This window comes from Chiloscyllium punctatum, chromosome 6 (genome assembly GCF_047496795.1).
Source record: "Chiloscyllium punctatum isolate Juve2018m chromosome 6, sChiPun1.3, whole genome shotgun sequence".
Taxonomy (NCBI): domain Eukaryota; kingdom Metazoa; phylum Chordata; class Chondrichthyes; order Orectolobiformes; family Hemiscylliidae; genus Chiloscyllium; species Chiloscyllium punctatum.
The window spans coordinates 18,914,611-19,058,789 of record NC_092744.1 but is presented as its reverse complement, the minus strand read 5'-3'; the positions used below and the strand labels follow the sequence as shown (position 1 = coordinate 19,058,789).

At 42.0% G+C, this 144,179-nt stretch overlaps 1 protein-coding gene across 1 annotated transcript; it reads left to right on the top strand.

The window, feature by feature from the left end:
- The first annotated feature begins 91,730 nt into the window (after nt 1-91,730).
- LOC140478588 (probable G-protein coupled receptor 149) lies at nt 91,731-136,374 on the top strand. Its single transcript, XM_072571811.1, has 4 exons — nt 91,731-92,651; nt 94,234-94,426; nt 114,544-114,968; nt 135,802-136,374. The coding sequence occupies exons 1-4, from the start codon at nt 91,731-91,733 to the stop codon at nt 136,372-136,374; spliced, it is 2,112 nt and encodes a 703-aa protein (XP_072427912.1).
- Nucleotides 136,375-144,179: the final 7,805 nt, after the last annotated feature.

The following is a 144,179-nucleotide window of genomic DNA, read 5'->3' as shown; positions in this document are numbered from 1 at the left end:
GCCATGGAGTACAGAATTGAGATCATTTCTCACTAACTGAGTGAAATAAAGTTTCCTCATCTCAGTCCTAAAACACCACCCCTTATCCTGAGACAATGCTTCCATTTTCTTGATTCCCCAGTCAGGGAATCCCTACGTATTTGGAGTTCCCTACAAATTGTATACATTTCAATGATATTGTCTTTCATTCTTTAGATTCCAGGGAATGTAAATCCATTCAACTCAATTTTTTTGTCATTCTGGTGAACCTTCATTGCAAACTTTCTGAAGAAAGTTTATCCATCCTTGGAACAGGACATCAAAACTGTACACAGGGCTGCAGATATTGGCTCACTGAAGATCCAAGTTTAGATCAGAGTGGTGCTGGAAAAGCACAGCAGGTCAGACAGCATCTGAGGAGCAGGAAAATCGACATGTTGGGCAAAAGCCCTTCTTCAGGAATGAAGGTAGGGAGCCTTGAGGGTGGAGAAATAAATCACTGAAGATCCATACAACTGCAGCAATGTCTCTTTCTCCTTGCATTCCAGAACCTCTCAATTCCCAAGAATAACGCTGGAGTCCAAGCATTAATGTTTCTCTCCTCACAGATGCTATCAGACCTGCTGAGCTTTTTCACACTTTGTTTTTACTTCAGATTTTCATGAATCACTGTATTTTACTTTCATTGGAGCATTTCCCTTCCAAATTACTTGCTGTTCCTGCATAATTACTTTTGGGGATGTATATACAACCCAATCCACTTGACTACCAGTGACATTCATCCACTCATCTATCTGTATGCTTTTGGGACATTTTACCTACTCGTGGTTGAGGGGTATGGATTGATTCTTTCCCTTTAATTTTCCAACAAAATACAGCTTTCCTTTCACTGTAAGTGTACTAATGTCATATCCAGATGCCTGGTTTCAAGCTAAGGACAATGTCACAAGGTGGCAGAAGAGTTCTTATGGCTGGGACTGTGTGTACAGTAAGTTTGCCAGTTAACCACTGGGGGTATGAAGGAAGATATTAATCAAAGGAAAGGAATAAAATTGTCAAATTTAATGGGTAAGACAATATGGATCGCTAACATGTCAGGCTGAGTGTCCATTAGTGATTGACGTTACTAAATGACGAATTGTATAAGTCTTATTTACCCAGCAGAAAAGTGAGCATGATAGGGAACAATGGAAGGAGGTGAGGTTGCTGCTATTACTTGAAAACGTTGCATTTACGTATTAGCATTGGACAGAACAATCATAGAACTTCACAGCATTGAAAGAAGCTATTCTGTCCACCAGGAGCCAATTTTAACCCTGTGCAAGTGAATGGGTTTTGAATGAATTAAAGTCTAGTTGCTCAGTGCGTCTGCTGTTTGAAAGACGCGTCCAATTAGCTTCACTCTTCTGCTGTTCTCTTACAGCCCTGCAATTTATTTTCTTTTTCAAGTATTGTCTGTTGAAGATGACGGTTGCGTTTGCTTTCGCAACCCTCTCAGGCAGATTATAGCAGCTCGCTGCTTCAAAAAAGTCTTCTCTGTCTTCCTACAGTTTCTTTTGCCAATGATGTTGAACGTGTATCCTTTTTGTTAACGTGCTGCCTGTAAAAAATGATTTGTGCTTACTGACTCTATCAAAAACCCTCGTAATTTTGATTTTGATACTTCAAGGTTTGAAATAAAATATGCTTGAAATTAATTCAGGACAGCTGAATGCAGCAAATGTTCTTGCAGCAAGGTCGTTTGTGAATACAAGTGAGGTAATATTGTGTAATTCTTTCACTCTATTCTGGCAGGTGAAGGCGTCTTGTGGTGCAGTGGGTGGCATTCTGACGTCTAAGCCAGAAGGTCGAGGTTGAAGTCTCACTCCAGGGTTGAATGGCCAACCAGAGTTCATTTATAATGTGGCCAAATTGTGTGAGAATTGATGTATAAATATTTACAATGCATGCCAATAGCAAGCAGGACCGAGTTCTGGTTAGCCGTGCAATGGAAACTGGTTGGAGCCTCAACTGTAGCCCCCGGTTACGTGTATGTTGCCACAGCAACTGGGATTTACCGAGTGAACTGCAACTCACCATCATCGCCTTGAAACCTCTGAAAGCTTGTGTTGTCCCAGTGTGATTGCTAATTTATTGATATTCTTTATCACGTACAGATTTTAACGCTGTTCTCTTGCCTCATTTTGTACGTCCCACTTGAGATTGCAAAACTGCATCAACCCTACAGAGTTTTGAATCCAGGCAACAGAGATGATCTATCACTTAAGACAATTAGTGGAATGAATGTACAGAGATGGTAAGATGGTAAAATAATATGCAGAGTCCATAACAGAAAGAAAGACTCCCGGAACCTGAGCACATTACCTAAACTGACATTCACATGATAGCATTGAGGGAGTACTTCAGTGCTATTACTTTGGATGGCATGTTAACTGACGGTTTGTCTGCCCTCTTGGGTAGGTGTAAAAGCTCAGATCATCTTCTGAAGAGAAGTTATATCGGACTCAAAGCATAAACTTTGTTTCTCACTCCACAGCCGTTGCCAGACCTGTTGAGTTCCTCCAAAATGTTCTGTACTGTTTTCTCCAACTGGCATTCAAAGTCACAAAATAATAAACCTATTGATGTGTTAAAGGTAGAGGGAAAAAAACACAGAAATTCCTGGAGAATCTCAATAGTTCTGGCAGCATCTGTGGAGAAAAAGCAGAGTTCTCATTTCAGGTCCAAAGACCCGTCTTCAGAACTGGCAGAGTAATTTTCAGAGTAATTCTGGAGAAGGGTCACTGGACATAAAATATTCACTCTGCATCTCTCTCCATAGATGCTGCCAGACTTGCTGAGTTTCTCCAGCAATTTCTGTTTTCGTTTCAGATTTCCAACTTTTTTTGAAGAAAATAATTATTTTTGGTGGGAGTACTGCACAAGGGGTACTTTGGAATCTATGACAGCATATTTTGTAGAATGGGATCATATTTTACTGTGTGTTCCAAAAACTCTAAATCTGTGCAAATAGCTTGGATTTATTCAATGTTATCTTAATTTATTTTATAAAATACATTTTCACTTTACTGTCAATCGATCAAGTCAGATTTCAATCTGGAATCTGACCTGTCCAATAATTACATTTGTTGGGGTCATAACAGCATCCAGAATGGCCCTGGAACTGAGTGGTTTCATGATGCAACTTCTGATGGCAGTTAAGAGTCAACCATATTGCTGCAGGTTAGGAGTCATATGCAGCCACAGTAGGTAACCATAGCAGACATCCTTCCCTAAAAGATACTCGAAAAGTGAATTGGATTTGAAAAAAAAAATCGCTACGTAATTGTCATTAGATTTTATCAAATTAAAATTTCACCATAGTGGAATGCAAACCCATATTCCCAGAACAGTAGCCTGGGATTCCAGAATACTGTCCCAGTGATATTACCACTATGTCACCAGCTTCCCCTAATTGGCTGTTGAATTTTCTTCTCCTGCCTCATCTTCTGCCTTGGGACCCTCCAACCCCAAGGCATCAATGTGGATTTCACAATTTTCCTCATTTCCCCACTCCCACCTTATCCCAGATCCAACCTTCCAATTCAGCACTGCCTCCATGACTTGTCCTACCTATCCATCTTCCTTCCCTTCTATCCACTCCACCCTCCCCTCCTACCTATCACCATTACCCCCACCTCCATCCACCTCTTGCACTCTTAGCTACCTTCCCCCCAGCCCCACCCCCCTCCCATTTATCTCTCCACCCTGAGGTCCCCAGCCTCATTCCTGATGAAGGGCTTTTGCCTGAAACGTCGATTTTCCTGCTCCTTGGATGCTGTGCTTTTCCAGCACCATTCTCTCAACTCTAATCTTAAGTATCTGCAGTCCTCATTTTCGCCTTGTTGAATTTTCTGTATTGAAGTACTCAGCACATATGAAATGTACTAATTAATTGCAAGACTCTTTGGGTCATCCTGAGATATGAAAGTTGCATTCAAATGCGATCTTTTTGGGGTTTTTTTGATAGTGATGGAGGCAGAATCAGGTTAGGGAATCAATGTTGTCACTTATAAACTTCAGTAATATCCAACAAGACAGAAAAACTCAAATATTTCATAGCTGTTGAAAGAATTGTGAATTTTCTGGTAACTAATACGATTATCACTGGCCTATACACTTAGAAGCACACATACAATGCAAAGCATGCAAAATTCATCAGGTCATTATCATCAAGTTCAAGGTGAATAGATGATTCAGTTGTGGAATGTTCTGATATATCTGTTCTAAAAGCATTCGATCTACCTTTCTTACCTGCTGCCTACATGATAGTATGCATGTTTGAAACTAATTAGCTAGCCTTCATATTTAGCAAGACTCTCTCCTCCATAACATGACTCACAGTCCCAACCATTCCAAAGCTATGGAAGATTTCTCTCTAATACTCCAATTGGCAAATGTTATTGCTGCTGGAGCTCTTATCAGCAATTGCTGCTTTGTGTCTGTGTAGTAACTTGTTATCAGCTAAAGCTTCTCTGACTGGAATTTCTTTTCACTTACCCTGTCCTTCATTGATTAAGCAAAAATTAAAGCTGAAGAATTAATCATCTCCTCGCAAAACTGCATTATAAAGGGTCAAGGCTCTCCTGAATAGGTATTCAACATGATATATGGCTGTCAACCTGCAATGATCTCTGGAATATAAATGCATCAACTTCAAAAGAGTTCAGAATAAAGAGACAACTCTTCCTCTTCACACTGGGAGATACACTTAGTCCAGACTTAATCCAGAATCTGGGATGCTCACACTGTACAATGCTGTCACCAGCCTCATGCCAATGAACAAACCCCAGGTCATGATATTTTCTACTGTTTCCCAAAGATGGAGCATCCAGAATAGGTGAGGCAGCAGTATTTTGTCTTTTTTAGGAGAGATTTTAAGACATAGGCACCAAAGCCAATAAAGTAAACAGCTTGTGAAGTCTTGTTTTTTTTTTAAAGTTGCAACAAAAGAAGCAACCTGGCTGAGTGTGACTCACAGACCAGGATTTCTCAGTTTTTTTTACTTTTAAATTCAGCAGAAGTTGCTGGAGTTTTGAAGAAGTAGAAACTATCATTTCCCTCTCTCGGTTACAGCTAGAAGTTGGGGTTTCTCTCTACTGGGCTACTTGGGTGACAAATCTATTTTCTAACCAAGGGGTATGTTTATGGGATGTGACTATATTGGAACAGTTAATTAGTAATATTTATAGTATCTTTTATTCTGTTAAGTTTTGCAAGAGAGTTCTGTTATTCTAAATTCTTCCTTTCGGTGAGATTTCAGCAAGACATGGGGTGTCAAAATATCCCAGGCCAGATTTCCACAACATGGAATCACAGAATCATAGAATCTCACAATATGGAAGGAGGCCATTAAACCCATCATGACTGTTCTAGACCTCTGAAAGAACTATGTGAAATAACTCCACAGAGACCTGTATCCCGTCACCAAGTCACACTTTACTTACATATGGCAAGTACTTAACATCTTTTAAAATATCAGGATGTCTGACATTCCTGTTTTTAATCAATCATCCAGGGCTCCCTGATTTGACCAGATTAACAGCCCCAATCAGGAAACTCTTATTCTATGAGGTCCTCTTGGCTGACCTCCTTACAATCACTGCACTATTCAATTAGTTTCATTCCCCTGCTCTTTCCCTGTAGTCCTGCAAATATTTTTCCATCATGTGTTGATCCAATTCCCTCTGAAAAATTACTATTGAATATATTTAAACCACTCACTCAAGACCTGTATTCCAGATAAAACTTGCTGTTCTCCATGTTTCTCATCAACCTTCCTAATGTTATTTTTGGATCTTGTGTCAACTACCTTAAATCTGATTCAGGGCTATAGGGATAGGGTAGGGGTGGATCTAGGTGAGGCTCTTAGGAGGGTTGGTATGGACTCAATGGGCTGAATGGCCTGCTACCACACTATAGTACTTCTGTGAATTCCATGATGATGTTCTATGATTTTTTTCACTGTTGCATAGAACCAGTGGAGCATTGAGGCATGACCTTATAGAGGTTTATAAAATCATGACGGGTATTATGACGATGCTGTGGTTTTAAGAGGTTAGAATCATAGAATGCCTACAGTGTGGAAACAGGCCCTTCGGCCCAAGAAATCCACACTGATCCTCTGAAGACTAACCCATCCACACCCATTCCCCTCCCCTATCTTTACCCCTGGCTAATGTATCTGACCTACACATCCCTGGACACAATGGGCAATTTAGCATGGCAATTCACCTAAGCTGCACATCTTTAGACTGTGGGAAGAAACCGGAGCACCTTGAGGAAACCCACGCAGACACAGGGAAATGTGAAAACTCCACACATACAATCGACTGAGGCTGGAATTGAACCCGGCTCCTGGTGCTGTGAGGCAGCAGTATTTTGTCATTTTTAGGAGAGATTTTAAGACATAGGCACCAAAGCCAGTAAAGTAAACAGCTTGTGAAGTCTTGGTTTTTTTAAAGTTGCAACAAAAGAAGCAGCCTGGCTGAGTGTGACTCACAGAGCAGGATTTCTTAGTTTTTTAAACTTTTAGGTTCAGCAGAAGTTGCTGGAGTTTTGAAGAAGTAGAAACTACCCTTTCCCTCTCTCGGTTACAGCTAGAAGCTGGGGTTTCTCTCTACTGGGCTACTTGGACAACAAGTCTATTTTCTAACCAAGGGGTATGTTTATGGGATATGCCTATATTGGAACAGTTAATTAGTAATATTTATAGTATATTTTATTCTGTTAAATTTTGCAAGAGTGTTATGCTATTCTAAATTCTTCCTTTTGTTGTATCCTAAGTATAGAGTTTGAATAAATGTGTTTTGGTTAATGACGAGCAGTTTGACCAATCGAATTGCATGTGGAACACAATATGTTACATTTGCATTTGAAATAAGAAAAAGTTAAGGTCTAAGCTACCTTCTTAGAATATTTTGAAGGGGTTCATAACAGTATAAATAAGGTGAGTGGCAGGTGTCTTTTCCCTAGGGTGGGGGATTTCAAGACTAAAGCCCATATTTTTAAGGTGAGAAGAGAAACATTTAAAAAAGACACGAGGAGCAACTTTTTTACACAAACAGCAGTTCATGTGTGGAATAAACTTCTAGACGAAGTAGTGCTTGTGGGTACAGTTACAACATTTAAAAGATATTTGGATTCGTCCTTGAATAAGAAACGTTTGGAAGGATATGGGCCAAGTGCAGGCAGGTGGGACTGGTTCAGACTGGGATTATGTTCGGCACAGATTGGGTGGACTGTAGGGTCTGTTTTTGTGCTATGTGTCTCTATGACTTTTATGTTGTCAAACCCATTTGGTTCCTCCAGTATTTTCTGCTTTAAATTCAGATTTCCAGCATCCCCAGGATTTTTGCTTTTATTATCTTCAATCTGATTTTGGTTGCTGACCCAATGACAACAGTTTGTCCTTAGTCATTCTACCAAAAGGCTTCATGATTTTGAATGTCTTAATTGAATCATCTCTTATCTCTCCAGTATGTTCACAGTAACTGAATCCCTTATCCTTGGAATCATTCCAGGAAATCTATATTACATCTTTCCAAGGCCTTAACATCTTTTCAAAGTGTAGTGCACTGAATTTTACGCAATATTTCTGGTATGACCCAGTCAGTGCTCATCAAGGTCTACCTTAACTTACTTGAGTTTTTGTTCTCTCTATCTATTAATAAAATCAAGTATCTCATATTTTTTTTCACTGATTTCTCAAATTATCTTGTCATCTTCAAAGCTTTGTACACATCTACACCCCCAAGTCTTTCTTTTCTTGCGTCCCATTTGAAAATTATAGCATTTAGTTTAAATTGCTTCTCCTCATTCTTACTAAAATGAATCATTTCACACCTTTCTGTGATAAATTACACTTGTCTTGTGTCTTTCCATTTCACCAACTGCTTGTCTATCTAATGCCCTTCCAAAAACGGTTACTTTCTTCCTCATGCTTTAATAAGTTTCTGACTTTTGAGTCATCCATTAAGTTTAAAATGGTGCCCATTTACCCAAAGTCCAGAATTGCTATCATGAGTTAAATAGGTAAGTGAATGCTCAATTCACTCCAGATTCACCTGTCTATGGGCCAGGCCAAGGGTTAAAATTAAAGCCTCTGGGGTGTCAGACAGGGGAAGATCTGCATTGTACATTGCTCTCCAAATGTCTTGATTTCCTTGGTGCCTTTCTAGTAATCCTGAATCCTGAAAAACAAGTGAATCTGTGCTGGTGAAGAACACCACTTGGAATGTAGAAACATAGAATATAGGAGCAGGAGTAGGCCTTGTGACCTGTTGAATTTAACGTTGCTGTTAAAATAGATCATGGCTGATCATTTGTCTCTGCACCATCTTTCTCCAGAACTCCAAATTCTTTGGCAACATTAGTCTCATTATCATAGAAGACTTTCTTTCTCAACAGCCCCCCTCAACAGAGGTGTGGTGACCCTCAGGTAAAACCACCATTGATTGTCTCTCTGCAAAGAAAGCAGCTCTAAGATCCTCTGGGGCTATAGCAACTTTACCTTTACTTTAGTCTCCAGAAATGTATTGGTCACATTCTTCAAGCTGCTCAATGATTGAGCTTCCATCCCCTTCGGGGGTAGATATTTTCCAAGGTTCACCAACTTCTGAGTGAAGAAATTCCTTCTCAACTCAATATTTAATGCTTGCCCTTGTGCCCCCGGTTCTAGAATTAGCAGTCACTTACCAGGAACCATCCTATCTGCAGCTACCCTGTCAGGCCCTGTAAGAATTTTATAAGTTTCAAAGTGATTATGATTAGATTAGATTCCCTACAGTGTGAAACCAGGCCCATCAGCCCACCAAGTCCACACCGACCCTCCAATGAGTAACCCACCCTCCCCCCCGACTAATGCACCTAACAACTACGAACAATTTAGCATGGCCAATTCACCTGACCTGCACATCTTTTGGAATGCGGGAGGAAACCGGAGGACACGGGGAGAATGTGCAAACTCCACACAGATAGTCACTCAAGGGTAGAATCAAACCTGGGACCCTGGCACTGTGAGGCAGCAGTGCTAACCAGTTAGTGATTATCTCACTATTTATTAAAGACTGCCAGCATAGTTTCCCCTCTCCTCATGAGACAATAATGATAGCCCAGGGAATGGACTGGTGAACCTTTGTTGCAATCCCTCTATTTCAGGAGCAAGGAATTAATAGCATCAAGAATGAAACAAGAACATTCTCACCTGCTCAAGAAATATTTGACCAGTGTTGATCGCCAGAAAAGTTAAGAGCTTCATGTCTAAGAAAAGAGAAAACTGAGGAAATTTGATAAATGGCTTTAAATTAATGAAGGGGCTCATTGTGGGTTGATGTATGGGAGATCACCAAAGCTTTTCCAAATAGATTACATTCCTTCCTTCATAGGAAGCAATTGGAATATGAGCCCCACTACCACGTGGATAAATTGGATAGTCTTAAAGGTGGAGTTAAGAGTGTGGTGCTGGAAAAGCACAGCGGATCAGGCAGCATCCAAGGAGCAGGAAAATCGATGTTTCGGGCAAAAGCCCTTCATCAAAGTAACATTCATAGGCATATTTGAATATCAGCATACACTAGTTGGGATAAATATTCTTGTCTGTGCAGTAAATTCTATGATTATAAAATTTGTATGCTGAACCCTGAGATAACAGAGTTGAAAGTGCCATTGTGATGCTGGCTAGACCACTTCAGAGAGAAATTCAGAATCAATCAGGTCTCAGGCCTATTAGTAAAGATACAAAGCCTACAATCAGGGCAGCTTCTGATGTTGTGTTGTGCAACGGGAATGTTTATATAGTGTATATATTTATATTTCAATGAAGTAAGTTACAGCAGATGTGAAAAAATTCCCTTTAAATTGCTGATGGGGATATAAACTGCAGCTCAAATAATTAATTTATCTCAGCTTCAAGTGCAGACATGAAAAACATTAATGCAAGACCAACAAGCCTTAGGCAGAGTTTGAGATCAGAAAGAACTTACTTTCTTTGCAGATCTGATAGTTTGTGGAATAACCCATAGTCACTGGTCAAAATAGACGCAGGTGACAAGTGAATTCACTCTTAAAAAGTCCAAAAATCCTTCATGAAAATTCAATCAAGGGAATGCACAATCTGTGAACGTCAGCCTCAAACTCTTATGACCCAGAGATAGACAGTTGAATCAGCCTCCCTACCTCCATATTCACAACACAGTTAAATTGATATCCTCAAAGATCTTAAAATTAAGTCGAATGGTTTCTAACCAGACTTTCTTTTATTAATTGCTCTCAGACTTTATGAATAATCAATACTAGACAGCAGGTCTACAGTTTAATCCAAAAAACCTATCAATTTATTCACAATATGGTAACCATAGCAAAGTTAAACAATAAAGTAATCTAATTAATTTCTATAATTCAAATTTGTTTTCAGCACCCATTCTCACACAACAGACAGGCAACAAATACAGTTAAGGGATGAATTAAAAATTAAAAATAAACAGAACTGGCCAAATTACTTAAGCAGTTTCCAGGATGTGTTGCCTCACAGGTACACTCTGATGAAGATTCAGCAATGCTTACAACTTAGTTTCTCTTCTCTGGACTTCCAATAGTTGATGATGGGAGGTCCAGCAGGGACCTTTCAAACCTTCATGTTGTCACATTAATAACCAAACTTCTCCTTTCAAAAACCCCCAGTTCAAAAGAACTCTAGTCCCTTCCTCTGTTTGACTGGCATCTTCTCTCCCAGGCTTGCTGGCAACTATTCCAAGTACTGACCTCATTAATGTCCAAATATCTGCTGGGTGTTTTTGCACATGGCCACTCCAAAATTCAAGCATCTAAAGAGTCTTTTGACTCAGAAGCAACTTGCAAATAACATTCATGCTTGGCCTCAAAAACAAATAACATCTTGTTTGCTCTTTTCTTTGCCACAAACTGTCACTCGTGGTCCAAAGGTCACTTTTTAGCTCTCAGCTCACAGATCACAGCTCCAAATCAAAGATTGATGAAAGAGAGAGAAAAATTAGCAAGAGTTCTGACAGTATGTAGAATGGACAGAATGAGTGAGGATCTGTTCCCCAAGTGGAATTTTCTCTCTCTCTTTCTCTCTTTCTTTCTCAGAGACTCAGAAGAGAGATTGTGATTAGAGCAGCATAACAAAGGGGAGTGGAGACAGTGGAAAAGTTCATCAAAATGGTCATAGGCAGAGAGAAAAGAGGCCAGGATTGGTGGGGCTAATGGGGGAAGAGGAAAAGTAGAAGCAAGGATGATGGGAAAGAGACATGGGGAATGGATTTGTTGGGTTGCGATGGAGAAAAGCTCGGATTTGGCAAGCGGGTCAAGCTCAAGGAAGGAGACAGAGACTAAAATGGAAAGTAGGGATTGCAAAAGGGTGAGAGGGACTCAAAATGCTTTCATGGGGGGGGGGGAGGGGAGTGCGGGCAGAGAGCCTGTGAAAGACAGAAAGGGATGCAGAGGAGAGAAATATGGATACAAAGGAATTTTTCAAGGAATGATGCATAGTAAAATGGGGTAGAAATCACACCCATAGTGGTAGGGTTGGCAATTACTGTGGTGAGTTTGGTAAGAAAGGACAAGAAAATCCATCAGACAATGAGGTGAGATCCCCTCCCGGAAACTGTAATCAACTCAGACTTTGCCAAAAATATCATATGATTCAGCCACTATTTTAAGTAAAAGCAGCAGAGTTCTCCCCAGTGCCTTGGCCAATATTTATTCCTTAATTCACATCACTATATTTAAAAAAAATTATCTGTTCATTATCATTGTTGTTTATGGGGGTTAGCTGTGTATAGATTAACTGCTGCGTTTCCAATATTGCAACAGTGGCTTTATCGCTAAAGGCACATCATTGATTGTAATATGCATTGGAATAGCCTCAGGGTCTGAAAACTTCAGTTTAAATACAAGCTCTTTGTTTGAGTTATCTGCCTAAACCATTAATAATCTCAGAATGAGTGGGTCCGACTGACTGTAAAAGCACTGACAGTATGTTCAGTATTTCATGTTCCAAGGATAGTTCCTTATTAAATTCATTGCACTAGTTACGGTCAACTACCATGAACATCTAGTGAAATAGGAGCAGAATAATTTTATTTATCACTCCTGTAAATCACCTTGTGTTGCTAAGGAGACAGATTAACACGTCACAGATCACATAGCACCAAGTACTGTGAGCTGTGAGCTCCTGGCTGGATAGCAGTAGTCTGTAATCACTCACATTTAGAGGCACACAGTATTAGTGCAAACAGCATTGAGTCAAAGTTACTCATTCTTATGGGTGGGATTTTTGGATCCTGATGAAGATGGCCACAGTAGCAAGTGCCACCAGATGGCACACCGTTTAAATGTCATTCCTAGCAACAAGTTCATGATTGCTCAAGACTGGACAAAGTCTGACCCAGCAATGAAACTAATTTACACATGTGGTCAACTGAAATTGCTTTTATACTGGCCGGTTTTGGGCTGCATGAGGGATCAGGTATTGCCCAGATGCCGAGGTGGCAGCAACACAATGGGGTGCCAGTCTTAATGCGCCTTGAAATCTGATGTACCCAGAAAAGGGAAGATGACTCAATCATTCGCACAATGATGCCATCCGGCATGTAGAAGATGGGAGCAAGTAAATAGGATGTGTCAGGCACTGGAGACATTCATGCCCCTCCAGCAGTAGTGGTGCCAAAAGGAGTGGCTGATGTCAAACTTTAGAAACTTTGAGGGGAGGTCCCCTCTATCTTGAGGCACTGTCTGTCATACTTACTTGAGAAATAATCTGCTGCTTCATGGATGTCAGATTCACGGCAGTCAAACATGAGTGGTGTAGTGAATTAAATAAGAATTGTTTAAGAATTTATTAAGAAATGAGAATTTATTAAATAAAAATTCAATAAAGAGGAATCCTTCAAATGAGAAACCCTCCATTTCCAAATTTTGCATCCCTTCCTTCATTGAGTGGCGAGCATGCCTCTGGCCTCCTCTTCGCCGATTTGAGGTAAACCTCAAAAGGATAACTGTTCATTCCACTGTGCGGGATTTGGACCCACAGCTGACTGAACAAATTCCAGGAGGGATGTCCTGTCCTGGGAGTGGAATGTGTTTTCTTGGCATGATATTTAAGGGTGAAAGGGGAAAAATATAAAAGAGACCTAAGGGGCAACCTTTTCACACAGAGGGCGGTACGGATATGGAATGAGCTGCCAGAGGAAGTGGTGGAGGCTGGTACAATTGCAACACTTAAGAGGCATTTGGGTGGGTATATGAATAGGAAGGGTTTGGAGGGATATGGGCCAAGTGCTGGCAGGTAGGACTAGATTGGGTTGGGATATCTGGTCAGCATGGACGGGTTGGACCAAAGGGTCTGTTTCCATGCTGTACATCTCTATGGCTCTATGACCCTATAAGTGTGGCACTGAGGGACTGCTATATCATCTAGAGGTAGAAGTTTTCCTCTTTGAGATGAGATGTTAATGGAGGAGTTGTCTGAACTTTCGTGGCATCATTAAGAAAAGAATAGCCATGCCTGCTCAAGTCCCGCTCAAAATTATGTGCATGCTTGCCTACTCAGGTGGACTGCGCTACAAGATAAAACCTGAAAGAACTGTGGATGCTGAAAATCAGAAATGAAAACAGAAATTGATGGAAAAGCTCAGCATTTCTGGAAGCATCTGTGAAGAGAAATCAAAGTTAATGTTTCAGATCTGGTGAGCCTTCCTCAGAACTGATGGTAGCTCAGAAAATGTCAGTTTATATGCAGAAGATAGGGTGGGGGAAGGGAGGAAGGAGTAAACGATAGGTGGGGATAGAGCTCAGAGAGAGAGAAGGACAATTGGATAGACAAAAGAGTCAATAACAATATGGCTGGGGGTGTCAATGGAGACCGTTAGTGGTTAACAATAAGTAGTGTGTAATGGCAACAAGTCCTGGTGTGTGTGATTGGGAGCTGGGACATGGGGGATTTCACTCACTCAATGCTTTGTTTCCCTAATTTAGAGGAGAACACATTGTGAGCAGCGATGGAAGTAGACTACATTGTGAGAAGTGCAGGTAAAGCACTGCTTCACCTGGAAGGTACATTTGGGCCCTTGGGTATTGAGGAGGGAGGAAGTAAATGGGTAGGTGTCACAACTTTGGGGGTTGCAGGAGAAGATGCAGTGGGCCTGTGGGGGTGCAGTGGGGTTGGCTGGGGTGGTGGGAGTGATGGAAGAACCTGCAATACTAATTGCACTTTGAAGGTTCTTGATTATTTGTGGCAGATGTTGGGGTATCCTGAAAGTGTGTTAAGGTTTCCTCTGATAGTACTTGCAGTCGCTCCTTTGTAATGTAACTAGCCAGAGGGACCTGAGGAAATTTTTCCAAAAATTCATAAATAATTGTCCCTGCACACAAGCTTAACTTCTCCACATAAGAATATAAGAGCTAAGAACAGGATTAGGCAATTCAACCCCTTGAGCCTGCTCCATCACTTAATATGATTAATGTTGGTCCTATCTCAGCATCAACTCCACATTCCTGCCTGGTTGTCATAACCAAAATTAAATTCGTATTTCAGTATCTGGCCTGGGAGGATTGCAAACACCCATCCCCTGTCATTCTGGATTACAAATCTAGTAACTTCATCAAATCACGTCCCCTAATCACGTGCATTGATAATCGTCTGATTTCCAGTAGTATTGAACATAGACCATACTGTATGCAATCTCTCTTTGTAGAACTGTATCTCTTTTAAATGTAAACTCTTTTTAAACTTGCAAACTGATTGAGAATCTTATGTAAATGTCAGTGTGGCAACTTGTTATGACTTGCAAACCAACCCTCGATCTGCATAATTACTTTAACAGTGATTTTCATTTCACTGCCATCGTCATTTGATTACATCATTTTTTAGATAGAATTTGAATATCTACATGGAAATTTGCCAAGCTCTAATTACTTTATTTTTGAAATAAAGATGCCACATTGAATTCACAGAGCCCTCTTATAAAACCTCTGATGATTGTTATCAATTTGACACTGGAAGGTGGACTCAACACTTTTATGAAGGTTTCATATTTAATCATTTTTCTGAGGACTTGAGTTTTGAAGAATTGTGTACAATATAATTTATTTCAATTCAGTGGATTCCCATGTATTTTATTTTCTTAACAGTCCTTTTGGACGTTGGAGTTTTTTTACAACAAGGCATTTCTTGGAAAGACATGATTTCAACGAACATAACACAACAAACTGTGGATGCTTGAGAACTGAAACAAACGAAAACAGAAAGTGGGGGCAAAACTCAGCAGGTCTGACAGCATCTGTAGAGAGAAAACAGAGTTTTTTGAATCCAGTAACCCATTTTTAGAACATTGTTTCAACTAATGTCTGGCCTGATTCCTGATGAAGGGCTTTTGCCTGAAACGTCAATTCCCCCTCTCCTCGGATGCTGCCTGACCTGCTGTGCTTTTCCAGCATCACTCTATTCTTGACTTTAATCTCCAGCATTGAAGTACCCACTTCTGCCTAATGTCTGGACTTGTTCACTGGAATTTATCTGCCTGGATTTTTATGATTGCCAGACAGATAGTTTCTGGTTGAACAGTGTTTTGGAGGTGTTCGGAGTTGGTGTCCCCCCTGCTAAGGAAATAACCTTCCTAACACAGATCTCCTGTTTCTGAAAATGAATCCTTTGGTGTCTGTGAACTGTGATACCTGGAACTAATTGACTTGCTCACATATGAATTCCTGGTGGGAATTTGTCATGACATTTCCTGAATGACTACCATTGCAAAAATCCTACAGAAAAATGTATGTGACCTGCTCAAACAGGCCAAAAGCCCAGTCCAACAGCCATCTAAACCACCATTCTTTTCATCTTCAAGCACTAGATGTGTTTTTGTGAGTGAGAAAGACAGGATATTTAGAACAATAGGTATTTATGTTTTCATATTTCAAGCTAATTAACTTCACATCTTTGCTGAATAAGTCTTCCTTTCATAATAAACAAATGGTTGTTTAATTAATTCAAGAAACCTGGTTGGTGGACCACTGTTATTTTAAATCTATTTATAGCTAAAATATTTAGATATAAATAGTGTCATTGTTTAGTGAACAAATCATCTCAATTTATGTTCTAACCAGTAGAGTACTGGGAGAGGGGTTAGCAGTGGTGGTGGCTGAATGATATTATTACTGACCATTATTCCAGAGACCCAGGTAATGTTCGAGAGACCTATGTTAAAATCCTGTCATGGCAGATGATGAATTCAACACTAATCTGGAATTAAGAATCTAATGATGACTATAAAATCATTGTCACTGCTTTGGGGAAAACCAAACCATCTGGTTCACTAATATCCTTCAGGAAATGATATCTATTGGCCTTGTCTGGTCTACATGTGGTACAGCAATGTGATTGATACTTAACAGACCTCCGGATAATTTCAGATTGGCAATAAATGCTCGTCCAGCCAGCAATATCCACCCCCTGTGAATGAATGAAACAAAGACTGTGCACTTCCTTCAATTCAATTATAGCATTCCACAATCCTTTATGTGATACTATGGCTTTAAGAGCTGCATTTTGTCCATTTTTACTGAAGTAAGGTTGAGACAGACGTGGCTAGCAGTCTGCTCCAAAGGCAATAAAACAAACAGTTTGTGAGGCCTGGGATTTTTCTTTTGGAACCGTAGAAGCACCTGGAATGGATAGGGTCAAGGTCCCACAGAACCAGGATTTTTACTTTCAGTTTTCTGCAGTTGCTGGGGCCTTGAAGCATGATGTGGAAGTTTTTATTCCTCTCTCTCTTCCCGCTAAAAACTGGGGTTCTCTTCCTGCTACTAGGATTGAATCTGAAGCAATCTATTTTAATATATTTGCTTTGGCCAAGGATGTTTTTTTAAATTGGATGTTTCTACATTGAAATAGTTAATTAGTAGTAGTTAATAGATATGGTGTCTTGTTAAGCATTTTGATAGTTACAGTTAATTTTATTTTAATTTTTTTCAGTGTTTTACTTATAATCTATGAATAAAGTGTGTTTTATTTCAAGAGTGGTAGTTTGACCAGTCTAATTGCATCCAGAACACAATGCCTTCCAATTACCTTTAAAATAAGAAAAAGTTAGGTCTAGATTATCTTCTTAATGTACTCTGAGGGAGTTTGGTCTGGTCCACAACAAAACTCTGTGTTGAAAAGCTTGACTTAGAATCCACATTTTAAAAATAAATAATTTGTCTCCCTCAACATCATAATCAGACAATCAATGAAAGCAGTTTATTATTTACACATCTCAATTTATTGAGTTTCTTGAAGAAGTAACAAGGAGGATTGATGAGGGCAGAGCGGTGGACGTGATCTGTATCGACTTTGGAAAGGCGTTCGACAAGGTTCCTCATGGGAGACTGGTTAGCAAGGTTAGATCTCATGGAATACAGGAGAATTAGCCTTTTGGACACAGAACTGGCTTGAAGGTAGAAGACAGAGGGTGGTAGTGGAATGTTGCTGTTCAGACTGGAGGCCTGTGACCAGTGGTGTGCCACAAGGATTGGTGCTGGGTCCACTGCTTTTCGTCATTTATATAAATGATTTGGATGGGAACATAGGAGGTATAGTTAGTAAATTTGCAGATGACACCAAAATTAGAGGTGGAGTGGACAGCAAAGAAAGTTCCCTCAGTGTACAACAGGATCTTGATCAGATGGGTCAGTAGGCTGAGGAGTGGCAGGTGGAGTTTAATTCAGATAAATGTGAGCTGTTGGAAATCAGACAATTACCTGTACATGTGGTTAGGGGAGGTGACAGGATAATGATAAAGTCACTAGACTTGCAATCCAAAATGTCAGGAGATACGAGTTCACAATCCCATCAGGCAGATGTTGAAATATGAATTTAATTTTAGTTATGACAATCAAAATGAAATCGGAGTAGGACTTATACACTTAATGGTAAGATCCTGTGGAGTGTTACTGAATAAAGAGACCTTGGAGTTCAGGTTCATAAGTCCTTGAAAATAAAGACACAGGTAGATAGGATAGTGAAGAAGGCATTTGGTATGCTTTCCTTTATTAGTCAGAGCATTGAGTATAGGAGTTGGGAGGTCATGTTGTGGCTGTACAGGACATTAGTTAGGCCACTTTTGGAATATTGAGTGCATTTCTGGTCTCCTTCCTATCGGAAGGATGTTGTGGAACTTGAAAGGGTTCAGAAAAGATTTACAAGGATGTACCTGGGTTGGATTGTTTGAGTGATAGAAAGAGGCTGATCAGGCTGGGGCTGTTTTTCCTGGAATGAGGGGTGACCTTATAGAGGTTTATAAAATCATGAGGATTAGATAAATGTACAAAGTCTTTTTCCTGGGGTAGGGAAGTCCAGAATTAGAAGGCATAGGTTTAGGGTGAGAGGGGAAAAATTTAAGGAACAACTTTTTCAGACAGAGGGTGGTGCATGCATGGAATGAGCTGCCAGAGGAAGTGGTGGAGGCTGGTGCAATCGCAGCGTTTGAAAGGCATCTGGATAAGTATATGAATAGGACGGGTATAGAGGGATATGGGCTAAGTGCTGGCAAATGGGACTAGATTAGATTAGGATACCTGGTGGACATGGATAAGCTGGACCAAAGGGTGTGTTTCTATGCTGTACATCCCTATGACCTTATGACTCTAATTTAAATATTTACACGAAGCCTGTTTTTACAAGAAATAAAATTGAATTGATAACAACCACTGAGAACATTGCTTTTGAATTTGACTCGATAAGACCCTGAAGAACAATATTGTTTTAAAATCTTTCAAGTAGATTAACAAAAGTTCTTTCATTATATTATACATTGTTATATCAAAAAGTCTCAAACAGCTTCACATGGTGACCTAGGTTTACGATGCAGGCATGTTACAACTGTAGACAGATTAGTGCAGGATTTACAAAACCTGGGGCATAAATCACATTGTTAAATTCAGGGGACTGTTTGACTCAGATTACTGTTTCAGAATCTTTGTGGCTTTGGAGTGCCGTAGATTTGGCTATTTGCCATGTTTGAAAAGTACTCTAATTAACATCCCAGTAATGAGTCATGGTGACCTGGACATGCCAGTCCCTGTGAATCATGTACAGACCTCACTGTCTCTCTTTAAAGTACTATGGTGAGAGACATTTTAAGGAAGATTGCCTTTATGTGGTGCATTTTCTATCTCAGAACTTCTTACAGTCAATTCAACATTTGGTTTACTTAGTTACTGTTGTAATGTAATATATAAAATGAACAATTTATGCACATAATGCTCCTGCAACCAAAAATATATTAAGGATCAAAGCATGTATTTTTAATTATGTTAATCTAGGAATACATTTTTGCTCACAAATTAGCAGAATCAGCATGCTTCTGTTTGAAATAGTGCTGTGGGATTTTTATATCAAGATGAGGAGTGCCTGCTTAATTCTTCATCTGAAAGATGGCACCTCCAACAGTTCAATGCTGCCTTAGCAGTGCATTGGGAAGTTTATACTCAAGTCTTTGGAGTCAAATTGAACCCTACAGAATCACAGGATCACAAATGTTACTGAGCAGAGGGTGATTCAGTCCACCATATCAGCACCGGCTCTTCAATTCACATCATCATCATTCTCCAACAGTGGCCCCATATGCTTGCACATTATTTTGATTTGATTTGATTTATTGTCGTCACATGTACCTAAGTACAGTGAAAAACTATGGTTTGTAAGCAGTATAGGTGCTTACAAACAAGGATACACAGCTCATAGGGTGCTTAGACAGAGTGAGGCATACAAGGTTTCAGCTGCATAGTAGGTGTGCATCTATCCAAATATACATCCAATACCCTTTCAAATTCCTCAATTGAATCAATCTTCATCATATTTCAAAGCCGTGCATTCCAGACTCTAACTACTCACTGAGTGAACATGTTTTTTCTCACATCACCTTTTAAATCTGTACATTGTCCTTTTTGTTCCTTTTCTGACTTGGAACAGTTTTGCCCTTTCAGCCTTTTCAGGTCTGCTCGTGATTTTGAAAATCTCTATCAGAACTCCTCTTAGACACGGTAGCTCTGTGGGTGGGGGCGACACGGTGGCTCAGTGGTTAGCACTGCTGCCTCATAGCACCAAGGTCCCAGGTTTGTTTCCAGCCTCGGGTGACTGTCTGTGTGGAGTTTGCACATTCTCCCCATATCTGCGTGGGTTTCCTCCGGGTGCTCCGGTTTCCCCCCACAGTCCAAAGATGTGCAGGTCAAGTGAATTGGCCACGCTAAATTGCCCATAGTGTTAGGTGCAATAGTCAGAGGGAAATGGGACTGGGTGGGTTATTCTGTGGAGGGTCAGTGGGGACTTGTTGGGCCAAAGGGCCTGTTTCCACACTGTAGGGAATCTAATCTAATCTTATTGTCTCCAAGGAGAATAGTCCCAACTTCTTCAATTCTCATACTGACATCAGACTCAGAGGCCAGAGCTCTAATTGTTGAGTCACAATGAACATCTCTCATCTCAGTCGCTTACAGCCATTTTCTTCCCTCCTCTCCTTTTGGTGGTGATTTTCTTGCCAGCTTGTTCCCTCAACACCTGCCATCCTCTAGTTCCTCATCCACCTGGCTACTCTCTACAGTAACAGACCAGTGAGTATCGGAAAGCTGCAGATGTATAGCAGAAATTGTCAGTATATCAGATATATACTGATGTCTATGACACACACAGGCTTCTTTCCATTCTCTTCAATGAGCTCACAAATACCTCCTTCTCTTTGACAATGACGCAGATTGTGGGCCATGCAGCAAGACATTGAATTCCAAATCAAATCAGCTGATTAACTAACTGGGTGGCACAGTGGCTCAGTGATTAGCACTGCTCCCTCACAGCTCCAGGCACCTGGGTTTGATTCCAGCCTCGGGTGACTGTAGTATGTGGAGTTTGCACATGCTCCATGTGTCTGTGTGGGATTCCTCCAGGTGATCCGGTTTCCTCCCACAGTACAAAAATGTGCAACTTAGGTGGATTGGCCATGCTAAATTGCCCAAGCATCCAGGGATGTGTAGGTTAGGTGGATTAGCCAAAGGAAATGCTGAGTTACAGGGATAGGGAAGTGGGGTGGTTTGCTCTTCAGGGGCTCGGTGTGGACTCAATGTGCCAAATGGCTTGCTTCCGCACTGTAGGGATTCTAAAGTTGGATTGCACTTGGATCAGGACACAACCGTGGTGGCTATCCACGATGCTAGCTTCAGGTTGGATGGTTGCTGTGTTGATTGAGGGACTGTAATTGGTGATAAATGAAAATAACAGTACAAAATAAATATAAGACGCTTTATTCACCACTGTAAACATTTTTTATTCACTTATGGGAGGTAGGCATCATTGGCTGGCCACCAACTATTGTCCATCCCTAGGTTGCCCTTGTGAAGGTGGTTGTGAGCTGCTTTCTTGAACCACTGCAGTCCATCTGCTGTAGTTTGAGTTTAAAATCAGATCAGCCATGACTTTTTGAATGGTGGAGCAGGCTAGAAGGGCTGAGTGGCCTACTGTTGATCCTTGGTTATGTATTCCCTCCCCATGCTGCTTGTGGGCACCTCACCACCCCACTTACTTACTTAATGCTGGACTTCAACCCAACACATTTTGCACGCTACAAACTGTACCACAGTTTAACAAACAGCATTATTAATTGAAATTTTCTCCCAGCTCTGAGGGGGTTCTGGACTGACGCTGTTTGTATCATTTTGTCCCTCAGTGAAGGAGATCAGCCTTGAGCAGTTACATCAAATGCTACATTCAAGAAACTCACGGGCACCATGTGACTAAATTAAATAGTGATATTTGGCAGAGTTTAATTAGATTCACTTTAACAGCACCATTCATCTTCAAGTTAATGCTGACCAGGAGAAAATTCCACTTTATTGAACCTGTGCTTGTCGAACTGCTGATGAGTTGAAATCCTAAGTTAATAGCTTTTGATAATTATGTCCTTCATTCTCAGCACCGGTGTTGTTTATCTGCCAATTCTCTGGAGGTGTGCCCAGCTCAAATCTAATCCTTTCTTAATGCATTGGCGAAGTCACAAACACATAATCAGCATTTATACTTTGACACTTATTTAATTTGGGCTCAAGGAGATCAATATCAGTCCATCTGCTTGCTATATTTATGTGGATAAATTGCAAAGTCATGACAAAACTGAACTTTTCCCTTGTGGTCAAGTCAAAATCTTAGAGCATTGAATATTCACCATTTACCACAGAGATGAGCAAGAATTTCTTTTCTCAAAAGGTCATGAATCTGTGGAACCTTATTTTGCCCCAGAGGGCTGTTGAAGCTGGACAGATTTCTAATCACTAAGGAAAACAAGGGCTAAGGGGATAAGCCAGATAAATGGAGTTGAGCAGATCAGCATAATTTTTAGTTCAACCAGCCATGATTTGGCCAGTGTGTGCAGCAAGATTAGATTACTTACGTGTGGAAACAGGCCCTTTGGCCCAACAAACCCACAACACCTAACACTACAGGCAATTTAGCGTGGCCAATTCACCTAACCTACACATATTTGGACTGTGGGAGGAAACCCGCACAGACACGGGGCAAATGTGCAAATGCCACACAGTCAGTCACCTGAGCTAGGAATTGAACCCTGGTCTATGGTACTGCGAGGCAATAGTGCTAACCACTGTGCCACCGTGCCACCCATACTCTTGTGGAATGGCAGAGCAAACTAGATGGGCAGAAGGGCTTCGTGCTACTCCTACATTTATAATCTCTTATGGTCTCGTTGAGGCTGTGCATATTAGGAAACTGTGAGTGGGAACTAAGTGACAAAATAGATCTTTTGGTCTTTCTTGAAAACAAGTAATGGTTAACTTTAGAGCTAGATGATTAGTTCACCATTTTTATAATTGAAAAATTTAATTATCTCTATTTTCTTTCTGGTAAATTATATCCAATTAACCTAACCCATGTTTCTAATGGATATTATCCAATTATCACAATTTGTTTTGTACTAGATATTGTTCAATTACCACAATCTATTTCGCAATCGATATTGTCTAATCCAAAGCACTATTGCAATTTATGGTGTGCAATTATCATAATCTCCTTTGTAGCATATGATGTTGAACCATGTCAATTCATTTTATGATAGCTGAGGACAAATATCATCACTGAGTGAATCACTGAGTGAATTGTTCTGATCTGAATTTCTCCAGTCTCCTGTATATCACAGATGTTTATATTGCAATATGAGTAGAGAATGGAGCTGATTCTGCAGTTGAATTGAATTTATTGTCATATGTACCAAGGCACAGGGCAAAACTTTATCTTGTGAGCGATACAGACATAGTTAAGTAGCATAGATAAGTAAATAATAGATAAACAGTGGCAAAAACAAAAACACAGGTACAGGCGAATGTTAAGAGTTTGTGAGTCCATTCAGTATTCTAACAACAGTAGGGTAGAAACTGTTTCCAAACCAGATGGAGCGTGGGTTCAGGCTTCTGTACCTTCTCCCCCATGGATGGTAGAGGTTGTAGAAAGACATTGCCAGGGTGGGATGAATCTTTGAGAATGCTGGCGGCCTTTCCTTGACAGTGGGCCTAGTAGATCCATTCTATAGATGGGAGGTTGGCCTTTGTGATTGTGTGGGCCGAGTTAACCACTCTCTGTAATCGTCTCCAATCTTGAATGGTACAGTTGCCATACCAGGTAGTGATACATCCAGACAGAATGCTCTCAATGGCGCACCTATAAAAGTTGACAAGGGTATTCACCATCAGGCCCAAATTTCCTCAGCTGCCCGAGGAAGAAGAGATGTTGTTGGGCCATTGTAATCAGTGCGTCCACATGAAGAGTCCAACAAAGCTTGTTGTTGATGATCACTCCCGGGGACCTGACACTCTCCACTTGTTCCACCTCTGTGCTGTTGTTGTGTTGGGCGGGGGAAGAGCTTGAGTAACATCCTGCCGAAAGTCAGTAATGAGTTCCTTGGTTTTGACGGCATTGAGAGCGAGTTGTTCTCAGTGCACCATTTTTCCATCTGATGTCTGTTTCATCGCCATCTGAGACTCGACTGACTATGGTGGTGTCATCAGAAAATTTGTAAATGGCATTGGTCTGGTATTTGGTGATGCAGTCATGGGTATACAGTGAGTAGAGTTAGAGGCTGAGTACGCAGCTCTGAGGGGGCTCCAGTGTTGAGTGTTAGTGAGGATGAAATATTGTCCCCACTCTTCACTGATTGTGGCCTGAGGATCAGGAAACTGAGGATCCAGTTGCAGAGAATGGAGTTTAGTCTGAGATCATTAAGTTTAGTGATCAGTCTCGAGGGGATAATAGTGTTGAAGGCTGAACTGTAGTCAATGAGTAGGATTCTTATGTAGCTGTTCTTGGTGTCAAGATGTTCTAGGGAGGAGTGAAGGGCAAATGATATGACATTGACATGGATCTGTTGGTCTGATAGGCAAATTGGAGTGGGTCAAGAGTAGTGGGGAGACTGGAGTTGATTAATGCCATGACCAGCCTTTCAAAGCACTTCATGACCACTGAAGTTAGGGTCACTGGGCGGTAGTCATTGAGACACGCTGCATGAGCCTTCTTAGGCACAGGGATGATGTTGGCCCTCTTGAAACAGGCAGGGACAGTGGCCTGCTGCAGGGAGAGGTTGAAGATGTCCGAGAAGATCTCTGCCAGTTGATCTGCACATGCCCTGAGTGCACGGCCTGCTACTCCATCTGATCCCATCGCTTTTCTTGGATTCACAACAGGAAAACTGATCTGACCTCTGACACGGTGACTGTTGTGATATGTTCGTCAGGACTTCTCGGAATAGGTGTTATCGCTCTGCCGAAATTCTGCTCAAAGTGAGCATAGAAGGCGTAGAGATGATCTGGGAGGGATATGTCATCATTTGCTGTCTTGCACTGTCTCTTTTTAGAACCTGTGATGTCATTCAGCCCTTGCCATAGTCGCTGGTTGTCTATCTGGGTCTCTAGTTTGGATAGGTATTGGTCCTTGGCTGTCTTAATGGCTCTGCGAAGGTCATACTTGGATTCCTTATACTTGAGTGGGTCTCCTGACCTGAAGACCTCACACATGGTTTATAACAGGTTCTGTATGCCCTGATTCATCCAGGGTTTCCTGTTGGGGAACACCCGTACTGACTTCCTCGGTATGCAGTCCTCCACACACATGCTGATAAAGTCTGTGATGGTGGCTGTGTACTCCAGAAAGGACTGTGTTGCTATGTGGACATAAGACAACTTATCCTAGGACTGCCAGTTTTCTGTTGAAAGATTTGAAGTAGAAGAGGCATATTAACCCAAATGAACACAAATAGTTGGATGGTTATATTGCTGTAATTGATCCATCTGTCATAGCTCCACTTGCTTGTCTTAAATGATATTTGAAAAACTCCTTCATAACAGACTGTTAGCTAAAGTTGAAGCTCATGAATGGAAGGCTAGTTGTTGATCTGGTTAGTAAATTGGCTGAGCAGCAGGAGACTGTGAGATAGGATAATGGCAGGCACTCTCATTGATAAAATGTGACAAGTTGCATTCTGCATGTAGATATGCCTCCTCTCTTCACTGCATTCATGAATGACTTTATTGTAGGATAAAAAGCAACATATCCAAATGCAGAAAATAGATAATATCATAAATGCTATGGATGCAAGTATAATATTTCAAAGAGATCTTGATAATTGAGCAAAGTAGACAAAGCTATAGCAAATGGATTCCAATGCAGACTGCCACACTGTCCAATGAACTATCCTGTGATCAAATTTATTGAAAAAGATAATCTGATCATTATCAGATGATGCGTTTGTGGGACTATGCTCTTGAACCATTTTTTTCCCTCCTTTACAAACATGCCTCTTGCATATATGGTTGAATGGTGAGAGTATGAGAGGAAAGAACTGTCTCCATCTGTTTTCCAAACATGACAGTAAGAGGTTCTCCTGAGGAGTCATGTGTAGATTTTGTATAGCTACCTGAAAATCTTGGCAAGTTGCTTTACGTTTGACTATTGTGGATTTTGCTGGTGAACAGTGCATTCTGTGAGACTGAGGGTAATGAGGGCAGGACATATTATGCTGAACTCTGTGTTTTCTGCACATGTCTTAGAAGTATGGATTAACGTAATACAAATGGTTGTCAAGCACAACTTGTGTGAAACACTTGACGTTTTGAATAAGGAGGTTAATGTGTCAATGACTAGTGCTACTTTTTAATTTGTCACACAAAGGATACTTGGTGAAATACTGAATCTCTAGAATGTAATCATGCCCATGGACATAGAAAATATCAGTGTCGGTCTTGCACCACAGCTCAGGAGGAATCTTTTAAGGGAGGGATTCTCTCAATTGTTGATACTGGTGGAGTTGATTTATTTTCTTCATTTTCATCGATGCCTTTATGACCACTGGGTCGATATATGGATTTGTGCAGCTATCCTTTGTGGTTACTCCTAGTTCTTCCCTGAATGACTAGAATGACTGTACTAGACTGTACCAACTTATTCACTGCTTTCAGGGCATCCACTGAAGATGATCTTTTAGAGTTTTTGCAGCTGGTCATTGTTTGGTGTAGCTTGCTAAAGTTGCAATGCTTGGCTGTGACCAAAAAATACAAAGTCGATGTTAAAACTACCTGCATTCTCAGAGTCAATAATATCCACTTGTAAGAATATATTTGTTCTTAGTGGGTTTTGGAAGTCAGCTTACAGCATTGAAAAAAGTCAGTATGGAAGCTGATTTATATTGTGTATCTAACTTGTACTCTTTGAACATTGCAAATAGCCACTGGCGTTGCGGAGGTCCACTAGTGTATAGCTTTTGACAGAACATTTCGAACAGTTTGTGTTTGGTATAAGTAATGACATTCTTGCTGAATAGGTAGATGCGCACAGTTATATCATAAAAACTACAGCAGGAGTCTCACTTTCAATGTTGAAATAGTTGTCCTGAAGTTTTTCAGTGCAAGTTGGCAAATTTCCACACAATACAAGTTTCAAGGCAACATTTGATCATGAGAGTGAGATTGAGAACACCATGGGGAAAATCGTGCCTCGAATGTATCTAATTATTTCTTCTTCAGTTACATTCTCATTTCCGCAGTTTACTTCATGTCTTCCATGTTATCATTTTGGCTTCCACATCCTGCTTTATACTTGAATAAGTTTTTATCCTCCCAATGCATTGTTTATTAATCTTCCTTGTTCTTTCATCTCTGTCAAATTCCAAAGATGAATTCTTGAAAGTATAAAAATGGTAGATTTCAAATTAGTTTAGTAGACCTCCTGATGAGTGTTTTGAAAACCAATTTAGCAGCAGTGTTAATTGCCTCTTAGGAAAATAAATGATTGGATTCAATATTGCTCTCATTTGCAGTTACTATTCTGAATTCATGCATGCTTTGAATTTAACTAGCAGTGCATTTAACTTCAAGGAAAAGAGCTCAAAGGCTGGTTAATTAAATGCAAAGATCAAACACGCTCAGATAAAAAGAAATGCCAAAACATGAATCTCAGTTCTTAGCTACAGTAGATCTAATGATGTCGAATGCTTGAGTGATTGAAGATTCGAGCAGTGAAGACACTAAAAAGTGTTAAATGATGGTTATGAGGAATAGTTAATATCTATTCTAGCTGAGCCACTGCTTTCTTGTAATATGATAAAAGCAGTCAATGTGAGCACAGGGATGATTTTTACATGTCAATCACTTGGATGAGATAGCAGGAGATGAACCTATACATTAAGGCTCTGTGCCATTTACAGTGGGCTACACAACATTGCTTGGTAGTGATTTCTTGGGTGGCAGGAAGATGCTGGATGGGCTGCCTACCTATGGTCCAACTGGGCCCCTTAGGTAGACCTCAGTCAAAGGCCTTCTCATGTCCCTATCCAATCTTACAATGGCAGGAGAGGCCTGAGTCAAACGTGTAGCCCTGAGGGCTGCTGATCAGTTGAAATGGAGAATTCGTGAGGAATGGGGTTCAATCAGATGCCCCACCCCAACAGTTTTGATCCCCCTTCATCCACCCTCTACTTCTGCCTTGTTCAATATGTCTCCTGCACCTTTTCACTGAGGTCTGTCAGCCTGTTCCTTGTGGAGTCTTAGACTTGCTTGAATCTTTAGCTCCATTGCTGTATGCAACCAGCTGCCATACAATCCCAGCGGTCTCTATCACTCCCAGTTGGTGCTGTGATTATACAAATGGCCATCCACTTCATGAAGTGGGACAACCTCCTGGAGCTGGATGGAAATAGCCTCTCATATGAACCAAATGGCTACAGCTTCGAAAATTAAAGAGGAATGAAGTGGCTAAGATAAGGCAGTCTCATCTCACCCTAATTTACAAGGGGGTGCAGAGAGCCCATCCTCAATGTAATATTCAGCTTAGAGAGAGAGAGAGAGAGTTAGAGAGAGAGTGTGTGTGTGTGTGTGTGTGCGCGCGCATATAAAACCTTGAGTTGCATCAGGTTTACATTGATGGAAGGAAATTGTGTTTTCTACAGATTTTTGTATAAATACATACATAACCCCACCCCTACACACATACCTTGACACCACTCCACCATCACTCCCCATTCACTACACACACACACACACACACACAGAATTGGACGCACTTCTTTATTTGCAGTTTAATACCTTGGTGGAAAGTTAAAACGGATACAAGTGTCAAATAAATTTAATTATTCTCTTTCTTTATTAAGATTAGTATAGAATAGCAGAATAACTCTGAGCCAATAGATGCAGTGAATGTGCATCTCAGGTGCAGCGGCAGAACCATTCAGTCTCCTGTGGTCCTTGGCTATGACAGTCCAGTGCAAAATGAGTACAGATAACTTCAACCTAGATCCTAATGGACTGGACCTGCCAAACTAAAGTGTATTCATTTGTCAGCTTCATTAGTGAGGTGTTAACATGGATTACATCTGGAACATGGAGTAAAGTACACTCTGATACATGAAGGAAAGCTCTCTCAGTCTCAAACTCTGGAATGTTTTCAACCAGAAAGTAATGGATTCAAAGCCCACTTTAAAGACTGTGCCAGAATGCAACATGATAATCTGAGTATAGCACTGCCAAAGCTGTCATCTTTCAATTTAGATGCTTATCTGAGGGTCTATCTGTCCACTGAGATGGATGTAGATCTCATACTGCTATTTCAGTGAAGAGGAGGGCAGTAATATTTATCACTAACTTCACTAAAATAGATTATCTGCCCACTGTTATTTGTGGGAGCTTTCTGGCCGTACATTAGCTGTTGGATTAAAACAAAAAGTAGTGATTATGTTTCGAAAGAATCTTTGACTGCAGAGCAAGTTAAGACATCCAACGGTCATGCAAGGTGCTTTTTGATGTCTTTGGAACTGAAGCGAGTGGCGGAAAGTAATGGAAAAAGCAGGTTAGGGATGATCAAGTGCAACAGAAGGGAAAATTAAATGGCAAAGGAAATGAGAGATCACAGAGCAAAGGCAAAGAGCATGGTAATGGTTGTAGACAGGTAAGTCAAATAGGGATGTTAATAGCAGATTATAGACCATCTCTGCTGAAAAAGCAAGGAAAATCAGAGACCATCTTAAAGTTTCTCTGTTCCTCACCCAATAGCCACACATTGACACATGCAGTTACCAACTGGGTGGAATGTTGCTAAGTCATGATTAACATATCAGAAGAACAGTGGGCACTGCTCCCCCACAACGCCAGGGACCCGGGTTTGATTCTAGCCTCAGGCGACCGCCTATGTAGAGTTTGCATATTCTCCCATATCTGTATGGGTTTCCTCTGGGTGCTCTGGTTTCCTCCCACTATCCAAAGATGTGCAGGTTAGGTGAATTGGCCATGCTAAATTGCCCACAGTGTTCAGGGATGTGTAGGTTAGGTGCATTAGTCAGGGGGAATATAGAGTAATAGGGTAGGGGAATGGGTCTGGGTGGGTTACTCTTTGAAGGATCAGTGTGGACTTGTTGGACCAAATGGCCTGTTTCTGTATTGTAGGGATTCTACGAACAGTCAGTGGACTTGAAACATTAACTCTGCTTTCTCTGCACTGATGCTGGCAGACCTGCTGAGTTTCTCCAGAAATTTTTGCTTTTGTGTCATGACAACAACTTGTTGGCACAAAACTGGGTTAGCTAAGGCACTTGCCTCAATTATAATATGGGCATCACAGGATGAGCAGGTGGTCACTATTGCAGAGCCCAAACGTGGGTGAAGGGCTCTGAAAGGCTGGAGCCATGGAAACTCTGCCAATCTCAGTGTTGAAGGGCCTTACTTAAAATAACTCTTCGCTGACTTCAATTTGAAACCTGTCCATGTTGAACAAAGACCAGCGAACAAGCATAGAAATGTAACAATAGGAGCCATACTGAGGTATCCATGGGATAATTCCCAGCAATCGGAAACTGGAAATGGGAGATTCAAATATTGTCAGGGAGTGGTGGAGTGAGCAAGTGGATGGCAGGGCTAGAGAGTCTCAAGGATTCCTTGTGAGGTTGAGGAGAGGAGGTGTGTTTTCCTCTTGGTCTACTAGGAATTCGAGGAGGAGAAACATTTGGATAATTACAGCCGGTCAGAAAATTGCAGGGAATGCTTGCTCATGAGTTTTGGTTTCTCTCTGCCACCCCTTAGCTCCCAACTCAAAAATCCCGCAAACCATTTTGATCATTTTTCAGTCAAATGTGGATTCGCCTGCACTCAGAACAAATAAGTTAATGGAAGAAACTTCCAGTTGGAACATCTTTTATAGCTATAGACAGCTTGTTTCAGTGAAGGAGAGAGAGGAATAGAGAAAGAGTTAGGATAATAACATTACCCTGCTTCACTGCAGGCTTGGTTCCAAACTGGTTTGCCACTAAGTTCAAGTTGTTAGGAAGTACCAGATCTCAAGTAGGGTAGAGGCCAGGGGCCTTACAACTTGTGTTTGGAATTGCAGTAAAGGGCAGAGAAACCCAGACAGGATTGCTGTTATACCCATCAACGCTGCCCAGGATGCCCATCAGCTGTTTAACATGCAGGCACTGACATTGGGCCAAGACTGAAATGGACTTGACTGTAATGCTTCCACGGATGAATGGTCTGTTGATGCTCACTGTTGAGCCTAACAGTTAGTGCAGTATCTTTATCACTGGTGTTCCCTTCATAAAGCTATATGGATGCCTGTTCATGTACAGTTGCGATAGAATTCATGGAATAGCATAAGGTGTTGACCCGGATAGGTAAAAACAAGGACTGCAGATGCTGGAAACCAGAGTCTAGATTAGAGTAGTGATGGAAAAGCACAGCAGGTCAGGCAGCATTGGAGGAGCAGGAAAATCGATGTTTCGGGCAAAAGCCTTTCATCAGGAATAGAGGCAGGGTGTCTGCAGGGTGGAGAGATAAATGAGAGGGGGTGGGGGTGGGGAGACAGTAGCTTGGATTACAATAGGTAAATGGGGATGATAGGTCAGAGAGGAGGGTGGGGGAAGGTAGCAAAGAGTACAATGGTCGATGGGTGTGGGCATGTAGGTGATAGGTCAGAGAGGAGGGTGGAGTGGATAGGTGGAAAGGAAGATAGACAGGTAGGGCAGATCATAAGGGTGCTGCTGAGCTGGAAGGCTGGAGCTGGGGCGAGGTGGGGGAAGGGGAAATGAGGAAACTGGTGAAATCTACATTGACGCCATGAGGTTGAAGTGTTCCGAAGCGGAAGATGAGGCGTTCAACTGGAGAGACCGGGGTTCAATTCCCCAACAAGGAGGTTTTTGACTGGATTTACATTCTGATAGTCATTCCCTTGTTAGTATAGTGGTTAATATCCACGCAGGAGACCAGGGTTCAATTCCCCGACGAGGAGGCTTTTGACTGGATTTACGTTCTGATAGCTATTTCCTCGTTAGTATAGTGGTTAGTATCCCTGCCTGTCATGTGGGAGACTAGGGTTCAATTCCCTGACGAGGAGGTTTTTGACTTGGATTTACATTCTGATGTCATTTCCTCCTTAGTATAGTGGTTAATATCCCCACCTGTCACACAGGAGACAGGGGTTCAATTCCCCAACGCAAAGGTTTTTGACTTGGATTTACCTGTTGACCCAGATTCCTGACAAGCATTTCTGAAGGAAGGTTTGTATTTATATAGCACCTTTCATGATCTCAGAATGTCCCAAATTGCTTATTGGCCAAGTTTGAATTGTGTTCATGGTTGAATGAAGAAACATGGCAGCAAGTTACATTCAGCAAGATTCCAGAAACAGCAATTAGATAAATATCAGATAATATGTTTAAATGACATAGCTCAGGGATGAATAACTTCTCAAAAATCAGAGACAACCCCAGTCTTCTGTGGAATAGTGGCCTTAGATCTTTCACATTCAATCAATGACAGATGAGGGACCTTCTTTCAACGGTTTAACCAATAGTTCTGACACTGCAGCATTCTCTTAGTACCACAGTATTCATATTGTGGTCTGCAATCTCTGAAGTGAAGACATGAATGCACAACTTCTAACTCAACAGTGAATGTGCTACCCACTGATTCATGGTTGAACCAAGAGGACTAAAGATTAAAACTTAACCTCCTGAGGAATCAACACTTGAGGAGGCTTTTGGCAATATGATCAGTGGTTACTGAATAAAGTCCTTGGCATTGGCAGATCACCATTCTTGTTAACTCGGTCAACCAATCCAACTCAAAGTGAGGACCAAACTTTCATCTTAGAATCGTTGGTTCAGTTCCAGGTGGGTTCCTATCAAGTAAGCCAGGAGCGAAGCCCTAAAATTGGAAGACAAGTGAGAGATTGCTGTGAATGCTTCTATCGAAATCCCTGTGCATCAGATCAGGTGTGGGCCCACTGGCATCAGTTCTGAACATGCTACACTACATCTGCTGTCTGGGCTTTGTTTTGTCTTGCTGCAGATAGACGGTATACCTTTAAAGGACAGACTCATGAAGTCATCAGCATATTATAGCTTGTATCCGAATGTTATAAAGCTCACAGTCTCAATCTTTGTGAGCTCTGTCTTCTTGCAGCATGGCAAGCCAATGAAAGTGTGCCACTGTACATCTGAATTCCTTAGCTTGAGCCCAGAATGATTCCAGGAGCCATAATAAAATTCATTGAGTTATTTTGTATTACGTAACTTGCATCTCTTATTTATATTATCAGAGCTAACATAAGTGTGATAGTTGCAGATCCTCAGCTATCAAGCCTTGCTATCATATCACTCTATATCTGTTTTTTTTTGTCACTGGCTGTTTAACATTGCCAATCTTGTGCTAAGGTTCTTCCCAACTTGTTATTCTATATGTTTTGATGCAGGATCATGGCAGGTAATCCAGTTCTTCCCAGACTTGCAATGTGCTCAAAACTATTGGAATTGTCTCTCCTGGATATTCTGTGGAAGCATTTTTTTTGCTCTCCTTGTCATGCAATTATTGTATATTTAATGCTTGAATCAAACAGGAACATTGAGAGAAGGTCTCAGGAAGCCTCCAAAGACTTATGCATACGTAATCGAAATGGCATGATAGATCATTTAAATGCACAATTCCCACTTGTCGCTAAAAATTTCTACAAGGATTTCCGTTTCTACCAGATCCTTTCATGTTTATACATATCATTTCAGCGCAGGAATTCTGTTGCAGTGTTGAAAGAGTTAGGCAGTTCAGAGGAAGCTCTCAAATATTAATCAGGTAACAGTGCCACGTGGTGGTTTCATGAAAGCTCATGTGCGTCAGTATGATGTCTGTAGACAGACTGTGACGTAGCTGTGTCAAAGCACAGCAGCTCTCTCCAGGCAAGCTGTCTGAGGATTTTGTTTTACATTTACACTTGGCTCAGATTTTCTGCCTCCCCACTCCACCCAGAGGGAACACAGTGTGGGTGGATGGTTCAAGCTTTAAAATTTTGCCACCTGGCTCTAATCTGACTCATTCCCCAGTAATTTTAACATTTTTTTTTACTGCCCCTAAACTGGCCATTCACTGTGGATGAGACGGGCATGGTTATCATTTGAAAGTCCAGGGTAATGATGTTGGCAGGGCTGCACAGGTCAGTTAACTAACAACACAAAGAGTTGTCCCACTTGACAAGCTGATCTGTGGTTTGGAGAGGTGGAGGAAGAGGCACAGCAGCGACTTCCAAAAATGGACGTCAACTGCGAGATCAAAGTGTCGGCATCAATTGTCAGACGCAATACATCGGAGCAGCTGTGCGGAACTGGGGCTGGAGTTGGATGAACTTAGGATCATTCGGGAGGCAGAGGGGGTCATAGATCGGAGCTTTAGGGAAGTAGTAACTCCAAAGATTGCAGACAGATGGGTGACAGTGAGGGGGACTGGGAGGAAGCAGCCAGTGCAGGGACCCCCTGCGGCCGTTCCCCTCAAGAACAAGTATTGGACACTTGTGGGGGGGGCGACTTACCAGGGGTAAGTGACGGGGTTCAGGCCTCTGGCACGGAGCTTGTCCCCGTTGCTCAGAAGGGAAGGGTGGAGAAGAGCAGAGCAATAGTTATTGGGGACTCGATAGTTCGGGGCACAGATAGGCGGTTTTGTGGGGGTGAGAGAGACTCACATTTGGTATGTTGCCTCCCAGGTGGAAAGGTACGTGACGTCTCTGATTGTGTTTTCCAGGTCCTTAAGGGGGAGGGGGAGCAGCCACATTGGCACCAAAAACATAGTTAGGAGGAGGGCTGAGGATGTTAGGCAGGCTTTCAGGGAGCTAGGTTGGAAGCTCAGAGTTAGAACAAACAGAGTTGTTGTCTCTGGTTTGTTACCCGTGCCACGTGATAGAGAGTCAAGGAATAGGGAGAGAGAACAGTTAAATACGTGGCTACAGGGATGGTTCAGGAGGGAGGGATTCCGGTTTCTGGATAACTGGAGTTCTTTCTGTGGAAGGTGGGACCTCTATAAACAGGATGGTCTACACCTGAACCTGAGGGGCACCAGTATCCTTGGGGGGAGATTTGTTAGTGCTCTTGGGGGGGATTTAAACTAACTCTGCAGGGGCATGGGAACCTAGACTGTAGCTTTAGGGTGCAGGACCTGGAGTGTAGGGAGGTTAGGAACATGGCATCAATCTCAAAGGAGGGTGCCTGTAAACAGGAAAGTGGCTTGAAGTGTGTATACTTCAATGCAAGAAGTATACGAAATAAGGTAGGTGAACTCGCAGCGTGTGTTGGTACCTGGGATTTCGATGTTGTGGCTATTACGGAGACATGGGTAGAACAGGGACAGGATTGGCTGTTGCAGGTTCCAGGGTTTAAATGTTTTAGTAGGGTCAGAGGTGGGGGTAAAAGAGGGGGTGGTGTGGCATTGCTTGTCAAAGATAGTATTACGGCGGTGGAAAGGACGATGGATGAAGACTCGCCATCTGAGGTAGTTTGGGCTGAGGTTAGGAATAGGAAAGGTGAGGTCACCCTGTTAGGAGTTTTCTACAGGCCTCCTAATAGTCCGAGAGACGTAGAAGAAAGGATTACGAGGATGATTCAGGAGAAGAGTGAAAGTAATAGGGTGGTTGTTATGGGGGACTTTAACTTTCCTGATATTGACTGGGAAAGCTATAGCTCAAGTTCGTTAGATGGGTCGGTGTTTGTCCAATGTGTGCAGGAGGGTTTCCTGACACAATATGTAGACAGGCCAACAAGAGGTGAGGCCATACTGGATTTGGTTCTGGGTAACGAACCAGGCCAGGTATTAGAATTGGAGGTAGGTGAGCACTTTGGGGACAGTGACCACAATTCGGTGACTTTTACTCCAGTGATGGAGAGGGATAAGTGTGCATTGCAGGGCAAGAGTTATAGCTGGGGGCAGGGAAATTATGATGCGGTGAGGCACAACTTAGGTTGCGTGCCTTGGAAAAGTAGGCTTCAAGGCAAGGGCGCAATTGATATGTGGAGCTTGTTCAAGGAGCAACTATTGAGTGTCCTTGATAAGTATGTACCCGTCAGGCAGGGAGGAAAGGGTCGTGTGAGGGAGCCATTATTTAATAAGGAATTGGAATCCCTTGTTAAAGGGAAGAGGGCAGCCTATGTAAAGATGAGGAGTTCAACTGGGGCGATTGAGAGTTATAAGGTAGCCAGGAAGGATCTGAAGAGAGAGCTAAGAGCAGCAAGGAGGGGACATGAAAAGTCCTTAGTTGGTAGGATAAGGGAAAATCCAAAGGCTTTCTATAGGTATGTCAGGAATAAAAGAATGACTAGGGTAGGAATAGGTCCAGTCAAGGATAGTAGTGGGAAGTAGCGTGTGGAGGCTGAAGAGATTGGGGAGACACTGAATGAATACTTTTCGTCAGTATTCACTCAGGAACAGGACATTGTTGCCGATGTGAATACTGAGTCACTATTAATTAGAATGGATGGCTTTGAGGTATGTCGGGAAGAGGTGTTGGAAATTCTGGAAAGGGTGAAAATAGATAAGTCCCCTGGGCCTGATGGCATTTATCCTAGGATTCTCTGGGAAGCAAGGGAGGAGATTGCAGAGCCACTGGCCTTGATTTTTATGTCCTCGTTGTCTACAGGAATAGTGCCAGAAGACTGGAGGATAGCAAATGTGGTTCCCTTGTTCAAGAAGGGGAGCAGGGATAACTCTAGTAACTATAGGCCAGTGAGCCTCACTTCTGTTGTGGGCAAAGTCTTAGAGAGAATTGTAAGAGATAGGATTTATGAACATCTGGATAGGAATAATGTGATCAAGGATAGTCAGCATGGTTTTGTGAAGGGCAGATCGTGCCTCACAAACCTTATTGAATTCATTGAGAAGGTGACTAAGGAGGTGGACGAGGGTAAAGTGGTAGATGTGGTGTATATGGATTTTAGTAAGGCATTTGATAAGGTTCCCCATGGTAGGCTACTGCAAAAAATACGGAGGTATGGCATTGAGGGTGAGTTGGAGGTTTGGATTAGGAATTGGCTGGCTGGAAGAAGACAGAGGGTAGTAGTTGATGGTAAAGGTTCATCTTGGAGTGCAGTTATTAGCGGTGTTCCACAAGGATCTGTTTTGGGACCATTGCTGTTTGTCATTTTTATAAATGACCTGGAGGAGGAGCTAGAAGGTTGGGTGAGCAAGTTTGCAGATGATACAAAAGTCGGCGGAGTTGTTGACAGTGAGGAAGGATGTGGCAGGTTACAGCTGGATATAGATAAGCTGCAGAGCTGGGCAGAAAGGTGGCAAATGGAGTTCAATGTGGGTAAGTGTGAGGTGATTCACTTTGGTATGAGTAACAAAAAGATGGGGTACTGGGCTAATGGTCGGATACTTGGTAGTGTGGATGAGCAGAGGGATCTTGGTGTCCATGTACACAGATCTCTGAAAGTTGCCATCCAGGTAAATAGTGTGGTGAAGAAGGCATATGGCGTACTGGCTTTTATTGGTAGAGGAAATGAGTTCCGGAGTCCTGAGGTCATGTTGCAGTTGTATAAGACTCTGGTGCGGCCGCATCTGGAGTATTGTGTGCAGTTTTGGTCGCCATACTATAGGAAGGATGTGGAGGCACTGGAACGGGTACAGAAGAGGTTTACCAGGATGTTTCCTGGTATGGTAGGAAGATCGTATGAGGAAAGGCTGAGGCACTTGGGGCTGTTTTCATTGGAGAAAAGAAGGTTTAGGGGTGACTTGATAGAGGTGTACAAGATGATTAGGGGTTTAGATAGGGTTGACCATGAGAACCTTTTTCCACGTATGGAGTCAGCTATTACGAGGGGGCATAGCTTTAAATTAAGGGGTGGTAGGTATAGGACAGATGTTAGGGGTAGATTCTTTACTCAGCGAGTCGTGAGTTCATGGAATGCCCTGCCAGTAGCAGTGGTGGACTCTTCCTCTTTATGGGCATTTAAACAGGCATTGGATAGGCATATGGAGGATAGTTGGCTAGTGTAGGTTAGGTGGGCTTGGATCGGCGCAACATCAAGGGCCAAAGGGCCTGTACTGCGCTGTATTGTTCTATGTTCTATGTTCTATGCTCTATGTTCTATTAGCCACAGAACGTAGAGGGGATGTTCCTCATGAGCTCAGGATGATCCAAATATTTTTGCAATGTTTTGTCACTCTGAGAATATACGAAAGCTGCTGGTCAATTTAAGGGCAGGCAATCGCCTAATGGTATTATCTCTGGACTGTTAATCCAGAAACCTAGGTTATCTTCCAGGGACCTATGGCAGATAGTGGAATTTGAGTTAAATTTTTTTTTTAAATCTGGAATTTAGAGTCTAGTGATAACCATGAATCCACTGTCAATTGCCAGAAAAACCCATTTGATTTACTAATGTCCTTTAGGGAAGGAAATTTCCATCCTTACTCGGTCTGACCTACATGTGATTCCAGACCCACAGTAATGTGCTTTAAACTTAACTGCCCTCTGGATAATTAGGGATGGGCAATAAATGCTGGTATGGACAGTGATCCCTCATCCCATGATTGATTTTTTAAAGAAGTATTGCAAGATCCCACAAATAGCAATGTGATAATGATCAAAATCATAATGATCCACATTGCCCTTGTAACAGGGATCTTAACTGAAACAGCCCAGAGTCAGAGAAGGTGCAATTTCATCAGCCTACTGGCCATTTTACACTGGAGTGGCAAATGTCATTCCGGCAAAGCCAAGCACTTTTTCACCATCATGAGCTGAAGACATCCCTTGCTTAAGATTTGCTTTCATGACCACTGACTGGTGTTGGTTTAACTAGAGTTGTCAACCTCCAAAATTACAGACGGAATGTAGAAACATGGAAAAGTAGAAAACTGAAGCAGCAGTGGGCCTTTCAGACCTGCTCCACCATACAACATGACAGTGATGAATCATCTAATTCACTACCCCATTCCTGCTTGATCTCCATACCCTTTGATCCCATTATCCGGAACAACTATCTCTTATACAAGAACATTTAATGATTTGGCGTCAACTGCTTTTGGAATAATTTTGGCTCGCCGGTCTCTGGGCGAAGAAATTTCCCCTCATTTCAGTCCTAACTGGCCTACCCTGTGTTCTTAGACTGTAATGCCTGGTTTTAGACTCCTTGGTCAATGAGAACATCATTCCTCCATTTATCCTGTCTTATCTTGCTGGAACATTATAGGGTTATAGGATCAAAATTCATTAAATGTTTACACTAGGTATAGAGGCAAAGTCAAGGAAGACTTCTCCAGTATTCATTCAGACTCCAGTTCCATGTGACCCGCCATCCCCTATTACAGTGCAGTGTAGTTATTAGTAAATATATACTCCATTCACCAAACTCCCTTAGCCCTAATCAGCATTCACACCCTTCCCTCATCCCAACAGTCTTCATCCAATTCTCTCTCATGATAAACTGGTAAGATGGATATAGAACTAGTTTTATTATAGAAGACAGAGAGTAGCAGTGAAAGGATGTTTTTCTGACAGGAGGTGTTCCACAGGGATCAGGGCTGGGACCCCTGCTGTTTGTAATATATATAAATGATTTGGAGGAGAGTGTAGGTGCCTGATTAATAAGTTTATGGAAGACAAAAATATTGGGGGAGCTACAAACAGTAAGTAGGATTGCCAGACGATACAAAACGTGTGGTGCTGGAGAAGCACAGTCAGTCAAACAGCATCCGTGGACCAGGAAAATCAACGTTTTGAGCATAAGCCCTTCATCCTGATGATCACAGCACTGTTGTACTTCATTTCCTCTTTCCTTCCACCTGTGCAGTACCTGAGGTCCACGCATAGCATTAGCTTGCGAAACTCAAGTCAATGGTGGGAATGGAGTTGTTATGGCACGAACTGAGTGGACCCACAGAATGTGTTAGAGGGAACATTAAATATGACACTGTGTCGTATTGTAGATTGGCAGGAAAATCAGCTGAACAATGGCCACCTTTGCGTGGTCATAAAAACAATGAGCAGGACTCAATCATTTAGCCACTAGAGCCAGCTCTGCCTCTTGATAAAATCTAATCTGATTGTTGCCTTGATTCCACTACACATCCCTGTCTAACCTCCCCCTCCCCCAACATTCCCTTTGACTCACTTGTCAATCAATAAACTATCTAACTGAACCTTAAAAGTATTCAGTGACCTTCTCTGTCTCCACTGCTCTCTGGAGAAAAGATTTTCACAGACTAATGTCCTTCGAGAGAAATGTAATTCTCTTCATCTCTATCTTAAATGCTATTGAAATCAAAATAGGTGGGAAGTCAATTGATGAGGATGACACTAAGGGCATACCTGGGCATTGAACTCAGGTTATGTAAGTAGGCATACATTTGGCAGATGGAATATAATACAATATATTGAATGGAAAACGAGAGATTGTGCACTTTGGCAGGCGCAATAGTGGAGTTGAATAATTGAAACAGAAAACGGCAGCACAGAGAGATTATGAGTGTTGTCATGCATGAATCGCAAAAAAACTCGATGTGGAGATGTTGTTTGCCTTTATAGGACAGACTAGGACAAGAGAGTATAACTTCAGAGTAACTACAGTAATGACAGAGTCAAGACAGAGATGAGAAGCGACTTCATAGAGTCATAGCCATAGAGATGTACAGCATGGAAACAGACCCTTCGGTCCAACCCATCCATGCCGACCAGATATCACAACCCAATCTAGTCCGACCTGCCAGCACCTGGCCCATATCCCTCCAAACCCTTCCTATTCATATATCCATCCAAATGCCTCTTAAACATTGTAATTGTACCAGCCTCCACCACGTCCTCTGGCAGCTCATTCCATACACATACCACCCTCTGTGTGAAAAAGTTGCCACGTTTTGAAGAGTATTCAAGGTTGAGACAAACATATGCTTAATCGGTAGGGAATTAAAGAGTACAGGGTTAAAGGAAACAAAGTAGAGTTGAGGATTAGCCATGATCTCATTGAAGGGTGGAGCAGACTTGATGGGCTGAATGGCCTACTTCTGCTCCTAAATGACATTATCTGACAGTCTTATGAGTGACCCGTCATTTCTAAACTCACATTCAAGGTACATTCCTTTGAAGGAGTATGATAAGGTAAACAAATCTAGAGCACTTTGTTTGGCAAAAGAGAGAGATTAAGAAGAACAAAAGAAAATGTGCTTATGACAGATATCAGGTGGATAACACAATAAAGAATCAGGCTGGAAAAAGGCTCTAGAGAGGAGCTGCCAAAACAAATAAGGGAAGAAATAAATGAGTTTGAAACAAAACTATCAGCTAATGCAAAAGGGAATCCCAAAGTTTTCAAACAGGAAACGGAGAAGTAGAGCTAATTCAGAACCGAACATAGAATTTATACATGGGGACATTGGAATAGCTGAGGTATTAAATGAACATTTTACATTTGTCTCCACCAAGGAAGATTATGCTTAGAGAATTGTGAATGGAGGATACAATTGCACTAGGAGGATTTAAAATGGATTATAATCAATTAGATAGACTGGTGTGATGAAAATGATACACAGACTATCAATATCCAACATCCATCATCTGATTTTTAATAGATAGGACTTTCATGGGTGAGTGTGAATTTTAAAAATGTTCAAAAATTGACCTAAAACGTGATCACTGAACCAGGTCATGAAACCATAAGTAAACATGATGTTGAGGTGCCAGTGTTGGACTGGGGTGGACAAAGTTAAAAATCACACAACACCAGGTTATAGTCCAACAGGTTTAATTGGAAGCACACTAGCTTTCGGAGTGTCGCTCCTTCATCTGATGTTATAATCCAACAGGTTTATTTGAAATCACAGGCTTTCAGAGCGCTGCTCTTTTGTCAGGTGAACCTGAATCAGTCTGAACTGCAATTAAAATTGTTATTAAGACAATGAAACTTGGATCTGTATCTCTTGGCTGATTCATAGTTTTCTGAAAAATGCACATTGGAGTGAAAGACACCTGCAGGATTTGTAGCTTGAGATTTCAGACACCAGAACCTATAAATGGACTATTTCAGACAACAGCTTCTAAGCAGCAAAGCAGAGAGAGAGAAAAAAAAACATGATTTGATAGCAGGAAGGAGCCTTTCACCTCGTTCTCTCAATTTCAGAGTCAGTGCACATTGAAATGTGACTTGAAACAACAATCATTCATTGAGAACTCAAGGATATCAACAGACTTCATTGCTGAAGAAACAAGACAACAGATAAACAGTTGGCAGTCAGATCATGCTAAAAACTCAAGAACTTTAATAACTGCTCCCCCCTTTTTAAAAAGTTATTAACTATATTTGAGTGAATGTTTGATGTCGGGTTTTTCTTATTTTTCAGGATTATGGAATAAAATTCCTCTTTTCTTCTCCTTTAGAGAAGATTAATAAACCAGATGGGTTTTTACATCAATTAACAGCTCCACACAAAATCTGGGAAATGCAAAACAAATGGCAAAACACATAGAGGTGGATCCTGAGTATAGAGCAACAGATAAATTAAAATTGAAACAAGCAAACATTAGAACTGAATTCTAGGAATGGAAAGAAGGGAGAGAGAGTGGCAGGAAAGAAAAGATGACAGACAATTTTATTATTCATTCATGGAAAGTGGGTATTGCTGGTTTGCTCAGTATTTATTTGCCACTCCTAGTTTCCATTGAAAAGGTGGCACTGAGCTGCCTTTTTTTAAATGAAAATTTCTTTGTTCTGAGCCATGATCACAGCTAACACATTTAAATCACTTTAAAACTGGAGCAATAAATTAAAGAAAATTCCGATAAAATCTCACTGGAATGTTCATTTTACACTTCCGGGGGAAAGAGTAAATCACAACCATAAAGTAACTTGTTCAATATCAAAATATCAATTACAGTACTTAGACAGATATGTATGCACGTGGGTTCAAAGTTCTTTCAAAGCTCATAAGTTCAAGTATTGACTTCTCTGGCTAAAAAGACATTGCTTCTCATCTGGCTGCAGTTGTGTCCTGTGCTTGACTAAGGCTTGTATTGGACTGAGTTGCTAACTCCCTGTTATAATCTCATGTCCATCCTCACCTTCTTGATAGCTGTAATTCAGCTGGTGTAAGTACCCTACAATGCTGTTAGGAAAGGAGTTCCATCACTATCTTCAGCATGATTGCTTTTGGCTTGGGATGGCTAAAGGATGGTCATTTGAATTAAACCAGCAGGAAGCAACTAACAGGCTCTAAATTACATAAGGCTTTCAATAGCCATGGAAAGATCAATCACTTCAAACTAGACATATGTCCAGCATGACATATTAAAAATAAAGAGAGAGGGGAAAGATTTAAGAGGGAACTCAGGAGCAACTTTTTTACACAGAGGATGGTGCGTGTATGGAATGACCTGCCAGAGGAAGTGATGGAGGCTGGTACAAGGGGAAGCAATGACCTAAAGGTATTATTGCTTGACAGTTAATCCAGGGACCTAGGTAATGTTCTGTGCACCCAGGTTCGAATCTTGCCACAGCAGATGGTGTAATTTGCATTCAATAAAATTTTGGAATTAAGAGTCTAATGATGACTATGAATCCATTGTCGATGGTTAGGGGAAAAAACCCACCTGATTCACTAATGTCCTTCGGGGAAGAAAACTGCCATCCTTATCTGGTCTGGCCTACATATGACTCCGGACCCACAGTAATGTGGTTGATTCTTAACAATTAAGGATGGGTAATAAAGGCTGGCCTGGCCAGCAATGCCCTCTGTGAATAAATAAAAACAAATTGAAATATTTAAAAGGCATCCGGATAGGTATTGAATAGGAAGGGTTCAGATGGATGTGGGCCAAAAGCTGGCAAATGGGACTAGATTAGTTTTGGCTATCTGGTTGGTGTGGACAAGTTGAGGGTGAAAACATCTGTTTGTATGCCACTGACTCTTTGATTCTAGGTCAGGGCAGGTTCCAATGGAGTTAAAAGGGCCAGAGTTCGGCCAAATGCCATAAAATAAAGCTGCAAAGAGCCCACAAAGCTGCAGAGCTGAAGTTAATATTGTGTCTTCTGGGGCATTGATACTTTTCTGGAAGTCACACATTGGAATGAAAAGCACCTGCAGATCATGTAGCTTGAAAACACCACGGCATCAGACACTAGAATCCACAAAGAGACTATTCCAAGCAACAGCTTCTGAGCAGCAAAGCAGTGAGAGAGAGAGAGAGAGAGAGAGAAAGAAATATTAACTGTCAACAACAGAAAGCCGAATGCCTCTCCCTTTTAAATTCAAAGTAATTGCCCATTCGATAAAACAATCTTAAACAAAAATTCCCTGAGGATATCTGTAAATTCTTCACTACTGAAGAAACAAGACAGAAATCCGGTCATTTGAACAACTTCAAGACTTGAATATCTTTAAATGCCAAAACACACTTCTTCCACTTTCTTTTTAATCTTATTAGCTCTGCTTGAGTGTGGGTTTGATGTCATGTTTTTATTAAATGGGCCTATTATCTCAGTTTGATGTCATGAATTTATTCTGTTTCAGGATTATCGAGTAACAAAATTTATGTCTGTTGCAGAAAACCTTATGATGTAGCTCCTTTTTAATCTGGTCAATTACTTTTTAATTGAATTTTAATAGCTGTATGGTAAATAGAATAAAACTCATTGTTGTGACCAATCCTGAGGTGTTTAAAATAAATATTTCCCCTCCTTACCTGATCATAACACTGTACTCTTAAAGTTGATAATGCACCAGAACCAAATGAAATGCATCCAAGAAGGAAGTATGAACCAAAATTACAGAATTTTGGGCATAATTTCTATCTTCTTTCAAGGGTAGTGCAGAAATGGAAATGTTACAACTTATTCAGAAAATTGTGCAAAATTAAACCTAAAAGCTATAGAACGGTGGTGGTGGTGATGGTGGGGGGGGGGGGGGGGGGGGGGGGGGTGGTGGTGAAGACTTTTGTGTTGATATTAATAGTCACATGGACAAATGTTGCTTAATTAAAAAAAGGAACAATGAGCTTTATGGGAAAATTGTGCTTCATTAGCTTGCTGAAGTTTTCTGAAAAGGTAGCAGTGAGGGTCGATAAAGACAAGACCATTGATGTGGTGTTTGGTGTTCACGGGCTTCAAAAAGGTTTTGATACAGTGTGACATGACAGCGACCTAGGCAAAGTAATAGCTCATGGAATGGAAGGAAAAGAGACCGTGTAGCTGGTGTTGTTCTTGTAGAAGTTACCATTTTGAGAGTAGCATTGCTGAGTTGCTGCAAAAGATTCTTTCGATGTTTCAAGCAGAAGCTGAGCAGTGCTAATAGTGGACTGGATGTGAATACAGTGGATAAGTTGTAATCAACCAGTCTGCTTTGCTCTGGAAGGTGTTGTGTGCTTTTGGAGCCATTCTGTTCCAGGCAAGTGCAGGGTATCCATCACACTCCTGACTTATAACTTGTTGATAATGGAAGGGCACTGGGGGGGGGGGAGACAGAAGATGAGTCATTCCCTGCAGAATTCCCAGTCTCTGACCTGTATTGCTAGCCATCTTATTTATATGGCTGCTCTCCTGAGTCCCCAAAACCAGAGCAAAGTCTTTACTACAGGGAGGGTAAGAGTGACTACCTTTCTTACAGTAGAAAAAAAAGAGCCAGAACATACCATTATTAGAATCATCAGGTTGGACTGACTTTTTAAAATTCTTTAATAGGATGTGTTGCAAAGCCACTGGGCCAGCATTTATTGGCCATTCCTAGAGACATTGGTGCTGACTATTTGTAAAGTTGTGCTACTAAAAGTTGAGCTAAATTAAAGACAGAATGACCTTAAGCATAAGCGATCCCACCATAACAATGCAACTGCTAAGTGAAGGGAATCTGTCTTTTGAAGATGTTATAAAAATGTGCTGTGAGCTTGTGAATCTCCAGCAGTATCACATACATGGGAGAAAAGGAGAGGGGAGGGCTTTGTTTTGGAGAAACAGCTTAGACATGATGGCCTGTGACCAGTGGTGTGCCACAAGGATCAGTGCTGGGTCCGCTGCTTTTCAACATTTATATAAATGATTTGGATGTGAACATAGGAGGTATAGTTAGTAAGTTTGCAGATAACAACAAAATTGGAGGTATACTGGACAGCGAAGAAGGTTACCTCACACTACAATGGGATCTTGATCAAATGGGTCGATAGACCGAGGGGTGGCAGATGGAGTTTAATTTAGATAAATGTGAGGTGCTGCATTTTGGAAAGGCAAATCAGGGCAGGATTTATACACTTAATGGTAAGATCCTGCGAAGTGTTGTTGAACAAAGAGATTTTGGAGTACAGGTTCATAGCTCCTTGAAAGTACAGTTGTGCAGGTAAACAGGTTGGTGAAGAAGGCATTTGGTATTCTTTCCTTTATTGTTCAGTGCACTGAGTATAGGAGTTGGCAAGGTCATGTTGCAGCTATACAGCACATTGGTTCGGCCACTTTTGGAATATTGTGTGCAATTCTGGTCTCCTTCCTAATGGAAGGATGTTGTGAAGCTTGAAAGGGTTCTGAAAAGATTTACAAGGATGTTGCCAGGGTTGGAAGGTTTGAGCTATTGGAGAGACAGAATAGGCTGGGGCTGTTTTTCCTGGGGCGTTGGAGGCTGAGGGGTGACCTTATAGAGGTTTATAAAATCATGAGGGTATGGATAGGGTAAATATATAAGGTTTTTTTCCTGAGGTGGTGGAATCCAGAACTGGAGGACATACGTTTATGGTTAGAAGGAAAAGATTTAAAAGGTACCTTATAGACAACATTTTCATGCAGAGGGTGGTGTGTGTATGGAATCCGCTGTCAGAGGAAGTGGTGGAGGCTGGTGCAATTACAACATTTAAAAGGCATCTGCTTGTTATACGAATAGGAAGGGTTCAGAGGGATATGGGCCAAGTGCAGACAAGTGGGATTAGATTAATTTAGGATATCTGTTTGGCATGGACGAGTTGGACTGAAGGGTCTGTTTCTGTGCTATACTTTTCTATGACTCTATTGCTCTATTTTAAAAAGGCCCTCAGACCTGTCCACTGTGTTGAAAAACTTCCGACACTGGACATTCACAACGACATGGAGAAAAGCAACAAGAATCCACAGAAAGGTCAACAGGAAAAAAAAATCAAACAGCTTGAAGAACAAGTTGCAAATGTTGGGGAGATTACCATATAAACTTAAAGTGTGCCCAATGTGGAAAACAGAGTGGTTTAACTGTAAAATGCTAAATCATTTTGCACAAAAGTGTTTAGCAAGGAAATATACCAACAAGGCAATGAAGATTATGAAGATGACTGTTACAAAATATAAAACCACCATTTGGATGAATCAGCATGGCTATCAAAGAAATGTCAGATGAAGATTCAATCTGCACCTTAAAGTGAGTTTTGAAATGTCAAATATAAGGAAGAAAAATCAGTTGCAACTGAAGACAGTGGAACCAGAGCATCAAATGAATATGAGAAACTGGACAGGCACTGGTACCTCTCACATTGCACCACTATAAGCTTCACAGATCATTGTAAAGTTACACGGACTGGGAATATAAAAGTGAAACCCTCAAAGGTAAAGCTGAGGCTGTGTGATGCTCACCCCCAGAGGAAAAAACAACTTGACAGTTTAATGCTCTGGCAAATCTGAGTATAGAGTGATAGAGTCATAGAGACGTACAGCATAGAAACATAACCTTCGGTCCAAATTGTCCATGCCGACCCAATAACCTAAATTAATCTTGCTCCATTTTCCAGCACTTGGCCTGTATCCCTCTCAGCCCTTCCTATTCATGTACCCATCCAAATGTCTTTTAAATGTTTTAATTGTAACAGCTCCGTCACTTCCTCTGGCAACTCATTCCATACACACACCAATCTCTGTGAAAAGATTGTCCTGTCGGTCCCTTTAAATCTTCCCACTCTCAACCTAAACCTATGCTCTCTAGTTCTGGACTCTCCCAACCCGGGGAAAAGACCTTGTCTATTTATCCTATCCACGCCCCCCCATGATTTTTTAAACCTCTATAAGGTCGCCCCTCAGCATCTGGCACTCCAGGGAAAACAGCCCCAGCCTATCCAGCCTCTGCCTATAGCTGAAACCTTCCAACCTTGGCAACATCTTTGTAAATCTGTTTCTGAACCCTTTCAAGTTTCACAACATCGTTCCTATCGGAGGATTTCTAGACATTAGCCTCAAAACCAAATCCATTTATTGCAGCAGAAGCAAGCTGAGAGCTCAGACTCCAGCTAAAATGCTCCACAAGGATTAACAGCACTTTGTAAGCCACATGACAAATACACAAACAATCTGTGCAAGAGATGATCAACACAAAAGAATCTTGATGCTGAAGCCACAAACTGAAAAAAAATTACCTCACCTCCTACGGTTAATGGACAGAAACCAAAGAGCTATCTGAAGCAACTGCATGAATCAATAGAATTGGCTGCAAAAACTTTGAAAAGGAATAACGGAGTATATTGTTCTACCCATTAGCTGTTGTAGGAAAAGGTGACAACTATGTTATCATCATAAGATGGAAACACTTTAAAGATCATGTGTCATGCACATATATGGACAAAGGTGGGAATAACTAGAAAACAAACAGTCTTAATGCCTGGGAGCATTAATACAGTCATAGACTCATGCAGCACTGAAATAGGCCCTTCGCTCCAACTCGTCCATGCCAACCATGTTTTCTGAACTGAACTAGACCCATTTGCCAGCATTTGGCCCATATCCCTCTAAACCCTTCCCATTCATGTACCTTTTAAATGTTGCAATGTTGACTGCAGGATCGAATGAGTCAAACTGCCCAAATAACAGCATGATGGCAGCAATGCTTACCCCCACCTTGCAGACAACTACTGCAAGCAGATTTCTTCAGGGGCATGTTTTTTCTCACATTGCCACTTAAATAACTCCACAGTGGCCAGTATCCCATGATCAGGACAACCATTTGGAAAATGTGGCAACATCCTTGAAACTGATCCAGCTCCCTTAGAGCCAGCACTCAGAGTGAACAGGATGTCTGACACTCCTGTTCTTGGCTGTCTGCCAGAGATCCCTGATTGGAGCAGGTTAACCGCCCCATTCAGGGAAGTATTCTATGAGGTCCAACTGGCTGACCTTGTTATAACCACTATGCCAGGATCATTGAATGGTGGAACAGTCTCAATGGGCTGACTGTTTATTTCTGCTCTTATGGTCTTATGATAGTCATCTTCCCTGTTTTTTTTGTGACTGTGTAATGGATTTATTGTCTCAAGACTATGAGGTTACTCCATATGGAGATTGAGAAACGTAGCTTTTGTTCATCGTTTGTTTTCTTTGTCTTCTTCCTTGTGCTGTGTTCAGCTGAGGCTCTTTTGTTTTTGGTTTTGCAGGTTTTTCCTGTTTCCATGGTCATGGCCCCCAAGATTGCCTCAATGACCCCTCATGTTCTGCAGGCCAATTTGGATCTAATGCCTGCATGGTTCACCAGCCTGACCAGCTCACAAGCCATACTCACTGTCTGATCAGCACTGCTAGAGTAGTGACTTTTTTTTTCCGGTGTTTTGGTGCAAATTTAATATCTGCACGGCCTCAAATCCAGTTTGAAGGCTTTTTCAGAGATTTACAGGCCTGTGCCACTTTCACAGTAAAAATCAACACTGATCACCATGTCATAATCTTGCGTTGTTTTCCTTACACAGAAATATCACTCTCATATTGGATTCATAAGTAATGTATGTTTAATTTGCTTTTAAATTTCAAATGTAATTAATTAACAGACCAATCAAAGACTTAAAGTTACAGAGAAACTTATGTACCCCATCGTTGTCTAACACACTACTATTTGGATTCCTCATGGCTGCTGGTCATTTGGTGTCACCCTGTTCTTGGCTGATTAGTGTAGTCAGCTAAGCTGTAGCTTTGTCCTGGATCGCTGAGCTTCTTGAGTGCTGCAGAACACATCCAGGCAAGTGGAGAATATTCCATCGCACTCCTGACTTGTACCTTATCGATGATGGACAAGCATTGGGAAGCCAGAAGGTGAGTTACCCCCACATGTGCATATTGTGTTGGTGATTTGTAGCACAATACCACCTTCTAGTGGCAAATGTTGCATTAGCTCTTTGAGAAAGTGACCAAACAGGTGGATGAGGGTAAAGTGATTGATGTGGTGTATGTGGATTTCAGTAAAGCATTTGATAAATTTCCCTATGTTAGGCTATTGCAAAAAATATGGAGGCATGGGATTGAGGGTGATTTGGTGGTTTAGATCAGAAATTGGCTAACTGAAAGTTAGTGGTTGATGGGAAATATTCATCCTGGAGTTCAGTTACTCGTGATGTACCACAAGGATCTGTTTTAGGGCCACTGCTGTTTGTCATTTTTATAAATGACCTGGATGAGGGCATAGAAGGATGGGTTAGTAAATTTGCAGATGACACGAAGGTCGTATAATTGTTAATAGTGATGAAGGATGTTGTAGAAAAACTGCAGAGCTGGGCTGAGTGGTGGAAAATGTAAGGTGATTCTCTTTGGAAGGAGTAACAGGAATATTGGGCTAATGATAAGATTCTTGGCAGTGTGGATAAACAGAGAGATCTCGGTGTCATTGTACATAGAGCCATGAATTTTGCCACCCAGGTTAATAGGGTTGTTAAGAAAGCATACAGTGTGTTAGCTTTTATTGGTAGAGGGATTGAGTTTCAGAGCCATGAGGTCATGTTGCAGGTGTACAAAACTCTGGTGCGGCCACACTTGGAGTATTGCATACAGTTCTGGTCGCCACATTATAGGAAGGATGTAGAAGCATTGGAAAGCGTGCAGAGGAGATTTACCAGAATGTTGTCTGGTATGGAGGGAAGGTCTTATGAGAAAAGGCTGAGGGACTTGAAGCTGCTTTCATTAGAAAGAAAAAAGTTAAGAGGTGACTTAATATATATAGGTGACTTGATATATAAGATGATCAGAGGATTAGATATGGGTGAACAGTGAGAGCCTTTTGCCACAGATGGTGATAGCCAGCACAAGGGGACACAACTTTAAACTGAGGGGTGATAGATATAGGACAGAGGTCAGAGGTAGTTTCTTTAGTCAGAGAGTAGTAAGGGCATGGAACACCATGCCTGCAACAGTGATAGGCTCATCAACTTTAAGGGCATTTAAAAGATCATTGGATAAACATATGGATGATAATGGAATAGAGTAGGTTAAATGGACTTCAAATTGGTTTCACAGATCAGTGCAACATCAAGGGCTGAAGAGCCTGTACTGCACTGAAATGTTATATGTTCTATGTTCAAGGTCATGCAAAGACGAATTAAAGTTTTGTAAAAGATAAATAAAGTTGATATTACGAGAAGAATTCCTCCAGGTTGCTGTGATTCTCCTTGAGTATTTAAAATGAGGGAACAAAACTGGGACCGAAAAACAGTTCTACTACAATAACAAAGGGAGCACTTCAGACGTTTGTGTGGTCCGTTCTCCAATAGTAACCTCCTGGCTAATATTTGTGTTAAATATTAAAGAGCATTAAAAGGCAAGTTGTGTTTACACATTGTGCAGCACCTTATCACATCATCAAAATGACTGCAAGTGTTTCACACAATCAATTATTTTTCTGAAGCGCAGTAACTGTTGCTATGTGGAGATGATGATCGCAGGATCTGTTATTCACCAGAATCATTGTGTGAAAACAAATTGCAGGCAGGCCATCATCAAAATGTTCAAATCAGACATTCACTGCAATGATGGAACAACATTAAACAAGGATAGAACAATGAACAAAGAACAAAACGGCACAGGAACAGGTCCTTTGGCCAACCAAGCTTGCACTGACACATAGCGCTTTTTCTAAACTAAAAATCTTTTGCATCCATGCAGTCAGTATCCCTCTATTCTCTGCCTATTCATGTATGTGCCAAGTTTCCTCTTAAATATTGCTGTTGTACCTGCTTCTACCATCTCCTCTGGCAGTGCATTTTGGGCACCTCCCACTCTCACTGTAAAGTATTTGCCCCCCAAGTCTCATTTAACCTTTCCAGCTTTTACCTTAAATCTACATTCCCTCATGAATTTCTACCTTGGGAAAAAGACTTTGACTATCCATTCTATCTATACCCCTCATGACCTTGTAAATCTCTATCAGATTGCCTGTCAGCCTCTAACGTTCAAGTGAAAACAAATTGAGTTTGTCCAGTCTCTCCTCATAGTTCATACCCTCTGAACTAGGCAATATCCTGGTTTCTGTACCCACTCTAAAGCCTCCACATCTTTCTGGTAGTGTGGCAACCAGAACTGTATGCAATATTCCAAATATGGTCTAACTAAAATTCTATACAGCCGCAAATTGCCAATTTTTATACTCTATACCCCAACCAATAAAGACAAGCATGTCATATGCATTCTTGACCACCTTATCCATCTGCGTTGCTACTTTCAGAGAACTATGGAACTGTGCACCTAGATCCCTCTGTTTGCTAATGCTTCTAAGGGATTTGCCATTTAGTCTATAATTTGCTCCTGCATTAGCCCTTCCAAAATGTATCACCTTGCTTTGGTCCAGATTAAGTTCCATCTGCCATTTCTCCACCCAAGTCTCCAGCCTATCTATACCCTGCCCTATCCCCTGGCAAGGAAGAGAAAGTGAGGACTGTAGATGTTGGAGCTCAGAGTCAAAAATGTGTTGCACTGGAAAAGGGCTTATGCCTGAAATGTTGATTCTCCTGCTCCTCGGATGCTGCCTGACCTGCTGTGCTTTTCCAATGCCACATGTTTCGACAGTGATATACTAGTAAGGACTAAGAATTGGTTAACAGACAGAAGACAGAACTTAGGAATAAAAAAGACCATTCTCAGGATGGCAATTTTTAACTAGCAGGGTGCCACAAGGATCAGTGGTGGCAATGCTGTTGACAAACTATATGAATGATATGGCTGTAGGACCAAGTATAATATTTACAAACTTCTTGACCATTAGGTAGGAATGTAAGTTGTGAGGTGATTTCAAGGGGACTCAGGCAGGCTAAGTGAATGGGCAATAAGTGAATGGACCAAAGGGTTTGTTTCCATGCTGTCCATCTCTATGACTCCATGACTCTAACTCTCTGTGTGGAGTTTGCACGTTCGGCCTTTTTGCGCGTGGGTTTCCTCTCGGTGCTCCGGTTTCCTCCCACAGTCCAAAAATGTGTAGGTTCAGTAGATTGGCCATGGTAAACCTGAGGTTACAGGGACCGGGGGTGCTCTTTGAAGGGTCAGTGCAGGCTTGATGGGCCCTATCGCCTTCATCTACACTGAAGGGATTCTATGATACATGGCATCCGACAAGTGCCAGAAAGAGTAGATCACATTGAAGGCAAGGGGTCCTGCTGGCATAGTAAGTCAAGAACAGCCTCCAATATCAGTCCAGAGGCTGGAACATAACCAGGCAACTTAGTCGAGGTGCTCAGATTCTGGAACTACAGTCCATAGAGTGGCTTATTGTCTAGCTAGTCACAAAAAAAATCAGACTGGCTGTGCAACCAGTCTGGCTAGTCATAAAAAGTCAGTTAGGGAGCTGTACAGGTATCAGTCAGGGATCTCGTCACTCATTGTTTGGAGCTGTTCAGTTGAATTGCTCAAGAGATTCGGTGAGTTCAGGAGGGCTTCATCCATTAAAAGTTGAGGAGTTATTAGGTCTCACTGCTGCTGAGAGAGGCTGGCAAACATACATACAATTTGGCTGCAACCCATCTTTCTTTAATGCGATTGGCTGCAACATGATTGGATGAGTAGCGAACACTTTTTCTAAAATGCAAACTTTTCGAGCGTATGTTGGCTATAACCTGATTACATCACCAACACTTGAAATGTATTTGTATTGCACAATTTTTGTATAGCGCAGGGTTGCACAAGAACACAACTATCGTGTAATAGCAGAACTTGTTGGGCCGAAGGGCCTGTTTCCATACTGTAGGGAATCTAATCTAAGCTACCTGTAATTTGTGTGGATTGGAGTCAGAAATCTGGATGTGGAGGGAATATTATTACAGGAGGTGGGTGTGGGGGCTGGAACTCACAGCCTGAGGAGCACCTCTGTTGCCATCCATTGTGCTGGACTTGAAAAATGGGTCATGACAATGAAGGTGCGCAATGACTACAGTCGAGTGGACAGGGTCAGTATTTCACTGTTGGGCATGGTTTCAAGTCCAAGTCATGTGATGTCCTTTAAAGGGCAGTGTCATTGGGCAAACCGCCATACACTGAAGAGCATACCTGTAAGCACTGCATTTTGTGTGACCGCTAGGCATAACCCTATTGAGTACACTACAACTCATTGTTTCAAACGCCCTTGCTCATTTCATGCAGCACAGTGACTGCTCTCGATCATGCCTATAATGAGTAGCAATGTCTGTGTATCTGGAAAGATGCAGCAGAGTTGCTGAAGTTGTATTCAGCTACAATTTCCCCATTGCCTGCACATTGTGTAGCAGTAGCTCACTTCACACCTAAGGCCATGAAAAACTGTGGAGTGATAAGACTGGGCAGCTCCTGTAAAGATAACGTTGCCACAGCCTTAGTAGCCCATGGGGCTGCTCTCTCACTAGAGGGAAATGACCAGAGGTGGTTTAACCTGAGGGCCAACACATCTCAGGTAATGAGAGAGGTTGAGAAGGAAAATCCTTCATGGTAACCTCAACCTCTGTTGAAATTGAGCCCATGCTGTTTTCATCAATCTGCATTACAAACTATCTAGCCAACTGACCTGCAATGTTGCCCTTGCAACTAGACAGAGACTTATGGCACAGCTGAATGTGAAAATTGGTCATGTAGTTACAGATGTGGAAAACTATTTATAACGATATGTCGCCATGAGTGTGTTCTCAGAAGGATTTTGTCCATTTCATCCTCCCATTACTCTATGTACCATCCTGATGTCTGTTGAGGGCATGGGAGAAAAGTGCCTTACAGTAGAGACATTGGCCTTGGTGTTCTGAACAAGGAACCCCAGTGGCACAGACAGACTGAGTCTGTCCTTGCCAGAGGCAAGTGCATCCTCCTCTGTTTGAACCCCCACAGGACTGAGGATCCATAAGACTGCAAGATATTAGGAATAGAATTAGGCCATTTGGCTGATTGCGTTTACACCACCATTTGATGAAGGCGCAGACATTTCTCATCCCCATTCTTCTGCCTGCTCCTTCTTGATCTTACAAATCAAGAATTTATCTAAATACACACAATGACTTGGGTCCTCCACAGCCCGCTCTAACAATGATTTCCACAGGTAAACCAGTGTTTGGCTGAAGAAATTCCTCCTCCTTTGAATTCGAAAGGAGCATCCTTTCATCATGTGTCTGTGCCGTCAGGTTCTAGTCTCGCCTACTAGTGGAATTTTATCCTTGTCCACTCTACGCAGGCCTCTCTGTATTCTGTAAATTTCAATTAGATCCCCCCTCATCCTTCTAAACTCCATCAAGAACAAACACAAATTCCTCAGCCACTTTGCATATGACAAGCCTTTCATTCCCTGTTGAACTCAAGGTGGAGTGGGAAGCCACCGCCATCCTTAAACCAAACAAAAACTATACAAATAAAGTTACATGTAACATCCAGTTTGTCTGTAAAGAATGTGAAAAATGCTAATGCGTTATTGTATGCTGTTGAACATAAACTTTTGGGGCCAACTCAAGTTTCCACTGCTCTCATAATGTGCGCTTCGGTGTTTGAATCCTGGTAATAAGCCACCCCTTTATCATTCAGCAGTGAATTGCAAAAATGTACTTGCAGGGAAATATGACACAGGACTGTGCTGTCAGAGGAAGTGTTTAGGAATGGATGTTGTTTCCATGGCTGCGACCTCTGGAAGTCAACCAAAGTTCTAGTCCCTGAACAGTCAACAAAAAACGTGATGAATTGCACAGTCATTTTATCAAATGTTTGTGCCATTCCAGATAATTTATTAGAACTGCATTGAACGTAGAATGGGCTACAGGTCCATACAGATGTTGATACTCTGCATAAGCCTCCTCCAACTCTTTCTTCTATCTCATTAGCTCATACTTTTCCTCCTCTTTAAATAGATCTAAGCTATTTGCCTCAATTACTTGTGATAGCTGTTCCATAGTCTAATCACTGTCTGTGAGAATAAGTTCCTTGCTTTCTCAAATAATGCTCAGCTGCCTGCCTTGAACTTTTCAATCACGTTGTCAATGATGAGGCAATATGCTGGAACAAATCATTTCAATGAAACTCCTGCAAGGGTGTATTAAAAATCTCTTTTATATTCAGACTACAAGCCTGTAATACATTTGTGAAATACAGTGATATCATGGTTATTTTACTGAACTGATAATGTAGGTCTAGTGTAAAGGTAAATTGACGAAAGCCATGAGAAAAAAGGTATAAGTGCTTTTATAGATATGTAAAAACATAGACTAAAAGAGAAATATGTGGCCCATTACAGACAGAAAGGAGAATTTAAATGGCCTATTAGAAAATGGCAGAGAAGCTGAACAGATAATTTTTATCTGTCTTCAAGGAGGAAGATGCAGAAAAAAAATTGAGAAATCTCCTCTCTCTGTAATAAAGTCTAAAGCAAGGAACAAAACTGAACAGATCACCTGGCATCAACTTGGGCTTTGGAAACGACAAATGCCAAATCCAGCCCTGTTGACCCTGCAAAGTCTTTCTTACTAACCACTCACTAGTTGAACCAAAATTGAGAAAGAGAGGTGCCACAGATTAGTAAAGGGATAGCCCGGCATTGTCAAATAAAAGCAAAATACTATGGATATTGCAAATCTGAACATAAAAATAGAAAATGCTGCGGAATCTCTGAAGGTCTGAGGAAGAATCATATTGAACTCAAAAGGTTAACTCTGTTTCTCTCTCCCCAGACACTGCCTGAACTGTTGAGTTTGTCCACTATTTTCTCTTTTTATTTTATATTTATTTAGTCATGATCGCAGGATCATATCTTACATACAATCTGCCAGACACTACCATCATCATCCTTGAGACAGAATTTGCACACTGGAGGCAGAGTGATGTACATTCAATAGAGTTGGACTGTGAGTCCTCAACATTGACTCTTGGCCCCATGGAATTTCATGGGGTACAGTCAAATATAGCAGGGAAATCTCCTGCTGTTTACATATACTGCATGTCACCTACTGCCAACTCATCCTCATCTAATGAAACTGTACTCTTCCACGTTGAACACCTCTTGGAAGATGGATACACAGAATGTACTCTGGGGGCCTGACATCAATGTCATTCAGCAACAGTGCCTCATTAGCACTGCTACCAAGCAAGTTGGTTGAGGACTAAATGACACAACTGTTAGACTGGTTCTGCACTGGGTGGTGAGAGAAACAAGATAGAAAAGTCTCCTTGACCTTGCTCACTCCAATCCATACGTTGCAGATGCATTTGTCCATGACAGCATGAGTATGAGAGACCACCACACAGTCATTGTGGAGATTAAATCCCATCTTCACATAGAGAAGACCCTCCATTGTGATGTGTAGCACTATCATTGGCTAAATGGGATATACTTCAAACAGACCTAGCGATTCAAAATGGGGGATCCATGAAATGCTGTCAGTCATAAGCAGCAGTATTTCATTCAAGGACAATCTGTAGCCTCATGGCCTGTGCATTCCCCACTCTACTACAACCATCAAGCAGGAAGATCAACTCTAGTTTAAGGAACTACGCAATAGAGCATGCCTAGAGCAGTGCAAGGTATACCGAGAAATGAAGTGCTAGCTATTACACATATCTACATGCAAACAGCTGATATGGAATGCAATAGAAAGGACTAACCAATCCCACAAGCAATAGATCTCTAAGCTCTGCAGTTCTGCCACATCCAGACATGAATGGTCTTTAAACTACAAGTAGTGGGAGAGGGCTCCACAAATATTCCCTTCCTCAACAATGAGGGAGGCAGAAAACTCATACAAAAGACAAAGCTGATGATGTATTTGAAGTGCGAAAGGATGACCGAACTCAGACACTTCCTGAGGTACACAGTATCAAAGATGATGGCCTGTTAAGAATTCAATTCAGTTCAAATGACATTAAAGAATGACTGGAGGCACTGGATACTGTGAAGTCTATGGACCATGACAACATTCCTGAAATAGTATTGAGAACTTGTGCTTAAGAATGAAACATACCCCTAGCTAAGCCATTCAAGAACAGCTACAACACAGGCATCTCCCCAGTGGTGTGGAAAACTGCACGGGTATACCTGATAAGGGAGGCAAAAGAGAGGACTGCAGATGCTGGAAACCAGAGTTTAGATTAGAGTGGTGCTGGAAAAGTACAGCAGGTCAGGCAGCATCCGAGGAGCAGGAAAATCGATGTTTCGGGCAAAAGCCTTTCATCAGGAATGGAGGCAGGGAGCCTCCACGGTGGAGAGATGAATGGGGGGGATGGGGCTGGGGAGAAGGTAGCAAAGAGTATAAGAGGTGAATCCGGGTGGGGATGGAGGTGATAGGTCAGAGAGGAGGTTGGGGGAAGGTAGCAAAGAGTACAATGGGTGGATGGGGGTGGGGTTGAAGGTGGTAGGTCAGAGGGGAGGGTGGAGCAGATAGGTGGGAAGGAAGATGGCAGGTAGGACAGGTCATGAGGACAGTGCTGAGCTGGAAGTTTGGAACTGGGGTAAGGTGGGGGAAGGGGAAATGAGGAAACTGGTGAAGTCCACACTGATGCCCTGGGGTTGAAGTGTTCTGAGGCAGAAGATGAGGCATTCTTCAACCAGGCGTCGGGTGGTGAGGGAGTGGCGGTGAAGGAGGCCCAAGATCTGCATGTCCTCGGCAGAGTGGGAGGGGGGGTTGAAATGTTGGGCCACGAGGTGTTGGGGTTCATTGGTGCGGGTGTCCCAGAGATGTTCCCTAAAGCGCTTTGCGAGGAGGCATCCAGTCTCCCCAACGTAGAGGAAACTGAATCGGGAGCAACGGATACAATAAATTACATTGGTGTATGTGCAGGTGAAACTTTGATGGATGTGGAAGGCTCCTTTGGGGCCTTGGATGGAGGTGAGGGTGGAGGTGTGGGTGCAGGTTTTGCAATTTCTGCAGTGGAGGGAGGAGGTGCCAGGACGGGAGGGTGGATTGTTGGGGGCGTGAACCTGACCAGGTAGTCATGGAAGGAACGGTCTTTGCGGAAAGTGGAAAGGGGTGGGGAGGGAAATAAGGGGTGGTGGGCTCCGTTTGGAGGTGGCAGAAATGTTGGCGGATGATGCAGTTTATGCAAAGGTTGGTAGGATGGAAAGTGAGGACAAGGGGGGATTCGGTCCTTGTTACGGTTGGAGGGGTGAGGTTTGAGGGCGGAGGTGTGGGATGTGGATGAGATGCTTTGGAGGGCATCTTCAACCACGTGGGAAGGGAAATTGTGGTCTCTAAAGAAGGAGGCCATCTGGTGTGCTCTGTGATGGAACTGGTCCTCTTGGAAGCAAATACGGCAGAGGCGGAGGAATTGAGAATACGGGATGACACTTTTGCAGGAGGTAGGATGGGAAGGGGTGTAATCCAGGTAGCTGTGGGAGTCGGTGGGTTTGTAAAAAATGTCAGTGTCAAGTCGGTCGTCATTCATGGAGATGCATAGGTCCAGGAAGGGGAGGGAGGTGTTTAGAGATGGTCCAGGTGAATCTAAAATCTACCTGATAATGAGCTATCTTTTAGATGGGTTGTCAAGGTGAGATTTCATCTATCTCTCAGGTGAATGTAAAAGAATTTTGAAGAAGATTGGGTGAATTGTACTCATTCTCCTGGTCAATATTTATCATTCAAGCAAGTTCACTAAAAACAGGTTATCTGATCATTTTGTTTTCTATGCTGATCATGTGACAAATCAGCTGCCACATTTCATATATTTTAACAACTGTCATACATCAAAAGGATTTCATTGACGGTAACATGGAGTTTGATACCTTGTGGTTATGAAAGGTGTGACATATGCAAGATTTATTCATTGCCTGGGTCTAAGGTATAATTCCTGGAAGACAATGAGATAGATTATGTGACTCCCTAATTTGTGGGAGGCTGGTGACTATTAGAAGTTCTGAAGCTACCCCAATGCCTAATAAACTGAAAAGATATTAAGATCTAAGAGTCAATTTGACAAAGGGAAAATATCACACCTACGGTCAGTTCCTGCTCTTGAATAAAAACAACTTCAGTCGCCCTGTTACCATGGTGAACCAATGGTTCAAGGCAAACTCATTTTGCAAACCTGTTTGACATTGATAACTACTATTCCAGTAAAATGCAGGATCTGAGGTGCAATCTGCAATGAAGTGATAGCTTTGAAATGATTGTCAGGGTGGGACTTCTGTGCAAGATGTTGCTCCAAGGCTCCCCTTTACTGGAAAAGAATAACAACAGTGAGAAATCAGTAAGAGAGCTAACCTGCATTGTTAACCTGTTCTCTGGGACTTTGTAGTCTAATAATTACTCTTGTGCTCACTGTGGAATTGTGTAGACAACAAGCAGTGAAAACAGGGAAGTTAAGAACTGATGGAGTGCAGTGTTTGAGTTCCAGACAAAAGCTGATTGGAGACTGAGGACTAAGTAACAGCAAAGCATCAAATCCCATCATAGAGCGAGGCACAGACAACAGATTTTTTTTTAAACTTCACTCCTGGGATGTGAGTATTAATGGTTGGGCCAGAATTTTGTTGTCCATCCCTAGTTGCCCTTGAGAAGATGGTTGTAAGCTGCCTTCTTGAACCAGTACAGTGAATGTGCTTTAGGTTGACCAATAATGCCATTACGGAGTGGATACTTCTGGATGTGATGTCAGTCAAGTGCGCTGCTTTGTTCTGGATGGTGCCAAGCTTCTTGAATGTTATTAGGGCTGCACTCAGCCAGGCAAGTGGGGAGTATTTTATTGTGCACTCCTGACTTGTGCCTTGCAGGTAATGGCCAGGTTTTGGGGAGTCTGGAAGTAAGTACTATGAGGCAAAAGTGAGGACTGCAGATGCTGGAAATCAGAGTTTAGATCAGAGTGGTGCTGGAAAAGCACAGCAGGTCAGGCAGCATCCGAGGAGCAGGAGAATTGACGCTTCGGGCGCAAACCCTTCCTGATGAAGGGCTTTTGCCCAAAACGTCGATTTTCCTGCTCCTTGGATGCTGCCTGACCTGCTGTGCTTTTCCAGCACCACTCTGATCTAAAGTAAGTAGCATTTGCAGTATTCCTAGCCTCTGACCAGTTCTTGCACCAATTGTGTTTACGTGGTGAATCCAGTTGAGTTTCTGATCAATGATAAACTCCTCCAGAATGTTGATAGTGCTGGATTCTGTAATAGTATCACCATTAAATGTCAAGAGGTGGTGGCTAGATTGTCTCTTAGTGGAGATGGTCATTGTTGGGCATTTATTTAGTGCAAATATTACTTGTCACTTCTCAGTCCATGTCTGGATATTGTCCAGATCTTGTTACATTTGCAGATGGACCGGACTGCTTCAGTATGTGAGGAGTCACAAATGGTGCTCAACATTGTGCAGTCATTGGTGAACATCCCACTTTTGACCTTTGATTGAGGGAAGGTCACTAATGAAGTAGCTGAAGATAGTTGGGCCTAGGACACTATCCTGAGGAACTCCTGCAGAGATGTTCTGCAGCTGAGGTGACTAACCTCCAACAGTCATGACCATCTTCCTATTTGCCAAGTATGAATCTAACCATCGGATGACCGCTGATTTTAGATTTGCTAGGGCTCTTTGATGTCATATTCAATCGAATGCTGTCTTTTTGTCAGGGCGGTCATTGTCATCTCTGCTCTGGAATTCAGCTCTTTTGTCCATGTTTGAACCGATGCTGAAATGAGGTCAGGAGCTGAGTGACCCTGGCAGAACTCAAACTAGTCATCAATGAGCAGGTTATTGCTGAGCAGGTGCTGCTTGATAGCGTTGTTGATGACATCTTCCATTTCTTTACTGATGATGCAGAGTAGACTGGTGGGACAGTAATTGGCAGGGTTCAATTTGTCCTATCTTTTGTATACATGATAAACCTGGGCAATTTTCAACATTATTGGGAAGATACCAGTATTATAGTTGCACTGGAAGAGCTTGGCAAGAGGAATGGCAATGTCTGGAGCACAAGCCTGCAGTACTAATGTTGAAATGTAGTTGGGGCCCATTGTCTTTGCAGTATCCAGTGCCTCCAACTATTTATTGATATGATATGAAGTGAATCAAATTGGCTAGAGACTAGTGTCTCTGATGCTGGGGACCACTGGAGGAGGCTGAGATGGATCATTCCCTTGGCACTTCTGGCTGAAGGTTACTGCAAATGCTCAGCCTTATCTTTTGCACTGGCATGTTGGGCTTTTCCATCATTGAGGATGCGGATACCTGTGGAGCCTCCACAAATAGGCTCAGTGGTTAGCACTGCTGCTTTACACCATCAGGGACCCAGGTTCGATTCCAGCCTTGGGCAACTGTCTGTGTGGAGTTTGCACATTCTTTCCGTGTCTGCGCGGGTTTCCTCCGGGTGCTCCGGTTTCCTCCCACAGTCCAAAGATGTGCAAGCCATGTGGATTGGCCATGCTAAATTGCCCATAATGTTAGGTGCATTAGTCTGAGGGAAATGTGTCTGGACGGGTTACTGTTCGGAGGGTCGGTGTGGACTTGTTGGGTCAAAGGGCCTGTTTGCACACTTTAGGGTATCTAATCTAAAAGTAATTGTCCATCTCTAATCATGAGTGTACCTGACAGGATTGTGAAGCTTAGATCTGATCCATTGGTTGTGGGACACTTAACTCTGTCTATAAGTTGCTGCTTATGCTGTTTGGCATACAAATAGTCGAGTGTGGTGGCTTTGCCAGAGGTGAGGTATTTTAGATATGCCTGGTGCTGCACCTAGCATGCCCCCCTGTAGTCTCTATTTAACCAGCGTTGATACCCTAGCTTGATAGTAACCATTGAGTGGGGGAAATGCCAGGTCCTGAGTTTGCAGATTGTGTTTAAGTACAATTCTGCTGTTATTGATGGTCCACAGAGTGTCATGCATGCCCAGTCTTTTTTCTCCTTTGAATCCTCCCACTTCCTCCAGACCAAAGGCGTAGCCATAGTGCACACGTATGGGCCCCAGCTATGCCTGTCTCTTTGTTGGTTATGTAGAACAGTTGATCTTCCGTAATTACACCGGCACCACTCCCCACCTCTTCCTCCGCTACATTGATGACTGCATTGGCGCCACCTCATGCTCCCACGAGGAGGTTGAGCAATTCATCAACTTCACCAACACATTCCACCCTGACCTTAAATTTACCTGGACTATCTCTGACACCTCGCTCCCCTTCCTGGACCTCTCCATCTCCATTAGTGACGACCGACTTGACACTGACATTTTTTACAAACCCACTGACTCCCATAGCTACCTGGATTACACCTCTTCCCACCCTATCTCTTGCAAAAATGCCATCCCGTATTCCCAATTTCTCCGCCTCCGCCGTATCTGCTCCCAGGAGGACCAGTTCCACCATAGGACACACCAGATGGCCTCCTTCTTTAGAGATCGCAATTTCCCTTCCCACGTGGTTAAAGATGCCCTCCAACGCATCTCGTCCACATCCCGCACCTCCGCCCTCAGACTCCACCCCTCCAACCGTAACAAGGACAGAACGCCCCTGGTGCTCACCTTCCACCCTACAAACCTTTGCATCAACCAAATCATCCACCGACATTTCCGCCACCTCCAAAAAGACCCCACCACCAGGGATATATTTCCCTCCCCACTCCTTTACACCTTCCGCAAAGACCGTTCCCTCCGTGACTACCTGGTCAGGTCCACACCCCCCTACGACCCACCCTCCCATTCTAGCACTTTCCCCTGCCACCGCAGGAACTGTAAAACCTGTGCCCACACCTCCTCCCTCACCTCTATTCAAGGCCCTAAAGGAGCCTTCCACATCCATCAAAGTTTCACCTGCACATCCACCAATATCATTTATTGTATCCATTGCTCCCGATTCAGTCTCCTCTACATTGAGGAGACTGGGCGCCTCCTAGCAGAGCGCTTTAGGGAACATCTCCGAGACACCCGCACCAATCAACCAAACCGCCCCGTGGCCCAACATTTCAACTCCCCCTCCCACTCTGCCGAGGACATGGAGGTCCTGGGCCTCCTTCACCACCGCTCCCTCACCACCAGACGCCTGGAGGAAGAACGCCTCATCTTCCGCCTCGGAACACTTCAACCCCAGGGCATCAATGTGGACTTCAACAGCTTCCTCATTTCCCCTTCCCCCACCTCATCCTAGTTTCAAACTTCCAGCTCAGTTACTGTCTCCTTGACTTGTCCGACCTGCCTATCTTCTTTTCCACCTATCCACTCCACCCTCTCCTCCTTGACCTATCACCTTCATCTCCTCCCCCACTCACCCATTGTACTCTATGCTACTCTCTCCCCACCCCCACCCTCCTCTAGCTTATCTCTCCATGCTTCAGGCTCACTGCCTTTATTCCTGGTGAAGGGCTTTTGCCCGAAACGTCGATTTCGCTGCTCGTTGGATGCTGCCTGAACTGCTGTGCTCTTCCAGCACCACTAATCCAGTATTTGGTTTTCAGCATCTGCAGTCATTGTTTTTACATTGTTGTTACCTTGTTCAGTCTTGAGTTGCCCAGTCTCAATGTTAAGCTGAGACTTTGTCTCGACAAGGACTGTGCCATGATTACTCTTACTGATACTGGCATGTGCAGCCAACAGATTGTTAAAGATGAGGTCAAGTATTGCCTCTGGTGGGTTCCCTCATTACCTGCTGCAGACCCAGACTAGCAGCTATGTCCTTTAGGATCTGACCAATTCAATCAATAGTGCTGCTGCCAAGCCACTCTTGGTAAGGAACATTGAAATCCCCCACCCCGAGTACATTTTGTGCCTGTGCCTCCCTCAGTGCTTCCTCCAAGTGTTGTTCAATATTGAGGAGTACTGATTCATCAGCTGAGGGATGATGGGCAGTGATAGTCAGCAGGAGGTTTCTTTGTCCACGTTTAACCTGAAGCCATTAGACCTCACGGAGTCTGGAGTCAATGTTGGGCACATCCCTCCTGATTGCATGCCACCGTGTTGCCACCTCTGCTGGGTCTGTCCCGACATGAGACAGGACGTATCCAGGGATGATAATGATGGTGTCTGGGACATTGTCTGTGAGGTATGATTCCATAAATATGACTATGTCAGGCCGTTGCTTGATGAGACTGTAAGACAGCTCTCCCAATTTTGACAATAGGCGTTAGGCGTTTGTCTGCACTTCCCTGATTGGATGTGCAAACTGAGACAGAAAGAGCTCTTGTAAGGGAGCCAGAAATTCTTCTTTATTATTTAGGAGCAGGAAGAGGGCTCTCAGGCCTTCAAACCTGCTGTCACTCAGTTAGCTCATGTCTGTTCTGTACCTCAACCACATTTATATTACTTGACAAAAATCTACTGCACGTGGTTTTGAAAGCTCAAAATTGTCCCACTATCCGCAGCCGTCGAAGCAGAAGATTTGAGGTTTTGAACTTCCATTGTCAGCTTTTTTGGCTGAGTTTCCCAAACAACATGAAACCAGTCAAAAAACTCAATCTTGAGCTTGCACTGTAATAAGCCAAAAGCTCAACCAGGAATCAAGAATAATTATCCAGACAGAAATAAGTTTATTATGTTATAGTTACTAAAGTCACTGAATGGCAATTAAAATTCCACTACATAATGATTATTGTTCATTAATAGTTTAATGCATATGTATTTCTCTGTCACTAATTCTATTGCATGAGTTTAATTTTGATTAATACTACTATTATCTTTAAAAGAGGTTTCACACATGGGAACAGTTATACAAAAAAAATTAACAAGTGCTCCAGTTATTATGCAGTAGAGTATGATTGATTTGTTTTTATTTAAGCAGTGCCTTTAAATATATGACAAGCTTACAGATCCATGGATAATGCAGTGTGACTTACATGATAATTAGAGATCCATTAAAGTCCCATTAAGTGGCTCATTCATCTTCCAGCATCAGCTTGGCTCAGTACTGTTCTCTTGCCAAGTATTCCAAACACAGAAACATTAATCGATCAGGAAGGCAAGCCTTAACTTTCTGTGCATTAAAATGAAGTGATGGGAAATCAATTAGTGCCCACACTGACATGGTCTGGCATCACTGCCACTCTCAGCTGGGACTCATTTACCAACTATTGTATCACTGTGTCAGGGGTCCTAAAGCTGATTATATCGGTTGATATTTTAGTATGATATTGAAGGAGTGCTGCTCTTTCAGAGTTTGATTACATCAGGTCAACATTTACCTGAGGACACTTTGCGGTCTTATGTATGTGATAAATTCCACGATTACGAGTGCAGGCGAACAATCCCTGGCACAATAAGGGATTAGTCACTGTTATCCTGTTTCATCGAATCCCTACAATGTGGAATCTGGCCATTCAGCACATTAAATGCACACTGCCCCTCTGAAGAGCATCCCTCCCAGACCCACATCTCCAATCTCTCTCTGTGATCCTGCATTTCCCATGGCTAATCCCAAGCCTGCACATACCTGGACACTAGGGGGCAATTTAGCATGGTTAATCCACCCAACCTGCACATCTTTGGACTGTGGGACGAAACCAAAGGATGCAGAGGAAACCCACACAGACATGGGGAGAATGTGCAAACTTCACAAAGACAGTCACTTAAGGCTGAAATCGAATCCGGGTCCATAGAGCTGTGAAGCAGCAGCGCTAACCGCTGAGCCATCATACTGCCCTGTTGTTCAAGGTTTTCTGAGGACCAGTTGTTTAAGTGCACCATCAGAGATGTCAGATGATATCAGATTACTTGGTAGTTGGAACCTCAGTAAGTAAGACTTTGTTGAAGCTCTGTAATGGACTGTTTTATATATTGTGGAAAAAGCCAATATTTATTGCTTGATTGTTTAGGGGAATATTGTTTATTTATTGCTGTGGTTTCCAACCTTCTTCTATCAAAGACAAACACACCCCAGTCAGTGAATGGGTGGAAAAGGTTTGCAAACCATTTTTTAAGGATCCCTGTCAATGCAGAGAAAGGTGAGAAAATAAAGAGCAGTCAGCTCAGCAGGCAAACTCATAAGGAGCCCGGAGTGACAAAATGTTATCAATGAAAGGCAACAGTCAGAAATCGGTGCACAGAAATATGGACTCCTTGGACTCCTCCATCACCAGACCATGGCAACACGACGGTTGGAGGAAGAGCGCCTCATCTTCCGCGTGGGAACCCTCCAACCACAAGGGATGAACTTAGATTTCTCCAGTTTCCTCATTTCCCCTCCCCCCACCTTGTCTCAGTCAACTCCCTTGAACTCAGCACCACCTTCCTAACCTGCAATCTTCTTCCTGACCTCTCCGCCCCCACCCCACTCCGGCCTATCATCCTCACCCTGACCTCCTTCCACCTATCACATTTCCAATGCCCCTCCCCCAAGTCCCTCCTCCCTACCTTTTATCTTAGCCTGCTGGACACACTTTCCTCATTCCTGAAGAAGGGCTTATGCCCGAAACGTCGATTATCCTGTTCCTTGGATGCTGCCTGACCTGCTGCGCTTTTCCAGCAACACATTTTCAGCTCTGATCTCCAGCATCTGCAGTCCTCACTTTCTCCTACAGAAATATGGAGCAAATCTTACCTCTTTTCAAATCCTTGGACTAGGTAGAGGGTCTAGAACAGACCACATACTGGATCAATTGACATCATCACTTTAAACATTACTACACTGCCTCAGCTCTTGAGGAGAACTCAGAGAGGGATGATGTCCAGCTTCGACAAGCACAGCAGAATCAAAAACATTTTACTATAGCAACAAGTTGGAGAGGGAAACATTGCCCATGCAAACATTCTTAATGCATTTAACTGCCACTTTAGTTTGAAATGTGATACTGATACAGACTGGAGGAAAAAAGGAATCAATCGTCACCAAAAACTCTGCAGGAAGTATGAATTCCTTTCAAAATAATTGTTATCAGCTGGCAATTCACAAGGAATATGACAGTCTGCTAACAATCAGTCTGTGAAAGGACAGACAATGGTCCGGCCCATTGTTAGATGTTTCTGTTGTGGCGAGACATGATTACATTGACATCATTTAGTCATTAATGCACTTTACCGCTCCTCCATTCTCAAACAACCTGCTGTGCCAGAAAGCTTTCAGCTCCATGCTGAAAACTTAAAGATACAGTACTGCCAACACCAGTTTCTAAAACATGAGAAGGCCCATGTTAGTATCATCACTTTTTTAAAATTGAGTTTGGAGAATGAAAAAGGGGATTTTTTTTTAAACTGCCAGAACAACAATTAGTTATCACAACATAATTTTAAATTGGATACAGGAGAGTCAGGGTCCATCCTCTATGATACCAACTTATCTTGACATTCAGTGGCATTTCCATCACTAACTTCCCCACTATCAAGACCACGGTGATTGCCATTGGCAAGAAACTTAGCAGAACAATACCCTAGAACTCTGTGGGAAGCTAGGGAAGTGATTGCTGGGCCCCTTGCTGAGATAATTGTATCATCGACAGTCACAGGTGAGGTGCCCGAAGACTGGAGGTTGGCTAATGTGGTGCCACTGTTTAAGAAGGGTGGTAAGGACAAGCCAGGAAAGTATAGACCAGTGAGCCTGACGACGGTGATGGGCAAGTTGTTGGAAAGACAGGATGTACATGTATTTGGAAAGGCAAGGACAGATTAAAAATAGTCAACATGGCTTTGTGCATGGGAAATCATGCCTCACAAACTTGACTGAGTTTTTTGAAGAAGTAACAAAGGGAATTGATAAGTGCAAAGCAGTAAACATGACCTATATGAACTTCAGGAAGGTGTTCGGCAAGGTTTCCCATGGGAGACTAGTTAGCAAGGTTAGATCTTGTGAAATACAGGGATAACTAGCCATTTGGTTTCAGAACTGGCTCAAAGGTAGAAGATAGAGGGTGGCGATGGAGGGTTGTTTTACAGAGTGGAGGCCTGTGACCAGTGGAGTGGCATAAGGATCGGTGTTGACTCCACTATAATTATTTCATAAATGATTTGGATGTGAGCATAAGAGGTACAGTTAGTAAGTTTGCAGATGACACAAAATTGGAGGTGTCATGGACAGTGAAGAAGGTTACCTCAGATTGCACTGGAATCTTGATTGGATGGGCCAATGGGCTGAGAACTGGCAGACGGAGTTTAATTTAGATAAATGTGGGGTGCTGCATTTTGGGAAAGCAAATCTTAGCAGGATTTGTACACTTAATGGTAAGGTCCTAGGGAGTATTGCTGAAAAAAGAGACCTTGGAGTGCAGGTTCATAGCTCCTTGAAAGTGGAGTCGCAGGTAGAAAGGATAGTGAAGAAAGCGTTTGGTATGCTTTCTTTTATTGGTCAGAGTACTGAATACAGGAGTTGGGAGGTCATGCTGTGGCTGTACAGGACTCTGGTTAGGCCACTTTTGCAATTCTGGTCTCCTTCCTATCAGAAGGATGTTGTGAAACTTGAAAGGGTTCAGAAAAGAGTTACAAGAGTGTTGCCAGGGTTGGAGAATTTGAGCTATAGGAAGAGGTTGTACAGGCTGGGGCTATTTTCCCTGGAGCGTCGGAGGTTGAGGGGTGACTTTATAGAGGTTTATAAAATCATGAGGGGCATGGATAGAATAAATAGACAAAGTCTCTTCCCTGGGATTGGGGAGTCCAGAACCAGAGGGCATTGGTTTAAGTTGAGAGGTGAAGATATAAAAGAGACCTACGGGACAATTTTTTCACACAGAGGATGGTTTTGTCTATGGAATGAGCTGCGAGAGGAAGTGGTGGAGGCTGGTACAATTGCAGCATTTAAAAGGCATCTGAATGGGTATATGAATAGGAAGGGTTTGGAGGAATATGGGCCAACGGATATGGGCCAAGTGCTGGCAAGTGGGACTAGATTAGGTTGGGATATCTGGTCGGCATGGACGAGTTGGACCGAAGGGTCTGTTTCCGTGCTGTACATTTCTACAACTCTATGACTCTATAAATACTGGCGCTACATGTGCAGGATTCTAACTCACCTCCTGCCTCTCTAATGTCTGTCTACTATCTACAAGATACAAGTCAGAATGGAATACATTCCACTTTGTGGATGAATGCAGTTCCAACAACACTCAAGAAGCACGATGTCCTCTGAGCTATTCAGGTGAGAGAGAAGCCCCAGCCATCTGACTGGATAACTCATACCTTCATTTGCAGGATGCGAATGTCCCTTTACTCCTCTGAAAGAAAGCAGTAGCTAGGTTTGTTACAGAAAGCATTTGCAGCATCCCTCTCATTCTGAAAGTCACTCTGACAGTGACTTTCTATGTGTGATAGGTGTAATCTAGAAATGTATGTTGTTAAAATGTTGATTGAAAGACTTGAGGGAAGGTGTAGAATTATGGGCTAATATATTAGCTGCATTATACCATATTCTCCTACCTGATAACTGGGACTACACTTTAATAATTACTTAGCAATAAGGAATCTGAATTCAATTGTCAATCAATCAACGCCTTGTTCCTCCAGCAACATAGATTGTTCTTTTCTTCTTGCATTTATCCTGATGAGTGCAAGACCACAATAAGATTATAAAACATAGGAGCAGAAATAGGCCATTCAGCCCATTGTATCTGATCTGCTATTCAGTGAAATCATGGCTGATCTGATAATTCTGCACTCCACCTTCCTGGCTTTTCCCCATAACTCTTGATTCCCTTCCTGATTAAAGGTCTATCTCAGGCTTGATGTTCAATAGCATCACCATCACTGACTTTCCCACTATCAATGTCATGCAATTTTTATCAGCATTTGTTTTTGTCTAAATTAGGCTGAAAAGGGATTTTGGATATTTTGAGGTCATGGAAAATTACAGCTAAATGCAGTCGTACGATTTTTCAGATGAAAGCAACAGTGGGGAAATGCATCCCCAAGCCATTTGGGAATATTAATTGGCTGACAATGGGATGTCCACACCTCCACTCAGGATGGGGTGAGGGAGAATGTTGTGCGTCAGAACTGTTAGGGGCCCTTTAAGGAAGGTGTCCCCTCTATTCCCTCCCATGCAATAAGGATAACCTACTGGCTTCATCCCTGCCCCTAAGCTCCTACTGCAAAGCCTCCAAGTTGAAGTCTGTGAGGAATTCTTTAATCAGTGCTTAATAGCCTCAATTGGAACCAGGGTGATCAATCCACCCTCGGCCTTGCTGGCTACACTATGCCACTTGCACCCCCAGCCAAGTCCCAGTGCCTTCTCCCATGTAAACTTTCAGTTCAGTTGCAGATGGGCAGGAGAGGGTGAGAGATACACCATGAATTTTACAATCTGCCACCTGCAAAGCTGCTGGAAGGAGACTGCAAAAGGTTTGCTCACATCATGTATTCTTGCCGTAGGTAGTCTTGCCTCCTACAAGCTTCTGATAGTCTCTGTAGATGATCTGTCTTCAAATTCTGTTTGATAATGCCCCTGTGAAGCAATGTTTTATCAAGTTTCAAAACTGAATAAATGCAAGTTGTTCTCCTGTATGAAGGTCATCCAGTTAGCTATGTTAAATTTAGTTGAGAGTTGGTTCCCCATTTTAATCATCTCATGGATGAACAATTCTTGTAACTCTTGATCTCTTGCCTGGCGCAGATCAATGCTATTTCTAGTTTTGTGCTCACAGTTAGTCAAGTACCTAGTTTATATCCTACTTGTCACCAGTGATACAGTGCAACATTTCCCAACAAGCTGACTGATTTTCTGTGTATGGTGATATCTTTCTGTCTCAGTATGGATCATTTCCCTTCAAAAGACTTTGGCCCCGTTATGTAAGGAAAGATATCCTGGCATCAAAGGTAGTCCTGAGATGCATTGGGTTGATCCCTGGTAAGAGGGATTTTATTATGATGGGAGCTTAAATAGGTTGGGGTGGTACCACCACAGTTCAGAAGAATGAAAGGGGGCATTAATGAAACATGCAACATTCTGATGGGAGTTGACAGAATAGATGCAGAAAGAATATATTTCATTGTGAGAGAGTGTAGGACCAGAGGACATAATTTCAGTATAAATTGTTACCCAGTTAAGACAAAAACGAGGAGCAATTCTTTGTCTCAAAGGGTGGTGAATCTGTGGAATTCTTAACTACAGAGGGCTGTCAAGGTTGGGTCGTTGAGTGGCAAAGGTTATCAGATCAGCCATGATCTTATTGAACAGCAGAGTAGGTTCGAAGGGCTGAATGATCCTTATTTCTGCTCCTATTTCTTATAGACTTAACAATTTTCAGAACCAGTGAAATGGCTGGTGGCTGAGCAGAAACTGGGTGAGAACACATTAGCTGTGCATCTGTGCCTTTTTTTTTTAGCACTTTCAAGCTCTGGATCATGTCCAATCTAATCTCAATCTTTATGGAAGTCCTGGTATGGCCCTGTCTATTTTGGTACTCCAGACATGAATGCAATGTTGGCATTTATCAGCCATAGAAGTAAGAAAGCAATATCTCACCCATTGATTCCTTCAGAAAACACTTCTCTTTCAGTGAGTCTCCACAGTAACATGATCGACTTTTAACAGGAGAATAATAAGTAAATATGTTCACCAGATTAATTCTTTCTCACATTTAATTAGTTATTGCAGACAAGTGCGACGATGTTTTCTGCAGTATACTTGAATAAAATTGGTGCCCAGAGCTACTACTCGCCGATCTAATTTAAGTCAACAGGAGAACACAGATCTTATTGAAAATTATGAGGACAAGCTTGAAACTAAATTGAAAGTTTATTTTCTTTGTAAATTTTTTCTTCGTGTACTTTATTTGTAATTTTGCAGCCTGCTTCGAGACTGAGACAGATATGGTGGAAATGTTCAAACTGCGATTTCATTTTAGATTCCCTCATTACAACAAACTCCATTTCAGCAAACTCCATTTCAAGCACTTCATTGGTGGTAAATGCTTTGGACATTCTGGAGTTGTGCAATATGCTATATACAGAAAGCCAAGTCTGCTAATCTCAGTCACAGAATAGTCAGGAAGGAAAGCTCTGGCAGGATTCCTGTTCCTGAATGTTATCATGATAGGGTAAGACTATGCAAGGTTACATGCTTCAGTTAAGCTAGACATCATTAAATTAGAAATCCATGTGGGGAAGCTAATGCTCTGGCAGGCCATGGGTTCAAATCCCAACATAACTGTTGGTGAAATTTATATTTCATGTGATACCTCTGAAATATAAAGCTAAGCTCAGTAACACAAAAATAGTTAACTATCAATCATCAGTAACTAGTGTATTTTCCATGGCAATACCTCTACCAATCACAGTTCATTTGCCAACAAATTTGCATTCTCCTCTAATACAGCATCAAAACAAAGCTGAGTATTTACTTTGGTATTACTTGCGAATTGTCCTGATGTGTGCAAGATGTAAACCTCTTCAGCAATATCATTGATAGTTGAAAAATATTTGGCTTACTGATTTTCTTTATGAAAGGAGATCCATCATCGTTACCCACATATGAGTCAGTATCCAAAGTAATATCATTGATTTTTAACTGCACTAGGAAATTGTGTAACTAGCTATTTGTTTCAAGTCAATTAGAGGAGGGCAAAAAATGCTGATTTGCCAGAGATGTCCACATCTACGAAAGAATAAAGGAGAAAAAAAGACAAGCTTTGCATTGCTGTCTTCAAATCACAATCTTCAGCGTGGCACAGGAACCAAGAGATCTGGCATGACATACAAAGATCTTTGAAGGAGTCAAGACAACTTGAGAAAACTGTGACAAATAAATCAAATGGAGATTTTGGTTTTACTAATAGACATGTAAAGCACAAAAACTTCGCTAAACTTTATAAATTACTGGTCTCAATTGAAATATTGTAAGTTGGGCATCAAATTTAGAAAGGATATGAAGGTCTCAATAAGAACAGAGACAAGATTCATCAATATGACACCAGTGATGTGGGACCTCAGTGAAATGGGTAAGAGAAGTTGGGTTACTCTTTTTAGAATGGAGAAAGCTAAGGGAAGAGTTAATAAAGCCTTCAAAATCATAAGGTGCTTTGAAAGTGCAATTAATGAGAAATGAGAGTGTTTTGATTTATTGTAATTAACAGAAGAATTAAAAGTTAGACAAGGAGGATTTTTTTTAATACAGTGAGCTGTTATGATCTGGAATTCACTGTCTGAAAGGAGATGGGAACATCTTTAATAATACCTTTCAAAGGGGAATTTGAAACATACGTGAATGGAAGAAAATTTACATTACTTTGGGGAAATAAGACAAATTGGATTACTGGCAGAACCCCAACCAGCTAAATAGTCTCATTCTATGCAGTGGATTCTTACTTACTTTTCTGGAATCCAAGCCTGGTAACAGATTGCAAACTGCATATCAATTCAGACCCTGGATGAGTTTCACAAGTGGCAAATTATTAAATGTGGTTGGTAGCTAGTACTTATCTGTGTTCAAAATAGCAACAGCTGAAGTTAGGTCATTCAACTAACTCAAATCAACAGATATGTTCAGGTGTAAACTACCAATCCTCTGTTAGGATCCTCTGTTGACTCCACAACAGTCAAGGAGTTAACCTGTTTCTGTCAACTACCAAAGCAATTATCAAAATAAAACTTGAATCAATAACTGCTTATTAAGCATTGAAGCATAATTACATAAACGTGAATGCTATTGGCATTGATGATCCACCCAAACTTCCTTCCACCCCACTTGATCTTACTGCATCGACATATTATCTTATTCAATTCTCCAACACGTTAATACAATTTCACCTCAAGTTCATCAATGCTACTGATTTTGAACAACCTTGTTGTAGTATATTCAATCTTCAAATGAAGGATAAATTAAATAAACCAGTTACAAAAGTCAGATACTGATGACAAACTTATTGCTGAGGTCCCTAGTTGAGATTGACTGAATGGAAAATAAAATAGAAAAGTTGTAAAAAAAGCTGCCAGTTCATGATCACTCATTTTGCAATAACTTACAAACCAAAAGGATCTGACAACTGTTAGAGAGAGCAAGTCTGCGCTTCAAAATGTCAAAAAGATTTTGAACCAAGGTTATCTCTTACTGATGCTTTCATTGCAGTCTTTTGCAATACCAAGGCCACACACTGCATGAAGATATTGACTTTGACATGAAAGTACATCCGAACAATATTGCAAAGAGGGAAGTTGCAACCACGTCAAAATTGCAGATAGTCTCTCTCAGATATTTTCTGACATATTTTATATATAACATTACGTGTTTGTTAATCCAGCCACACATATACGGGGATGGAAAACAAAACTTAAAAGTAAAAACAAGCAAAATCGTGTGCTCAGTTAACAGAATTAAGTAATAGTATTACCCCTTTTGACGAGCAGCAATTTATGCCTGAGCCTCGATGACAAAGTCAGTTTCACCATATTTTTTGCGCAAGCTTTGAGAATTGGGAGTTTTACTATAAATATGAAAAGTAATAAGCATGAAAGGTCCAACTAGTCCAGCAAGCCTGGCTTAAAATATGGATTGGTGGAGGGTCATATCTAATTAATCGTTGTCCCCTCACCACATTCCATCTATCTTCAAAATAATCTCCTGGGAGAGAAAAGAAACAAGAGAGGGAAAATAAAAACAGAATCAACAAGGAACAAATCTTGCCTTACACCACCTCAGTACCTCCCTCAGCAATTGAAACTCAGCCAGAAGGTCATAAACAGAAACTTTTAAATGATCTTTCAAGACACTTGAAGAGATGCAATCTCTGCCCCAATCAAGAACTGCTCCAGCTCCCTCTTAAATACATTTATACTTCTTATGAGGCAGTAGCAGTCCAGAAAGCATTTAGTAAGGTGTCACATCAAAGATAAAACAAAGTACTGTGTATGTTGGAGATCTGAAATGAAAACTGAAATTGCTGGAGAAACTCAGCAGGTATAGCACCATGTGCAGGAAGAAAGCAGGGTTAATGTTTCGAATGCAATGACTCTTGACCACATCAGAGGTTAGTCTGGAAAATTAAAGCTCATGATGTTGTGGGCAGCATATTAGCATAGACAGAAGATTGGCTAGTTCAACAAAACAGATGAGGCATAAGTGAATAATCCACAATTTACAAGTGGTATGCCACAGGAATTAAAGCTAGGGCCTCAAATTTTATAACTTTAAAAGCAGGAAGGAGAGTCTTTGAATATATTTAAGGCAGAGATAGATCGAGTACTATTAAATTGAGATGTTAAGGATTAATGGTGATGATGGGGAAAAGTATTCAGATCACCCATGATCTTATTTAATTGCCGTGCAGGTTTGAGGGACTGAGTGACCTGCTGCTCCTGATTCATATGTCCATCAGGAGGTGAGTGGGAGTTCGGGGACTACAATATCACAACTGGTTTTGTGTGAGACTTATCAGCCTGTGTGTTCCATAGAGAACTTCCATTTTACTCATATAGATATGTGTAATTTTGGTCCTTCTAATCTGTCATGTCTTAAATGGGTAACCCCTTATTTTTAAACTGTGACCCCTAGTTTTAGATTCTCTTATAACAGGAATTTTTTTTTTGACATCTATGCTGTCAGAACTCTTCAGAATTTTATATGTTTCAATCAAGTAGCCTCTTATTCTTCTAATCTCTATTGGATACATGCTTAACCTGTTCAACTTTTCTACCCATTCCAGATATTATTTTGGGTAAACCTTCCCTGAAGTCAGTGTCTTTCATTCCCACTTCAGACTTTGTTTCCATGTTACTAACTCCACTGGTCATTTTAGAAATGGTCTGAGACGAAACCTGATGGTTCTTATCATGATGTTATACTTGACCCTGGGATGAGCTTCCACTCATGTGTAAACACCGTCCATAACACCAGCTTTTGTCACCTCAATAACATTACCTGGCTTTACCTACCTCAGATCAACTGTTATCTCCAGATCTGACTATTTCAAAACATTCCAGGCTGGCGTCAGACTTTTAATTCTCTGTAAATGAGAATATTCTGCTGCCCATGTCCTGATTTGCATCATGTCTCATTCATTTGTCAGCCCTGTACTCACTAAAGAATCCAGCAACTCTTTCATCGACTTTAAATTCCTTATACTTGTTTGTAAATTCATCCATGATCACTCACTTCCCTATCTCTCCGATATCTTTGCAACATTCCGAGATGTCAGCCTTCATCTAATTCAGGCCTCTTGAGAGTTCCCAGCTTTAAGTGGGTCTGACAGAATCTGATTCGAGAGAAATAGGGTTAACACTCTGAGCCTGGTGTGATTTTTCTTTCGAACTCTCTTCCAGACTCAAAGCATTAATTCTGTTTCTCTGTCCACAGATGGTTGCCAGGTCTGCTGTGTTTTGCTAGCATTCTATCTGCTTCTTTCAGATTTCCAGTATCCACAGTATTTTGTTTTTATCCCAATTTTAATTGCTCTAATATTGACAGTTGTGACTTCAGCTCTGCTAAACTTATGAAATTCCTTCCTCATATCTTTCAGCCTCCCTCCTTCCTCTTTCCCCTTTTAAAACACCTGTTAAAACCCCAAACACGTTTTTGGTCATCTCATCACACACCTTCTTATGCAATTCAATGCCACGCTTTATCATACTCTTTTGAAGTACCTTGGGATGCTTTATGTTAAAGGTGCTATATAAATGCATGCGGTTGTTGTGTTTGTTCATAGAGTCATGGTGTCATTGAGTCATAGAGATGTACAGCATGGAAACAGACTTTTCAGTCCAACTTGCCCATGCCGACCAAATATCCCAAACTAATATGGTCCCATTTGCCAGCACTTGGTCCATATCCCTCCAAACCCTTCCTATTCATATACCCATCCAAATGCCTTTTAAATATTGCAATTGTACTAGCTTCCACCACATCCTCTGGCAGCTCATCTCACAGACACTCTGTGTGAAAAAGTTGCCCCTTCGGTCTCTTTTTATATCCTTCCTCTCTCACCCGAAACCTATGCCCTCTACTTCTGGACTCTCCCACCCCAGGGAAACGACTTTGTCTGTCCTATCCATGTCCCTCATGACTTTATAAACCTTGATGATGTCACCCCTCAGCCTCCGTGCTCCAGAGAAAACAGACCCAGTCTATTCAACCTCTTCTGATATTTCAAATCCTCCAACCCTGGCAACATCCTTATAAATCTTTTCTAAATCCTTTCAAGTTTCACAACATCTTTCTGATAGGAAGGAGTCCAGAATTGCACACAATATTCCAAAAGTAACCTAATCAACATCCGTACAGCCAGAACATGACCTCTCAAATCCTATACTCAATGGTCTGACCAATAAAGGAAAGCATACCAAACACCTCCTATCTAGCAGCAACTCTACTTTCAAGGAGCTATGAACCTGCACTCCAAGGTCTCTTTGTTCAGCAACACTCCCTAGGACCTTACAATTAAGTGTATAAGTCCTACTAAGATTAGCTTTCCCAAAATGCAGCACCTCACATTTATCTAAATTAAACTTCATCTGCCATTCCTCAGCCCATTGGCCCATATGATCAAGAGCCTGTTGTTATCTGAGGTAACCCTCTTTGCTGTCCACTACACCTCCAATTTTGGTGTCATCTGCAAGTTGTTGTTGCTCTTCTGCTTCTGGACAAAATTCATAACCACAACGCTTTGCAGCCAATGAATGAAACATTTATGACTCATGATCATTGCTGCAGTCGATGAAACGCAACAAAACAAATGGTACACTGCAAACTTCCACGAGCAATTTGTTCATGACCAGAAAATCTGTTTTCAAAACAGACAAATATTGGCCAGGAAACTGGTAAAACTCCTTTTTCTTCTTCTTTAAGAGCCTTGGGATGTTGTAAGCTTTCCTAGGAGGGCAGTCATGGCTTTGGTTTACTTGTGTCATGGGAGCCAACAGCACTCCGTTTTGTGGAGTGCTGTTGGCTCTGCATTGGTATTGGAAGGAACGCACAGCAATGAGCTTGACGTCTTTCCATATCAATGGAGCACTGGACTGGCATAAATTACCATACCGAATAAAGCAGCCTGCTTGATTGGTACTGAATCCAATAGTATTCATTCCCTTCACATTAGCCAATTAACAGTAGCACAGTGTGTACCATTGATGGATTGCACTGTTGAAAAGCATCCAAGCTCCTTGAAGACCACCTTCCAAGTTCTCGACCACTATCCTCGACAAGGACAAGGGCAACAGATACATAGGCACATTACTGCCTGCAGATTTCCCCTCCAAAGCACATTCCATCCTGACTTAGAAATATACTGCCGTTTCTCCAACCATGCTGACTCAATGCCTTGCAACTCCCTCCCTGGCAGCATAACACTGGACTGCAGAAGTTCAGCTCAACACAACCTTCTCAAGGAGAGCAAGGGATAGGCAATAAATTCTGGCCCAGTTGGTAAATTCCCAAAGAAATGTTTATTAAAAATTACCTGATGCACGGCAGGAATATTAAGAGGGCAGACAAATTAAAGAAAATGGGCAGGTAAGATACACTGAAAAATGAGTGAGAAACGATGCTGTAAGAGATGTAGTTCCCCAGCTGTAACTCCGTTCTTGCCTCTAAGTCAGAAAGCTGCAAACTTATAGATCGCCCTCGGGAATTGAGCATAAAATCTTGGAGTGAAATTTGCAGGTGGCGGTATTCCCATATCTCAGCCGCTTTTGTCCTGGTGATTATGGTTTATTTATTTGGGAAGATGCTATCGAAGGAGAGTTGGTGAATTTCTGCCCTGCACCTTGTGTATTGCAGTCTCCGATCGTGATGGATTGGTTACTTGCAGGTACTGTGACAGTCAATCTCACCTCCCGTCACATTTCCTCACCTTGTGCATCGTGCCACTGCATCCACTTGCAGAAGCCGCGTGGCTGGAGAAAAGTGCACGCGCTTCACAGGTTTCCGTTTTGTGTTCTGGCTTGCTCTATTCTTACAGGCTAAAAAAACGTTTTGTGGCGGCAATGAGTCAGAAATATGCTGGGAATTGATGTGTAAAGTCAGTATATTACAGTACAAGAAACACAGGATGCTGTTCGGCCCATCGTGTCCATGTACCCTTTGCAAAAGCAGTATATCTCGTTCTATTCTTTTGCCCATTGCCTGTAGTCCTGCAGTTTAATTTTCCTTCAGCTGCTTATCTCATAACTCCATGCAGGGTGAAGAAATTAGATTAGATTAGATTACTTACAGTGTGGAAACAGGTCCTTCGGCCCAACAAGTCCACACCGACCCGCCGAAGCGCAACCCACCCATACCCCTACATCTACCCCTTACCTAACACTACGGGCAATTTTAGCGTGGCCAATTCACCTGACCGGCACATCTTTGTGACTGTGGGAGGAAACCGGAGCACCCGGAGGAAACCCACGCAGACATGGGGAGAACGTGCAAACTCCACACAGTCAGTCGCCTGAGGTGGGAATTGAACCCGGGTCTCTGGTGCTGTGAGGCAGCAGTGCTAACCACTGTGCCACCGTGTTGCCCATATTCCGGGGAATTCTATTGCACCCCACCTCCAATATCAGAGTGACGCAAGCTCCAGTTAGAAATCGCGAATGGAGATCTCCCGTGTCTCCACCCTTTAAAACAGCAGTAATGCTCTCGATGTCCCACGGGCACGGATCCAGAGGTGGACCTGCAGCGGCATCAACTGCAGAGTGACCGTCAAAAGCTATAAGGTGAAGCAATAATAGTGATGAACCTGGCCCATCCCAAAAGAAACCGAACAAACGTACAATTTCCACGCAGAATGGGAAAATGAGTTTCTGTTCACAATGGTTTAAAAAAAAACTTAAGTGCTTTTATATGTCACCAAAGTTTTTGCATAAGGAGAATTTGGAATGATACACAGCAGATTGAAGGTTAGTTTTACCTTGGAAAGTATGCTTCTGAAAAAGGGGCCTCACAGCGTTGGGGGCCTAGGTTCAATTCCACTCTCGGGTCGACTCTCTGCTCGTACGTCCTCCCCATGTTTGCGCGGGTTTCCTTCCCCAATACGAAGATGCACAGGTTGGGTGATTTGGTTGTGCTAGGTTCCTCATAGTGTTCAGGGATGTCTAGATTCGGTGTCTCAGTCAGGAGTAAATGTCGAATTAGAGGGAAAGGGTTACTCTTCGAAGGTTCGGTTGAGCCAAATTAAATGATTCAAGCTGAAGACTATTTTGGAAGCCTGTGCTAAACTAAATCGCCTGCAGTAAATCATCATCTTGCATTTGGGAGAAGGTGAGGATTGCAGATGCTGAAGATCAGAGCTGAAAAATGTGTTGCTGGAGAAGCGCAGCAGGTCAGGCAGCATCCAAGGAGCAGGAGAATCGACGTTTCGGGCATTCCTGAAGAAGGGCTTATGCTCGAAGCCTCGATTCTCCTGCTCCTTGGATGCTGCCTGACCTGCTGCGCTTTTCCAGCAACACATTTTTCAGCATCATTTTGCATTTGCTGTCTTCTAGCAAAACACAAGAAATCATTCACAGATGGTCAAGCAATTAAAAAGCAATGACTTTGGCCACTAAATCCTCATTCAAAGGCTTTAAGAACAAAACAAAAATAACAATGGCAATGCAGAACCTGACACCCAATGTTTCCAACAGTTGTAAGACAAGTGACATTTTTGTCCGATGATATTTTTCAGCAACTGCAGAATTATCTGAAGGATTGGGAATGCTTCTTTCTATTATACCAAAGGAAGTAGTGGAGGCTGGTACAAATGCAACATTTAAGAGGCTTTTGGATGGGTATATGAATAGGAAGGGTTTGGAGGGATATGGACCGGGTGCTGGCAGGTGGGACTAGATTGGGTTGGGAGATCTGGTCAACATGGACGGGTTGGACCCAAGGGTCTGTTTCCATGCTGTACATCTCTATGACTCTATGACTGGCACACTGACTGTTTTTGAGCACATGGCTTTTAAGGCCATAACTAAAGAGAATCTTCTCACCCTTTTGTTCCACAAGAGAGAAGAGAGGGAAGAGGGGTGGGGCACCTCCAAAAAATTCAAACAGTAAGTACTTGAGAAAAAAACATTCCAGTCAAGGCAGTGGTTTTGATTATAACTGATAGTGCACCAGCCATACTTGGCATAAGTTTGGGTTTGTTGCATTTGGCAGACATAATTCTGATCTCCCCTCTTTTGTCAATTACCATTATATAATCCACCAACAGGCATTAGAGAGTATTTATGGACTTTTCTCATGTAATGAAAGTTGCTGTTATGGTGCAAACATAATTTGAGGAACGTCTCTTGAGCACTGCTTGTTTAAAACCTTATTTTACAAGCTCAATGTTGCCAATATGAATTAATCCTTCATGCTGATGTGAAATGGTTGTCAAGGGAATGACCTGCAAAGATTTTCTGAACTAATGCCTGAAATCATCACTTTTCTTCAGTGAATGAATGAAGTATGCACTGAGCTGTTAGAGAGTGACTTGACTTTGAGTTCCTCACAGACATAATGTCTGAACTGTGAACTGCAAGGAAAGGACAGAGGCTTAATGCATATGATCAGTACTATGAATGCATACAAATGCAGTCTGAGTCTGCAGTTTTCCCAATTAAAAAATAAAATGTTACAACACTGCTAGGGTCTGGAGAAAATGCTAGACTAAAATCCAAGACAAAAAAAGATTTTACTCACAAAATTTCTGTCCACACCTGAAGAAGTTAACAGAGAATTCAAGGGGTGATTTCAGATGTCAGATGGGAACAAATTAGTATGTTTGTCTAAAATTCATTTTTTCAAGTAGACATTGGTGGGTTGTCTATCAAATTCCATTACATGTTTGATTTACAAAGCAGTGGAGTTGACGTGGAAATAATTACTTTGCAAAATGATACTGAACTGAAAGTCAGATCAAAGGTTACCATTTTGGGGGTCTCATAAATAAACTGCCTGCTCCGATCATTCTGCGTGTTTAAAGTGAAAGATTACTTTGGCTGCACATACCTCTGTGAGACAGTGTTCTCCCAACTGAATATAATCAAGTCCAAGTATCACCCCAACCTCACAGATGTGAAGTATAGGACCAGCATGTGCTGTATAGGACCAGCAGCACAAACTGCAATCCAGACTTCAATGCACTGACAGATAATATGCAGTCACAGGTGTCACACTGAGATTGGGAGTAGGGGAAAAAATGAATAATGTTATATATTTGGTTTTAGATTTATATATGTAATGGACGAGACACTCTCAAAATATTATAAGAAGGGAGCTTGGATTCTAATTTGTTATCTTTTCTTTATTTTAAAGGCACTTGCAAAGTGCTGTGTTCCAGATGCAACTGGTCACACTACTTAACATTAAGCAAAACATTATTTATTCAAACACAACAGTTAAAATCAACAAAAATAAGGAGAACGTAAAATAATTTGATCTATAGTAAAATTGAACAGAATAATAAATATATTCACTATTACTTATTAACTGTTTGATTATACAGTCTGTTCTGATGTAATGCAATTGTTCTGTTCCCGTGCAATCCCAGGTTATAAGAAAGCCACGTAATAGCAGCATCGTTTAAACCAATGGGACCAGAATCACATTATAGCCAATACCAGTAGGGAACGTTCATGTTCTAAAAATAATGGTGTAAGTTCTTCAGTTGTGCTATAGCCAATTCGCATTGAAGAAATGCACATTATAGCAGAATTGCCTGCTGTAGCATCTCATAAACGCACCCCATGGCAAAAAGTCAAATTCCAAAAACAGATTTTCTCACATACAATGCCCGCAATAGGGAGAGAAATCCCAGCTTCTAGCTGCAACAGAGAGAGGGCAAAAGGAACTTTAACCTCTTCAAGGCTTCAGCAGCCTCTGCTGAACATAAAAGCTGAAATAAAATTAGAAATCCTGGTCTATGAGGGCCAGCTACACCCATTCAGGCTACTTCTATTGTTCTAATTTAAATAAAACAAAGTCTCACAAGTTGTTTACAGTACCATAGACTGCTCAACGCCTCTCATTCAATCTGTCTTTTAAAAGAAACAAAGGCAAAATACGCCACTTAAAGTCACAGCATCGTCAATTATAGCCCTGGAAGATAAACTGTTTATATTTTCTTCTGGACAGCTCTTAAGTTATTAATAAATACAAAAAGTCATCATGTGCTTAAAGGCTGGAGACCACTGTTGTAGGTGGAATACATTGCTGCCACTGTGCACCAGTGGTGAAGGAGGAGAACTTTCATAAGTGAGGTGCCAAACAAGTAGTCATAGATTCATACAGCACAGAAACAGACCCTTTCATCCAATCAGTCTATGCTGAACATAATCCCAAACCAAACTAGTCCCACCTGCCTGCTCTTAGCTCATATCCCTCTAAACCTTTCCTATTCATGTATCCATCCAAATATCTTTTAGACGTTGTAATCGTACCTGCATCTACCACTTCCTCAGGAAGTTCATTCCATACACGAACCATTCGCGGTGTAAAAAAATTTGCCTCTTATGCCCCTTTTAAATCTCTCTCCTCATACCTTAAAAAAATGTGCCCTCTAGTCTTGAAATTCCCCATCTTAGGGATAAGACAACTTCCATTAACTCTATCTATATGTCTCATTATTGTATAAAGTTCTATCAGGTCACTTTTCAACCTCCTAAGCGCCAGTGAAAAACGTCCTAACCTATCCAAACTTTCTTTATAACTCAAACCTTCCATACCTGGCAACGTCCTGGTAAATCTCCTCTGAACACTCTCCAGCTTGATAATATCCTTCCTTGAACTAAATGACCAGAACTGGACACAATATTCCAGAAGAGCCTCACCAATGTCCTGTACAACTGTATGTGTCCTGGGCAAATTAATAACATCTCTCTTTTCTGTGACTGCCTTTTTAATTCTCTCCTGGTCCCTGAATCTTTCTTTATCACTAATTCTCATCTGGTTTTCACTTTTTCTGTGGATCACTATATTACATATAGCAGTCACTAACAGTGTTGCAGTCTATAAATATAGCAATCATTCCTATGATAAGTAACAGTAAGGCTGCAGTGATGATGATTAGATTAGATGACATTACAGCATGGAAACAGGCCCTTCGGCCCAACAAGTCCACACCGACCCGCCGAAGCGCAACCCACCCATGCCCCTACATTTACCCCTTACCTAACACTACGGGCAATTTAGCATGGCCAATTCACCTGACCTGCACATCTTTGGACTGTGGGAGGAAACCGGAGCACCCGGAGGAAATGCATGCAGACACGGGGAGAACGTGCAAACTCCACACAGTCAGTCGCCTGAGGCGGGAATTGAACCCGGGTCTCTGGCGCTGTGAGGCAGCAGTGCTAACCACTGTGTCACCATGCCGCCCACAGTGGTAATCTACAATTCATTTAACCATGCCTGTCCAATAGATGGGCAGTCAGCCGATATGTGATCCATTTAGGGGTACTCGCTGGCCAGTGTCTAAGGTTCCAAATTTAAGAAATAAAAGGAAAAGATTCTGCATGACTTGCTTGTCTAAGGAGAACAAACAAATGGCCTTTGATTAGAAGATGCAAATGTGAGTCACACTTGCAGCCTGAGGCCTACACAGTGGAAGCACTGATGGCCCTTGTGGTTACTGGGGAGAATCTGCAAGGGCTGAAACATTTGCTGGTCAGCTGCAGACAGAGAAACTCCAATTGTGGAGTAAGTTGATGGATAGATAAATCTCTATTCTTTCTGCACAAGTGACAGGCAGTTAAAAAGGCATAAGGTATTGCCCAAGCCATTTCAGTCAGGACTGGGGGAGGATTTAGTGAGTGAGTCAGAGGCTGTGAGTTTCAAAGAATGAGGGAAGGAGTGAGCAAGAAAAGGAGAATGTGAAAGAGTGACTGAGGTAAAAGAGTGTGAGTGATGGAATGAGAGCGAGTGTGTAAAGAGAGAGTCAAAAGCGAGGGAGAGGCAGAGGCAGGAAGTGAAAACGAGGAAGAGAGAGATAGAAAAACAGACAGAGATGCTGGTGCTATGAACCCAGCTGATGTTATATCTGGATAAGTCAGATCCCAGACTGAAACTTTGATGGATAGATCATATTTTGTTTTACTTCTAGTTTTAACAAATTGGTCTTTCTTTCTCTCTCTCTCTCTCTCTGAGACATAAGCACATAATATTGCAAAATTTTTTTTTACAAATTTATTGATTTGGAATTATTTTGTTTTCTGAAACTGATGTTTACCATTGTGTTGAACATTATCTTTCAGAAATTTGCTCATCAGCCCCTCGAGTGAGTCAAAATTGAGATGTTGTCCTGACATGTGAAAGATTTGGGCAACTCTTCATTAGAAACCTTGCATATAACATTTATTTACATGATCCTTTGCAATAACACTCTTCAGTACTTTGTTTTCACTCTATGTGTTCTTCCATGCTGCACTGCATGGTACAAATTAAACAGCAGCATATAAAAGCCAACCTATTAAATGTTTCTGGAAATAAAGAGACAGAAGCTGGAATGTAATGAGGCATTGGGGATGAACTAGGAGGTGCAAAGCCAAAGAATGGTGTGACATTCGGGTGTAGACTGTCTGATGCCTTTCTGCCACCCTGCTGTTTATGCAGCAGCAGGTAAGGTAGCACTCTGACCACCAGAATTCAATCAAGTCAGTTAAGTGGCCAGTTAAGAACTTCTTCTGACTATCATTAATATTTTACTTTGCAACTGTCTCGGAGGCAAAGGGTCTTCCTTTGTGTGCACTCTTTGACCTGTGAAAGGTCACCCAAGCAAAATCAGCAAATCTCATCAACGGATGCGAGGTTGAGAGGATGGAGAGCGTCAATTTCCACAAAATGATGATAAAAACCGACAACCTGCCCTGGACCTCCCATGTAAATGCAATGGTCAAGAAGGCATAACAATGCCTCTTCTTCGTTAGGCAGTTCAGGAAATTTGATATGTCCATAAGGATCCTCACCAACTTTTACTGAAAGTGTGTAACAGCCTGGTATGGCAACTGCTCTGTCCAGGACTGTAAGAAACTACTGAAGGTTGTATGCACAGCCCAAACCATCACAGAAGCCAACATTCCATCTAGGGACTCCATTTACATGTCTGATTGCAGAGGAAAGGCTGCCAACATAATCAAATATCCATTGCATCCTGGTAGTGCACCCCTACAACCTCTTCTGTCAGGCAGAAGATACAGAAACCTGAACACACATACACACACACACACCAACAGGTTCAAGAACAGCTTCTTCCTGCTGTTTTTAAAATGATGACTCTCTAACTTCAAATAATGTTGATCTTGCTACCATTGATCCTCCCTAGCACATGCCCTGTGTGGCATAACCAATATATCTCTGTCTATGTTTATTTTCACCTTATGATCTGTATGTCCTTGTTTACTGTGATCTGCCTGTTTGTAGACAAAACTTTTCACTGTACTTACATACATGTAATAATAAATCAAATCAAATCAAATCAAATGACGAGCACCAACACTTTGAAATACTATTTACTTTGTTTTGAGGGCATTTGTGTATTGATGCACCTGTTTCTACATTTGCAGCCCCATAAGTGGCCATCACCATCAATGGCACTGCTGAAGCTGTTGAACTGTTGAAGATCTTATCATGCTGGTGTTAACATAGAACATAGAACATAGAACATTACTGCGTGGTACAGGCCCTTCGGCCCTCGATGTTGCGCCACCCTGTCATACTAATCTGAAGCCCATCCTACCCACACTATTCCATGTATGTCCATATGCTTGTCCAATGACGCCTTAAATGCACTTAAACTTGGCGAATCTACTACCGATGCAGGCAAAGCATTCCATACCCTTACTACTCTCTGAGTTAAAAAAAAACTACCTCTGACCTCTGTCTGATACCTATCTCCCCTCACTTTAAAGTTGTGTCCCCTCGTGTTTGCCGTTCCCATACTTGGGAAAAGGCTCTCCCTGTCCACCTATCTAACCCTCTGATTATCTTATATGTCTCTATTAAGTCATCTCTCAACCTTCTTCTCTCTAATGAGAACAACCTCAAAGCCCTCAGCCTTTCCTCGTAAGACATTCCTTCCATACCAGGCAATGTCCTAGTAAATCTCCTCTGCACCCTTTCCAAAGCTTCCACATCCTTCTTATAATGCGGTGGCCAGAACTGGACACAATACTCCACAAGTGTGGCCATACCAGAGCTTTGTTCAGCTGCAGCATAACCTCCTGGTTCCGGAACTCAATCCCTCTATTAATAAAGGTCAAGACACTGTATGCCTTCTTAACAACCCTGTCAATCTGGGTGGCAACTTTCAGGGATCTGTGTACATGGACACCGAGATCTCTCTGCTCATCTGCACTCCCAAGAATCTTACCATTAGCCCAGTATTCTGATTACTCCGTCCAAAGTGTATCACCTCACACTTGTCCACATTAAACTCCATTTGCCACCTCTCAGCCCAGCTCTGCATCCTATCTATGTCTCTCTGCAACCTACTACATCCTTCATCACTAACCACAACTCCACTGACCTTATTCAGGTTTACTTTAGTGATGGAAAGGGATAGGTGTACTCCACCGAGCAAGAGTTACAGCTGGGGGAAGTGTGTCTATTTTCACACTCTGCAGTATTTCTAATACCTCATCCTTGTGAACCTCAATCTCTTCTCGTCTAGATGCAAGTATCTCTGTATCTTCCTCGCCAACATTTTCATTTTCTATAGTGAACACTGTCGCAAATTTACTAAACCACCCTTCTAAGCCCTCATCCAGGTAATTTATAAAAATGACGAACAGCAGTGGACCCAACACCGACCCTTGCAGTACGCAGCTAGTAACTGGACACCAAGATGAACATGTTCCATCAACTACAACCCTCCATTTTCTTTCAGCAAGCCAATTACTGATCCAAACTGCTATGTCTCCCACAATCCCATTCCTCTGTATTTTGTATAATAGCCTATTGTGGGGAACCTTATTGAATGCCTTGCTGAAATCCATATGCACCACATCAACTGGTTTACTCTCATCTACCTGTTTGGTCACTTCATCAAAAAAGTCAATAAGATTCGTTAGGCACACCCTACCTTCACAAAACCGTGCTGACTGTCCCTGATCAGATTATTCTTTTCTAGGTGGTTATAAATCCTATCTCTTATAACCTTTTCCAACACTTTACCAACAACTGAAGTGAGACTCACTGGTCTGTAATTACCAGTTTTGTCTCTACTACCCTTTTTGAACAAAGGAACCACATTTGCTATCCTCCAGTCCTCAGGCACTATTCCTGTAGACAATGATGATTTGAAGATCATTGCCAAAGGCTCGGCAATCTCTTTCCTTGCTTCCCAGAGGATCCCAGGATAGATCCCATCTGGCCCATGGGACCTGTCTATTTTCACATTCTGCAGTATTTCTAATACCTCTTCCTTGTGAACCTCAATCTCTTCTAGTCTATATGCAAGTATCTCTGTATCTTCCTCACCAACATTTTCATTTTCTATAGTGAACACTGTCGAAAAATATTTATTTAGTGCTTCCCCTATCTCCTCTGACTCCACACACAACTTCCCACTATTATCCTTGATTGGCCCAAATTTTACTCTCATCATTCTTTTATTCCTGACATACCTATGGAAAGCCTTAGGGTTAACCCTGATCCTATCCACCAACAACTTCTCATGTCTCCTCCTGGCTCTTCTGAGCTCTCTTTTTAGGTCTTTCCTGACTTCCTTGTAACCCTCAAGCGCCCTAACTGAGTTTTCACATTTTGTCCTAACATAAGCCGCTGCCTTCTTCTTGACCAGGGATTCCACTTCCTTAGTAAACCACGGCTCACGCGTTCTATATCTTCCTCCCTGCCTGACAGGTACACACTTATCTAGGGCACACAGGAGCTTTTCCTTGAATAAGCTCCACACTTTTAATGTGCTCATCCCCTACAGTTTCCTTCCCCATTCTACACTTCCAAAATCTTTCCTAATTGCATCGTAATTTCCTTTCCCCCAGCTGTAACTCTTGCTCGGTGGAGTACACCTATCCCTTTCTATCACTAAAATAAACCTGACAGAATTGTGATCGCTGTCTCCAAAGTGCTCACCTACTTCCAAATCTAACACCTGGCCAGGCTTGTTACCCAGTACTAAATCTAAGGTGGCTTTGCCCCTTGTAGGCCTGTCTAAATACTGTGTCAGGAAGCCCTCCTGCACACACTGGACAAAAACTGACATGCCTATAGTACTTGTACTGTAGTGATCCCAGTCAATATTTGGATAGTTGAAGTCCCCCATGACAACTATATATTTGGATAGTTGAAGACCCCCATTTTGTATCTACATCCTAGCTAGAACTGCAGCCCTGCTTGCAGCCCCTAAGCTGTTTGATAATAAAATGTGCTCCCATGTCCTGCAGCCTGATGAACAGAAGTCACCCCTCTTCCCCATCTCTCTCCTCCCACTATCAGCCTTCATGACAACAAAAAGAACACAGCCACAATCTCAGATCAAAGGATTGAACATTTAGAAATAACTGAGATGAGGAAGGAGAAAACTAATCCAGAGAGTTGTGATATTTTGGAATCCCTTCTGCCAAAGAGTTGGGAATCTTGACCATTTAATATATTAAAGGCTGATAGTCAAAACACTGCCAATTTTGAATGAATTTAGGGATGTGGGGTTAGGGTGGGAAAGTGGAACTGAAGCCGAAAATCATCCATGATTGAATATTGCAGCAGACTTAAGGGAACATGATTTGTCATCACATTCCTATATCCATGTGCTGTAACTAACTGTGAAAGCCCAACTAGCAAGGTGGGAGATAAATAAATGTCACCATTCAAACTGTTATTGTTTTCTGAGAAACAGTTATCCTTGATCAGCAAAAGTCACTCCTCTATATATAAGAAAAATGCTACTAATTTGAAGATGATAAGAATTTGGTCCCGTGGTCCTGTGTCAGTATTTATCCCTCAACCAACATCACTAGGAATGGATTATCTGATCATTACCGCATTGTTGTTTGCGGAAGCTCGGTGTGCACAAATTAATCACAATGCTATACTCTTACCATTGTGACAGTATTGAAACGGCAACAGATAATTCTCTCTGACCCAGTTCTGAGGAAGGGTCTCTGGGCCCGAAACGTTAACTCTGCTCTCTCTGCACAGATGCTGCCAGATCTGCTGAGTTTTTTTTCCAACAATTTCAGATTGTCTTTATTGCCTCTTTTGTTTCTTTCAATAAAAGGTGCATCTGCCCTTATTATTTTTTCGTCATACAGCATCCACGATGAACAAGCGTCACTCTGGGCGCTGTTAAAAAAGTAATGCATGTTGCATATAAATTGTGAATTTGCATTGTGTTTCTATGTTTGTTTTCTTTGATCAACATCATAGCACTTTGAAGCCAAGTCTTAATGCACGGGTAACTATAGCAGCATGGCAACAATGCATTGAGGATAGCATTTCAACAAGCTTCTCCGTCAAGTGCAGATTGAAGAGTAAATGTATAAAACACGTGCAATCCCAAAGAGGGAGGGAGGGAGGAATTCTGATTTCCTGGGTGGGTATTGTACATGGATTGCACGATGACGCAACTTGGGCGCGTCAGCTTAGTCGCCAGCCTTATTCTCCGTCAATGTAAATGTGTACTTCAATGAAAGCGCGGATGGACTCTGTCTCTGTCTCTCCCTCTCTCTGTGTCGGTAGTCATTGAAGTTTTTGTTTTAATATCAATTTCCTCTGCATTCAATTAATCACAAGCAAGAGATTCCGCTGAGTAGAGCGAAACTGAACAGAGAGGGAAGGATTTCAAGTCCAAACTAAAGTGCCAGGGAAAGCAAGTCGAAGTGAAGAGCATTTCAGCACTAGGAGAGGAGGACAGCGACCAGGACACGCGGCCAAGGGAGTCCAGTTGCAGGAGTGCGAACAATGGCACAAGCAAGATAAGGCATGGCAACCGAAGGCAAGTGTCTGAAATCGGCTTTCATTAAGGATCACTATGTCTGAGACCCCCCCGTCGCTTGAGCTCCATGAACAGGTCCCACTGGTTCAGCGGCGATCCCGAAGTGGCGGGTCCGACACTGGACACTCCAGTCGGGGGGAAGTCGGTGAATGTCTATTTATTTTGTCTTACCCTCATCTGCACGCCCCTCATCTTCCTGGGCAGCGTTTACTCGCTGACCTGCCTGCTGAGGACGAGAAACAAGAACTTCCTGGTGGTCATTATGGCTTCGCTTGCTGTAGATGACCTTCTTTACGTGGTCGCTTTGTCCATGTTCATGCCCATGCAGTGGGGAAGGGAAAAGGTGCCCAGTTCTGTGTGCACCATTTCAGCCGCCCTCTATCTATTACAAGGGGTCTCGGCCGCTCTCAAGTCCTCGCTAATCGTTTCCTACAACTACTATACAACCAGGCGAACCAGGCTTTTCAGAGGCAACCAGCAATCTGTTCCCATGATCTGGCTCCTGGCGATTCTATGGGCTATCAGTCTGCTAGTGAGCGTCCTGCCTGTCTTTGGGTGGGGCACTTTCATCCCAACACCATGGGGGTGCCTTGTGGACCACACAAGTTCTTACGTGCCACTTCTCTTTGCTCTGTACTCCGCTTGCCTCCTCGTCCTCACCACCTTCTCCGTCCCCCTCACCTACAAACTGCTTTGCTCGACGGGGCAGCAACAGACGCAGTTAAATCCCAGTTATCACCAAGTGACTAACAGTACGGATCCTGCGGGTAACGTGTCCGCCTTGGAGAGCCCGGCGGACAGAACTTTAAGGTGCCTCCCGACCGATATAAACTGGAGTTCTGATGTAAAAAGTCAGGCTGATGTGCTTCACTCGTCACACCGTCAAAGCAACGGCGTCAAACACAGGAACCAAACAGTCGAGTTCGCTCAAAAGCGCTTTTCCTTAATATTAGCAATGATGAAAGTTGTCCTGTGGTTACCATTGATGGTGAGTCTGTCCATCTGATTGTCTATCTACCTATCTATCTATCTAACTATATGTCTATTATTCTGTTTTGCCTCCTTGCTGCTATTTCTGGAGATAACTCAACCCAATCGTTTCAGCTGAACAACTTTGGTAACACCAGAAAGTGATTGTTCATGAGTCTAGGTTGAGAATTAATGATTGTGGGGGACTCTGTAGTCAGTTAAAGCCATGCGCAACTTAACGGTAAAACCTGGGTGATAAACTGCCACATATCCCGAATCTAAATCCTCTCCTGTCAATCCGCTACTTTTCATGTTTTGAACAAATAGTGAAGAAACACCAAGATGCAAACTGCAAATTTCCTTTCAAAAGGGAGTAAGAAATGTGAACGTGGAAATTATGATAGCCACATCATTTCGTATAGAACGTCTTGGAAAAGGAACATAATACTTAAACTAGAATGAACTTCTAGTTTGCAAAAGCAAAACTCGGAAGGCATGTAGGCACGATCATGCAGGTTGGCTAACCACAAACATCGGTGTGTCTGCGTCAGTCAGTGCTTCTCAAACTTTTCCTATTGTGATCCCACTTTGAAGCTTGAAAATTGTCACGACCCCCGGAAGATGAACAGTGAGGAGATTGTGTGGGTGGGGGAACATAAGACCTGAACTCCTTTGAGGGAGAAATGGGGAAGAGGGGAGTTTTGAGATGGTGAGAGGTGGTTGGGAAGTGGAAGAGACACAACCTGTGAAACTGGGCGGGGAGGCTTTTGTAAGCTCTGGCGGGTCTTTGACAGAACTATTCAATTAATCCCATTTCCCTATTCATTCTTTGAGGTTTTGCAATCTGATCCTCTTCTGATCCTTCAAGTACTTACCCAATTCATTTTCAAAAGTTACTATTGAATCTGATTTAATTAGCCATTCAGGCAATACATTCCAGATCATGACAATTGGTTGAGGAGCGGGAAAAAGGCTTAATTTCTCCTTTGGCTCTTTTCCCAGTTACTTTAAATCAATGCTCTGTGTTTACTGACAGTCACCAATTCCAGCCTCTCTAGTCTTTCCATATAGCAAATGTTCCTCAGCTGAAATTCATTCAAGCAAATTGCCCCTGCAATTCTCTCCACAGCCTTGACCTTCTTCCTAAGTTGTGGTGCTCAGGGTTGTGCTCAGTACACCAGCTGAGGCCAAACCAATAATTTACAAAAGTTTAATGTAACTTCTCTATATTTCTACCCTAATCCTCTATTTTTAAAGCCAAGGATCCCATAAGTTTTCTTAACAGTCTTATCATATTGTCCTGTCACCTTCAAATGAACACCTTGTGTTCATTTAGTCCTGAGTCTTTACATTCCTGTACTCCCCTTTCAAATTAGAATGTTTAGCTTATATGGAATCTTTTAATTTTCTCTGCCAAAATGCATAGCATTTCTGTTAGTTTTTTTGACACCTGAATTGCATTACAAACATTTGTCTTCTTGCTAAAATAAACAAAATTTCTACATTCCATGATTATGATGTACATCTCTGTTTCAGAGATTGATTGTTTCAATGAGATTATGTGGCTGAGTGACCAACTGATTGTACTCTGTGTTTCACAGATACAACTGCTCGTCCATCATGTCACCAAACTTGAGAATGAGTCCTTCGAATCTTTGGGTTTTGTCCTGACCTTGCTGGCAGCTGCTATAACACCAGTGTTTGTTCTGTCTGAAAGATGGATTCATCTGCCATGTGGCTGCATCATCAACTGCCGTAAAAATGTGTACACAGTCGCATCAGAACCAGTCAGGGGTAAGAAACATTCTATTGTACTTCTGAAGGGCATACAATCAACATATGTTGGTGAGGCAATGCAAGTGAAGTTTGGGGTAAATATTTTAAAAAGAGGCTTCTGTTTGGGAAAGTATGGATCCCCCATATGGTATCTCTGATATTAAATCTTCTTATTATTACAAATACAGTTCACTGTAAGTGTGAAAGCATTCTTGGTACATAGAAACTACCATGGTAATTTACACTAACGAAGCACCGTTGACCTAGTTAGAAGTACCCGAATGTTTTTACAGTGGGAATCTCTCCCAACAATTTGTAGGGGAGTTGAAGAGCTGACCTAATATATTTTTGAAGAAGTCTTACCAAAGACAATTATCCAACTACAAATAGTAGTTGCTAAAGTGCTGTATAAAGGTAAAAATCACACAACACCAGGTTATAGTCCAACAGGTTTAATTGGAAGCACACTAGCTTTCAGAGCATTGCTCCTTCATCAGGTGATAGTGGAGCTGTGTGGTGTTGTGTGATTTTTAACTTTGTACACTCCAGTCCAACACCAGCATCTCCAAATCATGACTATCATAAAAGTGGTCTTTATTTCACAAGCAGTAGTGTACAGGGAATTTGCTCTGTCATTTTTATGAGGCTAACATCCAGAAAATGAGCGTCATTGGCTGAGCCAGCATTTATTGCATATCCCAAGTTCCCCTTGAAAAGGTAACGGTGAGTTGTGTTCTTGTACCGCTGAAGTCTGTTCTTTTGTAGGTAAACACACAATGCCACTGGGGTGGAGTTCCTGGACTTTGACCCAGCAATAATGAAGAAATGCTAATATATTTCCAAGTCAGGATGCTTAGTGGGTTAGAAGGGATCTTTCATGTGGTGATATTCCCATGTAGCTGCTGCATTTGTTCTGCTGGTCATGCATTTGGAAGCTGCTGCTGAAGGAGTCTCGGTGAATTTCTGCAATGCATCTGATGCTACAGAGAGGTGGTGCTGGAGAAAATGAAAGTTATGAATGTGATGCCAATCAAGTGGGATTCTTTATCCAATGCAGTGTCAAGCCTTTCTGAAATTCTGCAGTGCATCTTATAGGTGGTACACACTGCTACTATTGAGTATTAGCAATGGAGTGACTGAATGTTTGGGATGTAGTGTCAATCAAGTGGGCTGCTCTGTCCTCAATGGCGTCAAGTACTTTGACTGTTGTAAAAGCTGCACCCATCCAGGCAAGTGGTGAGTATTCCATCACATTCCTGACTTGTGCCTTGTAGATGTGGACAGGTTTTGGGCATTCAGGATGTTGGTGTGTGCTGCAGCCAGCCTCATGTAGACACAATATTTAGGTGGCTATTTCAGTTTTGTTCCTGCTCAGTTGTCAAGTCCAGCATGTTTATAGTGGGGAGTTAGCAATGGTAATGTTATTGAATGTCAAGGAGTGATGGTTAGATTCTCTTTTGTTGAAGATGGTCATTGCCTGTGACTTGTCTGGCACATACATAAACACTTACACTATGGATGTGCTTATGCATGGGATACTGCTTGATCTGCTGTGCTTTTCCAGCACCACACTCTCAACTCTAATCTCCAACATCTGAAGTCCTCACTTTCACCTAATTGATTTTAACCTTTTTGCGCAGCCTCTTTCAAAACCTCGGATGCTGCCTGACCTGCTGATCTTTTTCAGCACCACACTCTTGACTCTAATCTCCAACATCTGCAGTCCTCACTTTCACCTCATGCTTAGGTATCAGCCTATTGATTATATATATGTTTTATATCATCATCATCATTGGCGGTCCCTCGCAGACAAGGATGACTCACTTCCACACTCAGGGTGAGTCTGTAAGTTACTATACAGACCAATGTGGCTACCGCAGCTCTGTTACACTTGGGGCAGGTGGTAGTCATGGGAAGGTGAGGATGGAGAATTGGTGTGGCAGTGAGCTCCTTACATTGTTTTCACCTGGCTTCCATTTTTCCCGACGGCAAGCCTCAAGATGCTCGATGCCATCCCGGATGCTCCTCCTCCATTTGGGACAGTCTTGGGCCAGTGATTGTCAGGTGTCTGTGGGAGTGCTGCACTTCAACAGGGAGGCCTTGAGGGTATCTCTGAAGTGCTTCCTCTGTTCACCTGGGGCTCGCCTGCCATTTTGGAGCTGGGAATAGAGCACATGCTTGGGGAGTCACATGTGGGTTATGTGGATGTGCCCAGACCATCGCAGCCAATCAAGGGTACTCAGTGCCTTAATGCTGGGGACTTTGCCCTGGTCAAGGATGTTGGTGTTGGTCAGTCTTTCCTTCCAGTGGATTCACAGGATCGTGCGTAGGCAGTACTGGTGGTACTGCTCCAGTACCTTGAGGTGTCTGCTGCAGACAGTCCACATCTCAGAGCTATGTAGAAGAGCAGGAATGACCACAGCTGTGGAAACCATAATCTTGGTGTCAGACCTGATGTTGTTATTCTCAAAATGCCCTGTTCCTCAGGTAGCCAAAGTCTGCACTAGCACATTGGATGTTGTGCTGGATGTTTCATATAATATGCCAGCAGCTAGGTACACCAACTTTTTTTTGGACATTCAGATTATGGCTGAGCCTGCATTTATTGCCCATCCATAGTTGCCTTTGAGAGATGCTGAGTTCTCTTTTTGAACAACTTTAATCCATCAGGTGTTGGTATATCAACAATGAAGTCCAGGACAGAATTCCAGGAATTTGATCTAATGACAGCCCGTTGTCCAAATACATCGCATATTTGAACTTCCATGCTGGTCTTCTGTTGGGCTGATGTCAGGACAACACTTCATTATCTTTAATATTCCCTAAACTCAAACATTTTCTCATCCCTGTTCTCACACGTTGTAGACATGTTGGCACCTTATCATTGCTTACTTTCCATTGCTAGCTATTTTAATCACTATATTTGGCTAGGGCCGAATCTGAGCCTGATAATCTAAGAATCATTGCCAGCTAGTGATATGTCACCTAATAGTTAGTGGTCAACATTTTCATTTCTTAAAGTGAGGAAAAATGTGATGAGGGTGAAGGAGTTCAAGAAAGGGAAATCCAGGATGCAAATCTGTAATCACATAAAACAACTTATTCAAAGAAAACCCAATCTTTGGCTAAAGATCCATAAATGCGACAGGTTAAGGTGGGGTGAAGTAGTGAGGATGAAGAAGAGTTTATAAGTAGATACAAAGATGTGTTATTGAATTAACTGAAGTGGTTTCTCTCAAAATATGAATAGTTAGTCAGATTTCATCTTGTACCTTTCCACTCCAATCAACTTTGCCTCAAAAAGTGCATCCAGTTGTGAATTATGTTGCAAGGACAAAGGGGTATCTGGGATTGACATGAGTAACAATGTGTCTTCTAAAATAATGAGATTGAGAAATAAACAGTTCAAGGACTGAGAAGGGCCTAAAATTAGTGTAAGTGAATTCAATATCAATACATATGCAGAAAAGAAAAGATATAAATGAAAAACTGGATGAACAATTGGAGAAAAAAAACATGAGACAGAAAGGAAAGTAAGGCCTTTTTTTCAAATGAATTTGACATTTTTAAAACCTCTATTTTCAATTCATGTTCTGGAGAAATGTACCTCTGCACTGGGTTTCCTGTCACATTGGTCACTTTCTCAGTCAAAAAAGTCAATTGACAGTTATTATATATTATCATATCACTATAAGAATAACTACCTTGTTAATTATTGGATGCAATATTCTATGGGTTCTTGTGGCAGTGTGATACTGTCCCTACCTCTGGGCCAGGAGGCCTGGATTCACCATCCTAGCTGCTCCAACCGAGAACACAACAAAGCAAGTTGATGAAAAATATAACTTTCTGTGTTGAGCTGATTTAGCAACTATTGTAGGCAAGCAACCACTTTCTGAAACTCACATAGAGGTTGAATAGGCTGAACTGCCACATTTTGTGAGGATAATGGTAGAGCAGCTCAAAATATATTGTGATGATTCACAATAAATGGGCAATTAACAACAGTCAAGAAACTTGACAACATCCTGGACAAATGAATCGCATTTGATTGCCTGTTAGTAGCAATAGTGTACCATCCATAAAATCACTGCAGTAATCATTAAGGCTTCTTAGACTGTGCCTTCCAAACAAGAAAAAACACTATCATCTAGAAACCCAACCCAGCAGCACATTGCTGGGAATAAGCATCATCTTCAAGTTCCCTTCCAAGCTATTCACCATCCTCTCTTGAAAATATTGCCATTCTCTCCCTGGCCTGTCATTGGATCAAATTCCTGGAATTCTGTCCTAGACTTCATTGTTGATATACCAACACCAAATGGATTAAAGTTGTTCAAAAAGAGAACTCAGCATCTCTCAAAGGCAACTATGGATGGGCAATAAATGCAGGATGAGCCAGTGACACCCACATCCCCTAAATGAGCAATATGAAAGAACTCTTCCTCACTGCACGTTGCTACATAATTTTCACACGATTCAGACACCCTTAATGTTTCAGAAATGTTTTTCTCTTTTGTTTGACATAAATGACCACTACAAAATTGTAATGAATAAAAATTTTGCATGGCTTTGTACAAAGACTAACAATTTATCCACATTTTAATTTCAATGCTCATATATATCAGGACCATCAATGCTGTCGCAAAGTAATTGAATGCTGCCTACAGCAAATTAGACTTGCTTTGCTTGCGATATTGTGCCCCACGAGTTGGCAAGAAGCATGAGATAGAAATGGCACAAATCCCTTTACACGGCATCTGGAATCTCAGTGAACAAGGTAACCAGCTGTGTATCTATATAACCAATTAGATCGAACACTTGTGAAATTGGCAGCACAAAACATGAGTAGGAAGTGTCTGTTAGACTGGTTGAATAAAAATTAGCTCAACTGGGGCCACACAGCTTGGTTGGATTGAGAGAAAGAAGAAATGCTGAAAAAAGTGCAAAAAGGATAACCTCATTTTTAAAAAGACCCAACAGTAATCAAAACCTGTAAAGTTTGCAGTTGTGACATTACTTTTCAGTGCCAATGAGGTGCACCGATGTACTTCACACTTACCACATCACGAGAAGAATACTGAGATTTGAAGAGCCAGAAATGGACCAGGCTCATTACAAGAGATCAGATTATTTTGTCTAGTATGATACCACGTTGAGTTTGAGTTCAAGACAACAGGATCGGGGATAAAGCAATTTCAAGAACTGTCTTCAGGCTTAGCTTCAAAGTCACGCTAGTTGTCAAGCGTTAATATTAATTACTGCTGTACATAATAATTGGAGCCATACCAGGCTGTAACAATGGGTAAAGACTAATCGATCTTCATCGTTGTGCTCATGTCCATGTGCTCCCTCAATATTTCTTATCTGGAGTTGCCTAACTCTTCCCACATTGTACTATTTATGCCCAGGTATGTGCAGCTCTATGACATAACTGCAAGATAGCTCAAGGATCTAGAACCCCTTACAGGGGTCATAATATAAGATCATGACATTGATTTGAAGCACACCACATACTAACACAATCCACATCTAGCCTGCACTGCTTAGAGGCAGTTTATCACCCTTAACACAGAGGTACATTCATTGTGTACAGCAATTCCTGGAGGTGTGTCCAAGGCATTTGTAAAGCATATAGTAGAGAAATTCAGAACGATGAGTCGTTTCATTTTATGTGCATTGTTGGGAGTGCTGTTATGGAATAATTCCTTTTGTGTGTGATGTCCTTTATTACAGGATATTGGCCAAGAGGATGCTGTAATAGAATATGACAGAGAGATGGAAAGTTGTGGATATGGGGATGAGAGTTTAGAGGAGTAGAATTGAAATGACCAGTCTTGGATATGCAGTCAGGTGCAAAGGGGTTCCGGACACTTTCTTCCTTCCTCCTCCTCCTCTTCTGATTCATTTGCTTCCTTTGAGTAATAGAGTCATAGAATATACAGCATGGAAACAGACCCCTCAATCCAACTTGTCCATGCCAACCAGATATCCCAAATAAATCCAGACCCATTTGCCAGCATTTGGCCCATATGCCTCTAAATCCTTCCTACTCAAACACCCATCCAGATGCCTGTTAAATATTTTAATCGTACCAGCCCCCACCACTTCCTCAGGCAGCTCATTCCCTACATGCACCACTGTCTGTGTGAGAAAGTTGCCCCTTAGGTCTTTTTTAAATCTTTCCCTTCTCACCTTAAACTTACGTCCTCTAGTTTTGGACTACCCCACCCTAGAGAAAAGACCTTGTCTATTTACCCTATTCATATCCCACATGATTTTATAAACCTCCATAAGGTCACCCCTCGGCCTCTGAGACTCCAGAGAAAATAGCCCCAGTCTATTCAGCCTCTCCCAATAGCTCAAACCCTCCAACCCTGGCAACATACTTGTAAATCTTTTCTGAACCCTTTCAAGTTTCACAACACTCTTGCTGTAGCAGGGAAACCAGAATTGCATGCAATATTTCAATATCCTGTGCAGCTGCAACATGACCTCCCAACTCCTATACTCAATGCACTGACCAGTAAAGGCAAGCGTACCAAAATCTTCTTCACTACCTTATCTATCAGAGATTCCACTTTCAAGGAACTATGAGCCTGCACTCCAAATTCTCTTTTTTCAGCAACACTCCCCAGGCCCTTACCATTTAGTGTATAAGTACTGTCCTGATTTGCTGTTCCAAAATGCAGCACCTCACATTTATCTAAGTTAAACTCCATCTGACACTCCTTGGCCCATTGGCCCATCTGCCCATCTGATCAAGATCCCATTGTGCTCATAAATAACCTTCCTTGCTGTTGTCTAATTTTGGTATTATCTGCAAACTTACTAACTATACCTCCTATATTCACATCCAAATCATTTCTTTAACTGATGAATATCAGTGGACCCAGCACCGATCCTTGTGGCATCCCATTAGTCACAGAATTCCAGTATGAAAAACAATCTGCCGCCACCACTCTCTGCCTTCTACCTTTGAGCCAGTTCTGTGTCCAAATGGCTAGTTCTCCCTGTATGTCATGTGATCAAACCTTCTGTATTGCCACCTGAGGTGACCCTGAATGCCATGTGGCAAGACCTGCACACAGTTGAGCATGAACCTATGGAGAATGGTGCAGACTACTACAAATGACAATGACTTTTGGCTGTACTAGAAACATTTGTTAGGAATACCAATGGCTTGCTCCACAATACTCTTGGTGGCAGTATGATTTTCATTGTAAGTACATAGTGGAATTATGGTTTTTGGTGCATGGGAGTCATGAGAAGGTGGAAAGCAGGTAGATTTTGATATCAGAATTAGACTCTGGTTCACCATATTAGTTCAAATATTTTAGGTATGGTGGGTGCAGGAAGAAAGCACATGATGACTGACAAGATATCAGGCATTCCGTGACATGATGTTTTGGTGTACAATCATACGCTGACTGCTCAAAGAGTGACACCTTTTGTGTTTTTGCTATATTTCTCCACTAATATGAAGGCCTCACAGAACGATGTATGTGCTCCTGCTCAACTGAGAATCCCACTAGCCTGTCAAAAAGGCATTCTCATGCCTAATGCTGCTCCTTGACAAGAAAGAAAACTATGCATTAACTTCTCGTGAAACACAGTTCTTCTGCCAATTTCATAATGACATTGTAAACATGACATGTTGGCAATATTGCCTATGCTTTCCTAGAAGGATCTGATGTTGTAGAAGTTGAAAACCACAATGAGCTTCACCACTGCTAGCAGCACTATCTTCACCATGCTGTGTGCTGATGGGCCCAGTTGTTGTAAGTGGTGCAGCTCAGTGTCTACATCTTTGGTATAATATAACTATATCAGGTACAGTTCCTGCCTAATGATGGAGGTGGAAGAATTTCTTCTTGAAGATTCCAGATGGATTCATTGTGAATCATCTTCATCCTCCCTCCCATACATATTTATCCCTCTCTGCTACCCACACTCAATCAATCTATCATGTTGCAGCTAAGAGAAACAGCAGTTAAAGCTCTCTTTACTGAAAGCAAGCTTTCTGAAGATAACCATTTCAATTCCTCAGATATCCTTGTCAACACCCAACAATTACTTGTTCTGAATCTAAAAATTCTTCCAAACTCCTGTAACATTGAAAATTAACCTTCTGTGAGCTCTGCAGTTGTGAAAGAAAGATGTAATCACATTGTTGAAAATCTCTCAAATGCAAATAAGTGATTCCTTGTGATTTGAGCTCAAATGTACTATTAAAATGCAAGTTTATTATTCAGACACTAATAGGATGACTATTACAGTTATACAGCTCATTCATTTAACCCAGTTTCCTGCAAACTCAAGGTGATCAGATTTGGCTTCTGTAGATCTTGAATGACTAATCATACCTTGAGTTCTGAGCACAGAGAGACTGTTCTTGACGTTCAATGCCTCATTTGTGAATTGTTAGATTGTGTTTTGAAGCCAGGATATCTTCTTGCCAGAATTCCAGGCTTGAACTTTACAAAGGACAATCCCAGGTTCATTACTCTGGTCAACAGTGAAATTCATACCTCACGCAGGATGTAGCCAACATGTCTACCATTCTTTCTACTTACATTGTTCTGACTGATATCTGAGGTTAACACAATTCCTTCACGTCAAAATGTGAATAACTTCTGGATACAAGCAAATCTTAACATGCTTTACCTGCAAGTACCATGTTCCTTCCTACATTGCTACAATGTTTTGTTAAATGGCCGACTGCTGCTGCTCTGTCTTATGTCCTTAAATAGCCATATTAAGGTGGTGCCGTGGGTATGGATACCTTTGTAGTATTTAAGAGTAAGTGTTAAGGAGATTCGTGTGGTCCAACATGGAAATTATGATCTGATCCATCTGGGTGCTCCTCACAAAAGCAGCAGAATTTATAATCACTTAAATAGTCACTTAAATTCCCATGATGAGATTACATTCCATAGTCTGCACAGATGCAGGAACATCACACTGTTCAATTGATCTGCATAGGAAGCCAGGCAGTAAGATTCTGTTTTGTAAAGCTAATGATGTTGTGGTGTGTCTCTGACAGCAAAACCTCAATTTCCTCATTTAAACAAGCATCTGTTCTTGCCTAAATTTGTTCCTGCTTTTACAGTTAAATCATTGTGACAACCCATTGTGTCAACATTATTTTAGCCCACAAATTCCACTTCTTTATCATTTACATATTCAATATGGCTCTTTAAAAATCACAGGAAAAATGTACTCTTTCCATAAATGTACTCTTTATATCTCTTTCCATGAAGATTAAAGGTCATCACCATCTCTTTTGTGGAGTGCAGCTTTAAATTCGAGTTTACTCACAATTTGCAACTAATCCAAATCCAGATGAACTGGAGTAATCAAACATTTTACTCCATTGTAAATCCACATTAGAAAGGAAATCATTTCTTCCTAACGGCTTTTCATTAGACTTCCAGATGAGGTCTCGGCTGGAAATGGTGGCATGAATCCATGATTTTCTGTTACAAAATCAAAGGCCAACAAAATTGTTAAGTCCCTGGATGTACTACACAGTTTAGTCATGTTAGCTTTCAATATGTAGAGGCTATTCTATAAAAAAAATCCATTTACCTAACAACTGTGTGTGTATTTTGTTTTCAATTTTCTTTGAAGTGGCACATTATCAAAAGAGAGTTGCTTCCACAAGAGATTTCATTTGCAACAGTCAAACTGACTGGACAGCTGGTAAACATGAAAGGCATCATTAAAGAGAAAAAATTGCATTTCATAAGCAAAGCTTCCATTCCAGTTACTATTCTTGTAAATTATTGCAAAAAGTAAAAATAATAATTAACTTCAAAACATTTCACTTACTTTGCCAAAAAGGGGACAGACTATCACAATGATCAACATATTTGTGGAAAACTATATACGTGAAGCAACTATGAAAGAATAAAACAGGAATGATTCTACGCCTGCCAAATTTAAGGAAGAAACCTGATAACAAATTGCTACCATGAATAAGCTGGTGACTCCTGAGTAATGATATTGAGGTGAAAAGGAAGTCAAATCACATGGGATTGGGGGAATATACCTATATGGAATAAAACTAGTCTTTTTTGAGAGGCAACAAGTGACTAATGGGGTACCACAGTGTTTGGACCCCAGCTAGACACAATAGATATTAGATGAGGGTATTAAATGTAAGATCACCAAGTTTGGGAGTGTATTGCAATGTAAAAACATATTGGCAGCATAAGCTGGTTGTCAGTTGAAGTTTATTTTTTGTTCCTGCTTCTTTTGTATAGCTGTTCACCTAACTTCTTTATCCAGAGAGTGATTAAAATGTAGAAGTTGCTGTCACAGGGAATATTCGGGTGGATGACAGATATATTTGAGGAAAAACTGGTTGAATGTTTGAGGAAAATAGAGATAGAATGATACACTGATAGATGACAAAATAATTTGAGCTATTGATTTTCCAAGAATGCAAAGAGTAACATGCCTTAGTTTAAGATAGCCCCAACACATTTTTTCATCAAGTGATTTTCTGAAAATATGATATCTATGTTCACAAAGATTAAATGTGCTGTGGCAATGTATTATGCAGTGAAGTAATACCTGATACCATTAGCAGTTTACATTAAATTGTATAATAGCACTTTATTCTAAATTGCCTAATTCCCTTAATGGGAGATCATCTTCTGTCATTGACCTTACAACAGCTTCTGTAAGCAATTGATTGTCTAATCACAAAGAAAAAGCTATGTATGTTTGAGAATACCGCTGGCCAGGGTATGTTCCATAACATCTGAAAGTTGAATATCCTACTTAGAACATAGAACATAGAACAATACAGCACAGAACAGGCCCTTCGGCCCACGATGTTGTGCCGAACTTCTATCCTAGATTAAGCACCCATCCATGTACCTATCCAAATGCCGCTTAAAGGTCGCCAATGAATCTGACTCTACCACTCCCTCGGGCAGCGCATTCCATGCCCCCACCACTCTCTGGGTAAAGAACCCACCCCTGACATCTCCCCTATACCTTCCACCCTTCACCTTAAATTTATGTCCCCTTGTAACACTCTGTTGTACCCGGGGAAAAAGTTTCTGACTGTCTACTCTATCTATTCCTCTGATCATCTTATAAACCTCTATCAAGTCACCCCTCATCCTTCGCCGTTCCAATGAGAAAAGGCCGAGAACTCTCAACCTATCCTCGTACGACCTACTCTCCATTCCAGGCAACATCCTGGTAAATCTTCTCTGCACCCTCTCCAAACCTTCCACATCTTTCCTAAAGTGAGGCGACCAGAACTGCACACAGTACTCCAAATGTGGCCTAACCAAAGTCCTGTACAGCTGCAACATCACCTCACGACTCTTGAATTCAATCCCTCTGCTAATGAACGATAATACTCCATAGGCCTTCTTACAAACTCTATCCACCTGAGTGGCAACCTTCAAAGATCTATGTACATAGACCCCAAGATCCCTCTGTTCCTCCACCTGACCAAGAACCCTACCATTAACCCTGTATTCCGCATTCTTATTTGTTCTTCCAAAATGGACAACCTCACACTTGGCAGGGTTGAACTCCATCTGCCACTCCTCAGCCCAGCTCTGCATCATATCTAAGTCCCTCTGCAGCCGACAACAGCCCTCCTCACTGTCCACAACTCCACCTATCTTTGTATCATCTGCAAATTTACTGACCCACCCTTCGACTCCCTCCTCTAAGTCATTAATAAAAATTACAAACAGCAGAGGACCCAGAACTGATCCCTGCGGAACTCCACTTGTAACTGGACTCCATGCTGAATATTTACCATCTACCACCACTCTCTGACTTCGACCGGTTAGCCAGTTTTCTATCCAATTGGCCAAATTTCCCTCTATCCCATGCCTCCTGACTTTCCACATAAGCCTACCATGGGGAACCTTATCAAATGCCTTACTAAAATCCATGTACACTACATCCACTGCTCTACCCTCATCCACATGCTTGGTCACCTCCTCGAAGAATTCAATAAGACTTGTAAGGCAAGACCTACCCTTCACAAATCCGTGCTGGCTGTCCCTAATCAAGCAGTGTCTTTCCAGATACTCGTAAATCCTATTCCTCAGTACCCTTTCCATTACTTTGCCTACCACAGAAGTAAGACTAACTGGCCTGTAATTCCCGGGGTTATCCCTATTCCCTTTTTTGAACAGGGGCACAACATTCGCTACTCTCCAGTCCCCTGGTACCACCCCAGTTGCCAGTGAAGACGAGAAGATCATTGCCAACGGTACTGCAATTTCCTCTCTTGCTTCCCACATAATCCTAGGATATATCCCGTCAGGCCCGGGGGACTTGTCTATCCTCAAGTTGTTCAAAATGTCCAACACATCTTCCTTCCTAACAGGTATCTCTTCTAGCTTATCAGTCCGTTTCACACTCTCCTCTTCAACAATACGGTCCCTCTCGTTCGTAAATACTGAAGAGAAGTACTCGTTCAAGACCTCTCCTATCTCTTCCGACTCAATACACAGTCTCCCACCACTGTCCTTGATCGGACCTACCCTCGTTCTCGTCATTCTCAGGTTTCTCACATACGCATAGAATGCCTTGGGGTTATCCTTGATCCTATCCGCCAGGGATTTTTCATGCCCTCTCTTAGCTCTCCTAATCCCTTTCTTCAGGTCCCTTCTGGCTATCCTGTATCCCTCCACTGCTCTGTCTGAACCTTGTTTCCTCAACCTTATGTAAGCCTCCTTCTTCCTCTTTACTAGACATTCAACCTCCCTCGTCAACCAAGGCTCCCTCACACGACCATTTCTTTCCTGCCTGATCGGTACATACATATCAAGGACACGTCGTATCTGCTCCTTGAAAAAGTCCCACATTTCCACCACATCCTTCCCTGACAGCCTATGCTCCCAACGTATGCTCCTCAAATCCTGTCTTACAGCATCGTAATTTCCCTTCCCCCAATTGTAAAAACTTCCTTGTTGTGCGCACCTATCTCTCTCCATAACCAAGGTGAAAGTCACAGAATTGTGGTCGCCATCACCAAAATGTTCACCCACTAACAAGCCCACCACTTGTCCCGGTTCGTTACCGAGTACCAAATCCAATATGGCCTCCCCTCTGGTTGGACAATCTACATACTGCGTTAGAAAAGCTTCCTGGACACACTGCACAAACACCGCCCCATCCAATCTACTTGATCTAAAGAGCTTCCAATCAATATTTGGGAAGTTGAAGTCGCCCATGACTGCGACCCTGTGGCTTCTGCACCTTTCCAAAATCTGTTTCCCAATCTGTTTCTCCACATCTCTGCTGCTATTGGGGGGCCTATAATAAACACCCAACAAGGTGACTGCACCTTTCCTATTTCTGACTTCAGCCCATACTACCTCCAGAGGCAGATCCCCCTCAAACTTCCTTTCTGCAGCCGTTATACCATTTCTAATTAGCAATGCCACCCCCCCTCCTTTTTTACCATCCTCCCTAGTCTTACTGAAACATCTGTAACCAGGAACCTCCAACAGCCATTCCTGTCCCTCATCTATCCATGTTTCCGTGATGGCCACAACATCGTAGTCCCAGGTACCGATCCACGCCTTAAGTTCACCCACCTTATTTCTGACACTCCTTGCATTGAAGTATACGCACTTGAGCCCATCTCTGTGTCCGCAAGTAGTCCCTGTCAGTGCTACCTTCTCCACAGCCTCCCTACAGTCTTGGACATCCTGACACACAGCTAGCTTACTTGCTGGACTACAAGTCCGGATCCCATCCCCCTGCCAAATTAGTTTAAACCCCCCCGAAGTGTGCTAGCAAACCTACCCCCCAGGATATTGGTGCCCTTCTGGTTCAGGTGCAACCCGTCCTGTTTATACAGGTCCCACCTTCCCCAGAATGCAGTCCAATTGTCCAAATATCTGAAACCCTCCCTCCTACACCATCCTTGCAGCCACGTGTTCAACTGCACTCTCTCCCTATTCTTTGCCTCTCTGTCACGTGGCACCGGCAACAACCCAGAGATGACGACTCTGTCTGTCCTAGCTTTTAGCTTCCAGCCTAACTCCTTGAGCTCTTGAATGACCTCCCCACCCCTCTTCCTACCTATGTCGTTGTTGCCAATGTGTACCACGACTTCTGGCTGCACACCCTCCCCCTTAAGGATTCTGAAGACACGGTCCGAGACGTCTCGGACCCTAGCACCTGGGAGGCAACAAACCATCCGAGAGTCTCGCCCATGTCCACAGAACTGCCTGTCCGTCCCTCTAACTAGAGAGTCCCCTATAACTAGCGCTCTCCTCTTCTCCCCCTTTCCCTTCTGAATCTCAGAGCCACAGACCCCTTCACTGCAGCTTACACCTGCAAGGCTGTCCCCCCCAACAGTTTCCAAAGCTGCATACTTATTTTTTAGGGGAACGACCACAGGGGAACCCTGCACTGCCTGTTTCTTCCCCTTCCCACCTCTAACTGTTACCCAGCTACCTCTGTTCTCTGGCGTAACTATGTCCCTGTAGCTTCTATCGATCACCCTCTCAGCCTCTCGAATAATCCTCAGCTCATCCAGCTCCAGTTCCAGTTCCCTAACTCGTTCGGTGAGGATCAGGATCTGACTGCATTTCCTGCACACGAAGTCGGCAGGAGTATCGGTGGTCACCCCTACCTCAAACATCCTGCAGGAGGAACATTCCACCGCCTGCGCTGCCATGACTGTACACTGTCTCCAAAAACAAGAACACTGAGTCAATAACCTGTGGACTTTAAAGTTAGGTTAGAGGAGGAGGGTGGGAGGGAGGCCCTACGGAAGTAGGACCTGGGGTCTAGAACACACCCACTCAAATACTAATCACTTACCTTCCCGCCCAGCTATGCGCTCCAACCTCACTTCCGCTGCCCGCTACAGGTAAGTAATTTTGAAACAAACTGTCTTACCTTAGCTGTAGTCTCCCGGGTTCGTTTTTCCTCGGCCGCTGCTCCCACTCAAATGACCGTTGGTGATTAAAGGGGGAGTATTTATACTCACCGTTCTCCTTCCCGGCTGCCCCTCTGTTTACCGTCACTTCCTCTGCTGCTCCCGCTCTTTTTGTGAAGAGAGAAAAAAAAACCGCTGCCCGCTACAGGTAAGTAATTTTGAAACAAACTGTCTTACCTTAGCTGTAGTCTCCCGGGTTCGTTTTTCCTTGGCCGCTGCTCCCACTCAAATGACCGTTGGTGATTAAAGGGGGAGTATTTATACTCACCGTTCTCCTTCCCGGCTGCCCCTCTGTTTACCGTCACTTCCTCTGCTGCTCCCGCTCTTATTGTCAAGATTTAGGATATGTATATATAATATATATATATACACACACATACATATGCATGCATACACACACATGCACAGATGATTAATAATGCACACATCTGATGTCAATTGAACTGAGTAAAGAATCAGTACATTTTTGTGTAATTGTAAATCACAAGATGTCACTAGCAAGACTAACATTTATTTGCCCATTCCTAATTGCTCTTCAGAAATTACTGGTCAGTTGTCTTCTTGAGTACAATGGAACAGTTTGTTATACTGTTTCAGAGGGCAGTAAAGAATTAATCATGTTGCTATGGATCTGGAGGCACATATAGGCCAGAGTCGGAGATTTACATCCTCAAGGGACATTAAGCAACCAGATGTTTTTCTTCATAGCTGATAATTTCTTGGACATTTTTACTGAAATCAGCTTTTTTTTATTCCCAGGTTATTTAAATTACTTGATTTTAAATTTCCTGATAACCATGGTGGGAACCAAACTCACATCTCTCGTTGATTAGTTAGACGAGTACAAACTAATTTCATTGCTAGCCCAGCAACATGACCAATAAGTCATTATACCTTCTCAACTTTCATGCAACATTAAGACACTTTACAACAAGGTGGTCATTTCATTTTGCAATATGATCATTTCATCATCAGTTTGTAATTAAAGAAATTAATCATTAAAGAAATTAATTGTGACATCATTATTCAATAGACTTTTCAATACTATTAACTTTGCAAACTAAAGTTCATTTTATCACTGCACATATACTAAGCAATTAAACTTTTATTTTAAAAATGGTTAAAATGCTATTCCTAAATTTATTTCTGAATAATAAATCCTCTGCTCATGCATTTGAAATACTTTCAGATTTCACTATTGAGAACTGTAGCAGAGAAGAACTGAGAAAAATAGTGACTCAAATGTTAAATTGCTTGAGTTACACCCTGACGCTTATACCCGAAACGTTGATTCTCCTGCTCCTTGGATGCTGCCTGGCCTGCTGTGTTTTTCAGCACCATATTTTTCAACTCTGGTACTCCAGCATCTGCAGTCCTCGCTTTCTCCTAGTTGATCTTACACCCTGACGGACCAATTTGTCAGCTCAATCCATCAATTTGTAACTGTCATGTGACACACTTTCTATTTTTCATTCAGAAATATATCTTGGATGATGGTATTCTCCTGAACATGCACAATTTGAAAGTTTTAGGTTATAATTTAAATCCAAACTATAATATTTATTTGTTCTTTTGAGACTTTAACCAATAAGGCAACAAGAGACTGTTTGATGACTTAATTTGGGAAACTTTGCATAAGATGCAGAGTAATACCTATCAAATAGGATTGATTTATAGGCTTACTATGACTCAGTTTACTGTCGATTGAAGGGTTGGTACTTATTCTCTGGTCTCAGTTTTACACATCCAGGACCATGTACTTCCAGAAAGCTGCTGCTTATTAGCTCTTCTCAAGCCATAAGCCAGAACACAGTCAATTCTGTCATTATATTGTGATTGGCTTCACAGCAGTAATGCTCGTTTCTCATTTGTTTCAGAGGGGCTTGATCAATCTCTACTTGTGATGTGGAGGTGCCAGTGTTGGACTGGGGTAGGCAAAGTTAAAAATCAAACACCAGGTTATAGTTCAACAGGTTTATTTGGAAGTACAAGCTTTTGTACAAGCTAGTTACCTGATGAAGGAGCTACAAAAGATTATGCTTCTGAATGGACTATTGGACTATAGCCTGGTGTTGTGTGACTTTTAACAATATCTGACTGGCTGCCAATGGGGATGAATAGTGACTGATATCACCTCCCACTATCTCTGAACTTAGGTGTCAATTTCCATGAGCCTATAACTTCATTGTGGTCTGTTATTGTTACTTCTATGACTCCTACTTTATTGTATTTTTATTGTAGTTTTATTGTATTTTTATTACCCATTTTGGCCCATGAGATGAGGCGAGACTGAATGGCCTTGTTAATAAGGTTGCATTTGACTAAGTGTGGTACCAAGGAGCTCTAGCAAATCTGGGGTCAGTGGGAATCAGGGAAGAATGCTTCACTGGCCGAAGTCATATCTGATGGTTATGGTGGTTGAGGTCAATCATCTGCAGGTAATGTCTTGGCCCAACAATCTTCAGATGCATCATCAGTACCCTTCACTTCAGCATAAGTTCAGAACTAGCAATGTTCACTGGTGACTGAACAATGTTCAGTATCATTTGTGACTCCTCAGACACTGAAGCAGTCTGTTCCAAAATGCAACAAGACCTTGATAATGTTTGGGCTTGGGCAGACAAGTGGCAAGTAACATTCATGCCACACAAGTGCCAAGTGATGACCATGTCCAACAAGAGAGAATCTAAATATCATCCCTTGACGTTAAATGGCATCATCATTTTTGAATCTAGACTAACAACATCCTGGGATTACTGTTGATCTGTAACTGAAGTGGACTAGTTATATAAGCACTGTGGGTACAAAAATAGGTGAGAAAATAGGAATCTTACAGCAAGTTATTCTCCAAAACCTGTCCACCATTTATAAGAAACAGATCAGGCATGTGATTGAACATAGGTGCAATCATCAGTGAGTATTTCCTTTCTGATCTAATGATGCAGTTAAGGTAATTGATGAAGCAGTTGAATAAGGTTAGGCCTAGGACACTACCCTGAGGTACACCTGCAGTGATGTCCTAGAGCTGAGATGATTGAATTTCACCAACTACAACCATCTTCCTTTTTGTCACATATCACTACAAACAGTGGAGAGATTTTCCCTACACTCCCATTGATTCCAGTCTTGCTAGGCTTCCTTAACCCTAAATTTTCTAGAGTTTAGAAGACCGCTAAATGATTGTATTGAAGTGTACAGGGCTCTAGAATGTAGATGTAGAAAGGAAGTTTTATGGTGGCTTAGGAGGTCTTGAACCAGGGGCCATAGTCATTGGCCACTTAAAACTGGGATGAGGAGGAATACTATCACGAATGGGTGGTGACTCTTAGCAAATCTCTACCTCAGTGGCTGTAGAGCTTCAATAGTTGAACATATTCAAGACAAAGATTGATAGATTTCTACATATTAATAATGATATCTGGATGGTGCAAAACCCTGGCGTTGAGGTAGAGGATCAGCTGTAATTTGGTTTAATGGTGGAGCAGGCTCAATGAGTCAAATGGCCTACTTGCATTCCCATTTCCTTTATTGCTAAACCATGTGCTGTCTCATGTAGCAAATATATCTCTCAAATTATTTCCTAGCAATTAGGTTTAAGTTCTTTGTTAAGAAGCATAATTCATTAATAAACCTTCAAAACAACAGTGATTACACTTGAAAAGTTTATGAGTTGTTCAGCTTTTTGGCACATCTTAAAAAGTGCAATATAATTTCAAGTGCTGTCTTTATTTTCCTAGTTTGAAAATAGTTCATGAAATCCAGAGAGTATACTGAGAATCTTCATTTAATTTAAGAGAAACATTATTCATTTTAAAATGGCAAAATGTGTGAACACAGAAAAATTGAGGTAATGAAGAACAGGAAAGGCAATACTTTGGCATCTGAAACTGAGAACAAAAAAATACAGTCAAGTTTTATGAGGTACAATGTCCAAAACACTAATAAATCTTTTTGTTTCAAATCCTGACTGCCCAGTTGGGACAAGCTGGCGTTTTCTATTCTATCAAAAACTAGTCAGTGGCTTCTCAACAATGATCTCCTGAAAATAATTACTTTTGTATCATGCAGAGCATGGAACATTGCTCTTTTTAAGGGTTATGTAACTTTGGAACAATATGCCCAAGAAAGCAGTGGAGGCAAGCAATTCAATATTTTTAAGACAGAGTTAAATAGATGGCAAAGAGCACTAAAGGTTACTGGGTAGTCAGGAATGCAGATTTTTAAAAATAAAATCAGCCATGGTCTTATTAAATGGCTGAAAAGAACTGAGGGGCTGGACAGGCTACTTCTGCTCAATCTTTATACATTTATTTGCTTAGAACCATTTAATTTATCCTCTTGTAAGAGGTAATGTCTTATCATTTTTATGTATTTATTTTTAGCCCTCAATCAAAATGACAAGAAATGATCGTGTTAATGTCACATGATGGTTGTAAAAGCAAGAAGCGCAAAATTTTGTTGCCACATTTTTTACTGTAAACCAGTGACTATACTTCAACAAGTACTTAATTTGCTGTTAAGCATTTTGAGACATCTCGTGATCATGAAAAAGCTACATATATATAAGTCATTCTCTCTATCATAGCTATAATCTCTTCAGTGTTCAGCATGTCTTGTTTTGCCTGCTTATCAGTCACCATTTTGCACACAGCTGCTTCCTCCTAAAATATAATTTAATTTAGAATCGATGATGACCAGTTTGAAGGAGATATTTTATGCCTGTCTAAGAGAGCAAATACTAGATCCTAGTTTAACACTTCCTCTGAAAGGTGTTGTCTCTGACAGTGGAGTGTTCACTTGGGCTGCGTTCAGAGTGCTGACCTGGATAATGTGTATAAATCCCAGACAGTGGGCTTTAACCTTCAACATCTTAATGCAGAGAAAAGAACACTGCTAGCTGAGCCATGGCCGACCTTGTTCCTCAACTGGTGCAATGTTTCCTCGCCTCTCTCTCTCCTCACAATCTCAGTGACAGTATTGGGTGAAACAAAAACCAGAGTTCCTAATTCTGGACACAGACTTTCTCCACTGCATTTACAAAATGCCTTTATTTGTGCCAAATTGTTACAAATTTGTCTCTAATAGAATTGCTTTCACAGATTGAAATGTATAAATAATTGTTTGATATGACTATTTTAGCAATATTAAAACAATGGTTATTCATTGACAAATAATTCTGACTTGTATCTAGCAAAACGAAGAGGTTTTGAATTCAACCTGTCATTCCAGCAAGGATACGAGGTGTATAAGATATCCCAAGCAAACAGCTGCAGTGTTGAAGAAAACAAGTCTCCATCACACCATAGTCTGACCGCCTTCGCATCAGAGTGCAGCAAATTTGCCCCGGTCCAACAAAAGGAAACTCAGAGCGACGCCAGGGTCGAGATCAGCACCACCGCTCCTCGGGACAGCTCCCTGCGGGGTTCCACAGACCAGAGCGCAGAGGCGTGCAAAGTCACCACTCGTCAGGACAAGGGGAGCAGCAAGGAACCCAGAAGGTCAGGCGCAGCTACCCCGGAAGGCTCAGAGCGCAAATTAGCCCAAGAGGAAGGACGCAAGTTGGAGCTGGTTGACTGGGAGTGGTGTCGAAGCAAGTCTGAAAGGACTCCACGACAGGTGAGTGCGTTTACAAGTGCATCATCAAGCATGTCCTTGGTTGATATATCTAACCAAATCCGAAACCCAAGGTATCAGGTTTATTGCAGAAAGAATCTTGAAAGAAAGCTCGAGTGTCGCTCTGTAGGAACATCGTTCACGCCTGAATGAAATACCTTTGTTAAACAAAGGTATTTCATTCAGGCTATTTGCCTCTATTTATTTACATAGGTAAGCTAGTAAATGATGTAACACACAAATTCTTGCAATAAACTATCTTAATGTTGTGAATATTTGTACTGTATAACGCAATGTCATTATTGGGAATGTTTTCAGGCATTGCCGGTATTCGCTTTGGGAATTCCAATTGGCACAACACTTCTGTTACTGGTCATGTATTTTTCTTGAGTTTTTTTTAACCCAAGAGAGTTCTGGCCTAAAGTAGGCACATTGCGAATTTGCCCAGAGCCAGAACAGAGGAGAGTGAACTCTGTGCTGTTGATACAGTTGTGATTCACACAAGCCTTTTGAGACCAAACTAGCCCACAGGAAGCCTGAGGTAATGTGGCATGTAAGTTATAATCTGGAGCTATGAATAGTAATTGTGAAGGGTCCAGTTTCATTCCATCACATTGGTGATTTGGAACCTCAACAAATCTTGTCGTCTGTCCTTGCCATGTGTTTGAAGGATTTGTAGGTTGATACACAGCCTGTTTGGTTGCATCATGGATACATGATTCTTGACCATGAAAATCTAGATAGGATTTGAACTCAGAGCTTCCAGCTCAGATGCAGGAATGCTATTCAATATGCCACGAGACTGAATTGACTATATATTAACAGTACAATATCATTCATTCCCCACCATCTCTCTCCTATCACTACCAGCACTACCGCTGCTCAATTTTCCTTCCTTTTCTGAAGAATCGGTTTCACAGGTATTGGCAACACTCAAGTGTATAATCCAAATGCTGATGCAATCCCCAAAAATGATTGTTGCCAGGTTGTTCAACAATTATTCAGCAATCATGATATTCACATTACAATAACACATGATTATTTACACAGAGACATACAAGATTACAGAATCAGAATTGTTACAGTGCAGAATGATGCCACTTGGGCCCTACATACTCCTTTCAACACCAACCAGGAGTAGAATTAAATTAGTATAAATGAAAACAAGAGAGTTCTCCCTTGAGCCCTACAGATAATTTATCATTCAGAGACTCATCACTAATGCTGGAGGAGTATTCCATTGCCAGATTGGAGTTTTTTCATTCATCCATGGAAAGTGGGAGTCACTGGCTAGGCCAGCAGATTATTGTCCATCCCTAATTGCCCAGAAGACAGTTAAAAGTCAACCACATTGAGTAGGTCCAGAGTCATGTGTAGGCCATACCAAGTAAGGACATCAGTTTCTTTCCCTAAAGGATATTAGTGAACCAGGTGGGTTTTTCCTGACAATTGGCAACAGTTTATGATCATCGTTAGACTCTTAATTCAGATTTTTATAAAAAATTGAATTCAAATTTCATCATCTGTGCTGAACCCACATTCCCAGAACAAGACCTAATCTCCAGATTGAAAGCCTGGCCATTGCCGCCCCTAGTTATTAAATCAAGCCTATGTCACCCTTCTCAGGTGGACCTAAAAGACTCTTTGGCATTATTTCAAGCAGGATAGCTGGTCATTATCATATTGGTGTTTGTGGGAGCTTTCTATTCATAAATTGCCGGCTGCATTTCCTACGTTACAACAATGATTACATTTCAACAGTATAGAAGCAAAGAGGTCCTTTTGCAGCTGTACAGAGCCCTGGTGAGACTGCACCTGGAATATTGTGCGCAGTTTTGGTCTCCAAATTTGAGGAAAGACATTCTGGCTATTGAGGGAGTGCAGTGTAGATTCACGAGGTCAATTTCTGGAATGGCAGGACTACCTTATGCTGAAAGATTGGCGCGACTGGGCTTGTATGCCCTTGAGTTTAGAAGGCTGAGAGGGGATCTGATTGAGACGTATAAGATTATTAAAGGATTGGACACTCTGGAGGCAGGAAGCATGTTTCCACTGATGGGTCAGTCCCGAACCAGAGGACACAGTTTAAAAATAAGGGGTAGGCCACTTAGAACAGAGTTGAGGAGAAACTTCTTCACCTAGAGAGTGGTGGGTGTATGGAATGCTCTGCCCCAGAAGGCTGTGGAGGCTAAGTGTCTGGATACTTTCAAGAAAGAGTTCTTTAGAGCTCTTAAGGATAGTGGAATCAAGGATTATGGGGATAAGGCAGGCACAGGATACTAATTAGGATGATCAGCCATGATCATAATGAATGGTGGTGCAGGCTCGAAGAGCAGAATGGCCTACTCCTGCACCTATTGTCTATTGTCTATTTTATTGGATATAAAGAGCTTCAGGATGCCTTTTGATTGTGAAAAGTCCTACTAAAATCCAGTTTCTGCATTTCATTATAACTGTACTTCCATACTAAGATCAAATTATAAACTGCATTTTAATTCTCCTCACACTTCTTGTAAAGCAGAAAGAAATTTTCATTTATGTGTTACCAGGAGACGAGCCTGTTAGAAATTGAGAAATATTTTGTTTCTTTGTGACATCTCTCCTTTATTTGATATTAAACTAGAAATTATTATGTTTCTCAGGAGTGGGCAACGTGCTTTGGGAAATGTAGTGTTTATTCTCTGTTTGTAGGAAACCACAACAAATTGGATTAAAGAAAATATATATTGAGAACTGGAAAGAGATAGAAAGGGGTTACATTCTGTTCACTGCTTTCCTCATGTCTCTGCATAAATGTTTCATAGCTCGCATCCTTATGTTCAAATCCCTCTATGGCTTAACTCCTTCCCTATTCTTCCCTTCCCTATCCTTCTGTATTGTTCTATTCTTTTGTATAACCACAAATTCTTTTGTCACTCTATTGGTTGAAATGCATTCAACTGTTCATATCCTATGGCTGGAGTAGTCACCCTCCAGATCTTTGCCCAAATTTCCCATTTTAAAACATGCCTTATAACTTGGTTCCACCTGAGTCTTCTACCATCTATCTTGATATCTCCTTATGAGGTTTAAAGTCAAATTTTATTTGAGGCACATTCTGGTGGAGCAACTTGTTATATTTTATAATATTAAAGATGAAAGCTATACAACATTAAAACTAACTATAACACAAATGCAGCCAGTTAGTAAATCAACTCTGTACTGGTGTTTTACAAATCAATTCCAAACCAACATCATTGTCTTGCTTTGTCGCTGTGCCTCTACTTTATCCTCTGGCTTTCAGAATTCTGCCAGTCATGCGTTAGTTCACACTAGGTTTTATTCAGTTGTATTCCCACATCCCATCCTTTCTGATCTGATAATGTCTTGACTTAAAAATTCTGTTATTTTCAAATATCTGTTACACCTTATCCCTCCCTATGTTTGCAATGTCCCCAGCCCAATCTGGGATCTCTACATTCCTCTAATTTCCAACATTTTCACTATTACATAGAACATAGAACAGTACAGTGTAGTACAAGCCCTTCAGCCCTCGATGTTGCATTGATCTGTGAAACCAATCTGAAGCCCATTTAACCTACACTATTCCATTCTCGTCCATATGCCTATCCAATGACCATGTAAATGCCCGTAAAATTGGCAAGTCTACAACTGTTGCAGGCAGTGTGTTCCACAACCCTACTACTCTCTGAGTAAAGAAGCTACCTCTGAATTTTATCCTATATCTATCACCTCTCAGTTTAAAACTATGCCCCCTTGTGCTGGCCATTGCCATCCGAGGAAAAAGGATGTAACTGTCCACCACATCAAACCCTCTGATTATCTTATATGTCTCAATGAAGACAACTCTCGACCTTCTTCTCTCTAACAAAAACAGCCTCAAGTCCCTCAACCTTGCCTCGTAAGACCTTCCCTGCATACCAAGCAACATCTTAGTAAATCTCCTCTGAACCGTTTCCAAAGCTTTCACATCCTTCCTATAATACAGTGACCAAAACTGCATGCAATACCCCAAGTGCGGCCGCACCAGAATTTTGTTCAGCTGCAGACCTCATGGTTCTGAAACTCGCTCCCTCAATGAATAAAATATAACACACCAAATGCCTTCGTAACAGCCCTATCAACCTGGGTGGCAACTTTGGGGGATCTACGTACGTGGACACCAAGATCTCTCTACACACCAAGGCTCATCTACACAACCAAGAATCTTACCATTTGCCCAGTACTCTGCATTACTCCTTCCAAAGTGAATCACCTCACACTTTTCCACATGAAACTCCATTTGCCACCTCTCAGCCCAGCTCTGTAGTGTATCCATATCCCTCTGTATCCGATAACACCCTTGGCACTATCCACAACTGTATCGAGCTTAGTTCATATGCAAAATTACTAACCCATCTTCCTACACCGTCATCCAGGTCGTTTATAAAAATGACAAACACCAGTGGACCCAGAACAAATCCTTGTGGTACACCACTAAGTAACTGAACTCCAGGATAAACATTTCCCATCAACCACCACCCTCTGTCTTCTTTCTGATCCACACCGCTAAATCGCCCTCAATCACATGCCTCCATATTTTGTGCAGTAGCCTACCATGGGGAACCTTATTAAACACCTTACTGAAATCCATATACACCACATCAGTGGCTTTACCCTATTTGGTGCAAGCCCTTCAGCCACCTGTTTGGTCACCTTCTCAAAGAACTCAATAAAGATTGTGAGGCATGACCTTAAGACCATAAGACATAGGAGTGGAAGTAAGGCCATTCGGCCCATCGAATCCACTCCGCCATTCAATCATGGCTGATGGGCATTTCAACTCCACTTACCCACATTCTCCCCATAGCCCTTAATTCCTTGTGACATCAAGAATTTATCAATCTCTGTCTTGAAGTCATTTAGCATCCCAGCCTTCACTGTACTCCGCAGCAATGAATTCCACAGGCCCACCACTCTCTGGTTGAAGAAATGTCTCTGCATTTCTGTTCTGAATTTACCCCCTTCACAAAACTGTGTTGACTATCCTTAATCAACTTATTTCTTTCAAGGTGATTATAAATCATGTCTCTTTTAACTCTTTCCAACACTTTACCCACAACAGCAGTAAGGCTTACTGGTCTATAATTACCACAGTTGTCTCTACCCCACGTCTTGAACAAGGGAACAACATTTGCTATCCTCCAGTCTTCTGTATTATTCCTGTAGACAATGACAACATAAAGATCAAAACCAAAGGGTCTGCAATCTCCTCCCTGGCTTCCCAGAGAATCCTAGGATTCATATATTTTCAACTTTCCAGAATTTCTAACACTTCCTCCTTGTGAACCTCAATCCCATCCAGTCTAGTAGCTTGTTTCTCAGTATTCTCCTCAACAATATTGTCCTTTTCCAGTATGAATACTGATGAAAAATATTCATTTAGTGCTTCCTGTATCTCCTCTGACTCCACACACAACTTCCCACTACTGTCCTTGATTGGTCCTAATCTTACTTTAGTCATTCTCTTGTCTCTTAAATACCTATAGAAAGTTTTAAGGTTTTCCCTGATCCTATCCGCCAACAACTTGTCATGTCCCCTTCTTGCTTGTCTTAGCTCTCTCTTTAGGTCTTTCCTGGCTAACTTGTAACTCTCAATCACCCTAACTGAGCCTTCACATCTCATTCTAACATAAGCCTTCTTCTTCCTCTTCACTAGAGATTCAACTTCTTTAGTAAACCACGACTCCTGTGCTGAACAGCTTCCTCCCTGTCTGACAGGTACATACTTATCAAGGACCCGCAGTAGCTGCTCCTTGAATAAGCTCCACATTTCAATTGTGCCGATTCCCTGCCATTTCCTTCCCCATCCTATGCATCCTAAATCTTGTCTAATCACATTGTAATTACCTTTCCCTCAGCTATAGCTCTTATGTCTGGTGTATACCTATCCCTTTCCATCAGTAAATTAAACATAACTGAATTGTGGTTACTATCACCAAAGTGCTCACCTACCTTCAAATCTAACACCTGGCCGGGTTCATTACCCAGTACCAAATCAAATGTGGCCTCGCCCTTGTTGGCCTGTCGACATACTGTGTCAGAAAACCCTCCTGCACACATTGTCAGAAAGTGACACATCTAAAGTACTTGAACTATAGCATTTCCAGTCAATATTTGGAAAATTGAAGTCCCCCGTAACAACTACCCTGTCACTCTTGCGCCTATGAAGAATTATCTTTTTTATCCTTTCCTCTAAATCTCTGGAACTATTTGGAGGCCTATAGAAAAATCCCAACAGGGTGACTGCTCCTTTCCTGTTGCTAATTTCAGCCCATACTACCTCAGTTGATGAGTCCTCAAACGTCTTTTCTGCAGCTGTAATACTGTCCTTGACGAACAATGTCACGCTCCCATCGCTTTTACCATCTTCTCTCTTCTTACTGAAACATCTAAATCCCGGAACCTGCAATAACCATTCCTGCCCCTGCTGTATCCATGTCTCCAAAATGGCCAGAACATCAAAATCCCAGGTAAAGACCATTGCTGCAAGTTCGACCACTTTATTCCAGATGCTCGTGGCGTTGAAATAGACACACTTAGAGCCATAGAGTCATAGAGATGTACAGCATGGAAACAGACCCTTCAGTCCAACCCATCCATGCTGACTAGATATGCCAACCCAATCTAGCCCCACCTGCCAGCACCCAGCCCATATCCCTCCAAACCCTTCCTATTCATATACCCATCCAAATGACTTTTAAATGTTGCAATTGTACCAGCCTCCACCACTTCCTCTGGCAACTCATTCCATACACGTACCACCCTCTGCGTGAAAATGTTGTCCCTCAGGTCTCTTTTATATCTTTCCTCTCTCACCCTAAACCTATGCCCTCTAGTTCTGGGCTCCCCACTCCAGGGAAAATACTTTGCCTATTTATCCTATCCATGCCCCTCATAACTTTGTAAACCTGTATAAGGTCATCCTTCAGCCTCTGACGCTTCAGGGAAAACAGCCCCAGCCTGGTCAGCCACTCCCTATAGCTCAAATCCTCTAACCCTGGCAGCATCCTTGAAAATCTTTTCTGTACCTTTTCAAGTTTCACAACAGCTTTCCAATAGGAAGGAGACCAGAATTGCACATAATATTCCACCAGTGACCTAACCAATGTTCTGTACAGCTGCAACATGACCTCCCAACTCCTGTACTCAATACTCTGACCGATAAAGGAAAGCATACCGAATGCCTTCTTCACTATCCTATCTACCTGTGACTCCACTTTCAAGGACCTTTGAACCTGCACTCCAAGGTCTCTTTGTTCAGCAACACTCCCTAAGACCTTACCATTAAGTGTATAAGTCCTGCTAAGTTTTGCTTTCGCAAAATGAGGCACCTCGCATTTATCTGAATTAAACTCCATCTGCCACTTCTCAGCCCATTTGCCAATCTGATCAAGATCCCATTGTAATCTGAGCTAACTTTCTTCGCTGTCCACTACGCCTCCAATTTCGGTGTCATCTGGAAACTTACTAACTGTACCTCTTATGCTCGCATCCAAACCATTTCGGTAAATTACGAAAAGCAGAGGACCCAGCACTGATCCTTGTGGCACTCCACTGGTCACAGGCCTCCATTCACCACCACTCTCTGTCTTCTACCTTTGAGCCAGTTCTGTATCCAAATGACTAGTTCTCCCTTTATTCCGTGAGATCTAACCTTGCTAACCAGTCTCCCATGGGGAACCTTGTCGAACGTCTTACTGAAATCCATATAGATCACATCTACCACTCTGCCCTCATCAATCCTCTTTGTTACTTCTTCAAAAAACTCAATCAAGTTTGTGAGACATGATTTCCCACACACAAATCCATGTTGACTATCTCTAATCAGTCCTTGCCTTTCCAAATACATGTACATTCTGTCCCTCAGGATTCCCTCCAATAGCTTGCCCACCACCGACATCAGGCCCATTGGTCTATAGCTCCCTGGCTTGTCCATACCACCCTTCTTAAACAGTGGCATCACGTTAGCCAACCTCCAGTCTTCTGGCACCTCACCTGTGACTATCGATGATACAATATCTCAGCAAGAGGCCCAACAATCATTTCCCTAGCTTCCCACAGAGTTCTAGGTTACACATGATCAGGTCCTGGGGATCTTTCCACCTTTACGCGTTTCAAGACATCCAGCACTTCCTCCTCTGTAATTTGGACATTTTTCAAGATGTCACCATCTATATCCCTACATTCCCTACGTTCTCTATTTTCCTTGTCCTTTTCCACAGTAAATTTTCTGCAGCTCCACACAAAGGCCGCCTTGCTGATCTTTGAGGGGCCCTATTCTCTCCCTAATTACCTTTTTGTCCTTAATGTATTTGTAAAAACCCTTTGGATTCTTCTTAATTCTATTTGCTAAACTATCTCATGTCCCCTTTTCTCCCTCCTGATTTCCCTTTTAAGTATACTCCTACTGCCTTTATACTCTTCGAAGGATTCACTCAATCTATCCTGTCTATATCTGACATATGCTTCCTTCTTTTTCTTAACCAATCCCTCAATTTCTTTCATCATCCAGCATTCCCTATACCTACCAGCCTTTCCTTTCACCCTGACAGGAATATACTTTCTCTGAATTCTCGTTATCTCATTTCTGAAGGCTTCCCATTTTCCAGCCGTCCCTTTACCTGCAAACAACTACCCCCAATCAGCTTTCGAAAGTTCTTGCCTAATACCGTCAAAATTGACCTTTCTCCAATTTAGAACTTCAACTGTTAGATCTGGTCTATCCTTTTCCATCACTATTTTAGACCTAATAGAATTATATTTGCTGGCCTCAAGTGCTCCCCCACTGACACCTCAGTCACCTGCCCTGCCTTATTTCCCAAGAGTAGGTCAAGTTTTACACCTTCTCTCATAGGTACATCCACACGTTGAATGAGAAAAATTTTTGTACACACTTAACAAATTCCTTTCCATCTAAACTTTTAACACCATGGCAGTTCCAGTCTATGTTTGGAAAGTTAAAATCCACTACCACAACCACCATATTTTCTTACAGATAGCTGAGATCTCCTTACAAACTTATTTTTCAATTTTGCTCTAACTATTAGGGGGTCTATAATACAATCCCAGTAAGGTGATCATCCCTTTCGTATTTCTCAGTTCCACCCAAATAACTTCCCTAGATGTATTTCTGGGAATATCCTCCCTCAGTACAGCTGTAATGCTATCCCTTATCAAAGACGCCACTCTCCCTCCTCTCTTGCCCCCCTTTCTATCCTTCCTATAGCATTTGTATCCTGGAACATTAAGCTGCCAGTCCAGTCCATCCCTGACCATGCTTCTGTAATTTCTATGATATCCCAGTCTTCATGTTCCTAACCATGCCCTGAGTTCATCTGCCTTCCCTGTTAGACCCCTTGTATTGAAATAAATGCAGTTTAAATTATTATTCCTACCTTGTCCCTGCCTGCCCTGACTGTTTGACTTGCTTCTGTTCTCAACTATACCAGTCTCAGATCGATCTCTTTCCTTACTATCTCCCTGGTTCCCAACTCCCACTATACTAGTTTAAATCCTCCTGAGCAGAGGTCCCACCTACCCAAGAAAGAGCCCCAATTATCCAGGAATCCAAAACCCTCCCCCCCTGCACCATCCCTGTAGCTACGTGTTCAACTCTTCTCTCTCCTTATTCCTCGCCTCGCTGGTAGGTGGCACAGGCAACAAACCAGAGATAACACTCTATTTGTTCCAGCTCTAAGCTTCCACCCTCACTCTCTGAATTTCTGCCTTAAATCCCCATCTCTCTTCCTACCTATGTCATTGGTGCCAATGTGGACCACGACTTGGGGCAATTCCCCCTCCCCCACAAGGATCCTAAAAACACGATCAGAGACATCACGAACCCTTGCACCTCGGAGTCAACACACCAACTATGAATGTGTCTCACTTCCACAGAACCTCCTGTCTGTCCACAGTAGTAGCCCTGTCTCTAGACTTAATTGCAGGAAAATTCATCCCTGCCTGCTGAACTACTGTGCTTCTCTGCCTCTTTTATATGAACATAAATAGGAGTAGGCCATTCAGCCCTTTAAGACTGTTTCAACAGTCAGTAAGATCATGCCTGATGTGGTAGTGGCCTCACCTCCATTTTCCTGTTTGCCCACAACAATCCCTTGACTGTCAAAAATCTATCAACCACAGCCTTGAAGCAATTGAATGACCCAGCCTTCTGTACTTTCTAGGGAAGAGAATTCAACACCAATACACCTTTTGCACAAAATAATTTTCCTCAGCTCCTTCTTAACAGTGAGACCGCTTATTTTTAAACAGTCCCCAGTTCTCGGAGAGGGAGAAACGACTTCTCAAAATTCACCCTGTCAAGTCCCCTCAGAATCATGTATGCCTTCATGAGGCCACTTCTCATTCTTCTAAACTCCAGAGAACACAGGCCAAATTTACCCAACAGCATCCCGTAGGAGAAGCCTCTCAGCTCAGAAACTAATCTAGAAACTTTTGGTCTGCTGTCTTCAATGCAAGATATCTTTTCTTCAATCTAGAAATCAAAACCACATATAAAACTCCAGATGTGATCTCACCGAAGTCCTGTACAAATGTTCTTCTTTAAGATACTCCTTAAAACCTAATTCTTTTTGGTTTCCTGACAGTGTGTCAAGTTGGCATCTTATTTTATTCCTGCATAGCACCTTAAGAAGTGAAACTATGTTAAGGATGCTTTGTAAATACCCATTAGTATTATTACTATTGATACACTTTATTCTTAATGCAGTCACAACCACGACCAATTCCTGCTCTACGAGCAACTGTACAAATGCATGTCTCCTCGACTTTGACAATTTTCAACCAATGAGATAAAAATAATGACTGCAGATGCTGGAAACCAGATTCTGGATTAGTGGTGCTGGAAGAGCACAGCAGTTCAGGCAGCATCAAGTAGCTTCGAAATCGACGTTTCGGGCAAAAGCCCTTCATCAGGAATAAAGGCAGTGAGCCTGAAGCGTGGAGAGATAAGCTAGAGGAGGGTGGGGGTGGGGAGAAAGTAGCATAGAGTACAATGGGTGAATGGGGGAGGAGATGAAGGTGATAGGTCAAGGAGGAGAGGGTGGAGTGGATAGGTGGAAAAGAAGATAGGCATGTAGGACAAACCAATGACTGCCTTATCAACAATCCTTCAAACAGGGCAACGTTTTTGTCTCAAATAAAAGCAAAATGCTGTAGATGCTGGAAATCTGAAATAAAAAAAACCCAGAAAGTACTAGAGAAACTCAACGGGTCTGGCAACATCTAGCATTTTTTTAAAATCAGAGTTAAAACATCAGAGTTAATACTTTGAATCTAATATGACTCATCTGACTAGAAATGTTATCTACGTTTCTCTGTCCACAGATACTGTCAAACCTGCTGAGTTACTGCAGCACTTTCTCTTCTTTCTATTATAAGTTTCCTCTCGTCTCCTGAAAAAAAACCCTTTATTTATTTTTCAATTTTGATTACATCTCCTCACTGCTCCAGCGAAAATGTCTCAAATTTCTTTCTATAATAAAATTGTCTCTCATTTCTGGCAAATTAACTTAAATAGAAGGGAAAGAAGCTTAAAACAAACCAACCAACATTGAGCTGGCATTTTTACATCAAAACTCATGAATGCCATTTCTGTTGTCATTAATGGAAGTTCTAGTGGAAGCAGAAATTCTAAAGTAAGAGTATATCATTGTCACATTGTTCACAGCTGGGGGAAGAACTCCAAGCTTATCTGCTTGCTTCAATGATAATTGCAGAGAATGTTTTGAGGAAAAGAATCACAAAGCCACTGAAAGTATCAAGTCAAGTCTTGCTGTTCCCATACAAAGCTCTGAGGATTCTGTCAATTGTAATGCCGATACTAAATCTGTAAGACTTGGTGGCACGATGGCTCATAGTACCAGGAACCTGTGTTCAATTCTCGCGTCAGATGCCTGTCTGAGTGGAGTTTGCACATTTTCCCTGTGTCTGTGTGGGTTTCCTCCCATAGTCCAAGGATGTACAGGTTAGGTGAATTAGCCATGCTAAAATTTAGGAATGAACACCATGGGCAATTTTAGGTTAGATGCATTAGTCAGGGGTAAATGTAGGGAAATGGGTGTGGGTGGGTTACTCTTTGGAGGGTCGTTGTGGATTTGTTGGGCCAAATGGCCTGTTTCCATACTGTAGGGATTCTAAGATTCTGATTCCTTATTCATGCTATCGTGTGTGTGATCATCTTGGGCAAAGATCCCAGGCCAATAATGGAAATCAGCTTAATTTTAGAACATATACCAGTGTTCCTTGCTTTCTTCAAGGTCATCTTGATGGATGAGGAAGAAACAACATGTATATATTATTCACAAATCCATGCGTTCAGCTTAGTGTTAAAGCCTGCAATAAATCACCCAGCCCAGGTAAAACTGAAACCTCACATATGTTCAGCATCCTTTTAAATTCTGTAAAGCTGTGCAGGTTTGTAGGGTAAAACAGCATGGAAAGAGACCACTTAGCCCAATCATACTATGATACGCATAAGCTATTTAATTAGTGCCAAGCTTTTCCCCGTGGCCCCGATAAATTTTCACCTCTTCAAATAGATTTCCAAATTCATTCCGAAAATTAATATTCAAGCTGCCTTCAATCAGCCCCAGAGGCAATGATTTCCAGATCATAACAACTGCAATGAAAGATTATCTCATCTGTCTTTTGCATTCTCTGTAAAATGCTTTCAATCTCTGTCATCTCATTATTGATTCTTTTGGCAATGAAAATACTTTCTCCATACTGACTCCATCAAAACCATTTTTGTTTCAAGATTTTGAAAACCTTTATTGAAACCCCCCCCCCCCCCAAATCTTGATTGCACTCAGAACAGTTTGAGGATATGTGTGCTTCTCTTTTCCCACAAAGGGAACAGTAAAACATCTTTTTCTACTTTTAGTTCTTAAGGTCAAGCTAAGTCAAAATGTACAACTCAGTATGTATTCAGAAATTAAATAGGAACAAACCTACTGCGGTCCAAAAGAGTAAAACTCAAAAAATTCTCAGCAGATCTGATATCAAGACTGTGCAGAGAGAAGCAAAGTTATTGGTTGAAATAATCCCGATAAAAGGACACCATGTGAATTCTGATCTCCGTTTCGCTCTCTACGGATGTTGAGTATCTCCAGCTTTTTCTGCTTTGTTTGAATTTTGACAGCACCTTTCTTGAACTCAGGACATCCTAAGATGCCTCACAGCCAAATGAAAACTACTTCTGAAGTACTGTCATTGTTGCAATGTAAGAATAGGTAGAAACCAATTTGTACGCAGTAAGATCCCACAAACTGCAATGAAATAAATGACCTGATGACCTGTTGTAGTGAAATGTGTTGAGCAAAACTGCCTTGCTCCTTTTCAGGAATGCCATGGATATTCTTACCATCACCTGGGTGAGTACTGAGGACCTCAGTTTCCTACTGAACAAAAGAAAGCATCAGTCAGAGCAAATATTCATATGATGTTTACAAAGCTGTAGACTCATAACACCCAGGAACAGAATCTCCTCTCGTGCTGATTATAGTAGGATCAAGCCTTAATTATAAAGGGATATCAATGTTGAAGCTGTTTTTTTTTCACCTTTGCCAAAGAAATGCTTACATTATTCCGAAATTTGAAAAATGAAAGAAGAAAGTTGATGTGAGATGAAAGGCTCCATGCAGCACTGAACCAGTTTTCAGTCATCTCAGTTAGACAGATGGCTGTTCATAGCTGTCAGACTGCTCCAGTAGCTGTCATGCACTATTGACAGCATCTCTCCCAGGAGATTGGCAGTCAGTGAGCTATTCTTTTTACATCAGCCATTTATCTCCAGAAACTGTTTGTCAAAACTTCACCTTGGCATTCAGAATGTGCAGCCGCCAAGCAGCAGAAACCGAGTCATCTTGACATCTCAGTGGGGCGTGTGTTGTCATTGGCCTTCTAAATCATTTGTTACTGCATGAATGAGAGCTGTCAGATTGTGAAGTGAAGGATGGAGACTAATTGTCTCCACTCTGCAGAGACTTCACTCTTAGATGCAACTTCTGAAATATTTAACACAAGGACAAAATGAAACTTGGGAAAAAGAATGAGAAGGATCTAATTTAAAAAAAACACAGTTTGAACTATACACTGTATTCAACTGAGCACTGACTTAACTCAGTTAACAGTAATCCTGGCTTTCTGCAACCTATTGCTCCAGATCCACACATAGTTCATGAAAGACCTATGTGCCACTTCCAATCTTAATCAGACAAAGCCTTGCTGAAAGTAATTAAATGACTTACTTCATTTAAAATAAAACTTTAATCAATGTTGCACTAATGAGGAAATGCCGTAAACGCCCAACATTTTATCAATATAGGGCACAGTTTCAACATTTTGAAGTTGTGAACTGAGAGAGCGACAGTGAATGATGCTTTATTCAGAAAAAAAACATAGGCAGGTGAGTGGAATGGGTGGCAGATGAAATTTATTGCAGAAAAGTATGAACTTGTTCATTTTGGCTGGAGGTTCACAGAGAAGCAATGTGAAACAAAGGGCACAATTCCAAAAGCAGTGCAGGATCAGAGAGACCTGGGTTTACATGTACATAGATCATTGAAGGTGGCAGGGCAAGTTGAGAGGGTGATTAAAACTTAGGAGGATGAGACTATTCAGTCCTTTAAGCCTGCTCCATCATTCAATAAGATCATGGCTGATACTCTATCTCAATCCTATATTCCTGCTTTCTTTTCATCTTGCGGCCTTTAAAACCTCAACATGTATCAATTTCTTTCTTGAATATATTGCCTCCTGCAATAGCGAATTACATGGGTTGACCATCCTCTGAATGAAGAAATGTTTCCTCATCTCAGTCCTTATGATCTATCTCATGTCCTCAGACTGTGTCCTTAAGTCCTAGTGACCCAAAAGGGAAAATCTCCTTCCTACATCTAGTCTGTCCAGCCCCATTTGAATTTTAGATGTTTCAATCAGATCCCCTCTCATTCTTCCAAACTTGAGTGAATCCAGGCCCAGTCAAACCAATATGTATTCATATCACAATCTTGGCATCACAATTATCAGCTTAGTGAACCTCTGCTAAACTCTATTTCTGGCAAATATGTCCTTTCATAAGTAGCGTGACCAAAGCCGCACACAATTCTCCAAGTATAGTATTACCAAAGCCCTGCATAACTTCAGTAAGATATCTCCCTTACCTGATTGATTCATTGGCAGGATAACATATGAAGAGCAACTCGATCAATTGGAGCTATATTCATTGGAGTCTAAAAGAATAGGGGAGGATTTATAGAAACCTATAAAATTCTAGCAGGGCTCGACAAAATGAAAATAGGGAGAAAATTCTCAATGACAAGGGAGTCCAGGGTTATAGTTGAAGGATATGCAGTAGGCCATTTAGGACTGAGAAGAGGAGAAATGTCTTCGCCCAGAGAGTGGGGAACCTGTGAAATTCTGTGCACAGAAAATAGTTGCGGCCAAAAAATGTGATGTTTTCAAGAAAAAGTTCGATATTGTTCTTTGGGCTAAAGAAATCAAAGGATATGGGGAGAAAGCAAGAACATTGTACAAGGTGGATGATCATATTAAAATGCAGAGCAGGTTTGATGGGCTAAATGCCTGTTCCTGTGTTCAATGTTTCTATGTTTCTGTACTTCTGAGCTCGAATCCTTTTACAATGAAGGCCAATATACCATCAGTCTTCTGAACTGTTTGCTTCACCTGCCTCTCTACCTTCATTGAGTGCAGTACAAGGACACCCACATCCCTTTGTACATCCACACTTCCCAGAACACTATGATCCAAAGAATAAACTGTTTTTCACTCTGATGTGTGCAATTTCATATTTATCCACATTATCTCGACCAATGCAACTTGTTTGATTGCCCTGTTTCCTCCTTGTGTTCTTCTCACAACCCACAATCCCATCTAGTTTTGTGCCATCGACAAACATGAAAATATTGTATATGGTTACCTCATGGAAGTGATTAATATACATCATAAATCGTCCTGAAGCCTGACCTGCTGTGATTTTCTAGCCCCTAAAGGCTGTGCTTGTTAATTGTTATTTGGTTATTTGTTTATTTAGATGATTTGATAATGGGTCTACTTAACATGTTAGCTGGATTTGTGGTGCTGTGGTAGTATTCCTATCTGAGCCAGGAGGCCTGGGTTCAAGTCCCATTTGCTGTAGAGGTGTGCAATAACATCTCTGAATGGGTTGATTAGAAAATATTTTGGAAACAAGCTGGGTACCTCAAACATCTGTTCTGGTTTTGAGAACCTCACTCAAGAGTCTGCACATCACAACCTGAGCCACCTCATAGAAATACCATCTGTGTTCTTCCACATGGCGTAGAGGGGTTTCCTTACATGCCATACATTATTCCAAATGTAGCCTTACTAAAATTTGATACAGCTGCAACATTTTTATATTCTATACCTTCTTGACTACCTTATCCATTTGTGTTGCCACTTCCGAGGAACTGTGGACCTGTAGGCTTAGATCCCTCTATATGTTGATCCTACTAATGGTTCTGCCATTTCCTGTATACCTGTACTTCCTGCCTGCATTTGATCTCCCAAAATACATCACCTTACATTTTTTCCAGATTAAACTCTATCTGCAATGTATCTGCCCAAGTCTTCAATTTATCTATATTATGCTGTATTCTCTGGTAATCCTCCTCACTCTCTGCAGTTCCCAATATTTGGGTCATCCGCAAACTTATTAATCAGGCCACCTACTTTATCCTCCAAATCATTGATATGTACTACAAACACTAAGGTTCCCAGTATCGTTCCCTATGGAAAAGCACTGGTCATAGGTCAGAAAAGCACCTTTTCATCACTACTGTCTGTCTTCTATGACTAAGGTAGTTCTGTATCCATCTTGCCAGCTCAATGTAGATCCCACATGACTTCACCTTTTATATCAGGCTGCCCTGAGGAACCTTGTCATAGGCCTTAATAAAGTCCATATCGACAATATCTACTGCCCTGCCCGCATTAATCTTCTTTGTCATTTCCTCAAAAGACTCTCTCCCCCCCCCCAACAAAGCTATGCTGACTATTCCTAAAAAGTCCATGCTTTTCCAAATGTAAGTAAATCCTACTCCTAACCCTTGCCCAATAATTTCCCTACTGCTGACATAAAGCTTCTCCCTGCCGTATTTTCCCGAATTATTCCTGTTGCCCTTCTTAAAAAGAGGAACAACATTGGCTATTCTCCTCTGGGACCTCTGTGACTCTCTTCACCCACCTCCCTCAGCAGTGTGGGATAGTTCTCATCAGGTCCTGGGAACTTGTCCACCTTAATGCTTTTCAAAATCCCAACACCTCCTCCTTTTTTATATTCACATGCCTAGAATATTAACATACCCCTCCCAAAACTCATCATCCATCATGTCCTTCTGTTTTCTGAGTACCAATTCAAAGTATTCATTAAGAACCTCATCCACTTCCTTCGGCTCCAAGCCTGAAATCCCTTCTTTGTCCCTTTCCCTAGCTATCCTTATGCTCCTTATATAATGTCAAATGCCTTAGGATTTTCCTTAATCCTGTTTGCCAAACACATTCATGATCCCTGTTTTTCTTCCCAAATCCTCATTTGAGTTCTTTCCTACCATCTTTGTATTCTTCAAGTGCTCTAGCTGTTTTCAGTTTCCTAAACCCTTTGACTAAACTCACAAATTTTCTTATCATCTATGATTCCTGAATTTTGCTGTCCTCATCCTTCATTTGCACAGGAACATGTTGGTCCTGAACTCTCATCAACTAGTGGTTAAAGGATTTGCATGTGCCAAATGTGGATTTACCTTCAAACAGCTGCCCCCAATCCACACTCTCCAGTTCCTGCCAAATAATTACGCTATCCCCAAGTTAGTACATTCACCCAAGCATGACTTTTATCCTTATCCATAAGTAACTTAAAACTTATGGAATTATGTTCTCTTTTCCTGAAATGCTATCCCACTGAAACTGATCACCTAGCCAGGCCAATTCCCCACTACCAGGTCTAGTATAGCTCCTTCCCTAGTTGGACAGTTTATATATTATTTCAAAAAATAAACTGTCCTGGACACAGCTAATAAGTGCCCCACAATCCAAACCCCTGGCATGAAGCAAGTCCCAGACCATATAGGGAAGTTAAAAGCAATCACCAAAACAGCTCTGTTTTCATTTACTTTTTTCCATCATCTGTCCATATATCTGTTCCTCTATCACCTGCTGGCTGTTGGTAGACCCTCAATCAAAGCCCATCAAAGTGACTGCATGCTTCTTATTCCTGAGCTCTATCCATATGGCCTTGCTGGATGAGCCCTCAAGATGTCTGCCCTTGGTCCAGCTGTGATATTCTCTCTTATCCCGTAGTGCAACTCCCCCATGTCTTTCACATCCCTCTCTATCTCATCCAAAGCATCTATTCTTTTGTTAAGCATTTCTATAGAGTCACAGTTAAGCCAATTCTTTTATCTTGTCTGTATTTTAGCTGTAGTGTGAAAATAAGGTGTGTTTTGCGTAACATTGAATAGTTTGACCAATCAAATTGCATCTGGAATGCAATGCCTTACACTTAGCTTTAAAATAAGAAAACATTAATGTCTAGACTATCTTAATATATTTTGAGGGGGTTTGGCCTTGTCCATAACAGTTGGTACCAATATGGACCCCAGCTTCTGGCTTCTCACACTCCCCCTTCTGAATATCCTGTGCCTGCTTAGAGACATCCTTGACGCTAATACCAGGGAGGCAACACACCATCCTAGAGTCTCGCTTGTGGCCATAGAAACACCTGTCTGTGCTCCTTACTATAAGAGTCCCCTATAAATACTGCTTGCCTATACTTTGACCATCCCTGCTGTATGGAAGTGCTAGTTGTGGGGCCACTGATCTGACTGCTGCTGTTGCTTTCTGCTTGGAGGCCATCCCTCCCAACAGTATCAAAAATGGTCTTCACATTTGAGAGGAGAACAGCCACTCTGTCTCCAGCTGTGTAGCCCTTATTGGTGATGTGACCAGCTCTGTGAACATACTATCCACCAGGTATATCCTATACAAAAGAGCAGGACAAATCCAACACAGTCAATTAATAACCAGTCTGTTCTTGATCATCAATAAAGTGAGGAAAGGGGTCATCAATATTGTTGTCCAGCAGCTCTTCCTTAGTAACCTACTTACTGATGCTCAGTTTTGGACCCATAGGGTCACTTAGCTTTGGATCTCACTTCAACTTTTGCATAGGCCTGCGTTTGAGATTGACTAGAGTAACCATTAATTAGCCCAGGCTGTGGAGCGGTTTGACTGCCTGCCTCTCTTCTATACCAAAGGTGGATAGTGGCCAGCTGTGCCTCATCACAGACCAGGGACCCGGGTTCGATTCCAGCCTTGGGTGACTATCTGTGTGGAGTTTGCACATTCTCCCATGACTATGTGGGTTTCTTCTGGGTGCTCCAATTTCCTCTCACAATCCAAAGATGTGTAGGATAGATGGATTGTCCCATAGTGTGTAGGATTGGTTGGTTAACTACTGTAAATGTAGAGTTATGGGGATAGGGTGGGATGCTCTTTCAAAGGTCGGTGCAGGTTTAATGGGCCAAATGGCCTTTATCTCCACTATTGGGATTCTATGATTCCATTCCATAATTCAATGTCTTCGCTCGAGTGTCCTTGGAGGGGAAATGCTCAGTGCCCACAAATACCTTTGAAACTTTTAGAATGAGATGAACACCATAGGGGCAGAGATTCATTATCTCCCTCATAAATTCCACTTTGATTTGTTCCCTCCTAGTTTTCCCTCATCTTTTTAATCTTTGTTGTTGTTACGTTGTCCCTGGTCGAATTTGGTGGATTGGGTGATCTGGCCAGGCCTTATAAAAGAGAAGCTGGGTTCTTAAAATAGAAAGAAAAACTAACTGGTGTGATGGGTTTGAGCAGGCTGGAGAGCCTCCTTGTCAGCTTGCTCTTGGCTTAGCTAAAATCATCATCTATAAGGCGACATAGTGAACCATTGAGGCAATTGTACCTCCCAACTGCTTGCAAGTCTTCCTATAGCTCCAGCTATGAACAGATCCACTTGGAGAGAGTACACATGGCGTCTTTCAGTACCCTTGATGCGTTTAAAGACAGGTGGTCACCGCAGGGGCTAGGATTCATTGTATCCAACAATAACACTATTTTGATCTCATCCCATCCTTTGATTTTCACTTATTCATTTTGCTGTTTGCTCCACTGCCCCTCATGGGAAGTGTTTGCAATTCATTAATTAAATAACTTGGTGGTAGGGTTTTGAAAAACAAAACATGGAGAACTCTTCTCCACTTGGGTGATTTGCTTCTGACAGGGAAAGAGTAGGGAAAATAAGGATGTAATCTGGCGTTTAATCTATGGATTTACATTAAAACCTTTGTAAAACGCTGAAAGCATTTTGCTGTCTCATTCAGCAAATGGATATCAGTCTATTAAAACAGTTCTTTTCCGATTCTCTTTTGTTTTGACAACCTTTCCAGCAGGTTTAATAGTGTTAGCCATTAATAGTTATTAAAGTTATTATTATTTTAGATTTTAGTTAAGATCTCAGATGGATAGCCACAAGCAGGAGCTATGCAGCAGCGTGTGATGAGGAACAGGTAACCTCTGAGCTATGAATGCCCACATATGATTCAATAATTCACAGTATTCCACCACAAACTTCTATACAGCTCCAACGACAATTTTGGGATGAACAGGTTCATAGCGAGGAAAGCGTGTTGCTCTGTCATCAAGGAATTACTAATGACGATATTGATGTTTTTTTTGTCCTTACACCCAGAGAACAGATGGATTGTCTATCCCACTGTGTGCGTTTCAGGGAACGGTCTCGCTGCATGCTCCGACCACCGGCAAGACCCTCTCCTTGTCCACCTACGAAATCAGTGGGGAGGGGTGCAAGATAACTCCAGTGGCCAAGAAGGTCGAGGTGTATCGCTCCAAGAGTGTGGGGCATGAGCCCAGTGCTGAGGACATGCCAGGCTGCCTGGCTAACACCAGTGTCAAAATCCACCTGGAGGTGCTGGAGATCTGTGACAACGAGGAGGCGCTGGACACTGTGTCAATTGTCAGCAACATCAGCCAGTCTTCGGCACAAGCTCGCTCACCATCCTTGCGCTACTCGCGTCGTGAGAACCGTTTCGTCTCAGTGGACCTGGCCGAGTCGGCCTCCTACTCACTGATCATTCCCACCGGCCACTCGGGTAGTGACATCAGCATATCGATCCCAGACACAGTGGAGGCTCACAGACAGAACAGCTGCAAACAGCACCACGACAGATCCGGCTACCAGGAGGAGATACAGCTTCTGAATGAAGCTTATAGGAGACAAGAGGAAATATCTAATAATTGCTGAGGGAGCCTGTGTGTGTATGTTTTGTGTGTGTGCCATGTATGTCTGTGTGTGTGTGTGTGTGTTTACCTCTTACATTCCACCAAATCTTACTAAGGGTAAATTCAAAGTGAGGTCCAGATCTGAAGGTCCATTCCTGGTCAACATTGAAACATCTAAAACAAAGGAAACAGAAAACAAAAACAGAACCAATTCTGAAGAAGGGTCATGGCACTCAAAAGTGATGCTCTCCACAGATGCAACCAGATCAGCTGAGTTTCTCCAGCAATTTCTACTTTTTTGTTTCAGACATCCAGCATTTGCCATTCTTTGTTTTATTACTGTCAAATTTTCTAATTTTGGTTTACTTTGAGTGACTCATATTCACAGCTAACTCACTCTTAAGATGAAAGGTATAATTACTGTCCCCTTCCTTTATTTTACACTTCCTCCAAATCTACAGATTTATGGGCATGAGTTTCCTTTGTAATCGCATCCAAATACAACTGTCATCTTAACGCAAACTGATTACATGGCTTAAGAGATGGCAAAATATTGTTTGTCATTGTTGCACATTACTAAAATACATCCTGTTACACCAGTGGGAGTTATTTGCAGCTCAGGCCAGTCTTTAGGGTTGTTTTGAAACAATATCTATTAACACTACATTATTGTTAGACCACAGAACAGCATGTTCCAAGTTATAGTTTAACCTTGTGGCAGAACACCAATATATGACTACAAAGGACATTGTTATATCCCAGCATAGCGCAGAGGCTCATCTGCACACGCCCAGGCATTCTCAATCTTTGTCCACTTTCTGGACTCACAAAAGTGACCCCAAATTTTAAATGCATCCTTCCTTCAATAACCTTGCTTGGGGAGCCATTTCTCACCATTGCAACTTGACTTTCATTACCACCAGTTTCGCTGGGACAGAATCCTTTGGTCTCCACTATTGAATATTGTCAGTGGTGACTGGAAGGATGTCCAGGAAGTTTAAAACCAAAATGGACTCTTCCAGGGGAGGCACCACCGGTTGACTATCTGCCAGTGGGAGGTGACTCAGGACATCTGCATTAACCATTTGGTTTCCTGAATGGTGTTCTAGCTTGCACTTGTACGAACTGAGAATATGGGCCCAACACTGAATTCTACTGGAAGCTATTGGCTGCACCGTCTTGTCTTCCATCAGTACCCTAGCCGGGATTTATGGTTGGTTACTATGGTGAAGCTTTCTCACACCAAAGATGACCGCCAAACCGTCCTTCTCTATCTGAGCATATTTGCATTCGGCATCAGACAAAGTCCAGGAAGCATATGCTTTTGGGCATTCCTCTCCATTGAGCAACCAGTGAGCCAACAGTAACCCGCTACCCTACGGGGAGGCATTGCATTTCAGCACTACCAGTCATAGTGGGCCAACACCTTAAACGACAAAAGTAACTTTTGCACTTCCCTAATGGCATGACCATTTCCAAGGCTGACCCTTTTTCAATAGCAGGTACAAGGGTGCCGAGATGGAGGCCGGGTTATGTATAAATTTTCTATAATAATTCACTAATCCAAGGAAAGATTAAGCTCAGGTACAAACGTGGAAACTGGGGCTCCTTTGATTGCCCTCACTTTCTTTTCCAATGGGTGTAACCCCAGTTTTGTCAACTCTAACTCAAACAGGTCACTTGGAGTACCCAGAACACACATTCTTTTCTTCTAAGGTGTACGTCCTTCTGGGAGAAACAATTAAGCACTCTGTCCAAGTTGTGCAAGTGCTCTTTATTGGGGGCTTTCCTGTTATTAATATGTCATCCAGATAAATGGTAACTTGGGGTAGCCCTTGTAAAATTTTATCCATGGTTTACTGGAAAGGGGCATAGGCCGATGATGCCCCAAATGGCAGCCTTGCATATTGATATGAACCCTTTTGTGTATTAATTGTAGAGTATTTCTGGGACTCTTCACAAAAGTGAACCAAGCTGTCAGGCTTCGTTATGGTTGGTGCTGCCCATTCTGCAAACTGCACTGGTTTGATGATTCCTTTGCTCTGCAGCCTCCTGATTTCCATCGCTACTCTTGCCCCCCCAAGGCAAATGGAACCAGGTGGGTCATGCAAAATCTTGGAATTGCTTCCTGATCAACAAGTAAAGTAGCTTTGGCCCCTTTGATAGCCCTAAGCCCTTTCTGAAAAACTCCTCGGTATTTCATGAGGACTTCACCGAGGCAGCCATTTTCTAATCAAAATATTTTGAGCCAATCTAGGTGAATCTTTCTCAGCCAATTACGCCCGAGCTTCTTGCAACCATCAGAGGTAACTGTACCAACTACTTCTCATAGGAGACTGGAACTGAAGTCATACCCTTAATTTGCAACATACATTTCCCGGTGTATGTTCTCAGACTGGCTGAGGTCTTGTGCAAACTCAAGGGTTGTAGACCTGAGTGAACCATGTTAACGACAGGTTCTGCAACCACAGATACAGCTGCTCCATGTGACCTCCATGGGAACTGCGTGACCATTTAACCAAACATTAATTTTGATTAGCTCTAACTTGGTCATCACTAAGCAATATTTTTGTTCCAACTCACATGTAGGGGGACTTTCCAGGGTGTGCACTCACCTGGGTACCGGCCTATGAGTTTTCTTGTTCAGTTCAGGCCTTATAGGACTCCCTTGCTGTCTCGGGTCTGCATACTGGCAGCAACTGCAATGGCTTGCCAGCCCGGGTCCTGAAGAACTTTTCAGCTACTCGGCCGGGCTCAACTTTGTTGTGGGTTCTGCTGTGGGCTAGCCGTGGGCACCTCTGCTCAGGATAAGCCCTACATGAGGCTCTGTGATTGCCTATACTCAAGTAGTGTCCCTAGTACAGTCAGACCAGTAAGGGAGTCCACTTCCATTGGGATGCCCTGTAGCTCCCATTCTCCACTTGTCATATTTTCTAATGACAGAGCCAGTTGTAGTGCCTGCTTGAAGTCCAGTTGAGCTTCAGCTAGTAGGTGCTTCTGCATGGTTACATCATTAATCCCATATACCAAACAGTCTCTCAGCATCTCATTCAGGGTAATCCCAAAGTCACATGCCTCTGCTAGTCATCTGATTCTTGTTAAAAGTCCTGATATGGAATCCCCCAGTTCTCTAACTACTGAGTAAAACTGATAGCGTCTCAGAATTAGAGGTGGTTTGGGGTTGTAATATTCCATAACCAACTCCGTCAACTCTTAGAAGGTGTTAGTGTCTGTGCTTCTGGGAAAGTTAAGCCCCTTGTAACCAAAACTGATGCAGGTCCACTAACAGTCAAATGGATTACTTACTGCTTTTCACCTGCCCAATGTCATTTTCCCAGAAAAAATATCACGTTCTTTCCACATACTGAGCCCAGTCTTCAACAGCAGGATCAAACATCAAGATTCCCAAATAAAGGCACGATGCCAGAAATGCCTAACCCAACTCCAAGATGACTGTTGTGAACAAATATTCTTCAGGCATATACGCTTTCCCCCATTACCACTGAAGTGACGGCACAAAGGCCAGTGTCCCATCACCAAGTCACCCTTTATTTACTTGTACACAGTACACTGTCTATGGCAAGCCAGTTCAATGTCAGTCTGCTGAACAGATGAGATTGTTTACATTTTTTTTTAGAGGACTTTTCTACACAGTACACTGGCTGTAGCCAGCCAACTCAGAGTCAGTCCCCTGAACTGAGGAGATTGTCATCTTCTGTTTATATTTTTTTTGGTTTTTTTTCTTTCCAGTACCCATACAATGTGTATGCAGGTGTAGGACACAATGAAGAACAACTAATGCATAAATCTTTATTTATATTCCACCACCAGGAAGGAAACACCCAAGCAGCCAGTGACAAGCAGTGCTGTTCTCAACAAAGGGCAATGCTGAGTCATCAAAAAGATAAAAGGGGGTCGGGGCAAAGATTAAATCAAAATAGAGTTGGAAAGGAAATAAAGCACTCCACACCCTGTGGTGCCCACCTCTCCCTGAAAATCCCAAGGGTATTGGCAGATACCATATGGTTCTTCCCTAGGGACACCCTGGCCCGCACGTAACCACGGAAGAGGGGCGGGCAATCAGACATAGTGATGCCCTCCATGACCAACTGTCTGGACTTGTTTATGGCCAGCTTGGCCAGGCCCAGTGCAGACCCACGAGGAGGTCCTCTGACCTACCCACCTCCGCCACACCGAGTGATCTCCTGTTTATATTTTTTTAAAATTATGACACAGATCCTGCTCCCTCAGAGCCAGGTCTCAGAATGAACAGAACCTCTTAGACTCCTGTTTCTATTTTTTTTGTGTTTTTTGTTCTTATTTCAGGTGTAAAATACAGTGAATGAACAATAAGTGCATAAGTCTTTATCCATGTTCCACCACCAGGAAGAAAGGAAACACCCGAGTGGCCAGTGACAAGCACTGTCCTTCACATCAAATAATGCTGTGTGATCAAAACAGTGAAGGGGAGTGTAGGGACTAAATCAAAATAGAGTTGGAGGGGGAAATAATGCACTCCACTCCCTGTTGCGCCCACCTCTCCCTGAACAACTCCAGAGTGTTGGTGGACACCACGTGCTCCTTCTCCAAGGACACCCGGGCCCTAACGTAACCCCGGAAGAGGGGCAGGCAGTCGGCTCTAACGACCCCCTCCACGGCCCGCTGCCTTGGCCAGGTCCAGGAGCAGGAGCAGACCCACAAGGACCGCCTACCGCCTACCGCCTACCGCCTACCGCCTACCGCCTACCGCCTACCGCCTACCGCCTACCCTCTTTCTCCCCCAACGCTGGGTGATTTTCTGCTTATATTTGTCAGCCAGGGCTTTCCTGATTGGTCGAGATTAACAACCCCAATCAAGGATCTCATAGTCAACAAGATCCAGCTGGTTCCAATCACTACAAAATCCCATGTAAGCCTGACCAGGTAAGGATGGTAAAGTTTTGGGTTTATTTTTGGATTGCACTAAAAGAGGAAAAGTGAGTCTTTTAGTTCGCAATTTGTCTACTGCCATACTGCTAATGACGGATAGATGGCTGCTGTCTATGGGATTATTCTCAGTCTTTCCAAGCAAATTAGGTATTTGTTTTTAAGTCATTGTCGCATCATCTATCTCTGGCAGTCAAATCTGGATTTAGGAAGATGGGAACATTGGAACTTGTGAGGGCTATTCCACCCCTTGAGTCTATTATGCCATTTAATTATGTCATGCTTAATCTATATAGCAACTCCATCTGAAGAAGTCAAATTGGACTAAGAACATTAACTCCTTTTCTCTCACCAGAGATGTTGCTGGGCTTGATGAGTTTCCCCAGCAATTCTTTTTCTTATTTCAGATTTCAAGTATCTGCAATATTTTGCTTTTAACAGTAACTCCATCCACTGCATTGGATTCATATTTCTGATTGCCCTTTGCTGAATAAAGACATAACAAATAGCGTAGCTTGATAATTTCCTGATGATGTGATTTGCATATTTAAAAGCCCTTTTCTATGAAGAAGTGCTTCTTGACAGCTCATAGAGTCATAGTGTCATATAGCATGAAAATAGACATAAGAACATAAGGACTAGGAGCAGGAGTAGACCATCCCGGCCCTTGGAGCCTGGTCCGCCATTCAATACGATCACAGCTGATCTTTTCGTGAACTCAGATCCACTTACCCGCCCTTTTACTGTATCCCTTAATTCCTTCATTGCTCAAAGGTATTTACCTTAGCTTTAAAAACGTTTACTGAATTAGCATCAACTACCTCACTGGGCAAGGGATTCCATAGATTAACATAAGTGAAGAAGTTCCTTCTCAATTCAGTCCTAAATCTGCTCCCTCTAATCTTGAGACTCTGCCCTCTTGTTCTAGCTTCACCTGCTGGTGGAAATATCCTCTCGACTTCTTTCTAATCTATTCCCTTCATAATTTTATACATTTCTATAAGTTTTCCCCCTCAGTCTTCTGAATTTCAATGAATATAATCCCAATCTACTCAGTCTCTGCTCATAAACTAACCGCCTCAACTCTGGATCAGCCTCGTGAACCTCCTCTGCACCCCCTCCAGTGTCAGTACATCCTTTCTCAAGTAAGGAGACTAAAACTGCACACAATACCCCAGGTGTAGCCTCACTAGCACTTCATTCAGCTGCAACATAACCTCTCTGCTTTTAAACTCAATCCCTTCAGCAATGACGGATTAAATTCCATTTACCTTTGTAATTACTTGTACCTGCAGACCAACCTTCTGTGATTCATTGACAAGGACACCCTGGTGCCTCTGCATAGCAGCATCTTGCAACTTTTTACCATTTAAGTAATAATCCTTTTTTTTACTATTTCTCTTACCAAAATGTATGTTTTCGCATTTATTTTACATTGTATTCCATTTGCTGGACCTTTGTCCACTCACTCAATGTATCTATATTCCTCTCCAAAGTTTCACAGTCCTCTGCATACTTTGCTCTGCCACTCATCTTAGTGTCATCTACAAATTTTGACACCTTACACATGGACCCCAACTCCAAATCATCAATTAATGATTGTGGTCCCAACACCAAATCCTGAGGCACACCACTGGTCACTGATTGCCAACCAGAATAGCACTCATTTATCCCCACTCTTTGCTTCCTCTTAGTCAACCAATCCTCTATCCATTCCAAAACTTTACTCCTAACACCATGTATCCTTATCTTACGCAGCAGCCTCTTGTGCAGCACCTTGTTGAAGGCCTTTTGAAATCTAGGTGCACCACTGGGGCAGCACGGTGACTCAGTGGTTAGCACTGCTGCCTCACAGTGCCAGGGACCCAGGTTCGATTCCTGTCTCGGGTGACTGTGTGCAGTTTGCACATTCTCCTCATGTATGTGTGGGTTTTCTCCGTGTGCTCTGGTTTTCTCCAACAGTCCAAAGATGTCCATGCTAAGTTGCCCATAGTGTCAGAAGGAAATGGGTTGGTGTGGACTTGTTGGGCCAAATTGCCTGTTTCTACGCTGTAGGGAGTCTAATGTAATCAAACGTCCACTGTTCACCTTGCTTGTAATGTCTTCATCGAATTCCAAAAGATTTGTCAAGCATGACCTGCCCTTTGTGAACTCATGCTGTATCTGCCCAACTGGACAATTTGTATTGAGATTCCTTGCTACTTCTTCCCTGATAATAGACTCAAGCATCTTCCCCACTAAGCAGGTTAAGCTAACCGGTCTATAATTCCCTATCTTTTGTCTACCTCCCTATTTAAACAGTGGGGTTATATTTGCTGTTTTCTAATCTGCTGGGACTGCCAGAGTCCAGCGAACTTTGGAAAATTACTGCCAGTGCACCTGTTATTTCTCCCGCCATCTCTTTTAGTACCTTGGGATGCATTCCATCAGGGCCAGGAGACTTATCAATCCTTAGCTCCATTAGCTTGCCCAACACTACCTCTTCTGTAATAATGATTGTTTCCAATCCATACCTACCTTTGTCTCTTTGTCAATTACTGGCATGTTGTTAGTATCCTCAAATGTAAAGACCAATACAAAATACCTGTTCAGTGCCTCAGCCATTTCATCATATCCCATAACTAAATGCCCTTTGTCATCCTCTAAAGTGCCAACTTTTACTTTAGCCACTCTTTTTCATTTTATATATTTATAGAAAATTTTGCTGTCTTCATATTCTGTGCTAGATTTTTCTCATGTTCTTTCTTACTTTTTCTTTATAGTTCTTCTTGCGGCTTTCAGTTGACTTTTAAAGGTTTTCCAATCTTCTAATTTCATGCTGTTTTTGGCCACTTTGTATGCCTTCTCTGTCAATTTGATAGCCTCCCTTATTTCAATTGACACCCATGGCAGATTATCTTT

What these genes read in the sequence shown, in the direction of transcription:
- LOC140478588 (XM_072571811.1), top strand. Translation starts at nt 91,731, where the DNA reads ATGAACAGGTCCCACTGGTTCAGCGGCGATCCCGAAGTGGCGGGTCCG. An exon ending in CGCATCAGAACCAGTCAGGG is followed by an intron (nt 94,427 to 114,543) that starts GTAAGAAACATT and finishes ACTTGTATCTAG; the next exon opens with CAAAACGAAGAGGTTTTGAA. An exon ending in CTGAAAGGACTCCACGACAG is followed by an intron (nt 114,969 to 135,801) that starts GTGAGTGCGTTT and finishes CCTTACACCCAG; the next exon opens with AGAACAGATGGATTGTCTAT.